This window comes from Ziziphus jujuba, chromosome 11 (assembly GCF_031755915.1).
Source record: "Ziziphus jujuba cultivar Dongzao chromosome 11, ASM3175591v1".
NCBI lineage: Eukaryota > Viridiplantae > Streptophyta > Magnoliopsida > Rosales > Rhamnaceae > Ziziphus > Ziziphus jujuba.
Window position 1 is genome coordinate 14,410,599 of NC_083389.1, and position 139,475 is coordinate 14,550,073.

The 139,475-nt window shown below is 31.9% G+C and overlaps 16 protein-coding genes and 3 long non-coding RNA genes across 23 annotated transcripts; 13 read left to right on the plus strand and 6 right to left on the minus strand.

The window, feature by feature from the left end:
• Positions 1-4,271: 4,271 nt before the first annotated feature.
• LOC107414320 (kunitz type trypsin inhibitor 104) lies at positions 4,272-5,124 on the plus strand. The gene has a single exon (XM_016022431.4). The coding sequence runs from the start codon at positions 4,332-4,334 to the stop codon at positions 4,950-4,952; it is 621 nt and encodes a 206-aa protein (XP_015877917.3). The 5' UTR covers positions 4,272-4,331; the 3' UTR covers positions 4,953-5,124.
• A 3,264-nt stretch (positions 5,125-8,388) lies between these two features.
• LOC107414326 (kunitz type trypsin inhibitor 104) lies at positions 8,389-9,282 on the plus strand. The gene has a single exon (XM_016022439.4). It carries the CDS (start codon positions 8,469-8,471, stop codon positions 9,099-9,101), a length of 633 nt encoding a protein of 210 aa, XP_015877925.2. The 5' UTR covers positions 8,389-8,468; the 3' UTR covers positions 9,102-9,282.
• Positions 9,283-10,611: 1,329 nt separating this feature from the next.
• Positions 10,612-11,491, plus strand: LOC107414315 (kunitz type trypsin inhibitor 104). Its single transcript, XM_016022428.4, has one exon. It carries the CDS (start codon positions 10,748-10,750, stop codon positions 11,372-11,374), a length of 627 nt encoding a protein of 208 aa, XP_015877914.2. The 5' UTR covers positions 10,612-10,747; the 3' UTR covers positions 11,375-11,491.
• A 2,014-nt stretch (positions 11,492-13,505) lies between these two features.
• On the plus strand, positions 13,506-14,379 carry LOC132799811 (kunitz type trypsin inhibitor 104-like). Its single transcript, XM_060812504.1, has one exon. The coding sequence runs from the start codon at positions 13,602-13,604 to the stop codon at positions 14,265-14,267; it is 666 nt and encodes a 221-aa protein (XP_060668487.1). The 5' UTR covers positions 13,506-13,601; the 3' UTR covers positions 14,268-14,379.
• Positions 14,380-14,886: 507 nt separating this feature from the next.
• On the plus strand, positions 14,887-15,987 carry LOC132800017 (cytochrome P450 71A1-like). The gene is made up of 3 exons (XM_060812901.1): positions 14,887-15,271; positions 15,354-15,781; positions 15,970-15,987. Exons 1-3 carry the CDS (start codon positions 14,887-14,889, stop codon positions 15,985-15,987), a joined length of 831 nt encoding a protein of 276 aa, XP_060668884.1.
• Positions 15,988-37,339: 21,352 nt separating this feature from the next.
• On the minus strand, positions 37,340-43,116 carry LOC107414341 (mitogen-activated protein kinase 19). The gene is made up of 10 exons (XM_016022451.4): positions 42,538-43,116; positions 41,157-41,565; positions 40,801-40,928; positions 40,615-40,674; positions 39,386-39,535; positions 39,106-39,261; positions 38,736-38,947; positions 38,542-38,643; positions 38,243-38,406; positions 37,340-38,015 (listed from the first exon to the last, which is right to left on the minus strand). Exons 1-10 carry the CDS (start codon positions 42,559-42,561, stop codon positions 37,597-37,599), a joined length of 1,824 nt encoding a protein of 607 aa, XP_015877937.2. The 5' UTR covers positions 42,562-43,116; the 3' UTR covers positions 37,340-37,596.
• Positions 43,117-49,841: 6,725 nt separating this feature from the next.
• Positions 49,842-50,635, minus strand: LOC107414328 (uncharacterized). The gene is made up of 3 exons (XR_001581131.4): positions 50,372-50,635; positions 50,240-50,289; positions 49,842-50,127 (listed from the first exon to the last, which is right to left on the minus strand). It is a non-coding gene; the product is annotated as an uncharacterized LOC107414328 (long non-coding RNA).
• Positions 50,636-51,860: 1,225 nt separating this feature from the next.
• LOC107414300 (ribokinase) lies at positions 51,861-55,216 on the minus strand. The gene is made up of 4 exons (XM_016022410.4): positions 54,382-55,216; positions 53,183-53,368; positions 52,358-52,553; positions 51,861-52,248 (listed from the first exon to the last, which is right to left on the minus strand). Exons 1-4 carry the CDS (start codon positions 55,210-55,212, stop codon positions 52,157-52,159), a joined length of 1,305 nt encoding a protein of 434 aa, XP_015877896.3. The 5' UTR covers positions 55,213-55,216; the 3' UTR covers positions 51,861-52,156.
• A 985-nt stretch (positions 55,217-56,201) lies between these two features.
• On the plus strand, positions 56,202-59,460 carry LOC107414310 (peptide methionine sulfoxide reductase B1, chloroplastic). Its single transcript, XM_016022424.4, has 5 exons — positions 56,202-56,423; positions 58,063-58,174; positions 58,773-58,838; positions 58,937-59,134; positions 59,240-59,460. The coding sequence occupies exons 1-5, from the start codon at positions 56,231-56,233 to the stop codon at positions 59,265-59,267; spliced, it is 597 nt and encodes a 198-aa protein (XP_015877910.3). The 5' UTR covers positions 56,202-56,230; the 3' UTR covers positions 59,268-59,460.
• Positions 59,461-63,497: 4,037 nt separating this feature from the next.
• Positions 63,498-72,072, plus strand: LOC107414299 (SH2 domain-containing protein B). Of its 2 annotated transcripts, XR_003055147.3 has the most exons (13): positions 63,498-63,891; positions 64,005-64,193; positions 65,181-65,390; positions 65,518-65,607; positions 66,217-66,294; positions 66,397-66,561; positions 66,955-67,323; positions 68,255-68,538; positions 69,164-69,326; positions 70,826-71,175; positions 71,364-71,441; positions 71,554-71,879; positions 71,985-72,072. XR_003055147.3 is itself a non-coding variant. In XM_016022409.4 (12 exons), the coding sequence occupies exons 1-12, from the start codon at positions 63,736-63,738 to the stop codon at positions 71,579-71,581; spliced, it is 2,160 nt and encodes a 719-aa protein (XP_015877895.3). In that variant the 5' UTR covers positions 63,498-63,735; the 3' UTR covers positions 71,582-72,072. The 2 variants fall into 2 exon arrangements, 1 of the variants encoding a protein (XP_015877895.3); XM_016022409.4 differs by having other exon boundaries at positions 71,554-72,072.
• A 204-nt stretch (positions 72,073-72,276) lies between these two features.
• Positions 72,277-74,845, plus strand: LOC107414323 (probable purine permease 11). Its single transcript, XM_016022436.4, has 2 exons — positions 72,277-72,761; positions 72,886-74,845. Exons 1-2 carry the CDS (start codon positions 72,719-72,721, stop codon positions 73,998-74,000), a joined length of 1,158 nt encoding a protein of 385 aa, XP_015877922.3. The 5' UTR covers positions 72,277-72,718; the 3' UTR covers positions 74,001-74,845.
• A 2,743-nt stretch (positions 74,846-77,588) lies between these two features.
• LOC107414302 (receptor-like serine/threonine-protein kinase At1g78530) lies at positions 77,589-80,596 on the plus strand. The gene is made up of 6 exons (XM_048466001.2): positions 77,589-77,959; positions 78,584-78,725; positions 78,816-79,154; positions 79,508-79,762; positions 79,863-79,996; positions 80,225-80,596. The coding sequence occupies exons 2-6, from the start codon at positions 78,590-78,592 to the stop codon at positions 80,420-80,422; spliced, it is 1,062 nt and encodes a 353-aa protein (XP_048321958.2). The 5' UTR covers positions 77,589-77,959; positions 78,584-78,589; the 3' UTR covers positions 80,423-80,596.
• On the minus strand, positions 79,635-80,327 carry LOC125419647 (uncharacterized). Of its 2 annotated transcripts, none has more exons than XR_007238526.2 (3): positions 80,197-80,327; positions 79,907-80,060; positions 79,635-79,771 (listed from the first exon to the last, which is right to left on the minus strand). It is a non-coding gene; the product is annotated as an uncharacterized LOC125419647 (long non-coding RNA). The 2 variants fall into 2 exon arrangements; XR_007238525.2 differs by having other exon boundaries at positions 80,188-80,327.
• A 436-nt stretch (positions 80,597-81,032) lies between the features above and the next one.
• On the minus strand, positions 81,033-84,657 carry LOC107414301 (fatty-acid-binding protein 3, chloroplastic). Of its 2 annotated transcripts, XM_016022413.3 has the most exons (6): positions 84,283-84,657; positions 83,042-83,143; positions 81,922-82,077; positions 81,612-81,826; positions 81,254-81,421; positions 81,033-81,141 (listed from the first exon to the last, which is right to left on the minus strand). In XM_016022413.3, exons 1-5 carry the CDS (start codon positions 84,527-84,529, stop codon positions 81,263-81,265), a joined length of 879 nt encoding a protein of 292 aa, XP_015877899.3. In that variant the 5' UTR covers positions 84,530-84,657; the 3' UTR covers positions 81,033-81,141; positions 81,254-81,262. The 2 variants fall into 2 exon arrangements, with proteins under 2 accessions (XP_015877899.3, XP_015877898.3); XM_016022412.4 differs by having other exon boundaries at positions 81,033-81,421.
• A 1,798-nt stretch (positions 84,658-86,455) lies between these two features.
• LOC107414316 (glucan endo-1,3-beta-D-glucosidase) lies at positions 86,456-88,947 on the plus strand. The gene is made up of 4 exons (XM_016022429.4): positions 86,456-86,744; positions 87,320-87,348; positions 87,444-87,678; positions 87,967-88,947. Exons 1-4 carry the CDS (start codon positions 86,690-86,692, stop codon positions 87,990-87,992), a joined length of 345 nt encoding a protein of 114 aa, XP_015877915.2. The 5' UTR covers positions 86,456-86,689; the 3' UTR covers positions 87,993-88,947.
• Positions 88,948-91,386: 2,439 nt separating this feature from the next.
• Positions 91,387-96,357, plus strand: LOC107414345 (solanesyl diphosphate synthase 2, chloroplastic). Its single transcript, XM_016022456.4, has 6 exons — positions 91,387-91,921; positions 92,058-92,176; positions 94,428-94,555; positions 94,643-94,746; positions 95,202-95,329; positions 95,492-96,357. Exons 1-6 carry the CDS (start codon positions 91,678-91,680, stop codon positions 96,038-96,040), a joined length of 1,272 nt encoding a protein of 423 aa, XP_015877942.1. The 5' UTR covers positions 91,387-91,677; the 3' UTR covers positions 96,041-96,357.
• Positions 96,358-99,511: 3,154 nt separating this feature from the next.
• LOC107414309 (mitochondrial ATP-independent inner membrane protease subunit 1a) lies at positions 99,512-103,970 on the plus strand. 2 transcript variants are annotated; one of them, XR_007238399.2, is made up of 5 exons: positions 99,512-99,868; positions 100,009-100,230; positions 101,603-101,713; positions 102,214-102,381; positions 102,694-103,970. XR_007238399.2 is itself a non-coding variant. In XM_016022422.4 (5 exons), exons 1-4 carry the CDS (start codon positions 99,740-99,742, stop codon positions 102,250-102,252), a joined length of 501 nt encoding a protein of 166 aa, XP_015877908.2. In that variant the 5' UTR covers positions 99,547-99,739; the 3' UTR covers positions 102,253-102,259; positions 102,694-103,970. The 2 variants fall into 2 exon arrangements, 1 of the variants encoding a protein (XP_015877908.2); XM_016022422.4 differs by having other exon boundaries at positions 99,547-99,868; positions 102,214-102,259.
• A 2,777-nt stretch (positions 103,971-106,747) lies between these two features.
• LOC107414282 (cytochrome P450 CYP72A219) lies at positions 106,748-111,795 on the minus strand. Its single transcript, XM_016022396.4, has 5 exons — positions 111,408-111,795; positions 109,859-110,076; positions 108,631-108,881; positions 107,772-108,159; positions 106,748-107,340 (listed from the first exon to the last, which is right to left on the minus strand). Exons 1-5 carry the CDS (start codon positions 111,721-111,723, stop codon positions 106,912-106,914), a joined length of 1,602 nt encoding a protein of 533 aa, XP_015877882.1. The 5' UTR covers positions 111,724-111,795; the 3' UTR covers positions 106,748-106,911.
• Positions 111,796-114,762: 2,967 nt separating this feature from the next.
• On the plus strand, positions 114,763-117,006 carry LOC107414314 (uncharacterized). The gene is made up of 2 exons (XR_001581128.4): positions 114,763-115,225; positions 116,674-117,006. It is a non-coding gene; the product is annotated as an uncharacterized LOC107414314 (long non-coding RNA).
• The last annotated feature ends 22,469 nt before the right edge of the window (positions 117,007-139,475 follow it).

Below are 139,475 nucleotides of genomic sequence, written 5' to 3' on the forward strand. Positions count from 1 at the left end.
ATGATTTGATTTGCGAATTTATGTAATAGTTAAAAAATTAGATTAATAATATGACATTATTTTTTGTTTTGGTCCTAAAACTCCGTTACCTATGATCTTTTGTTTGGCAACGAAGAAAAAAATGTAAGAAAGTACCATAACAGGTTTTTTTTTTTTTTTTAAATAAAATAAAATCAAAGTCTTGGTCTCCAAAAAGATGTAAGAAAGTACACGTCAGGCTATAAGAAACAAACATCTAGTGATTAGGTTGACCAGTTTTAGGGCGTATCTTATTTTTGGGTCCCACAGATTTGGCCGCAAAATCTATATAATTAAATACTCATTATACTCTTTACCAAAAAAAGACCAGTCATGATAGGCTTTTTATCCACCAAAAAAAAAAAAAAAAAAATCCTTCATCATATATGCAACATAACCAAATGCAGATGCTTAAAAGAAGTCTAATATTCAATTGACCTCAAGTTAATTAATTACTCTCTTAAATCAATCTGTCAAAAATCAAAGAAATTAAATATGAACTATATATTTATATATTAATTACATATAACTTTAATTAAAGTGTTAATTAAGCAGGGGTAGTTGCTTCAAACAATCAGGGTATTTCCACTGCTTCCACTACTACTTCTTGCATTGTTTCCAGTACTGCTTCCACTATTACTTCCACTGCTTCCACTAGTTCCAGCACCAGTACTAGTGCTACCAGTATTAGCCAATGATTGAAGTTGATGATTAGCCCTAGAGACCACAACAAGAGCCAAGTGAAGTCTATCTTCTTGAATCCTAAGCGACCAAATCTGAACCACATCATGTACTCTTAGTCCAATCCTATTTACCACATACTGCCAAGAAGTTCTAAGAACATAAATTGAGCTCGCCTTCCCCGATGGCTTGGGCATATCCCATTGCCTCAAATTTATGTTCGCCACCTCCATTCTCTGTTCTGCCGGCGGTTGGAACCTCTTGATCATCAAAGGCACGGCCTCTACAGCCTCTTGTTTCCTAAGTGTATCTTTCTCTTCTTCCATCAAGAAACCCCCATCTATCATCTGCGAACATGGCATTGACAGCCTGTTATGTTCCCGTTTCAAATCCGTCTCCGTGATTTCTTTCTGGATTCCCAATCTTATCTCCTTTCCACCCATCGCTTCGATTTCTCTCCTGAATTCTCCCGGTAGCGATGCCGGATCGGCCACCGGTGCCTGCCGCAGTGGAAAGTTGGACGACCTTCTAATTTGCCGTTTCCTACTTTTCTTTGAATATTTCTTCTTTTCTTGATCGCAATGATCCCAATCATCGTCATCGCTTTCTTGCTCGTTTCTTGATCTTTTATGCGTTGTAAATTTAGGAATCCTGAGCTTGAGGCCGTGAACGATTTGATCACCAACCTTACTCTCATTCTCTTTCTGATAAGACTTTTCAACGACGACGACGGTGGTGGTGGTGGTGATGATCGGGGTTGTTGTATTATCACTTTTCCCTTAAGACGTCGTCGTTTCTCTTGCTCAAGAACCTCCATAGCAATGTCACTTCATTCAAAAAATAAAAATAAGCCAATAAAAAGTAATTGTTATTAGGCGAAATTCTATAACCGATCAGACAGGAAAATCCCTCACTTATCAACATCTCACTCCCTGAGATTTTTTGTTTTTTTTTTGTTTTTTTGTGCGCTTAGTTATTTTTATGTCCAGATAATCTTATTATCAAAATTCTATTAGGATGTAAATAGTTAGGATTTTTTCTTTTCTTTTATGACAAAAGAATACTTTCAAGTTTTTAAAATTCCCATATTAGCACTTGCCGGCAATATAAAACATATATGGTATTTTCATAAGCAAGCTCTCACTTACTCACGATATATTTACAATAACAATGCTAAATTTTGGACATTGACTCTTCAATAAAAAATGCTAAAAAAATAAAATTTTCAAATAACAAATTTTATTAAATTATGATGGAGTCCACCTTCTAGCAACCAAAAGCAAAAATAGTTCATTTAAAAAGTTATTATAAGCTCACATGTTTTATTGTTGTGGGAAACAACTCTAAAATAAATAATAAGAATAAGAATAATAATAATAATGGCAATGCCAAATTTGATATCAATATTGACCATACCAAATATTTAGCATCCCATTAGAGACACTTAGTTAATGAAGGTAAAATGCTAAAAGTTAGCAATAAAATATGTCCAAATGGTATTGTCATTGGAGATACTCTAACACACTATATATAAAATTATATATATTTTAGCACTTGATTGATATAGTTTATTGTAATCTCTACATCATGGGTCTTGTGTCTTTAAAGTTTCTTTAAAAAATATTAATATTTTTAGGTTTTCTAAGATGATCAATCATTTTGGTGCAGATTTATATATAAAGATATAATTAGAAATAATAAATAAAATGACAATCATTATGAGTCTGAAAGCCTAGTCTTGCATGCTCGGATGGTCGAACTCAGCCAAAGACTCCAATCTCTCAGTAAAATATTAAATAAATCAACAACAGCAACTGAGTCCCTCAACTGATCATAACCTTCAAAACAGTCTTGAACAAACTTTGACAAATCTGTGGAATTGACTATGCTTTAACTAATTCATCATCGGAAAAAAGGTTCTCAAAGGTGATTGATAGCCTAGTAAATGGGTTTTGCTAATTATATGTAGGAATATAGATGAACCCAGTCAAACCAAGTATTACAATTTTCAAGCTCAGCTTATATAGTTTATGTAGTCATCAAATTCAACTCAACTCGACTCATTTATTTGAAGCAATCTGATTGAAATAATAAGTTGGTCATCATTAAATGGTGGAAAGTGGAGCAACTTCTTTGTGATTGTAAGAGATCAATGGTTGGGAGGTCATATCTATAACTTCGAATTTTGTCCAATTTGTGGGTTTGGATACCATGGGCGCTTAGAAGATTGTTAGGTTGAGAAGGGAAAGAGAGTGATGGCGTTGACTGTGGATGGTTTTCTGCTTCCTTTTGTGTTAGAGAGGGTATAGGTACACTTAATGGTATTAAGTGTGTTCCAAAAACTACCGAAGAACCTTCTCTATTTTTTTTTTTTTTCCTTTTAAGTTTCAAGTAAATGAAAACCTTCTATCTTTTCTATATCCATATTATTCAATCATATCGCATAAATTAAAAATTATTTTCATCTATTTTTTTTAAAATTTGATTTAAATACAATTTAATTCTTGTTTATAAAAATCATGAACATTCTATTAAGTTTGAAAAATTCGTCATTTTACCTTTATTATTGATTCATTCACACCTTTCAAATTAATAACATATGTTTACTCCCTTTATAAAGGAGTTAATTATAATTTTTAAATATGAAGAATTAAATTATAATTAGGGTAAAACCCAGGGAGTCCATATCAAATACGTATTTACATATCCAAAATATTTTGCTTTTTTAAAACACTATATTGACAATCTTGCTCATATTTTGCTGTTTTTAAAAAAATTTACTATCAATTTTTTTTTTCAATCTATTTCATTTATTTGAAGTTAAAATTATGATTAAAAAAGTTAAATTAAAATTCAAATATCATACCTATCTCAATGTATATATACTTTAATACATGTCTCGATAAGTATATAACATAGTTATTGTTATAATTTTTAAAATTGAAATATACACTAAAAACAACAGTACGTACTCATCAATTATTTTCCTTTTAGATAAATTCTTTTAAGTCTTGTAGTACTCATTCCTACATAGGGCGCTGCAATAATTGAAAGCATATGAACTATACGATAAAAAAAAGGCTGACTCTTGGCAAGAACAAAAACAAACACGAAAAGGAAAAAAAAAAAAAATGCTGATACATAAATTGGTATATACTTGTCCCACAAGGTACTCATAACCTAATAAATAATTAAAAGTAAGATTATATATAAATGCACAAAATTTTTATTTTTTTTTTCCTTTTATCGTTGCAAGGACAATCAAGTGATAAATGCACTGTTTCATCAACAAATCATTCTGAATTTGAATTCCCAAATGTCAATATCAAAACTTTATTTTCTTTTATTTTATTTTATTTTATTTTTTTTGGAGGGAGGCGTTCATTTTAAACCATGTAATTTTGTTGAGGAAATCCGCCGCCAGTGGTCCAGTGATTTGGCACTATTAGTATTGTGACACCGGGGCCCTGATGGCTGAAGCAATGCATGAAAATCCAATGAAATTTGGATAAGATCTAGGACTTGTTCTCTCCATTATTCATCAAACAACTCCTATAAATACCAAATACTTTCAATACAAATTATATAACTTATAAAAAAACCTCCAGCAACCCAAAATAACACCGATTATCATGAGATCATTGCTCGGAAGCAGCCTGAGCTTCATTTGGCTTTTCATGGCCATCTCATTGGTTCAGGCTCAGACATACAACAAGACTGTTTTCGACACCGACGGAGAGCCACTCGAAGCCGGTGTCCAATATTACATCCGCCCTGCCATCACGGATTCCGGCGGTCCTTTCAGTAACATCTTGATAAATAATACCTGCCCTTATTACGTTGGCCAAGAAAACTCCGACGCATCAGAAGGCACGCCTGTGACCTTCACTCCTTTCGCCGAGGGAGAGACTCTGATAAGAGAGAGCAGGGATTTCAAGATTGAATTCCAAGCTATCACATTCTGCATTCAATCACTTGCATGGAAGGTTGGTGAGACAGACGCGACCACCGGACGGAGGCTTATCGTCACCGGAGAAGATGACTCGACTTACTCCCTTTTGAATTACTTCCATATTATTGGAACAGAGATAGATAACGTGTATACTTTGAACTGGTGTCCTGCAGAGCCGTGTCCTATTAATTGCGGAAGGCCGAGGTGTGGGGAAGCTGGTCCCTTGATTGAGGATGGGAATAGGCTTGTGGCATTGGATGGGACTGTGCTTCCTGTTCAGTTTCAAAGAGTTGATATATAATTAATAATACTTGCTTTTCCTCCATGTTGATTGTAGTAGCTAAATAAATATGGAGGTTCAAGCTATATATGCAGATAAGATTAAATAAACAATGTATCTGGTCTGTTACAAGCAGAATTTATGATATGAGGTATTATATATCTAAAAGGAATATTGTGGTTTTAGAGAATTATATTTAGCTCTGGTGTCCTCTAACCCATGCATGCATGCACTTGTGTTATGCATAAAATGTTATTTATTATGATAATACAATTTAACAATTTAATTAGCTATTCAAAAAAGCTTAATTTTTCAGATTAATTTTTAGTATAAAATGTCCAAACATAATTAAGTACATTAAATTACTATTCCTCATATCTGTAATAGCTCCCTAGGTTGTTATTCTTCTCACTAACAATGATCATAAACAAAAGCTAAAGAGAGAAAAGTGAACTTTATTATCTAATTTCTAAATATATTTAAAATCTCAACTTTTAAGATTTAAAGATTAATAACAAAGAGTACGAAAAAGTCTTATGTGAGAATTTGTGTTCTTTTTTTATGCCTACAATGTCTTTGGTACTCTTTATTGACTAATTTTAAATGTATTTATTGACTAATTTTAAATGTATAATGATTGTGGGAAAATATTTCCTTTATCAATAATGTCTTAAATATTTCCTTTATCAATAACGTCTTAGCTAGACCAAAAATAATTTTAGTGCCTCTATTTATCTCTTACAAATTAGTATCTCTTTTTCAACTTTTTTTTTGGATCAATTGAGTTCTTCAATTTCAGTTTTTAGTTTCAATATGAAGATCTCAATTGGGGAAAATAAAAAAGGGGGAAAAATAAAACTACATTAATCCACATTGAAAGCAAGACTAAAAGATTGAAATACTCAGTTGAAAAATAAATAAATAATAAAGACACCGAGGATATGGTTGACCCATAAATATTTTTGTCCTCTTTCTAAGTGTTATTTGGCAATCTTGAGAACGAACATTATTTTAATACTTCAGTATCATATTTTTTAAAATTAATAATTTTTTTTTTTTTTTTTGGTATTGATGTATAATTGAAATATCATATTTTAACACTAAAAACAATAAGCTATGATAATGTATATAATGTATTTACTTGGTAGAAAGCCGCTGGAATACATATGGAAAGAAGAATTAGGAATATTATATCTATATGCAGTGCACCGAATATCCAAATCAATGATATATACTTGTTATAATGTAAAAAGATATTATTTTTTCATGGTATTATATTTTCTTCTTTTTTTTTTATGAACTATATGATATCATTTTTTTATGAACTATATGATATCATTTTATTTAAAATTATTAATAAAAATAGAAAATAAACCAAGTAAGAATTTTTTTTTTCTTTTTTTCTTTTTTTCGTGAGGTAAGGTTTTATCATTTATTAGAAATACAAAAATGGAGAAATTCAAGATCTCCAGCAAGATTTTAAAACGTGCAATCAAAACTGGATTTTTTTTATTTTCTTCCGAAAAACTCTTGGACCTCATATACATTAGCATGGATATGGTCGCAGCCATTGATTTGGTTGTATTATTATTAATGTGACAGTACAAGTCTCTGTGGACTGGAGCTATAACAATATGAATACTATTCAACATTGGATAAGATTTTGACCACTCCAATCACCAAATGCATCCTTAATTTGTATCATTCCATCAATATCAAAAAATTCCTTAAATAACCACAAAATTATAAATACTGGATTTGCTTTCAATTGAATATCAATTAATAAATTATCCAACAACCTAATAATAATATCCAGGAAAATAAAAAATTTGATAGACTGCTCCGAGTCTTAAGCATCATTTGGCTTTTAATGGTCGTCACATCGATTCAGTCTTTCAGACATACAAACCACACTTTGTTGAGTTTTCGACCCCACTGGAAACGCCATAACTGATTTTGGTGGCGGATTCACTCCCATCTTCAGAAATGGCACCTGTCCGTACTACCTTATTCTTGTAACAAAATATTAACATTAATTTATAAAATAAGATTAAAAAAACAAAAAAGCTACCACATAGGAAGGAATTTGGTCTCTGGCCCAATTCAGTTGGATCGGCAATTTGGCCCATTTTTTATAACTTCTCGACCCAAAAAATTTTTTGGCCTGCTTTGAATTATCACAATTATTTATTTTTTTATTTTATTTTTATTTTGTTTGTTCTTTATGGATGAATTGAATTTTTTTTTAATTTTTTTTTATTATTTATAGACGAATTGAATTTTTCTTTTTTGACCGAAAAAAAAAAAAGAAAAAAAAGAAATGGCACGTCCAGTTGAACTCGAACCCACAGTTTCCTTTGAGAAGGATAGATTCTCAAGCCAAGCGGTCTGGTCTTTACCTTAATGAATCCATACAAATAAATTATTTAAGCGGACCCATTGTAATATTTGGTATGAAAAATCTCTTTAAAATACCCTCCACCTTTGAATAGTGTTTCACTTTCTCGACTTGAGTTATCGTTATTGAGTGTAATAATTATAATATATTGGTAAAACAAAAAAAAAAAAAAAAGTACTGTTTTTTATTTATTTTGTTGATATTGACTGCAATATAAATTTACTACTCTTTATCTTTTCTTTTCTTTTTCCTCGCAGAAACATAAGACAGAGTGATTTAAAAAAAAAATAAATGCAAAATTTTAAAATAGTGAATGGTAACAACAAAGTTTTATAAGTATAAAACTCCGATGCTTATAATATCATTCTTTTTCTTTTCATAAAAATTTGAGAATTTGAAAGAGAAGTTTTTTTTTTTGGGGGGATATTTTATTTTATTTTATTTTATTTTATTTTATTTTGAGAAAAGTTTAAATTTGTTTGAGGATATTTTTTACTTTTTCAATATTATTATTTTTTCATCAAAACAATATTTTTATTAACTTAAAAAAAAGAATTTTAATATATTTTTATATAAAAAATTTTATTTATTTCATAATTATAATTAATATTTTTTAGTATGTAGATATATAATAGAAAATAAAAAATATATACATAAAATATGTGACAAAATATTTTAATGATAAAGTAACAAAATTATTGTTTTTAATTTATATTTATTTATAAAGTAAAACATATAAATTGGTAAAATATTATCACTAAAAAAATAATTGAATTCATATACAAGGAATTTAAGTCTTTTTATCATGCCTTATAGGAGAGAGAGATTTTTTTCTTTTTTTAACGGAAGTTAACTTTTAAAGAGTGTTTTCAAAATGTTTGAAACTTTAATACAATTTAAAGTAGGACCGAACCTCAAAGATACTGTAGATGATATTAACTCCATATACAAAATATAAATACATAAATTAAAACTTTATGACACCAAGGCCTGAGGGCTGAAGCTATGCATGAATCTAATGAAATTTGGATTAGACTTTTGGACTTGTTTTGTCCATTATTCAACATCCAAGTCCTATAAATACCATTACCTTCAATACAAATTTAACTTGTTACACAAAACCCAGCAAACAACCCAAAATGACACTTATCATCATGAGATCGTTACTCGGAAGCAGCCTGACCTTCATTTGGCTTTTCATGGCTATCTCATCGGTTCAGGCTCAGACATACAACAAAACTGTTTTCGACACCGATGGACAGCCTCTCAAAGCCGATGTAGAATACTACATCCGCCCCGCCATCACCGATTCCGGCGGTCGTTTCACTCTCATCTTGAGAAACAATACATGCCCATATTACGTCGGCCAAGAAGACTCCGACGCTTCAGAAGGCACTCCTGTGATCTTCACCCCTTTCGCCGAGGGAGAGACTTTTGTCAGAGAGTTGAGGGATGTGAAGATCCAATTCACGGCTGTCACATTCTGCATTCAATCACTTGCATGGAAGGTGGCTGAGATGGATCCGACCACCCGACGGAGGCTTATATCCACCGGAGAAGACCACGAGAGGTACTCGCTTGGGAATTACTTCCGTATATATGGAACAGATACAGAAAAGGTGTATACATTGAATTGGTGTCCCGGAGAGCCGTGTCCTATTAACTGTGGTTTGCCCTTGTGTGGGGAAGCTGGTCCTTTGATTGAGGACGGGAAAAGGCTTGTGGCATTAGATGGGAGTTTTGTGCTTCCTGTTGAGTTTCAAAGAGCTTGATATAATATTTAACTAATATTGCTTGCTTTCTCTCCATGTTCATTGTAGCAGCTAATAAAATATGGAGGAATTCAAAAGCTGTATGTGGTGATATAAGACAGATAAAAAATCTGTATTTGGTCTGTTATTAATTAAGCAATTTAAACTAATCAGCTTATAAGATTTATACCAATTTGATTAAGCTGCCTTCAAGTAATTATTAGCAAGTACTTATTCATCGATATCAACTAGTAATAATCATTGAAATAAAATATTTTGGACATATATAAATTAAGGATTTTTTTCTTTTTTTTCTTTTGGTTTGAATGTTTGACTAATTTTGAACACCGAAGGTCGAATTAATTAACTAGCAAGGCTTATAGAGTTTTTCTTCCCCGTGCCTCAATTGCTATCCAATATTTCTAGCTAGTTCATCATTATTCAGACTCCGAGCATTTTTAATTAAGACATTCACACTGATGGTTTTAGTTGTATATTACAAGAAATAACTTCCCAAAATGGATAAGAAACTTGGACTTTTTATTCACCATATCAAATCAATCCCCACACGGCATATGTATATATCAACAGCTAGCATTTTTAATTCCCATCATCTTTAAATATCAATAGTCAATCACGTCCCATAAATAAAGAATAATGCTAGATACATCAACTTTTTTTAACAAAATTTATGTACCAATTAAATTGATGTAATATGGCTTTATTGGGTTCATCGTTTTCTATGAATTAGGATATAATTTTTTATCAACCACTAATTTCATACCACCTTAATTTGGTTAACAAATATAGTCAAAAATTTTGATATCTTTAGCATTACACTTAATTATTTCAAATATCATTGACAATCTTCAAAACTAACATTGCATTTTGTTTTTTTCAAATTTACTATCCTTTTTTTTTCCTGTTTCAATCTATTTAATTTATTGAAGTTAAATTAAAATTTAATAAATATTATACTATCACAATATACACTCAATAACACATATTCATCTGTATAATTATATAATACAGTAATTGTATAATTTTTAAAATTGAAATATATATTAAATACTAATAGTACTCACCACCAAGATGATAGCGGAATGAAACCGCTCAACCGTCAAACGCTCAGCCTTCAAACAGAGGCATCTTTTTTTATTCATAAAAAAAGAAAATACTAATAGTACTCATTAATTATTTCCTTTTAGGCAACCGCTTTTAAGTCTAGTAGTACTCTTTTCCTACATAGCACGCTGCAATAATTGAACACGTATGTACTATAAGAGAAAAAAAGATGTTGACTTTTACCAAAAACCAAAAAGATAAAAAAAAATTTCGACACGTAAATTGGTATATACTGTCCCACGGTGTTAGAATCACCAAATCTCAATGTAAATTTTTTCATTATTATTATTATTGTTGAGGATGGGGATGGGGATGGGGTGTTCATTTTAAACCATGTATTTTTTTGAGGAAATCCGCAGCCATTTATTTGGCAGTATTGGCTTATGACAGCGGGGCCACCGCCGGCTGAAGCTATATGCAAGAATGCAATGAAATTTGGATAAGAAATTTGAACTTGCTTTTTCCATTATTCATCAGCCAAGTTCTATATATACCATTACTTTCAATTCAAATTTAACTTATAGAAAACTCAGCAACCCGAAATGACGATAATCATCATGAAATCACTCGCATGCCTGAGCTTCATTTGGCTTTTCATGGCTATCTCATCTGTTCAGGCTCAAACATACAACCAAACTGTTTTCGACACCGACGGACAGCCAGTCGAAGCCGGTGTAGAATACTACATCCGCCCCGCAATCACCGATTTCGGCGGTCGTTTCACTCTCATCTTAAGAAATAATACATGCCCATATTACGTCGGCCAAGAAAACTCCGACGCATCAGAAGGCACGCCTGTGACCTTAACTCCTTTCGCCGAGGGAGAGACTCTGATAAGAGAGTTCAGGGATGTCAAGATTGAATTCCAAGCTATCACAATCTGCATTCAATCACTCGCATGGAAGGTTGGTGAGAGAGATCCGACCACCGGACGGAGGCTTATCGTCACCGGAGAAGATGACTCGACTTACTCCCTTTTGAATTACTTCCGTATTGATGGAACTGAGATAGAGAATGTGTATACATTGACTTGGTGTCCCGCAGAGCCGTGTCCCATTAATTGTGGTAAGCCTTTGTGTGGGGAAGCTGGTCCTTTGATCGAGGATGGAGATAGGCTTGTGGCATTAGATGGGAGTTTTGTGCTTCCTGTTGAGTTTCATAGAGCTTGATATGTAATTAATTAATATTGCTTCTCTCCATGTAGATTGTACTAGCTAATAAATATGGAGGTTCAGAGCTATATGTGAAGATAATTTAAAATAATAAACTATGTATTTTTATTTTTATTTTTGGGTAAAAATAAACTATGTATTTGGCCTGTTATAAGCATACTCTATGATGAATTTATCAAAAAAAAGCAGACACTATGAGTATGAGGAATTATAGCTTTTCCATGCACTTATGCTGTGCACAGAAATTAAAACAAAAAATATTTGCGAAAGGTGATTTTTATTTTAAAAAGCCTAATTTTTAAAATAAAAAGTATTTTTAAAAAACTTTGTAAAATAAAAAATAATATTTTTAATACAACTCCAATATTACTCTTTATTATCCTTATTTATTTTTTAATTTTCAGTAAATAATTACGATTCACTTTACTTTTTATTTTTTCTTTCATGGCTTCCCTTATTTTTCTTTTGAAATTGAATAAAAAAATGAAATCAAATATAATTATAATTGTACATTGAAAATGATTGAACAACAAATAGACGTCTTAAAATTTTTATATAGAAAGTGGGTTAAGCTCTCTACATTAAGATAATCAATTTATTCTTTATTTTAACATTTCAATTTGGAGAGTTGTTGAAGTTATCAAAAATAAATATCACTCTTTGAAATAGACAAATTTAGATTTTTAAAACGTCTGTTAGAGATGCTCCAACAATATTCATCATCAATGAGACCTATGTAATAATTTAATTAGTTGTTAAAAAAAATCACTTTTTTATATTAGATTTTTAATATAAAAAGTCAAAATATGATTAAATGCATCTAATTACTATTTATCATATCAATAATATGTTTCATTGGTCGGAAATTATTGTTATATCCATAATATGTTTCATTGACCGGAAAATAAAGTCTTGGTTTTGTAATTATTATTATTATTATTATTATTACTTAGTTTCATAAGGCTTTTAATTTCTATTCTTGGTTTCATAAGCTAATAATATAAGCACAGGTATAGTTTGACAAGGAACCAAGAAATTTAAATGTGTTAGGCATTGAGGATGACAGGTACGTAAAATTATAAATGACTTCATCAGTCCTCATTTGTTTTTATAATCTGAGATAAATAATATAAAGATTTTCTTTTTATGCCTGCATGTCTTTGTTGACTAATTTTAAATATATAATGACCGTAGGAAAACTATTATATATCTCCCTTTATCAATAATGTCTTAAATATACCACAAATAGTACTTTTGGTGCCTCATATTTCATCTCTTCCAATTTTCCAGTATGTTTTGGATCAATTGATCAATACTTCAATTTTAGTTTTGGATTCAATATGAAGATCTCAATTGAAAGACAAAAAACAAATTGAAACTTCATTGATCCACATTGAAAGCAAGACTAAAAGATTGAAGAATAATATTCAGTTGAAAAATTAAATAAATAATAAAGACACCGAAAATATAGTTAACCCATAAATGTTTTTCGCAATCCTGAAAACGAACATTATTTTCATACTTCAATATCATCTTCTTCTTCTTCTTTTTTAATCTATTTTATTGATGTTAAATTAAAATCAATCATTTTCTTTTTCTTGATGTATAATGAAATATCATACTTTAATACTAAAAATAATAACAATAATAATACATCTGATAAATAATATCCAAAAATGATATATAATATAAATATACAGTTTACTAATTTTTCTAGTGGACGATGTCACAAGGCTCACAACATTGTAACAAGACTGTATAGTTTATATGTCGATTCATTTTGTTTGTTTTATTATGTAATTAAGAACGGTCCAGCACTTAATCAAGAAGTAAGCTAGAACAATCTTTCAAAAGAAATTAAAGATAAATAAAATAAAATAATAATAATAATAATAAAGTGTAGACAACGGCAGATTAATCAAATGTCAAAAAGTATTATGCTGCGCAGCCACGCATTGATTTTTTTTGGCTGTATTAGTGTTAATGACACCGAGACCGAGTCTCTGAATATGAATTTTCAAAATTGGATAAGATTGTCGTACTTGGTTTAATTTTCACCACTTATCCAAATCTCACCAAATCCTTATTAGTATTATTGCCCGCCCTATAAATTAATCCAGCTTTTGCTTTCAAAGCTCAATTACTTAATAATAACCCAACAACAACCAATCAATATCACCTCCCCAAAAAAAAAAAAAAAAAAAAAAAATCGGAGCTGATCATCATGTTCAGATCATTGCTGGGAAGCCTGAGCTTCATGATTTGGCTTCTCATGACCATCTCATCAGTTCAGGCTCAGAACCAACCTGTGCTGGACACCGCCGGAAACACCCTTGAAGCCGGTGTCCAATACTACATCCGCCCTGCCATAACTGATTTCGGCGGTGCTTTTACTCTCATCTTGAGAAACGGCGCCTGTCCGTACTACGTGGGTCAAGAGTTCACCTACTCAACGACGTCGTCACAGTCATCACTGTCGGAAAGCATCGTGCCGGTGATCTCGGGACCCGTGCCTGTGATCTTCACGCCTTTCGAGGAAGGAGAAACGGTGATAAGAGAGTCGAGGGATGTGAAGTTCGTATTCTCGACGCTCACAGTGTGCCCTGAGTCAACCTCATGGAATCTGAATGGTGTAGATGAAACTACCGGAAGGCGTCTGCTAAGTACCGGAGAAGATGATTGGCAATACCCGACTGGGAATTACTTCCGGATAAAAGGAACAGAGAGCGAGAAAGTGTATACATTGGAATGGTGTCCAGCTGAGGTATGTCCTATTTGTAAGTTTGCATGTGAAGATAACCATGTTGGTCCTTCTTTGATTGAGAATGGAGAGAGGCTCGCTGCTTTGAATGGCAGCTTTGCTCTTCCTGTTGTATTTCAGAAAAAATAATAAGCTCCCTGTAATTTCTCTGTTATAAGCAGAACCCAATAAAGCAATTATACATATATATATATATATATATATATATTTGAAACAAATAAAAAGGTCACGGATTAAATAATATCTGGTGTTGTCCCTAGTAGTTTATGCACTGCTGCTGCATGGATCTGAATGTGTATATGTATTATATATATATATATATATACATATGACATATGGTATAAAACTGTGTTGGTGTTTGTTCATGGTTTCTTTTAAGGGGAAAAAAAGAAAAAAATCATGATTTCCAGTGGTTTATGAAGGTGATTTTTTTTTTTTAATTATTATTATTATTATTATTTTTTGGTTCTGTTTTGGTATGGAAATGGAATTTAGGATGACAAGGAGTCAAAGGACATCAAATCCTTAAATTCATTGAAGTTATTCACCGTTAGCACAAAAATCAATTCTGTCAATAATGTTAACAGAAAAAACATGTGAGAGGCACACGCCCATTTGACAAGGGCAATGAAGGTCATTCTCACGTGTTCCCCTGTCTCTCCCTCGTATCGTTTTCTCGTTTACAAAGGGAAGAGAAAATTCCCCTATCCCTCGTATCGTATTCCCACTTGACAGCGATGTTGAAGTAATGTTGGAAAGAGCTCCAATATGCAACTTTCTTCAATCCCATCATTTTCTCTGTTATTCTCATCTTCTTCTCTTTATATTTGTACAAGCTTATTGTATTATTAAAGGTCCAAAACTCAATTTCCCTCCATCATCGAAGCTACCAATAATAGGAATTCTTCACCAGCTTAGCACACAACTCCATAGATCTCTACAGGGTCGCTCTGAGAAATATGGCCCTCTAATTCTCCACCATTTGGGAAGCTCTCCAACACTGATAGTTTCTTCAGCTGAGATAGCAAAAGAGATAATGAAATCCCACGACTCTGTTTTCCAAAATAGGCCTAGACTAAAAGCCGCAGATGTTCTCTTCTGTGGATGCACAGATGTAGCATTTTGTCCCTACGGTGAATACTGGAGACAAACCAAGAAAATTTGTGTTCTTGAACTTTTGAGCATAAAAAGTGTGCAAGGTTTTCAGTTTGTTAGGGAAGAAGAAGTTGCAGAGATGGTTGAATGGAGGTGAAGTTGATCTTGGTGAGATGCCTACAACCATGTCAAACAACATAGGTTCAAGATTTGCACTTGGAAGAAAATATGAAGGAGAAAATGGCGATGAGAGCTTCGGAGCTCTTTCTAAGAAGGCAATGGAACTCATGGGAACATTTAACTTTCGAGATTCTATTCCTTATCTGAAATTTATGAATGTTGTCACTGGATTTGATGCGAAATTGAAAAAATCTGCAAGAGCATTCCATGCTCTGCTTTGTCAAGTAATAGATGAACACCAGAAGAGTAACAACTATGATCATCAACAATCTGATAAGAGAGACCTTGTGGATATTCTTCTTCATCTTCAAAAGGGTGGTGAACTTGGCATCTATCTCACTCGAGAAAGCCTCATAGCAATCTTACTGGTCTCCACCTTTTTCTCTCTATTTTTTTTTCTATTTTATCAATTTGATTTCTCTCTGTTTTTATCTATTTTCCCTTCCCTTTGCAAACGGGAATACGATACGAGGGACGGGGGATACACGTGGCAATGACCTTCATTGCCCTTGGGCATGTGCCTCTCACATGTTTTTTCTGTTAACATTACTGGCAGAATCGATTTTGGTCCTAACGGTTGGGGATTTAATTGTTAAAAAAAAAAAAAAAAACAAAAAAAAACAATTTAAGGACCAACGTGTCACAAACTGCATAGTTTAAGAACTTAATATGATAATATCCCAAATAAAAAATGAAAAATAAATAAATAAAAACTAAATAGAGTAACATTTTAAGGAATTTGAATGATTTGGACAGATTGTAATAGTGGTCATTAAATGAAATTTATTTTGGTATCGTTTTGGGTTTTTTGGAAAAGGAAAAAGCTTCTCTGGCGTACAAGAAAAAGGAGGGAGAAAGGAGGGAGAAGAGAGTAGGAAAGACAATTGGTTTTTTATTCTTATTTGAACAGTGAAAAAATTTTCAAAAAGGTTTGGATTTAGAGAGTGATAAAGTAAAGTTATATTGAAAGTTCGAGGAAAAGTTTTGATAGTGCTACATCCAAAAGTTTTCGATTTCGTTATATCCTGGGAGATAACCGTCAGAAAACATCTGCACCGGTAGGACGGAAATTGTTTTAAGGACACTGTGGTATCACACAAGCCTCGGACTATTTTTCAATCAACAGATTAAAACTAAGGACATACAGATTTTTATTTTATATTTTATTTTCTGTATTTGATAATGATTATTGACAATTGTTATTCCACATATATACACATATATCCATGTTATTTTTCTAACATTCTTAAGACAATTTCCACATGAATATATGTTTATATATGTGGATTGTTCAATTTTGTTGCTAATTAGTGACTTTCGGGTGTAAAGTTTTAAAAAAAAAAAAAAATCCTCACACCAAAGTATTAGATTTGTCATGGGAATTAGTATATTTTGTTTATTCAGTTTCTCAAAATTTGTTTCCATCAATTATTCTAGCCCTTTATTGTATTTATATATATTTATATTTTTGTCCTTGGTTTGTGATGAAACCCGTGTGAAAGAAATGAGGTGGGCATGTGTATTATTTTATTTAAAACAATTTTGCCCATTTCAGTTGAAAAGAAAAAAAAAAAAAAAAAAAGCCTTCAAACCCGAGTGGGTTGTGTAATGGACATGTGGTATTTTTTGTTTTTACTTATTCAATTGTTTATAAATATTTTTGTAAAATATACATGTCCATGATTTGATTTATTTGTTGAGTTGGGTTTGTGAGAAAGTTGTTTCTTATGGGTTTGAAAATTCTTGGGCAATTCCTTATCATTGTTTAAAACTAAAATTTTTTTTTACAAAATTGAATTACCCATGAATTTTAAGATTTTGATGATTTTTGGGCAATTTTTTGTGCTGAATTTGTGAAAAAGAGGTGAAAAAATATGAACCGGATCAGAAAACCCGTTTACCAGTAAAATGGGTCTCATTTGACCCGGTTGGAGGTTGAAGAAGGGTTAAAAATGGTAAATGGGCCAGATTTTGGGTTAATGGGTCTGAAATCGGGTACTAATACATCTTGCCCAGTTCAAAGGTCCAACCCAGGTTAGAACAGGCTACTGCTCAACCTGAGGCCCAAGCCCATCTAAGACCCAGCCCACATGAACATAGACCCAATTGGCATGGGCACGCCACATGTCTCCATAAGAAAGAGCCACGTGGGATATGAACAGTGACACCGTGCACAGTGGCAAGGCTACGTGGAGAACCGTTGAGATGCCATGTGTCTCACAATAGCAAGGCCACGTGTCGACCATCAAAGACGCCACGTGTCTACCTGTCACATATGACACTTATCGTCTATGAGTGAGCCACGTGTCGGATCATGGAGATGCCACGTTGCGACCTATTACATATGCCACGTGTCGATCTCCCATTGTGCCATGTGTCAGCATATAATGGTACCACGTGTCGGTCTAGGGTGTACCACGTGTCAGCATCTAGTGATGCCATGTGTCATGAACAGTGCATGTGAATAGTAAATTTTGTGGGTGTATACAGAAACCCTAGAAAATCATATTATTTGTGTTTTCCTATTAGAAATTGGTTGGAATTAGTTTGTTAAGATAGAATAACAACTAATTGATTTCTGGTTTTTGTGATTTTACAGAAATGACAAGTAGAGATGTGCCCGTTGCACAAGTGACAAAACAGACTCCTGTGATTCAAGCTCCTCTTACTACAAGTCATGCAAAAAGACCTGAGAAGTTCGATGGAGCGAATTTCAAAAGGTGGCAACAGAAGATGTTGTTTTACCTGACTACATTGGGCCTTGCAAGGTTTCTGACTGAAGACGCACCACCGAGTAGTGAAGAGAGTGACAAAGAAACTCTAATGGCGGTGGATGTGTGGAAGAATTCCGATTATTTATGTCGGAATTATATCCTGAATGGCCTATCGGATTCCCTTTATGGAGTATACTGTAGCTCGAAATCAGCGAAAGAGCTGTGGGAAACTTTGGACCGGAAATACAAGACCGAGAATGCTAGATCAGGAAAGTTTGTGGTAGGCAGATTTTTGGACTATATGATGGTGGATACCAAGCCACTAATAAGTCAGGTACATGAGTTGCAAGTGCTCATCCAGGAACTTCTTGCTGAAGGGATGATCATTAATGAAGCCTTTCAAGTGGCTTGTATGATTGAGAAACTACCTTTAAGCTAGAGTGACTTCAGAAATTATCTGAAGCACAAAAGAAAGGAGATGGGTATGAAGGCTCTTGTTAGCAAGCTTCGCATAGAAAATGATAATAGGAGATCTGACAGGAGATCCATGAAGGCCGCTGTGAAGGCCAATGTTGTGGAGCATAGAAGTAGCTCCAAGAGTCAAAAGAAGAAACCTGGAATGAGTTCCAAGTTGGGGCCTAAAGGAGGCATCTCCAAAAAGGCCAAGTTCCAAGGAAAATGCTTCAATTGTGACAAGATGGGTCATAGAGCGGCAGATTGTAGATTGCCGAAAAGAAAAAGGAACAAGGAAGCACAGATGATGGAGCACATCACAAGAGAGGTTGATGATATTGACCTAAGCTCTGTTGCCTCTGAGGTGAACTTAGTGGATTCTAACCTAAGAGAGTGGTGGATAGATACAGGTGCAACCCGCCATGTGTGTGCAGATAGGAGCATGTTCACCTCCTTCGAACCAAAGGCAAATGGGGAGAAGTTGTTCATTGGTAACTCTGCCACATCAAAAATCTAAGGGGAGGGCAAGATTGTCCTGAAGATGACCTCTGGGAAGGATCTGACTCTAAATAGTATATTGTATGTACCAGACATTCGAAAGAATTTGGTGTCTGGATCGCTGCTAATCAAACATGGTTTTAGATTAGTGTTTGAGTCAGACAAGGTTATCTTGTCCAAGTATGGGATGTTTGTGGGAAAAGGGCTATGAAGTCAATGGTATGTTCAAATTGAATGTAATGACTGTAAAGCCAAAGTTTATTAATAATAAAGCTAGTACTTCTTCCGTTTACTTACTTGAGTCTTCCATTTTGTGGCATGGTAGATTAGGTCATGTTAATTTAATTCTCTGCGGAGGTTAATTAACTTGAATCATATTTCCATGTTTGATATTGATACCAAACATAAGTGTGAAACGTGTGTAGAAGCGAAATTAACGAGGTTATCATATCAAACAATTGAAAGAAATAATGAACCTCTGGATTTAATACATAGTGATGTATGTGATTTAAAGTTTGCACCGACTAGAGGTGGTAATAAATATTTTATCACCGTTATTGATGATAGCACGAAATATTGCTATGTGTACTTGCTTAAGAGCAAGGACGAGGCTATAGAGAAATTTATTCTCTATAAAACGGAAGTTGAGAATCAACTCACCGACAAAATTAAAGTGATCAAAAGTGATCGTGGTGGAGAGTATGTAACTCCATTTGGAGAGTATTGTGTTCAACATGGCATAATACATGAATTTACTCCACCATATTCGCCGCAATCGAATGGTGTGGCTGAACGGAAAAATAGAACTTTGAAAGAAATGATGAATGCAATGCTGTTAAGTTTTGGAGTACCTCAGAACTTGTGGGGGGAAGCCGTTTTGTCAACAAACGACTTTTTAAATAAGGTGCCCCGTAAAGATCAGGTAAAAACACCGTATGAACTTTGGAAAGGAAGACAACCTATCTATAAATATTTACGAATGTAGGAGTGTCTTGCCAAAGCTGTGGTACCTACTCCTAAAAAGGTAAAGATAGGTCCCAAGATAGTAGATTGCATCTTCATAGGATATGCACAAAATAGTAATGCATATCGGTTTCTCGTGTATAAGTCAGAGATTCCTGATATACACAAGAATACAATAATGGAATCGAGAAATGCATCATTTTTCGAACATATTTTTTCGTATAAAATTGAAGCAGGACCGAATACGTCTAAACGAACTTATGATGCTATCAGTGATGATGATCATGATAGTGATCAAGATCAGGAGACCGAAGTTAAGACTGAGATTGAATTAAGACGAAGCAAAAGAGTAAGAACCGAAAAATCCTACGGTCCGGATTTTCTTACTTATATGCTAGAAAGTGAATCTCAAAGCTTCCAAGAAGCTGTTAGTTCTCCTGAAGGAATTTTATGAAAAGAAGCCATAAAAAGTGAAATTGATTCCATCTTGCAAAATCATACCTGGGAACTAGTAGATCTTCCTCCAGGTTGTAAACCGTTAGGTTACAAATGGATATTTAAAAAGAAGATGAAAGCAGATGGAACAATAGATAAGTACAAGGCAAGACTTGTAATTAAAGGATACAAGCAACAAGAAGGTATTGACTATTTTGATACTTATTCTCCGGTGACGAGAATAAATTCCATAAGGATGGTACTGGCGATTGCTGCATTGCGGAATCTTGAAGTATATCAAATGGATGTGAAAACAGCCTTTCTTAACGGAGATCTCGATGAAGAGATTAACATGGAGGAACCTGAGGGTTTCTTCGCACTAGGACAAGAAAAGAAAGTCTGTAGATTGGTAAAGTCTTTGTATGGACTTAAACAAGCCCCAAAGCAATGGCATCAAAAATTTGATAGTGCCATGTTTAGTGATGGATTTAAGATAAATGAGTATGACAAGTGCATCTATGTAAAAGATACAGAGAATGGATATGTCATTCTTTGTCTGTATGTAGATGACATACTCATAGAAGATAATGACAATAATATGGTCTAAACTACAAAAGCGATGTTGAAATCCAAATTTGATATGAAAGATATGGGGCTTGCAAATGTGATTTTAGGGATGAAAATCATGAGGACTTCGAATGGTATCATTCTTAATCAAACGCATTATGTAGATAAAATACTGGCTAATTTTAGTAAAGATGACATTAATATAGCCAGAACACCCATTGATGTGAGTTTACACTTATCTAAGAATAAAGGAGAGAGTGTAGCTCAAGTGGAATATGCAAGAGTGATTGGAAGTCTGATGTACTTAATGAATTGTACAAGACCAAACTTAGCCTATGCTATAAGTAGACTAAGTAGATACACGAGTAATCCAAATGATGAACATTGGAAAGGAATCGTTAGAGTATTAAAATACTTATGATATACTCGGGAATACGGACTGCACTATACGAGATATCCTACTGTATTAGAAAGATACAGTGATGCTAACTGGATATCAGATATAAAGGATTCAAAATCCACTAGTGGCTATGTATGTACATTAGCCGGTGTAGCTGTAACGTGGAAGTCCTCAAAACAAACAGTGATAGCTCGATCCACGATGGAAGCAGAATTCATCGCATTAGATAAATGTGGAGAAGAGACAGAATGGCTACGCCAATTCTTAGAGGACATTCCAAGGTGGCCTAAACCTGTGCCAGCTATAAGTATACATTGTGATAGTCAATCTGCGATTGGTAGAGCGCAGAATATTATGTATAATGGAAAGTCTAGACATATTCGTCGTAGACACAATTCTATGAGATAGTTAATCTCAACTGGAGTTATCTCGATAGACTATGTAAAATCAAAGGATAACATTGCGGATCCGCTAACCAAAGGGTTAAATAGAGAACTAGTTGAGAAGTCATCGAGGGGAATGGGATTGAAACCCGTGAGTAAAGTCGATACAATGGAAACCCAACCTAGTTGACTGGAGATCCCAAGATCTAGGTTTAATTGGACAACGCAATTGTAAAAGAATGGTATGAATCACTGTGCAGATTAATCCTCTGCCCATTCCTATGATGAAACAGTGATAGATAGAGGTTAAGCATGAAGTATGCTTTTAATGATTCCTAAAAGTATGTGTTTAGTAATCTATGCATAGTTATGCTGATTACATTGGAAATAGGAATCACCTATGTGAGAGAGAAGAGTGGCCGCTTCAAAGGAGAATTGTTAAGGGCGCAATTCTTTAGAAACTCTCGCAGAACCAGGCAGGTGTTCAAGGCCAAAATGAACACAACAGTGAGAACTAAAGTGTACCAGGGAGGAATCTGTGTGAACTATGTTATCATTTATGCAAACGACAAAATGGTTCAAAGATATCGCATCTACCATTGGTCAGTAAAGAATATATAGTTTCACAAGGGAAGGTTCAAAGAGTAACATCTACCTATCCTATGCAGGTTCCAACTGCAGAACTTTACCACCAGAGTCTTGCATAGTCCTTAGAAGTCAAATCATTCATGTGGGGGATTGTAACGTTTTAAGGAATTTGAATGATTTGGACGGGTTGTAATAGTGGGCATTAAATGAAATTTATTTTGGTACCGTTTTGGGTTTTTTGGAAAAAGAAAAGGCTTCTCTAGCATACGAGAAAAAGGAGGGAGAAGAGAGTAGGAAAGACAATTGGTTTTTTATTCTTGTTTGAACAGTGAAAAGATTTTCAAAAAGGTTTGGATTTAGAAAGTGGTAAAGCAAAGGTATACTGAAAGTTCAAGGGAAAGCTTTGGTGGTGCTGCATCCAAAAGTTTTCGATTTTGTTGTATACTGGGAGACAATCGTTAGAAAACATCTGCAGCGGTGGGATGGAAATTGTCTTAAGGACACTGTGGTATCACACAGGCCTCGAACTATTTTTCAACCAGCAGATTAAAACTAAGGACATACAGGTTTTTATTTTATATTTTATTTTCTGTATTTGATAATGATTATTGACAATTGTTATTTCACATATATACACATATATCCATGTTATTTTTCTAACAAATAGAAGCATATACAATTACATCTATAATTTACTAAACTTTCTATGTTGGCAGACGACGTCACAACATAATAAGACTGTGCGGTTTACATATAAGTACCTCGTTAACCTTGCATATGGCAAAATCAAGATTAATTAGCATGCAAACATAGTAACATAGAGATAGAAAGAGACTCATAAAACCAGAAAGCTTTTCCTAAGATTAAACAACTATTATTGATCTATATATATATATACGGAAATTCTATGGTGAGGACGGTCCGCATGAGGATCGCAGTATTAGTGATGGTTTTTCATAGTATTAACGACAGTTTTTTAGAAAATCGTCACCAATACTATAAAAAACTGTCACCAATACTGTGATCTGCATGAGAACCATCCGGACCATAGACGAACTGTATATATATATATATATATATATGTACTTAATTAATTGGTGTTTATGCTCAAAGCGATACGAGTTGATGGGAAGCTGAGCATGAGCTTGTCTTGGCCATGGCAGCAAAAGCAGCAGACGACGAAGATGATAACGTCGTCATCAAGTGCTCTCCGCCTTTGCATCCTCCGGTGCTCGACTACTTACCAACATTGGCGGTCCTTTAACTTTGATAGACCTAAAACCGATCTGGATCATGCTCTTTCTATACGTGGATCAGGAAAACGTTTCCGAGTTGAAAGAAATCCCTGTAATAACCTCTAATTCTTTGGTTGATGGAGAAAATATGATGAGGGGAAGACCAAAAATATGTCGTGACTAAAAGTGCTTTTTTTTTTTTCGTAGTTTAAGGATTATGATGAAAGATAAGAGAGATAGATCTATTGAAGATATGAGGGGTAGTACTGAAGATTTTCCATATTGGAGTCAAGGGTCAAAGGTCAACACAATCAACTATGATGAATTAACTTTATTATTTTCTCAATCAATTATATTAAAATGTAATTGATTGTTTTCTTTGTTACATATTTTCTGTTTCCTTAATTACATATTTTACATACCTATAAATATTAGTATTTGTTGATGTTATTGTAAGTAAGCAAGAGAATACAATAAAATGTAGCGCATTAGATTTTTTGTCTTATGGATGTAAGTCGATATTGACCGTTAAATGTTATTTCTTCTCTTATACACTCTTGTTTCTTCATATTTTATCAATCTATGATATAAGTATCAAAAAAATTTTTTTTTTTTCTTTTGCACATATAGTAATTTGTAGTTACAACTGCAAAAGCAGATGTACATAATATTTATTTAAACTCCATATCCTAGTAGCTAGGAAACAAGGAGATCTAGAGATGGATTTATTTCTCATTTATAATTATATATTTGGACTTAACTAATTAAGTAAAAGGTACCCTCTCAAACTGAACAGCTAGAGGAGTACCATCATTTCCCAAGCTCATCAAGATCTCCCTATTCTCAAGGATCAAAAGTTCAAAGTTTCCACATTCAATTTCAGGCTTACATAGGGGGCAGAGCTCATTAGGACAAAATCGAAGTTTGTAAATATTTTTGTTTCCTTCAAGCCTTTCTATCAGGAACAAGTTCCCAAACCTTCCACCATCTCCGGTTTCAATCAATCTCTTTTGAGTCTGCGGGTCTATCTTGCCGACCTTCCATATTGTTGAACCTTCACACGATTTTGGGCTTAGAGAATGTTGCCTTGAAGTTCTTCCCCACCCTCACCACGTTCTCGTTATCTTCCAGCGGCGCAAAGGTTATGGGGAGTCTCTTCGAGGAAGACTTTCCCTCACCCACGTATGGCGGGCAGCCTGCAGATGTAATGTTGTGCTCCACCAAAGTTAAAGTACGGCTGCGCGCATCGAAAAGAGCAGGGTTGATGTAGTATTCCAGGCCGCGCCGTAGAGGCTGTCCGGTAGTGTCGAGCACCGGAACAGGAGGAGGAGGGATGATTTGGGCCGTGGCCGCCATGGCCATGACAAGCCAGATCAAGCTCAGCCTAATTCCCATCAACTTCATCATTTTGAGCAATAGATAATGTTTGAAGATAGAAGAGTTTGCTTGGTTTTTAGCTTATGTATGTTTTCCATTGCCATGAAAAGGTAAATATATGTATATATAGAGGAATGGTGCAGGGAGATCACGTGTGATGCACGTGTTGTTCAGATATAATATATGTGATAGAATTTTGGGTAATTGGATTGATGGATAAAATAGTTTTGGTTTAATTGGGCAAAATATATATGTAGGAATACAAGGGTGTTTTTGGATTTAATTGGAGGAAGACTTGGTGGGGAGATAATTGGTAACATTGGGGATATAGTGGGTAAAAATAGAATAGAATTTAGAAACAATAAATATATATGTGCAACGTAAGAAACCAATCAACTAGGTAATCTCCACTTGCACATATGGTTTCTAAATTCTATCTTACTCACCATCCAATACCAATGGTTACAAAGTCTTCCTCCAATTAAATCCAAAAACACCCATGTGTTCCTACCTATTTTGTCCAATTAAGCCAAAACTATTTTATTCAAATATTCAATCACCCAAAAACTTTCGTTGGTATCAAAGTTAGGTTATTTCATTAGTTGTGCATAGTTACGTTCACTATCGTGGCCGATAACATCTTCCGCTCAACAATTCTTGTTTTAATTTTCCATAAAGAAAACTTTATTTGCTTGTATATTAAAATGATCACTTGTTTAAATGTAGGCTACATTATTTATGCTGAAGTTATCACATTAAATACTGTTCAAATGAATCTAAGGTTATGTAAAAAAGAAAACCAATTAATTAAATTGACCATTTCATCCGATCCAATTTGTTTAGATCGATTTTTTCATAGTAATTGAATTAAATAGGGTTTAAAAAGTCAAAACAAATAATTAGATTGATTTTTAAGACGGGGAAAAAAAAATTATGAAATCGATTGAAACAAAAGAGATTAAAATATAAATAACTAAAAAAAAACTAGTAAATTATTTTTTTTATTTAATATTTATATTGGTTTGCATTATTTATAAAAATTAGTTCTAACTATATATTATTTTAACCAATTTTGATTTACTAATCTCATTTTAAAAACAAATATTTTCTTTTCTTTTCTTTTCTTTTCTTTTCAAAACGTTAAGAGACTTTCATAAAAAAGAAATTTGGCTATTTTTGCACAAGTAAAAAAGCCCAAAATTCAAAGTTTCAACTATCTTATATTTAAAATTAAAAGGGGAATTTGGCCTAATACCCTTATTTGAAACGTGTTAATGAAATCTACCCACCTTGATTGAATTTTTTTTGTTTTACCATTTCATTTTCATAGATTCCCAAATTACCCTTTTCAAATATCAAAAAGGAAAAATCAAGCCCTAAATGGATCATGACGAAAAAGGAGAGGAAGAAAAAGTGAGAAAGAATGGCAAAACGGCTTGGGATGACCAAAGAGTTCTTCAGGAGGAGGGACGGAAGTCAATAATCATGGTTTAGATGGTTTCTTCCTTGTCGAATCTAAGATGAAAGTGCAGGGATTAAAGCGTGGAACTGAAAGCCTGTCTAGGAATTTGCAGGTGATGTATGCTTTGTCGTTGGACAAGTCAAATCTGGTTGTTTCAAAATATCAGGCTGAGTGCATGGATGCTAAAGGATTAGCAGAACCAAACCATCAAACTCCAGAGGTAAGTTGCTGTGAAATATGTTTATATAACTTATATTCTTAATTTTAATTTATTTTTCTAAAAATAATTAATTTTACATCAAGATTCAACGTTTTGGAACTTCTAAATTACTCCTTCATTCATAGTTTGTCGCAATTAGACAAAAGATAATGGCAGTATCTGATTTTTGCTTGAATTATTCACTTTCTTATTTGGTAGGTCGATAATTCCCAAGAAAAATACTTTATAAAGGAATATGACTTTGTAAACTGTAATGTCTTTTTTTTTTTTTTCTGGAAGCTATTTGGGGCATGTTGAGAGAAGTATTTTTTAATTCAAAATGTCCCCAAAAAACAAAAAAAGAAATCCAAGTTTCATTATCCTAGATTTTTAAAATTTTTGTTCCTTCTTATATTTTCCATGCACCAAATACTAAAGAATTTTCAAAATCAATTTCTGGAGAATGATTCCTCATTGAAGTAATGTAATAAACATTTTAGTGTGTTATTCATACAAAGGAAAACATTTTCCTTAAGATTTCTTATTGGACTACTAAAAAAAAAAAAATTCTAATGGAGTGAATTATTTATCATTCTTGTGTTGTAAATTAAAGTGCTTAGAGTTTGGATGTTTATCTCTAGGCAATATATCTTTTATTTGAATTTCTTATGGATTATTTGAATAGACTGGCTTCAACCATTTGAAGGTTTCTAAATTGGAAATGGAAAGTTAAAAGTACATTTCTTTGTCCTTGACCCATAATTTCTATGGCTCTAAAAGTTTCTTAACTAGATCATGGAAGACAGCTAAATGTTAATGTGGACCATGTTGTGATTATATACCTTAAATTAATAATAAATAAAAAGTTACAGTGCTGATAATGATTTATATTAAGTTTTACACAGTTTTCTAGACAAAATGCTTGCTAGTTTGTTTTCAGAATTTATAATGATAAAAACTAGGGCTTGAGGTTTTGTTTATTTTCCATAAATGTTTGGCATGTTCATCTTATAGTTCATACAACAAAGAAAAGTATGAAAACATTACCATCAATGGGTCCTAATATGTTGCTAGATGTTACCTTGAGGAAAGATGCCCAGCTTCAAATATTTTGCAAACTTAATGAACCTAAAATATCCTAGCTTTGAGAGGATTTAGTCTCTCAAACAATAATTTAAAGTTAAATACAAATTCTATATTATTGTAATACAAGCATTAAAACAATCTTTGGTTGTTTTCTTCTATACATGGAAATTAAATTTACAACCAATGGAGTACCAAAAAAAAAAATGATAATGAATGTAAATGACCATAAATTTTCTTGCTCCCTATCTATTTGAGAAGATTTTAACAAGAAAAACTTGCATGTATTTGAAGTCATGAACTGCCTCTGATAGTTATTGAAAACTAAACAAACAATTTATGTTAGTGTTGCTTGTCTTGGGATAATTTTGTTTGGTTACCATCTCGAATATGACTTACTCTAGCAATAAGATAGCATGCTCTATTTTGCTTTGAGCTTTTTTAATTTAATTTCAATATTAAAGTAAGAGGTAGTACTGCATAATATTTATTACAGGATACATGATATAATTACAAATCTCAAAAAGTCCTTGTTACTTTTTTCTTCAGACGCAACCTTCCAAGCCTTTTAATATAAACTTATTCCGTGCATGAGGTTTACCATAGTGTTCTTGTTTATTTGCTGTAGGGTTGTCAACGTCTCTCTTGAGTACCCTTTCAAGGATCTTGGGATTGCTGAAAACATTATATTACAAGGCTTGAGCATTACCTTTGTTTTTTGTATTTTGTTTTTCCCTTTTCTAGCTGTTATGTTTTTTTAATCACAATTTTCCTTTTCTTATTAGAAGTTAGAACAGCTTATATATCATATTAAATGAAGTAAAGTGCAAGAGACATTTATCATTTTTACATTTCTAGTTGAAATTCAAGATATATCTATTCTAATTCTGATATACTTTTCTTCCATTTGATGTTCTTACCTACCAGAAGGATCACAATGATAACTAGTGTACCTACTGGAAGTGGCAAACTGAACTATAAAGTGAGTGACTTCAAGGAAAAATGTTGTAGAAGATCTTCATGGATCACCAGCATGACTTTTAGCATATGCATATAGAAAGAAATTTCATGATATGCTAAGGATCTTAGTACTAAAAACAGTTTACATGTACTAAATCTTACTAGCTGGGGGTATGTTATAGCTTAAATCTTAAGCTAGTTGTATATTTAGTTTATCCACTTAATCATGCTATATAACAACTATGCAATGTTCAATACATGTTATTAGTAGTCCTATTGGTGACGGTGTGCTTTTATATTTTGCTTATGCTATCTTAGTAGTCCGTTGGAAAAAATATTAACATAGATGCATTGAAGAAATGTATTAGTACAATACAATGGTCTCATATATATTATGAAAAAATTGGAATAACAATTATGGATAGGATTGCCTAAAGGTGATATATAAACCTATTCTTTCATCTTGTATTTTAATTGGTAAAATAATAAATTTATGCCCCTGTTTTTTATTTCTTTCATGCACAGACTATATATATATATATATATTACATGCATCGGTAACAATGAGTTATAATGTTTTTTCAAAGGATAACTCATGGGCTTGGTCTATCTTAGGATTGCATTTTTCATCTTGCCATGGCAAATTAAGTTACTATGGAGATTGGTGGCTCAAAAAAGGAGGTATAATATTAAACCAAAAGTATATTTCAATGAACTTTACACAACTTTATTGTCAATTAAAGACGTAAATATTTGAAATATATTTCTATTTTATTCACATTTACATACTTTTTAGTTATGATTCTTTCAAGAAAAAATGTATATATTAAATCATAATTTTAGTTCTTGGGTTGTTGCAATACATATAGATGGCAGAATATGATGATCACATATTAGAAAATTTTAAGGTCTATTTCATTTATCTACATTAAGTCCACTCAAACTATCCCACTTGCAAATTTTGATGATCCAATTGGAAATTTCTCCAATAATCATCAAGAAGATTATATATTTTGGAGTTAATATTCTTTGCCTTGTGGTATTGGATAAGAGTCAGACATTAGATTCCATTTGTTGCTCAAATTAATATTCATATGTTTTTTATATTGAAAAACATTTAATATTTTTGTGGTTAGGTTGAGATACTAGTTTTGTAAATTTGAAATTTAACTCCTAACAAATTATGCAAAATGCCTGCACCTCGGTTGAAGAATCTTGAAGGTCTTTTATCAATTGCAGTAAACTTTTGTGAGTGGATTATTTAAATTCTGCATAGAGCAGGTAATTCACCAGAAGAATTCTGATAGTAGTTATATTTCTTGGTGATATTATACCTAAAACAAATTTGGAAAAGGACGGTGTATTTGCTATATGATAATAATAATTCCAATACATATCTGCATTAGCCATTCCTTACGATAGTTACTTGGTTACATGGATGACTTTCTTTGTTTGTTGTTCCTTTTATAAACAAAGAATCTGACGATAGTTGCTCTCTTTCTTTGTTTGACAGGTTCAACTTAAAGAAGCTCACATATGAAGAAAGGAAGAACCAGTTAATTGAAGGATTGACTAAATTTGGGCAGTGGCATAAATTTTCAAAGGTACATAGCCTAAATTTTTCTCCTCAATTTTGTCTTTATTTTTTATGAAGTATGGAAGAATGTGAATTTTTGATGCTGAGGAATGTGGATTTTGTATGCTGGAAGAATTATATGTTGTGTTTTTTTGTATGCTAGAAGTATGGAGATTAAAGACTGAATTGTAGAGAATAGAAATTGAAGTTTTGGAAGAATTCTATGTTGTGTTTGGTTTTTTAATTGTATATTCTATTTAACTTGAAGTTTTATTTTGTTTATTTTCATTACAAGGTCATATGAATGGCGACATTAACATATTCACCATTAACTAGCTAAAGCAAAATTCTAAGTGAATTAACTCATAATGTATATCACGTGTGCAATATCTTTGTTCCCAAAGTTCATATTTATGTAGACTCACATATAATGTGCATCACAGTTTTGTTCACATATTGTTTAATATATTATGTAAGTTGTTTCATATATTTAAAGTCTAAATATACTACTATATCTTGGTTGTTTACCTTTTTTTAAATAATAAAAAAAAAAATTTAAAGCATTTTATCCTCCTAATGCTGCTCTCTTATGTTAACTATGATTTGAAGGAAATGGATTTTATTATGTCCATCAGAGAAAATAACTTGATGGCCTTTTGCTTTATTTTTTTATATGATATTCTCTAAATTATTACCATGTAGTTTTGTATGTTATCGGTGTTTGATTTGTTTACCTAAAGAGCTTTTCTTTTATGTTGTCTAACCATATACTATAAACTTTTCTTTGGGAACATGGATACAACATTTTTTTCTTTGGGGACATGTTTACAACCTTTCTTTATCATAGTTTTGGGAATGAGGAGTGTACTTGATTAGGCTGGTAAAATTTTTGTCTGAAAGTCTTTGCACATTTTTCAATTTATTAGAGTTGATTTTCTCTAGATTGCATCATTCATTTCATAAGCACCCTTATTTGGTAGTCACTGAAGGATATTATTCATTTAAATTTGACAGATACTGCACATGCCATATAGAGAAACCTGGCTTTCATTGTATCCATGCAATTGCAGCATGTAAGCATCAACATATTTCTCCATATATCCTTTGCTCGGCGCATTACTCAGTTGACTCACTCCATGACGCATATTCGGAAACCATATATCCACTTGGAGATAAATGTCAGTGGCATGCTCTAGATGATGTCATAAACCAGCTTGTACTTCCACCTAAGATTGGCAAACAGTCAGGAAGACCAAGAAAGAAGAGGATTTAATCTCAAGGAGAGGAGCGTCATCAATATAGATGCTGGAGGTGCAAACAGATTGGTCACAACAGCCGGTCATGCTCAGCCGCCATACCTCTTGATAGCACTGCCAACCAATAGCACCATTCAACTAAAGGACCATAAATCACTCTACACTATATTAAGACAATGAGGGCATGTTATGTGGTATGTGTGTGTTATGCAATGTAGTAAGGAATGCAATTAGTAGCTCAATCGCATAACGTGTGTTTTGGCATAATAGACATTGGTTTTATGTGTTGTTTTGTTGGAAAAGTCATCTGTTGTATTGTGTTGATAAAATATCAATGACCCTAAATAGAAAAAACTCCAAAAGTTCAGAAAAAAGTTCTCAAATTGGCAAAAATATTTAGTTACCATAGGTTTCATCGGTAATTACCGAAACCCTTATGGTAATCATATTTTTTCAATTTTTTGGCCCCCACAATTTTCCCAATGTGTGTTAAATGCAAAAACATGTAAAATATACATTCTTCAATCATCCTAAAGAGAAAAAACCCCAAACGTTTTGAAAAAGTTCTCAAATTGGCACAAAACTTTGATTACCGTAGGGCCTTCGATAATTACCGATGAAACCTACAGTAATCAATTTATACTTGTAGGAAAAATTACCGTAGAAATCATCGGTAATTATCGAAACCCCTATGGTAATCACATTCGACAACTTTTTTGGCCCCCACAAGTCCCCAAATGTGTATTAAATGCAACAACATGCAAAATATATATTTTTCAATAATCCTAAAGAAAAAAAACCCCAAAAGTTCTGAAAAAGTTCTCAAATTGGCACAAAAATTTGATTACCGTAGGGCCTTCGGTAATTACCGATGAAACCTACGGTAATCAATTTATACTTGCTGGAAAAATTACGTAGAAATCATCAATAATTACCGAAACCCCTATGGTAATCACATTCGACAACTTTTTTGGCCCCCACAAGTGCCCTAATGTGTGTTAAATGCAAAAACATGCAAAATATACATTCTTCAATGATCCTAAGAAGAAAAAACCCCAAAAGTTCTGAAAAAGTTCTCAAATTGGCATAAAAATTTGATTACCGTAAAGCCTTCAGTAATTACCGATGAAATCTACGATAATCAATTTATACTTGCTGGAAAAATTACCGTAGAAATCATCGGCAATTACCGAAACACCTATGGTGATTACATTCGACAACATTTTTGGCCCCCACAAGTCCCCAAATGTGTGTTAAATGCAACAGCATGCAAAATATACATTCTTCAATAATCCTAAGGAGAAAAAATCCCAAAAGTTCTGAAACGTTTTCAAATTGGCATAAAAATTTGATTACCGTAGGGCCTTCGGTAATTACCGATGAAACCTACGTAATCAATTTATACTTGCTGGAAAAATTACCGAAGGTTTCATCGGTAATTACCGAAACCCCCTGTGGTAATCATATTTTACCAATTTTTTGGCTCCCACAAGTCCTCTAATGTGTGTTAAATGCAAAAACATACAAAATATACATTCTTCAATGATCCTAAGAAGAAAAAACCACAAAAGTTCTGAAAAAAATTTCAAATTAGCAAAAAAAATTTATTGTCGTAAGGCCTTCGGTAATTTTTCCAGCAAGTATAAATTGATTACCGTAGGTTTCATCGGTAATTACCGAAGGCCCTATGGTAATAAAATTTTTGTGCCAAGTTGAGAACTTTTTCAAAACTTTTGGGGTTTTTTCTCTTTAGGATCATTGAAGAATGTATATTTTGAATGTTTGTGCATTTAACACAAATTAAGAGACTTGTGAGGGCCAAAAAATTGATAAAATGTGATAACCATACAGGTTTCGATAATTATCGATGAAACCTACGGTAATTTTTTCAGCAACTACAAATTGATTACGGTAGGTTTCATCGGTAATTACCGAAGGCCCTATAGTAATCCAGAACCAAAGGACGTTGCTCGCCATTAAAACAGCAATTGAAGATCTACCAAAACCATTAAGTGGACCAAAATTGAAATCCAGAACCAAAGGACTAATTAGGAAGCAAACCATATTCCCAACTATGCCTCCCAAAGCCCCAAAGAGAACATTCAATTGCTTCTCCAACCTCCTTGATGCAGATTTTTCAAAAGAAACCTTAGCAAGCAACGTCAAAAACTTAAAAACACCCACAAATCCTAGTAGAATAGGAACAAAATCACCATTTGCTAAAGACTCAGATTATTCCGATCTACCATTCAAGTATTTCTGAAGCAACAAAGAAAAAATAACCACAAGCGAGAAGGTAAAAGCATTCCGATACTTGTAGAAATAAAGGCAAGATTGAAGATGGGCATCGTCGAGCATTAGCCTGAAGATCTAAGTATTGCTTTCATCGAACTCAAACTTGTTGTCCTTGGATCTGGTCCTCTTTCTAATCTCAACATTGGTTTTGGATGAAAACCCAGAAGCTGAATCGAAGGAGTTACAGAAGGTTTTCTTGTATTAGATCTAAAATAAAGGACATTCAGGTCTTTTAAAATTTTTTTAAAGGTATAATGGGTATTAAAAAGTAAAACAAAAAAGTTCACCAATACAAGGGTATATATTGTCATAGCCCTTCTAAAGAGGGCATTGGGCTAAATTCCCCATTATAAAATCCAAAGTTAAAAGCCCAATCCAAAATCAACATTTCAATCAAATCCAAACTAATCATTATTGAATTAGATCGAATTAGATTTGATATTGAAATCAATTTGAATCTGATTGAAAATTATAAAACCGATTAATAATTAGATCATATTGGTGATTGTAAAAAATATGAACGCCTCTATATGAAAGAGCTTAAAAAAAAAAAAAAAAATCAACAAGAAGATTCTCAAGCATTATTCACTCTGCAATCAAGCTATTCCACTAGTGTACCCCACCCATTCCTTTACTAACCCTCCAATGGCCGACCTCCTCCTTCATAACCAATTTATCAATTAAACCAAAATTATTTTATCCACCTATCTAATTACCCAAAATTTTATTATTGGTATTAGAGCTATGTTTTTTCATTAATTGGGTGTAGTTACTTCCAACATCATGGCTGATAATATTTTCCACTTAACTATTCTTGTTCTAACCTTCCATAGAGAAAATTGATTTTTAATATACTAAAATAGGATATGAATCCTCTTTTTATCTAAGCTTTTGAGAATCCATTGACACATATCAAGTGAGATATCAAAGGCCACAATTCATCATCCATTTATTATTCCTTTTTTTTTTTTTCTTTTTACATTTAACCTTCTTTCCTAATCTAATGACATTTGATAATTAACATATATAAAGGTCAAGATTCATCCTTTCATTTATTTTTTCTATTTTTTTAATTTAATCATATTAACTCTCAAAAATAGAGTTTCAGAAATAGATAAGCAATGGATTATTTAAAAATAATTACTATTATTCAAAATGCAATACAATTTTAAAGTTTCCATTCTTAGTAAAAAAAAATACAAATAAATACCACAAAATACAAATATATGATATTACGGGTTCATAAAAATTTGTAGAAGTACTGAAAAATATTTAGAATTAAAAATAATGTAAATAAAGAAAATAATTGTAATAAATTTATATAACTACTGTTTGAGCTGGAAATAATATTTTTGACGATAAATATTGAATTTGAGAATTATGTACATGGTGATAAAATTTTATCTAAGATATGGATAAATGATAAATTCTAGTTGTGAGATGAAGATAAATTTTATTTGTAATGAAAATAAAATTTGATTAATATAAAGCGTATTAAGTATTTTATTACCATCAACAAGCTTTGACTGGAGGCTATATAAAAGAGTAGAGGATACCATATCAAATCATCACTCCCAGGCTCACAACTCCTTTTCTTTTTAATATGCTTCGGTCCAATTTTTTTTAGTTCTAGCTTTCAATTAGTTATTTTCTAGATTTTATTTTACATTTTATTTTGCTCTTCCTTTATTATTTTCAATACCTTTTTGTTAGTTGAATTTCTTTTATTAATAAAGGCCTAATTATTTTCTATTTTATTATTCTTTTATTTTATATTCTCTTCAATTAACATTTTATTTAAAGGTGTCACGCCTTACAATATTGTAAAAGACTATTAAATATTCCAACAACTATTAGAAAACTTTGGAAAATATATGAATAGGAAAATAAATATATAAGTATTATTAAAATATATAAATATATATATATATATATATATAATTCTTTCATAAAGTCTCATCTTCCTGTTAAAAAATTAACCATTATCTTATTATTTGTTATACATTTTATTTAAAAAATATTTAAAAATTAAAATGGTAAACCCTATTTTTATATGCACTAAAAGTTAGAAAAAGAAAAATATAGTCAAATTACAAATCTAACCACCACAAGTTGGAAGAAATAAAAGAAATGGGTATGCCAAAGAAAGAAAGAGACCCAAAAAAATAAAAAATAAAAAATCCAGTAGCTAACAATAGAAGTACTGCATTAAACATAAATATCGCCCCTTATATTTATATCTAGGAAAAAAAAAACTTTCACATACCATATGTTTTCTTGATTACATTTTTCATTTTTTCGTCTTAAACCAGTTTATGAAAAAAAAAAAAAAAAAAAAGGTGCATAAAAGACTAGATATTTAAAACTCTTCTTAAAAAGTTAATATAGGATTGAATGAAGAAAATAGAAGAATGAATGAAAGAATGAATTTTAATCTTTTTGTTTATTAATTGCTAAATGGAAAAACTAGTAAAGAGCGTTAAATGAAAAAAGAGAATAATAAATAGATGATGAATTATAATTGATATCCAATTTATCATGGATCTTCAAAATTTTAAATAAAGCTAAAATAAAAAGAGAATTCAAATTTATTAAAATCACCATTTATTTCGAGAAGTATAAATAAAAAATTATAGGATACGTCAGTACAGTCTCCACTGTTTCACTGACATTGTTATATAAAATATTGCTGAAAAAGAAGAAGATAAGAAAGAATCAACAAAAAGATTCTCGAATGTTATTCAATTGCAATCAAGCTATTCCACTAGTAACCCACCTATTCTATTATATTGACCCACTATTCCTTTATTAACCTTCCATTAGCCAATCTTTTCCTTCATAACCAAACCAATCTATACCGGATCCCCTTTTAACCCAATTGCCATTTATTAACCTTCCATTAGCCAATCTTCTCCTTCATAACCAAACCAATCTATATGGGATCCCATTTTAATCCAATTGCCATTGTCACCCACTTAGTCTCCCCTTTATCAATTAAACCAAAACTGTCCATCAATCTAATTACCCAAAACACATAATAATAATAAAAGGAGGGTAAGATTCCTTCTTCTCTTTTACATTTTACCAAACTTTTTTTTAAATTAAATCAAAGGGTAAAAACCATCCATTCATAATTTAATATTATGGCATATTGAACTTAAACAAAAAGAGCATATTCTACGCCCCTTTTGCTATAAGTTCTGTTGCTTTATTTGCTCAGCGAGGCAACAGATAGAAAGCACAGCGACAATTAAAGTCATTTTGGTTACAACAAATACGTTCCACTACCCTTCGAAATGAAAGTTTGAAATGATACTTCCCAACCCAACAAACTTTGACTAACAAAAGGCTTTTGATGCCAACCCTTTTTCAAATTTGACGGAAAGCATCATACAATAGTCTAATCAATAGGTACTTTTGTGGCAAACTCACATTGTGCGAATCCAGGTACCAAAGAAATCAGGAAATACTAAATCAGCGTATTAAGGCAAGAAACATTATTTGTATTTATTTATAAATTCAATGAGGTGTATGATTAATTACAGAAGGGCATAATTTGAATGAACGAGAGAATACAGGACATTAAACCTCCCTCTAAAAATGATAATCCGATTAATCCCACCTAGCCCTCCAATTCCAAGCAAGGATCATCACATCCACCATAGACGACAACCCACTTGACTTTGAATCCAAGTACGACAAACAGTCAAGACAAACCATTCAAACCTATCCCTACCCTCTAAGACAATCCATACTGCACTGCTCCTGCTTTCCTATGAGCAGCTACAGCTACCGCTGCAGCACCAACAGCACCGAACTGAGTTTGAGCCTGCAGCAGTTTTGCATCAATTGCATTTAGTTGGTCTACCTTCGTTTGCGTTTGGTAGTACGGATTGGGGTTGACGTCAATGCCTGAAGCTGGTTTAGCTGCCATGTTAAACAGTTGGGTTTCAGGTTGTCGTTTGGCTTGTGAAGAATCTCTCTGAATATCCACTACAGACTTCTCTTGATTCGCAGTGTGTGTCCTAAAGAAGCAGTGTGGAGAGACAGCCTGGGAAGGAAGAATTGAGTTTCTGTAGATCCTTGGTTCATAGGTTTCTTTCATGCTTCTGCCACTTTCATATGGCAGAACCGGTCCAACCACTCTCCCTGGTTTTGCTGTGTAGAGGAAAAATAATATCATTATAGCAAGGCAAAATCAAAGGATAACAGAACATCAAAAACATGACCAAGAAGCACAGCTACACAAAAAACACCTTAAATACAATTTTAAATGATTGTATTTGGAGGTAGATATCATGATAGATAGATATGATTAATGGTTGCTAGAAAATCATACTATCATATACAATAGCAATGTAAGACTTGACAAGGTAGTTTAGTACCTCCTGGCACCCTTGGTGGCGGCCGCGAACCCTTTGTTGAATTTCCCAAATTTGCATCTGTTACTCTATCATTGTTAGAAGCCTGTTCTATCATTTGCCGATTTTCATATGAAAACAAATTTGGCTGTGCATTTGGAGAAATCGTGCTTGAATGGACCGTAGACCTGGAAGTCAAGGACAAGATGGTAACCACATACATAGAGAACTTTCAGAAATCAATATTCCAGTCCCAAAGCGCAGAACATATTATATTGGTCAACAGTAGATTTTGAGTGCAGAATATATAATATCGGTCTTACCTAGGGAGGGAAACATGCTTCCTCTCTGGAGGAATAACTGGTCCACTTTTACCACTATTTTCCTCAAGATACGCAATTTGCATTTTGAATTGACCTATAGCACTGGACAAAAGATAAAAGTTACAAATCATCATTGGAGACAATAATAAATAGAATATCAATTTTAACTGTTGAGCAAGGTGCAATCTATCAACCTAGGATACAAAAAATTTGTGCCATCAGTTCCATTCATGTAATCTTTGAGCAGCTGAGGATGGTATTCTAGTATCTCGCGATAAATTAGTTCTCTAATATCATCCTTTATGACTCTTCTCCTCTCAAATTCAAACTCAAGCTTAGAGATAGGCTGGCAAGAAGGTTCTCTCTCAACTTTGGCCAAGCCCTTGAAGTATGGATCAGCCAGTGCCTATAACATAGGAAATGAATTTCAGTCTTGAACATACACAGGAACCAGTGACAATAGTCTCCACACAAGATGTTCGATTTATCTACTTAGTAATTATTAGAGGAAACCCGACATGTAACACTCATTTGGCAACATCATTCTTAACACAATAGACAAACCTCTTCAGCAGTTGGTCGATCCTTTGGATCAAAGGCTAAAAGCCTTTGCAATAGCCTAAGGGCTAAAGGATCAGCATTTGAAAATTTATGTACAAATGGCACAGAAGGCTTTTTTCGCATCTCTGTCAAGTATCTCCTTGCTTTCTCATTCCGTACCTGCATCCATGCAAAATGATCTTTAGCACCAAGCTTATGGAAGAAAAATCATAACCATTGGAACAACAAATGCAAGTATGTTTATATGCACAGAGCGAGAGAGAGAGAGAGAGAGGACTCGTACTCCTGATATGGTTTCTGATGAAGGTGTCCCCAAAAGATCAGTGATCAGATCTAATTGATGAACAACACTCTTACCAGGAAACAATGGTTTCCCAGTCAACACCTCAGCAAAGATGCATCCAATACTCCATATATCTATCGCAGGAGTATACTGCAAACAAAATACCAACAAAAATTAGATTATTTACCAGAATTAGGAAGTTCACACATTGATTAAACCGCCCCATAGAAACAGACATAACATGACACAGTTACCTGAATGAAAGATATTTCAACTTCCAGGAGAGTTCAATAGTCCTCCCTGAACAAGAATTATTATAATCTAGGCATTACTGCTTACTATATAAAGCACTCAGAAGACATTCTATACAGAAATAAATGCAAATTTTCAATTATGTCAAACTAAGAGAACACCTTTCACTTCTATTATTTGTCATTGCAATGAAGATTATTCATCTTTTCACTTACCAAAATAAGTGGCGCACAGATTTCAACCACTGTTAAGATTCACTTGCACATTACCACATAACATCGTTTGCATGCATATGATCCTAGGAAATGAACAACCCTGAGATTTCAATGTTCAACAATTCAATCTTCCTAATGATTGACCAAACTTAAGCACCCATAACATTTTGATGTCTAACTGACAGAATTCCTTATTCTATAAACAGAAAGTTGGGTTTAAAACTTTTGACACCTTTGCAAAGCCATCCATAGATAGGGTGAACACTTAATGTGAAAAAGAGATACTACCACACTGCAGTACCAACTAAATATGCAACCAATTTGCAGGTGCAAATGAGAGGCAAAGCATAAAGTGGACAAATGGGATATTTCTAGAAGAAGTTGAAGGACAGACTTTGGAACTTAAAAGAAAGAAACATTGATAATTGTAGAAAAGATATGACAAGTATGTATCAAATTATTTATGCAAGAGCAATCCATTGTTAAAACGCTTAAACAATAAATCAATTCACTCACTTTCAGAGAAAACTCATTCCGAACAGAGAGGATACAAAGGTGTAATACACAATTAAACACAAACACATACATATAAAACCATGACTTTACATATATTTGCATAAAAGACAGATGTAGTAAAACTATGGGATGCTAAGTTAGATCTGCATGAAAAAATAAAAGCAAATATAGATCTGGAAAAATTTGCAACAATTTTACATTCTAGCACTAGATAAAAGGAAAGCAATCACGTTAGGAATCAAATACCTTGGAAAAAAATGAACCACATAATTCTGGAGCCCTATACCATCTTGTAGCTACATAGTCCTGCACGGTACATCACAAGAAACTGTGTAAATGATATAATCTCATCCACGATATTGAATATCTTAAGTTTTATAAAATCAACTAACAATGCCATAACAAAAGTTCTAAGTAGTAAAACAAACATACTGTCCAAAATATTGTGGTGGGGGTATCACTAAATGCAACTCTTGCTAGTCCAAAGTCACAAACTTTGAGCTTGCAATTTGCATTTGCCAATATGTTCTTTGGCTTCAGATCTCGATGATACACATTTGCTGCAAGAAAACAACTTATATTAAGCCAAATTCCATGATCAATACCAACACCCCCCAAATAACCATCACAACCCACATATTAAAAGAGAAAAGAACAGCGATGGGCTTTCGTAAATGATGATAAAAAGATGGTTAAATTATGATTAAACAAATTATTCTAATAAAAAAATTAAAAAAATAAAAAATAAAAATTTAGCAATCTCAAGAAAACATAGTGAGAACAATAACCTGTATGCATATATTTCAATGCACGTAGCATCTGATACAGAAAAAACTGATGATGCTCACGGGTTAAGTCATCGTTAGCCTTGATAACTTGGTGCAGATCAGACTCCATGAGCTCAAATACAACATAAATATCTTTGAACTCCCTCTTTGAAGGCGGCAACATGATGCGCTTAATTTCAACAATATCAGGGTGCCGTAAAAGCCTAAGCAACTTAATTTCACGCAGGATGCGAATAGCATCCGAGATGTGCTCAAACACATCGTGTATTTTCTTTATGGCAACTTTCTCTCCAGTATGCGTATCAATAGCTGCACAAACAACCCCATAACTTCCCTTCCCTATAACTTCCAGAATCTTATATCGATTGGCATCCCCATATTCAGTGAAAAAATCCATCTGTTTGAGGTCCTGAGGAATAAACAAGTTACATTAGTTATGAACATCGAAGCCTTATTAAAGCCAAACTACCACATGCATAAACATCCTAAAGATTCAATTCCCGATGCATAATGATCCAATGATTGGCAGCCTGATGCAAAAAATCGCTTGACACTGATCCAACCATTAAACTTTTAGTGGATTCATCAATCAGACAGAAAAACTAGGTTAGTGAAGTTTTAGAAAGCAAAAGAAACAGTGAAGCTTAGTTAGTGCCATTGAGATTCAAAATTTACTTAGTTGAGTGTCCTCCAATATAAATAAAATATTCCGTCTTTGAGGACCATAATGAAATGGGCCATGAAAAGTGAGAAAATTGGCGTATAGAATCGAATGAGCTAGGGGACAAAAAATGTAGGAAGAAGGCTCAGGTAAACAGTTTGCAAGGGTGGAGCATTAAGTTGAAATATTGGATACTATATTCCTTTCTTTGGTTTCAGTTTCAGCATATGACACAGAAGACAGCAAATGCACTCTGAAGATTACCAATTGGACACAAAATCCAATAACTTAATCCTAACAATCTATTTGATTCGTAGATTCACAGCTACCTAACTCTTAACAATTTTTTGGTCGAACCAAATATAGCAATTTCTTGAGAAATCCAAACAGTCTAAAAGTCATCAAATTAACCAAAATAAAGACAAAAGAAATAATACAAACCAAAAAATAATAACCAAAAAAAAAAAAAAAACTGTAAAAGAAAATGGAAAGGGACCATATTTTTAATTTTACAGGGGAAGAAGTGGAAAACCAAAGTTTGAACTTTTTCAAGCAAAATTTCTATATAAAGCTAACTAGAATAAAAATTACCCAATAAATAAAAATCCCAAAATTTCTTCTTTATGTATCCCAAGAACCCAAGTCAGATCTTCAAGAACTGGAAGAGAAATGAACGAAGAAATTTCCTTAAATAAATAAATAAATAAAAGAGACAGAGACCTTTTTTGGGTGCTCAGGATGCATCCTGTTATTCTTTCTTCACACAGTTCAAACAGTTGTAAAAAGAAAAAACAGATCAAAATCCGAAATTCCGATAGCTTTACAAGAAATCTAGCCGCATTTGCCCCAGCGAAACCTGCTACGAATTACGAACCGACAGTCCCTTCTCACGAACACACTTCGTCTCAACTCTCCTCTCATCCAAAAGCGCACACACACGCTTCGGTTCTCAAATTCCCCAATCCAACACAAACCCAACCCCCAACTCCACCTAAACTCTTTATTTGAGATTCGTAAAGATTTTTCAACGAAAATTGAAACCCTAGATTCCAATTTGAAATCACCCCACGCAACCCCTTTTTCAAAATTTTTCTAAAAAATTTTCTTTTCTTCGAAAGATCTGAGAGAAAAATTACAGAGACAGGTCCAAAAGATCAGATGGGTTCAGAGAGAGAGAGAGAGAGAGAGAGAGAGAATAGAAACGGAAGTCACAGAGGGTTTCGTCGGCTTCTTCTTCTTCTTTCTTCTTTCTTCTTCTTCTTGCTCTTTTTCTTTATATCTACTATTCCATGCTTCTTCTTTTTTTTTTTTAATATATATTTCTACTGACAGATACTATACTATTCCCTTATACAGCAGTGGCCGTATTTGTAATTATTTAAATACAAACGGTCTTTTTCTCTTTTTTTTTTTTTTTGGTTGTTGTTGGTTTAAAGTTCATACAAATGGTCTTTTTGTATTATTGCCCAATTTAGATGGAAAAAATAATAATATATATATATATATTATTTTCCTAATTTGGCTTCCATTTATTTACAGTTAAAACTTAAAATGAATCTAACAGTTATTTTTTCTATCTAAATTATTTTACAAAAATGTCCACAAAAAAAAGTAATTATTTTATATGCATTTATGAAGTTTTCGTCTCTGGACTTTGAATTGCAATTTACAAATAACCAATTTTTTTTATACTTTTTTCTTTTCTGTTTGTGATTTTATGATCAATATTCAATAATGCAATCACTACTAAACTTGGTTTTATTCGATTGCCTTAAGAAGAGATTATTATAAGTTTGGTTTATGGTATTTAATTTATTTTATTGATGCATGTGCAATTTATGCATGTTCATGAACCACTTTCCCATCCCAACTAAATTCAAAAAACAAATTTAAGCTGTTTAGATTATCTAAATATTTTCTTTTTTAAAACAATATCTACTTTTTTTTATGCTAACCACCTTTGGTATGTTATCTTTAATTTTGATAAATATTCCAAGTAACGAAAAAACAAAAAAGGAAAGATATATTACATCTTGTAATAAATATCAACATACTATATCCATAAAATTTGGCAATCAACCAAACTAATCTATTCCTTTTTTTAAAAAAGGAAAAAAAATTGTGGATTAGATAATATCATAATAATCAGTCAAATGTTTGTTAATGTAGCTAAACATGGAATGCAGTTGAACCATTTATGGTTAAGAAATATACAGCATAGTTTATTTTATTATATCATTATTTGGTAAATTTTAGTGAATATGAAATTTCACCAAAATCATTAAAATATCCCTTTTTATATAGAACTCATCAATTGACTTATTATTTATTAAATATTTAAAACACATTCGATGAATCAAACTACCATATTAATTTTTTTTATTAAAAAAGGATTTTAACATCTAATACAAGATAAATAATCCGTAGAGTATGAACTTTTTTTATTTTTGATAAATTCGTAGAGTATGATCTAGAATGCTAAAAACCATTACAAATCTTGAAATCTAAGGGAATGTCAATTCCCATAAAGTAGGATATAGTTTTCAAAGACTCTTTGAAAATTAATTAAAATTTGAAAACAATTGATAACGGTATAAAATTATTATAAAAAAAAAAATTGAGGACCATGGTTGTTAGTGTTGATTGAGCTTTTTCATTTCTCTTTCTCTTTGTGGTCGGCATTGTATTTTTGTTGTTGGTTGTCTTTTGTTGTTTTATTCTAAATCTTATCTCTTTAAAAGATTACTATAAAAATGCCACTTGCCATAAGTGGGTCCTAAGTAAATAAAAAAAAAAAAAAAGTAGAAAAATTCATTTTAAAGCACGTTTTAAAATTCCAAAATATATTCTGCATCCAAGTCCATGTGGTGAGGAAGATGACCTACATAGCAGTACAAAGTACAGTTTCACAGGCCCTCATTGTCGAAAAGTAGTCCCCATAACCATACTAAGGTCACTCATACACTAATGTTCCGTACGCTTCTGGATCTTTCTGCTGGCATCCATTACCCCCCCAAAAAAAAAACTATATAACATATATATATATAACATTTATTATATAATATATGAGTGTAGAAAAAGACTCCTAAGCATATAGACAAAATATTTTTATAAAAGTTATGAAATGCTTCAAAGGAAAATGAATAATCTCCTTGTCATGATTACCAATTCATCATCCAATTTCAATTTTCATCGCTAGTGTTTCCTCATAACTCCCATATGTTTTCTTTTTTATATTTGAATAGAAATTTTTTTGTCTTGAAAAAAAGTGGAGTGAGAGACTAAAAATAGAGCTTTCAATAACTAGTCCTCTCGGGGAAAAAAAAATTGATAACAAATTCAAAATACTTTATGAAAAAAAAAAGTTATAATAACTAGTTCAAAATACATTTATCATGGATCAATATATATAAATTTTATATTATAATAAGATGAAACATAATGAGCAAAATAATAATAATAATAATAAGATGAATCATAAAAATTACATTACTAATAAAAGCACATTAATATTCTCAATTTTCAATATTCTCAAACCCCCATATCATACAACAAATATACATAGTTTGATATTGAAAATTCAAATTCAAATTATTGTTTTGAGGAAATTATAGCTTTTATAATAATTAATTATTTTGGTAGATATCAAAACTATATATATATATATATATATATATATGTGTGTGTGTGTGTGTGTGTAATGTACATATAGTTGCATTAATACATATGGAATCAGTCGATGTTGGAAAGAAGATAAATATGCATTGATGGTAGTGCCTTGTGAAAGAGGGCATTTCATTGAAATTCGATCCATATATCTTAATTTTATATTATAATAAGACAAAACATAATGATCAAAATAATAATAAATGAATCATAAAAATTTGGTTACTAATAAAAAGCATATTAATATTCTCAAATTTCAATTTTGTCAAACCTCCACACCCACAATCATACATAGATATAGTTTGATATTATGTGTTTCGCAGTGTTTTTTTTATTTTTATTTTTATTTTTTGGATCAAAAGGTTTATTTGATGATTAAATTATTTTTTGACGATATCAGAATGTTTAACTAGAATTAATAAATATTTGTTAATTAAAAACATAGTTTTTAAAGTTATTTTAAAAAAAATTTAATTTTAATTTTTTTTTTAAAAAAATTTACTTATATGAAAAACCTAATAAATATTTAATATAATTTTTTTTATTTACAATTAAATATTTATTAATTTTTTTATAAAAATTTTCTTTCAAAAATATTAATAATACAAATTTTATAAATAAAAATTTTATTTTCATCAACTATATCAAATAGACATTAAATATGAAAAATTTAAATATGAATAATTGTCTAAGAAAATTATAACTTTTTCTTTAATTAATTGTTTTGATAGATATCAAAATTATATATATATATATATATATATACATATTTCTGAAAAAATGGAATGAAGAATCCAATAGAAATATAATATTGTACATATAGTTGCATTAATACATTTGGAATCAGTGGGTTTTTCAAAAAAGACAAATATACATTGATAGTGTCCTGTGAAAGAGGGCATTTCATTTTATAATTAATGTCCCATTTAGTTAAGCAACAAAAAAATGTCCCCTTTGAACACCAAGTGGGTGTAGTGGTGGTGGTAGAATATATACATTGTGCAACAAAATCTGGATGCTAGTTGTGTGGTAAACTTGTCTTGTAGTAGCCACATTTCCAGCTTTTTCATAAATCACCATCACCCTTTCGCTGCATTTACTTGCAATGAATGTATCTAACTTCGCACTTTGGACCACCTTTTGCGTTTCATATTTATCCATGCATTGTTGTTCATGCTTTCAACCTCAATAGGTCAAGGACAACAACTTGAGAAGCTTCCAATCACTCTCTCTCTCTCTCTCTCTCTCTCATCATGCGCATGCACTTACTTCTACGTGATTACACAAATATAAATGTAAACAAAGATAGACCAATAATACTGCATATATATGAAGATTACCCTAGCTATTAATCATGTTTGGTTTGACTGGAATAAAGTAGAGAGAAGGAAGACAAAGTGAATTACAAGTGTATTCACCCAAAAATAGTAATAATAATAATAAAGGTAATTAAAATTAGGGAGGATACCATCTATAAATTGGTTTGTTTGGGATAAAACAAAAGAAAGTCTATGGAAGCATGTCGCAAAATTGCGGCCTTGTTTGATATGGTTTCTGAAATGTTTTTCAAACTTGTTGGAAGGTTTAATTCTAGACAAAACTAATAAGAAAAAAACAAGAAAAAAGGCTCTAAAAAATCAGAAACAAAAAGTTAATCTAAATGATTGTAGCAGCATAGTTTTGTGGTGTTTGGCATCTCCCTTCCATCCTTGTTAAAGATCACCAAAGCTCCTTTAGCCTATGTTATAGTTGTGGGCTTGAGCAATACAAAACCCAGTTTGATGACCCAAAAGGATAGAGGTACATGGAGTGGCAGAAGGCCAAATTTAACTTTAATAGATCATAGATCCTTTTATTTAATGGTTCTTAAAGATAACACCGTTGATTATTGCCATTTTTTTTTTTTTTGGTTTTTTAATAACCCCATTGCTAATTGGATTTGTTCATGGTTCAATCATCTAATTAATAAATATATTTTATTATCTTATATTAGGGTGTGACGATACGGAATCATTTATTGAAAAACAATAATTAACTGTTTCACAATGAATGATCATTCATAAATAATTAGAAATTTGCAAATAACAGTAAGAATTATATTTTGTTTCTTTGGGATATATTGTTTTTTTTTTCCTTAACTTATGCTTTTTTTTTTTAATGATTTATACTAAATTGGAAAAAGGAAGATTTTTTAGCTAAGTTTCATCAAACTTTGGGTATAGAGGATTAAACATCATGTAGTCATTAGACCGTCTATGATGGAACTCTTTGAGATATATAGATCTAATAAGTTTTCATTTTTTTCTTTTTATTTTATGTAAGTAATAGATTGTAGTTCTGGTCTAGCAATATATCTATGTTATACTGATTCGTATTTCACGTATAATACGTTAGGGTTAGGGTTCATGCATTGCAGTTCCTCATAAGGACAGTGCTATATACCTCCGTATAAATATTGTATTTTCTTAAAAGATCAGTTTGAGGATTTTCTACACTTTCTTTTAATTCCCTTAGTAAGGTCCGGTCATATTCAACTTTGATATTTAGCTACAATTTCTTAGTCAAATAATATCATATATACGTTTCTAAAATAACCAAAAAAATAAATATGTTTGCTAATTTTCTCAAGCATTTTAGAGAAGCCAAACTTCAATAAGTTATCTCTGACCATGAGAATGCTTTCCACATTCAACAAATTTGAAAGCTTCTCTTTAATCACATAAAACTTTTCCCCAAAGGCAAACAAAATGAACATTAACTTTGCTTTTTCTCAGAAATTGTACAATGATGCTTTTTCCATAATAATGTCTCTTCTTTCTAGTCATTTCTACTTTTTGAAAGATTAGTAGACCAGGAAAATCTTTAGGAGAGAAACATTTGGCAAGAACATCACATAATAATAAATCAATGTCATTTTTTTTGGCCTAATGTTTATCACTAGCAAAGATTCCCAATTTTTCATTGCACACTTTCTTTTTGGCATTTGGTCAGAAGGGACACGTGAAAAATCTTCCTATTCTTTTTCTTTATCCTATTTATTTAGCTGGTTCAATTTCATAGTCAACTAAAATCAGGTCATTTTTCATATCTTTTGGTCTTCTTGGATTTGACTCCTCTATTTGTTTTTTTTTTTTTTTCATATTTATCTATATTTGTGTTAATTTTTTCTTTCTTTTTTTATATTTAAAATATATAGATGTATCAATACTCATTTTTAAATTTAATTTTTATTTACAATTTTTTATTGATAACATGGGTTAATACTATCCCACAATGGAAGGTTGAAATTAAAAAAAGCATCCCAAATCAAAAAGTTATTATTAGGTCACCAAAAAGGATGCGCCAAATAATAGCATAAAATATTGAATAATATATATATATATATATTTGAATTTTTTTTATACCAAATCACTACCACGTAGACAATCATAAATATTGATTGATATTTTATCTGATATGATTTTTGGTACACAAATTATATTGCAATTGCAGAATTCATACATCACGATTTGTTGTTTGCTTTTTGGAAGAGAATCAGAAAAAGCTTTCTTAATAATTGCCTAAAGTTGCAAAACCAACAGTAAAATGTTGCTTTCTCACTTTCAAAAGTTATAAAAAGCATTGTCCAATATATTTATATATAGCCGTTTGATAAAAAAAAAATTTTGTTTTTTTTTTGTTTTTTTTGTTTTAATTTGTTTTCTTGTGATTTGCTGTTTGGCATAAACGGAGGATTTCTAATCGTACAACACCATATTATAATGCCATTCATAATATTCTACCTTCAAATATATTCCCTACCAGCTTTAACATAATACGAGGCAAAAAAGACTTTTGATTTTCTCCATTTTAGACAATTATAATAACCACAAAATCAGAAAACTAGCATGAACTAACCTGGTGTATACCTAGTTTCATACACTGTGTTACCGACTATCCATGTTCACTTTTTTTTTTTTTAAATTATTTTTGAAATATTTTGGAAATGTAATTAATTGTTTTGATATGTCATTCCAAGATAGTTTAATATTAAAATCATTATTTTTTTAGGTAGTAATTATGAATTAAAATCCTTGCACTTAAAAATAAAATAAAATTCCAATCTTTTTGCAATCCCATATATCTATATATATATATATATATATTGATATTGATTGAAGGTTTTTCTCAATTAAATAATGTATACATCAATGATTAATGTTTCAATTTTGGTCAAATGATAACCACATTCAAAATCATCATGAGGAGCTTGAAACTTGGATGTAAAAAAGAAAAGAAAATTATAAAACAGAAGATAATGATGATAATAATCATTTCTTTCACTCTGGCATTAGCATTTCAATGGAAACTGCTAATGATTGATTAATTTTGATAATTTTATTATTAATAGAAATATCAATATATATATATATATATATATTTGCGTCTGAACATTTAATTAATAAAACTGATTATTATCTCCTGTAATCACAGTTTGACATGGTATAGAAAGATGATGATGGTGAGGAGGAAGATTAAGAGCTAAAAAGAGAGTTCCTAAGGAATTCTTTGTAATTTGGGTGGTAGCAAATTACCGATAGGATTTGTCCCTGAATGTACTTCATGTAGCAATTTCCTTTGAACATGATAATGATCTTCCACGTACTAATAAAAAAAAAAAAAAAAAAAAAGCATACAAGCTAGAAATTAAATGGGAAGCTAGATTGAGAAAAACATACAAAAACATTATTGTAAATGAAGGATAAAAGGTACTTACCATGCCTTGAAGATTCATCAAAGTTTCTCCAACTTGTTCGTCCTCAACATCTGTATATATAAATTATATATATATATATGAATTATTTTAAATTGTTTTCAGAAAGAATCGTCTACGAATGAAAGAGAGTACCTTGAAGTTTTGCCATGGCCAAACTCGAGTGATGAGGAAAGAGATGGGATAGTAAAAGGTTTAGGAGAAAAAACGAGTAAAAGTTCATAGTATCTCATTCGTTGGCAAGTGAAACATGCAAGTTTTTCTTATCAAAAGAAGTAAAAGACTTTGGAGGAATGATGGAAATTCAAGAGAGAGAAGGAAAAAACTATTAGTTCAGTTGAGAAACTAGAAAATGGATGTGTTTTGGTGTGAGAACAGCCATGGATAATCAAGTATATAATTGTCAATATCAACGTCCTATCACATTGAAATTTGAGCTTAATCTTTCTTTTGATTTTTGATAAATTGGGAATGGAAGATTTTATAATTACGTTTTGAACCCAGGTGATCATTAGTGGTATTATTACTGGCCGCCATTGCCGTAAAAGAACAAGTATAATCTTATGTAGATGTCTCATTAATTATCTTACATTATTTATGGGACATGACAATATAGGCCGAGGCCCCATTCTCTGTTGTTAAAGGACATTATTTTCAATTTTATACCCCACAAGCCTTAAATCATCTTTTTGGAACAATTTAAGATGAAAATTATCACTAGTGGTAAAGTGCCAAATATCGGTTCTCCCATTGAAATATATAAATAAACATTAAAATAAGTGCCATAAACTCAACAAACAATTACATAATTTTATTTGTATTTTATATTTATTCTCATAAATATTCATCATCTATAGAGATGATTTCCTTCGTATGTCTAAAATATATTAGCAGCAACTAAGTCTTCCAAATTCTATGGTAAAATAAAGTGCCTGTTATTAATTTTTCATGTTCATGTTTATGAATTAAAATTGACATACAATTGGATAAATAAGTTACCACAAAACAAGAATTGTCACCCTTAAAAATTTTCTCTTCCTAAATTGAAATTGTTTAATTGAAATGCTATGAAAAACCAACACACGTTTTGACAAGGTTGCACTGACGGCAAAAGGGCCAAACAAAGCACATAACCAGGGCCCCAAAGTTGGTATGATTTAATTTTTGTCTATTAATGCCAAGTGTTCCCATCCATTATTGTCATAGAATTAGAACAATGCAAGGAGACTTACCATAAAGTAGTACATTTGGTAGAAATACTTGAGGTCGTTAGGGCTTTTGATTTCTGACTCTTTTATGCAGACTATATTCCTTCCCCCCTTCCATTCCATGTGGACATTGTTGACAATTTCCAACAATGGATATTAATGACTAGCAATAAGAACTTGCAAAGGACATCTAAGACAACTTTGCTGAGGGGGAACCTTCTCTTCTGTAGGGACTGAAAAGAGCTCAACCTAGTGATCCAAAATCCCAATTCAATTCAATCCAATGACTGAGTCAACCCAAACCCTAAAAGGTCCAATTTACTCAAATCCATAGCTCTAATATCAACATAAACAAAATTGAAGCACATGCTCCGTAGAAAGAGCCTAAGGAAAACCATAAATAGCAGAGGGATTGCTTGTCCAAAATGTACTGCCAGGCAATATTATTGAAGAAAACAATCTACATTCAGAAAATAGTGCATTCAATTTATTTATTTATTCTTTCACAAAAGAGAATAATAATAAATAATAACAAAAAAAAGTTTTCTGAAGACACCACTGGGGCAAAAGGTCTACAACCTTGCTGAGACATCTTAGGTTCACCTTACATTTTTTTTTTTTTTTTTTTTTTAACCCCTTCTAGCCTAAAATCAAGTGGACGAAAAATCCATGTACAGAACATCAACCACCTACCTTGGATACAAAATTACAATCAAAGAGATTGAAGAACATTTAAAACTGATTTTCTGTCGGGCATGCTAGGAATGGCTCCTTTCACTTGTACACACAGGGATGCCGCTGCAGCTGTCAAAAATAAGAAGAAAAGAAAATGAAACAAGGCAAAGACTCGTGAATGACATTGTTATAAGAAGCATATTGATGGATTATATAGGGGATGCAGCCGTGCACATACCAGCAAATCTCAGGCATTCCTTTCTGGACTTTCCCTCCACAAGAGCCACTGCAAAAGATGCAGTGAAAGTGTCACCAGCTCCTGTAGTGTCAAGGACTTTCTCAACAGATATGATTGGCTGTTTAATTGGTTCTTCCCCTTCTACAAATAAAGCAGATCCTTTGGCTCCGAGTTTCACCAGGATTTGCTTAACACCCTGAAAATAGATGTGATAAAAATGTTGGAATGCTCAAGTACAGCCCTCCAAACACCAAATAGAACAAGTTGTTTATTCAATCTCAAGTTTCCACTACCAATGCATATCATGATAACATTACCCCTTCACACTTGATCAAGTCATATAAAGATCTAGACAGAGTATTTTGCTTACTGGGGGAATTACAAAAACGCAATATAAACGAAACAAGATGAAAGCCAAATATCCATTAAACAGATGAAAGCCTATATTTTTAAGTATAGATAATTTCTAGTATACTAATGGCCCCATTGCGCTATAGGGGCCAAACTTGTCATGCAAAATAGTCAGATAACAAACCAAGGTCCACTAGCAGAATAGTGGTATGATAGCAGTATTAGTATTTTTTTGTAAAATGACATTACATTAATGTCAAATTCAGGTGTCTGACACAGAAAATAACTCATAATAATACATGCATGAAACTGATACAGCAGAAGGTCCAAACAAGCTTACAAAATGTGATGTGAAAAATCTTAAGGTTCCCCAAGACCAGAAGAAGAGAAAAAAAGATTCAAGGTATTAAAAGCAACAATCATTTAAGACCAAAGCTTTATTAATCAGATTCTCTCCTGTGCAAAAAATCTTACCATTTCATGGCATTTTGCAACAGCTTGACTAATTTGCTCAAAACTTTCAGTCGGCATTCCTGTCAAACGAGCAAGTTCAGATTCATTTGGGCTCAAAATGTCAACAAAGTTCAAAAGTTCCTGTGGGATTGGTGCATCAACTCCTCCAGCATCCAAAATGACTGGTACACCTGCACTTCTGGCAGCCTATAGATAGAATGATGTAAAAGATCAGGGATACTACAAGAAACACAAACCAATGAACATGCAAGTTTTAACTAGGAAGTATAGGGGAAAAAGTTAATGAGAAAAGACACAGACTCGTGATGGTTGACAGCAACTCTTTTCACAAGTACTAATGTGAAAATTAATTGTCATCAAACACAAATTTAACATATAAAATCTGCAGGAAATAGTTCAACTGGCATTCCAAAAACTTCAAATAAAAAAACCTCATAATTTATCCCAAATGTCAACCTTATTGTGTACATCAGCAAAACAATCCTACTTGCATTCACATTACCTTCAAAAACATTGATTTATGTTATGCCATACCAACAAATCTAAGGTCAACAATTAATTGGTCAGGCTACAGCACTTTTCTACGTTAACCCATGCCAAATGTATATACCAAGACATAAAAAGTTTGGTCTACTTCATCGTAGTTTCTTTTGTAATGCTTAGGCAAACTGTGAGATATCTGTACAGTAGATACTTCATACAGTGACAACTTGTTTCCAACAAGTTGGCCCTCTAGACTCATAACCAAAGCAATAGTGTGTCTAAACAGTCTACTTCATTACAACTCTAGAGATGTTATAATTGTGAGCATAAATGCTTTAGGAATCAGCAATTAACTAGTGTCATTGGCCAGAGATGAGTCTTTAACAAACTAGAAAGTAAGCCTATTCAAATATCTTTAACTTAATATGTATGTTACAAGTTCAACTTTGTGCATATAGCTTCTAACTTGAAAGCTTGAAGTAACCATATTTCAATTTTCATAATAATCAGGAAACTACACATTAAAATCAGGCGCTGCAAAACTACCACAAGAAATTTTTTTATACAAAAAGCTATAAAGTTTATTAAAAAAGTACCCTCATGATTACTACACAAATGTTTGATCATATAATCTAATTGCACAGATATATATATATATATATATTTTGTTGTGTGTGTGTGTGTGTGTGTGTTGGGGGGGTCGTGGAATTCCTGACCTTTGCAACTTGAATGTTGACAGAATCTGGAATCTCCCTCTGAAGCAAAACAATCCCAGCATTCCTGACAACCTCCAAATCCTCATCAGGAAGAGTCTCAGCCCAACCAGACATGTTGGCACCACCAACAATGATAATAGAATTCTGCCCATCAGATTGGAGCATCACCACAGCATGCCCAGTAGGTACAGCACTCACAGTACTCAAATGATCAAGATGGACCCTACCATTCTGTAGAGCCTCAGTGATCAACTTCCCATGGGCATCCTCCCCCACCTGACCCACAAAGTAAGTTGGGTAAGAAAGCTTACCACCACAGACAGCCTGATTGGCACCCTTCCCACCAGCCAAGGTCTGCCCTGTTTTGGCTGAAATGGTCTCCCCTTCATTGGGCAACCTATCAATCTCCACATAGATGTCTGCATTGGCTGATCCAACCACTACAAGAGGTTGGGTTGTGCTTGAAATTGGGGTTGGTGGGGTTGAAGTTCTGGATTGAGTTATGGCAAAACAAGGAAGTGGGTGTCTTCCATTCGATGGGTTTTGGTCGTTGTTGTTGTTGAATTGAAGTACTGGGTTTATTATGCTAATGGTTTTCTTTGGTGGATTGGTTTGGGTTTTTGGGTAGTAGCAGCTGTTTGACTGTGAAAACGCTATACCTTTCATTGCTCTCTTTTCACCCCTACAGAAATCTTTATCTAAAAGAAAAGGAGTCTTACTTTGTCGAATCCGAAGTTGCAGCCTTTCGATGCGTTCTACGAAGTAGCGTAAGAAGAACACCTTCGAGTCGCAATTTTTTTTTTTTTTTTTTTTCCACCGCAACTTGACCATGGCCTAACGAGGAAGAAAAAAATTTTTTTTTTTTAATTTAAAAAATAATTTATTTATTTATTTATTTTATTTAAATATTTAACATTTTTCATTCTTGAACTTTAATTTTTTTTTTTTTTTTAGCAGTTGGTCCTTTAACAAATTTTCAAATTTTTTTAGCAATTTTAAAGCTTGCAACGAATATATAAAAATATATATATATATATATATATTTTTTTTTGTGAGTAAGCTTGTAACATACTTGATGAATGCACGAATCTTCTACAATTGTCTGATTTTATATGTAAACACATTACATGCCTTAAATAATAAATAAAAAATGGTTAGAAGATCTAAGAACAAAATTAATTGAAGTTTAAGAACTAAAGTGAAGCAAATTGCAAAAGATTAATAATTAATTAAACGGGTATAGGTGCTACGACTTTTATTTTTTATTTTTAAAATTTTTTTATGAAAGTAATAATATTTTTTAATGAATTTGAAATTTCAACTATAGGATAACTGGATAAGAAGATAAACATATATTTTTTTTTCTCAAATAAAAAACTTTTGGTTAATGTGTTTTAGGAATGGGCCCAGCAAAGCATTGCAGCACCTGAAGCCCAGCACTCATTTTCTCACGTGCGTCGGTGAGAAACCGTTGTATGACAGGCATATTCTATTGGTTGATTCTCGTAAACTTGTAGATTTTAAAGAAGACCGGGTTAACAGAATATTGTCAACGTGGCCAACGCCGCATCCTCAATCTCAAAATGCCAAACCAAAGCGTTCCGCTTTGAAATCACAAATCAAGTACTTCCAAGCTCATGTTATTTGCTATCCGGATACCCAATCAAATCGCTTCTATCTGATGAGCTTGCAAAACGAAATCCTAATCCAACGGTTAAAAGTAAAAGAACCACAATCATCAAGTTCTAACGCCTAGCAGAATATTACTGCTCAGCCAACGATTTTATGTCCAGCGGTTGTGGAGGACTAGAAAGGTATTAGTTTATTAGTTGATTTCCGAAGGTGAGTAATGGGTTCTCATAGTCTAAGCTTACCAACTTCATCTGCTTTCATTTCTTCCAAAACCCAGTTCGATTTTGGTTCCAAATCCAAGTTTTCTGTGTTGAATTCTCATCCTATAGGAAAACCCAGAAGACTTTCCTTCTCAGTTCGTGCAATGGGGTCTTCTGCTTCTTCTTCTCAGAAACCAGACAATGTTCAAGGTCTCTCTTTGTGTGTATGCAAAATATTTTGACTAATTTTTTAATTTTTTTTTTTTGGTTTTCTTTTATTCTTTTTTCATTTGTTTTCTTAATTGCTTCTTATTTGTTTACATGTATGTTGATTGTAATACCAAGTTGGAAATTGGTTGGACCATTTGTGTTGTTCTTATTTATGCCCACTTACCCGGTTTATGTAATTAATAGAATTTTGTACAAAGAAATGGGAGATGAATCTAGCTAATATGAAATTTGTAATTCAAAACGATCTTTGAACATGGTAAGAGGGAAAATAAATCGTTGGGTTTAATTCTTCAGATTTTTTTAATGTAGTTTATGGATAAAACTTTCTGGTGGGTAGGAAGAGTCAAATCCCTTCTCCTGGGTATGTGTTGTTTGTAGATATCAAATAGTCTGGGGTGTTTCAATGTAGATGATCAAGGTACTAACAACTGATATCGGGTTTTCTATGTTGCGGAATCGGATCCTACCATGTGCAATATATGATTATGTTTTACCTTGAAGGTCTTAAAAATTGAAATTGCAGCTATGTTGCGGAATCGGATCCCACCATGTGCAATATATGATTATGTTTTGCATTGAAGGTCTTAGAAATTGAAATTGCAGACGCAATTCAGAGAGTTATATATTTAAAATTGGGAATTTCCTAATTGTAAAAATCTTAAAAATAGTTTAAGATAATCAAAATGGATAAGGGGGCTTGATAAACTGATACATTTGGAGTGCCAAGGTGGCTAGAAGTTGAAAAGACTCTGCAGGTTAAGTTTTATACACTTCATAATCTAGTAATTGGCTATTAGAGTCCTGGTTAAGTTTATTTGTGGCTTTCAGATATTATCTACTTCTCTAGTATTTATTTCAGGATGAAGAAGACACATATGGATGCCCCAGAAGGAAACGGATCTTACAGTTAGGATCTAGGAGCAAAAGTTTTGAGACTATTATCACACTCTTAATTGTCTTAATAGATGTGATTTTCCTGATTTATTAGGGTGGATGTGAGACATCCCCATTGGGCTTATGCTAGGAACTATAGGATTCTTAAGCAAGATCTAGGAACCAAATTATAAACTGGAGCTAGTAATTTTGGAAGGTTCTAGGTCATTAAAAGGGTATGTGACTAAAAAGGTGCTTGTCCTCTCTCTAATATTCTGTACATGACTTGTGATATTTTTTTGTGTGTTATTGTAGCTTTTGGTACTTTATTAAAAATATATAGTAATTTTTTGTGTGTGATTCTTTTGTTTGTCATTGCACTGAAACTGATATAAGGTTGTTTACAAATTATGGAAAAATATGTTTTTTTCTTAATCATATACTTTATTATTGGTAAATTGTCATTGACTTTATGAGTTCATTTAGGTTGAACTATTGCAATCTTAATATGTTTTAGTATGATTTTTTAACGTAAAGAAATGAAAATAGTGGAAGCACACAGAAAACAATCAAATATTACACAGACAAAGAAGATTAAAAGACCAACCCGCAAAAGAAAATTGAAATGAAAACAGAAAAGAAGACAGGATTGAAGCATTATGCAAATATACAACGCTTGCAATTTTTGTAGTGCCAAATGTTGTTTGGTATTACGCTATCTCAGAACTATTTCATTTATGTGCAGAGGCAGATACAGTTGATTATAAATCGGTGAGTGATGCGGAATGGAAGAAGCGGTTGACTGGCGAACAATACTACATCACTCGTCAAAAGGGAACAGAGAGGGCATTCACTGGGTATGAATTTCATTTAGCAATACACAGTCAAGTCAAACTTACTGCATAAAATTTTTGTATTTATCATTGGCGCTGTGAAATTTTGTCAACTGGTGTAGTAACTGTAGTTGAAGAACTTTAGTTTGATGAGGAGCTTCCAAGGCCTACTTCAGATATTCTGAACGCTAGAACGCCTCCTTATCTTGTATATTAATTTTCTAAGAGAGTGAGAGAAAAAGGTAATGTTTACAACAAATCCTCCCCTCCCAGGGAAAAATTGTTACCCTTGAGGAACACCAATCTGAGTCCTTTAGCACCGAGGAATGGCATATCTTTGCAGTAAGCCACGGAGCTTGTAGCTAAGAAACAAAGCATCTTGCCCTGGCCCTCAACTGTTTTTAAAACATAAGTTCTGCTGAAAGATATAGCTCTTGACCTAGTTTAACCTGTTAGCTTGAATGCATGGTGGACTGGAAAATGCTGCATTGTTGCTTATGCCTTGCACAAAAGCAAAGTCAAAATCAGTGGTGCCAATGTAGACTGATAATTTTGGTGAATATGCTTTATTCTTTGGTTATTTCACTTTTTTTTTTCCCCTCCTTCATTTTCCATTTTTCAGGGAGTACTGGAACACCAAAACACCAGGAACTTACCACTGCATATGTTGTGACACTCCTCTATTTGAGTAAGTGGTATTCTATTTAGCCAATTTTATTCAGAATCCAAGGTCTTGCTTTTGCAATTCTATAACACATACTGATTAATGTGTGTTCTCTCCTGCAGATCATCCACGAAATTCGATAGTGGAACTGGTTGGCCATCTTATTACCAGCCAATAGGAAACAATGTGAAGTCGAAGTTAGACTTGTCAGTTATTTTCATGCCTCGCCAGGAAGTTCTCTGTGCTGTTTGCGATGCTCATCTTGGCCATGTCTTCGATGATGGTCCACCGCCAACAGGGAAGCGTTACTGTATCAACAGGTAAAGACTCAAGAGTTACAGCATTGTTGATCCTTTTCTCCTTTCTCTGTGCATAGTTATCTCGGAAGTGAATTTTGATTCTTTGAGATGTAACCATTCCTGCAGTGCCTCCCTGAAACTCATAGCAAACTAGAAAGTTGCTGGAGGAGCAGACTTGGATTGGAAGTAAATGGGGATCTGTAATGCGAATCTTCTAAGTTTTTTCTTCTGGAAGGCTTATGTTATATACTAGGATTATGCTTAAAAACAGATAGTGTATAGCATTTATATTTACAGGTAATTGTATTGACTGTTAATAACATTTATATTACCATCCTTTAGAGTTCGATTGCTGACGAAATATAATAAGCTTTTATGCTCTACATACATATAAAGCATCCACAGACAGATAGAATGACTAGAAGGGAGAATCAATTTACCCCTAATAATTTTTCATTATGTTTTTTCTAATATACATTAAAACCTATAGGGTCCATTTGGTAAGCCAGATAGGAGAATAATGTTATTCCGGATTAGATGGGATTAGATAGTCATGGTGTCAATCGGACTAGACTTTTTTTTTTTTAACATTAAATAATTAAAACAAATATAATTATTATTTAATTAAGAGAAATAATATAACTTTAAAAGTTACTTTATCTTATAATTTTAAAAAAAAGTTTATCCAATTAATTTATTATATTATTAATAATAATTATCAAAATTTTGCATTAATTTAGACATAATAAAAAAAGATTCTACATATAATTGTTATATTGCTTATAAAGAAAGAAAAAGAGAATAAAATAAATAAAATAACTCTTACAATAATGCAAGAGAGAGAAAGAAATAGAAAAACAGCAGAAAAACAAAACAAAAAAAAAATTCCTATGAAATGTGTTCTATTTTTGATTTTCTAATTGTATGTTGGATTGATGCCAAACACGATTTGTGACCGTATGAAATGTGTTCTACTTTTGTCTGATATATCAAATGCACTAGAAAAATAATGAATTAATAAACAAATGGATCAGTAAAAAGGTAAAGCACTTTAATTAATTAATGATTTGCGTTCTGTAAAAAAATTATTATATATTAGGAAAATTTTCATTCAAACCCTCCAGAATATAGTTTTGTTTTAAGCACATCACTTATTATTTGTTTAAAAAAATTTTGAAACCGTCCATTTTTTGATGAATAATTCATTAAACCATAACAAATTTAATGATTGATTTATAAATTTTATCATCACTAAAAATTTGTTTCAGTTCATAAGAAATTAGAACAACTGCTTCAAATACAATATCAAAAAGTATCGCTTGTGGAACCTCGATGTCCACAGGCTTATTGGCTAAATGACCAACAACTATAAAATGCAAAATAAATGCAAGAATACCAATGTTTCTATATATATATAATTTACCAAAAAGTTCCATAATTTTTTCTTACAGTTTTCAAAACTAACACAACACACATATATTTTATACATCTTGTTCAAACCAACAGAAATCTAGATGGATGTGCTAATGATAACTATCCTAGTCAATAATTTTTCAATTCAAGTTGCTCAATTATTATCTATTAACACATTTTACACCAAATATGCTCACAATCACTATCAAATGCAAACCATATAACTCATTTACCTTTTTGCCCTTTTATTATTAATTTGGGGATGTGTTATGAAAGTATTTGATATTTAAAGTTGTGTTTGATATTATATGAAAAATGAAGGGTGTTTATGAAATTAACTCATATTATTATGATTTGTTTTATTCATGGCATATTATTTGTGTTGCATGTTTAAAAAATGATAAAGATTAACCCATTAGAGAAAGGAAAAATTAAAAAAAATATTATGGTTTTTTTTTTGGCTCAATAATATACCAAATTGAAAATAATAATTCCATCTGATTTATAATTATCATGGTACCCTAAAATTGTGCATCACACCAACTTGTGTGATGTATAAAGATACTAAAATTAAGAAAATATACACAATTATAATAATAAATTCAAAAAAAAATTAGCTTGATAATTATATTGAATTTCTTGATAACGTACCTTGAACTTCACTATAATGCATTACTTTTGATTAAGTTTTCTAAGTTGTACTGAAATTGTTGACAAGTGAAACTATGTAACCAATTTTACATAGTTAGTATAAGAAATATCCCCAAGCAAAAAAAAACGCGTTCTGCATTCCAATACAAAGAATATTAAGTTGAAGAAAAGATCATGTAAATAATAAATATCTTACACAATATTAAGGATTATGGTTGGTCTTAAGATTTAGAGTTTTTATATGAAATTTATTATACATTCAAAATATTTCATTTATGACAGTTTTTTTTTTTTTAACTAATTACATTATTATTATTTTTTCTTTTAGGGATATCATATTAATAATGATTCATCAAGAAGTGAACGGTGTATGTCTTGCTAATTTTTTGACTTCAAAAATTGGGATTACTAGCAATGGAGCTAAAATGTTAATAATTTAAGTCTTGAAAAAGCTACCATCTTCAGCACATAGATTTAAAGTGTTGAAAAGTATGTTCAAAAATTTAGTTTGTAGAATCAATAAGAAAGAAAAACCAAGGTGAGTTTGATGATTTGAAAAACTTTGAAAAATCAATCTTATTATTTCTTTTCCTTAACAACTGATCTTGTTTTTTGATTATTAACTTTTCTTGCTACTGATATTTGTATTTTCTTTTGATTTCAAATATAAGTCTCTAATCATTAGAGGTTTTTTGTTTGTGGGGGTGTTAGAATATTGTATATGATCCTCCTCATGCCACTTTAGTTCTTATTAAAAAGAAGTCACGTACATCTCCTAATTAATTAGTTAAATTTGTTAGCTAGAAAATTTGTGTTTTGTGTGGTTGTAATATAAATAGTTATACAATCGTTTATCAAAAAAAAAACAAAATAAAAATAAAAATGTTATACAATCAGTAGCTTGCTTTGTGAGCTGTGTTATCAGAAAATACATTTAAAGGAATTCTCTATCAATTTTTGTAGTTGTTCTTTCTTAATTTTCTTTCACTTTCTTCACGATCAAACACTCATAACATGGTTTCAGTGAGACAATTAATTTAATTTTATCTGTTAGTATTTTAATTGTATTTACTAGTTATATTGTTTTGTGTTTAGATTTTTTGGTTGCAGTATTAATTTAAGATATTTTTATTTCCATCCATTGTGTTGACAAAATTGTAAAGATTCGACTTTCCAATTATTGCACTTTTGAATTTGAGTTATAAAAAGGATTGATTGGAAATTTTGCAAGATAATGTAAACACACACATAGACGACAATTCAGATAAATTAAAATATAAATCAAATGATTGAGAACGTATTTAATTTTTCTTGTAATTGAAAAAAATAAAAAAAAATATTTTTTTTCCTCATTAATATACCAAATAAAAATACTCAATAATTATTATGGTATCTTATAATTATACATCACACCAATTTTGGTACAGACATTTTATCTTTTCTTTTTCTTTTTTTTTTTAAATTTTTTATTTCTATAAAAAAATAAATGAACAGTACATTATTTATAATAAATAACATGTTTGCCCTAAAATTTCATCTGATGGTTTAGATTTTTTTGGTAAAAGGATGATATTTGCATATTAATAATAACTTGTAAATATACATCACACCACATCACATCGGCTCTAGTTTTTACATTATATAACTAATTATATTATCTTAGATGAGGTTATAATTATGTGGTCACAAGCAGCACACCAGAGATTGGATTATATTTCCGATTAAAATTATGACAGGATAGAACAAAAATTAATGTAGTTTTGTGTCTGCACTATTTTCTTCATAACTATTAATGAAATAAATATAATTTACCAAATAATATATTGATTTTTTAATCAAGCAAAATGATTTAAAATAGATAAATCATTTATCTAACAAATTTTGGAAAAAATTATCTAATTAAACATATAATTGCTATATTGCTAAGAAAAAAAAAAAGAAAACAATTCAAGCATTTATGGAAGGGAGTGGAAATAAATAATTTAGAGGAAAAACAAAGGATGAAAGGTAAAAAGAAAAAAAAAAAAAAAAAGGGATTGGGCTTGGGTTAAGCTAGACAAGGCCCATCGATTTCTAGTTGACCAGAATTGGACCGACGCTGAAACTGGTCACCACCAGCCCCTGGATTTTATGCTCCTTACAGGGAGCAAAGGGCCATAAAGGGGTATTTATTTTCCAATATACGAGCAGCTCTATGCAGTACAAAATGGATGTTCTTATAATTACCAATGAAATTTATCCACGTCATTTGAGTAATTCCACTAGTGCTGATGTGGTCAATATGGATTGAAAAATTTAATTCTCCTTTTCCCTTTGACGCGCACTGGATCTTCGTCCAGTTGACTCACCACCGGGAACACACCGTTCCGCCAAACCGTTAGTCTAACTTCGTTCTCTTTAGAGACAGAAAAAGACAGAGAGAGAGAGAGAGAGGGAATTTTCTGTTTTTGTGAGGTTTTGAGGTTTGAGAAAGAAAACAAGGTTGGCAAATGCAAAGAGGCTTTGTTTGTTGAAGAGCTTCTGAGGTTGTTTGTCGATCAGAGAGAACGCGAATCAAAATGGTTAATGAAGCAGTTGTGGAAAACGAGGATTATTCTTTGCTTGAGGATTTGAGACTTGAAATTGAAATTGATGAAAAAGAAGGAAGCTTTTCTCTTTGCTTTTGGCTTTACCTCCCGAACTCCACTACATTCCCTGCTACAATCATTCACCAGGTCTCTCTCTCTCCCTCTCTCTCTCGCTCTAACTACCCATTTTCAATTTTTTTTTTTTTTTTAGTTTTCATTAAGTTAGTATTTTTTATTTTTATTTTTTTTTGGCTATGCAGGAAAACCCAGATGGCAAAGTTGCTCCTTTTCTTGTTTTAAATGAAAAGAAGAAGGTGATGCTTCTGCCATTGTTTCCTTTACACAAAGAAGTTCTGAATGATTCCAATCCTGCTTCATTGGGTGAAATTCCGCATGCATTAATGGATGCTGAGCTTCCTACGGAAAAATGGGTTCATTTTGGATGTGAGGTATGTAATCTTTACTGATTAGTTCAAGAAAGAGGGTTGATTATTCTCTGAAGAGAAATTCATTTGGGAGGAGGAGGAAGTATGTGAAATTGTAAGATGATTTAGTGGTCTTTTTTTTTTTTTTTTTTTTTTTTTTTTTTTTTTTTTTCTAACAAACTTTATTTTACTTTACTCTGTGGTGATCGCAAAGAACTGATTTTTATCTGTTGAAGTATCCATGTGCTTTTTGTTATTTTTATTTTGTAAATTACGATCTTACATATGTCTTTCTTTCATCTTTTTTGGTAGCAAATCTCTTTCTTTGATCTTTGAATACATATCCGCACATTTTGGCTTCTATAATTTTTCTTCAACAAAACACGGTGAAAGTGGGTTCCCTGCTATCAATCCTCTAGAAGCATTAAACTTGCTGCGTGGTTTTCCATTGAGAAAGAGGGAAAAAATTTACTGATCTCAAGGAACCATGCGCCCACATTCTTTTTTTTTTTTTTTTTTTGCCTTGGCTCAAGTCCTTAATATCTCAATTGACATGGTTATAGATTCGTAGGATGTTTCGAACTCAATCTGAAAAGCCACTCCTTTAACTAAGTCTAAGATTCCCCTGCCTGGTTTGCTGTTAAAGAAATATCTACCTTCTTTTAACAATTGCTCCTAGATGGGATGGGAATTCAGTGACTTTGTAGCTGTCAACTTTTTAGGAAATAAGCAAATGAACATAGCATTGATATGCCCATTGATCATAACATTGTCATGAAATAACAGTATATCTGCACAGCACAAACTAATAATTTTTGGGCTAAGATATTTAGGCTCCTTCCATCTGAAAAAGTGAGCATCTTTGTACCTGAGGTCTGCTCATTAAATGTCTTACACTTAACACAATAGAAGCAGCTTGGTCATACCTTACTAATTGCTTTGGTTTATTTAATTCTTTTGTGTTCGTTTTTTGGGATGTTGAGATGCTAACATTGATGTATTAATTTAAAGGTTTCTAATAATTTTTTACGGCTGCACATTGATGGGGAGATGGTTGGAGAGAAGCCTCTATCTTCTTTGTTAAAGGAAGATTCCACTTCAAGTGTTTTGAGGAAGATCAATTTGGTTAGCAGAGGTGGAGATGGAAACTGTGTGCTGGGTTACATCAAGAATCTGAAAGTTTTGTCTTTAACTTCATCTATTAAGGAACACTATGCTAAGGTGTATCGTAGTTGTACATCTTAAATTTCAGTAGGGTTTCTCCTTGTCATATTGTTTTTGGTCGCACAAACTCTCAGTGCCCAAAACGATTTACTTAAAATTTTCTTATAGATTTTTCTAATGTCAGGACCCACCTCTACAATTGTCTATTGATAATTCCTCTACCACGGAGATTGAAGAAGGCCTTGATGGCATTTGGAGTATTGTTGGTGGCAAGGTTAGTGTGCATATCTATGTACCTTTTTCCTGGTTTTCCTAACATTTACATTTTATGTTTGAAATGGAATTATGTAATAGTTTTTTTGTTCGTTTGTTTGTTTTCTCATTACTAGGAGTAGTAGTAGTTGGGATTTTAACTTGGGTCTTTCATCTTTAAGTTGTAAGAATTTATTTTAACATTAATTTCAAGTATGGGGAAGATTCCATGTACCAAGATATTTAATATCATCTTGGCGCTTGATTGGATAGGTCCAATGGTGTTTAAATCATTGCCTTAACTACCTATTGCTTCCCATTGCTTGTGCACCATTGGATGTTTCTATTCAAGTGCCAAGATGATTTGTCAAAAATACTTCCCTTTTCTTTTCTTTTCTTCTTCTTCCTTTTTTTTTTTTTTTCAATCTCTCTTGGGTGATATGTTTGTTAAACTACCTTGGTTCTGGGAACACTTCCATTCAAATATTTTTCATGGTAAGGATTCCCTTTGCCATCTCAGAGCATGATGTTATACAGTTTTTTGTTATGTAAAATAATTTGATGTAAGGTTACTTGCTGACATTGTATTTCTTCTAATGCATCTTTCCTTCTTCTGCTTATCATATTGCAGGCATCTTGTCGGAGGAATTTTTCTTTGGATGTTGTTTCCCTAGATGCCTCTGGCCAGCCTATAAGCAAGGAAATGGAGGTTTTTGTCTGGCTTCTGCATATATGACTGGTCAAATTGTTTAATGTTAGTTATTGCAGCAATTTTAGCACTCACTTATAAACATTGTTTCTCTTGTAATAGGTTGTTGCTTCGCTTACGTATGCAGACAATGGGGCACCTGTTGAGCAAACAAGCGATGGGGAAGCTCCTCTTTTAGCTAGCTTTGATGGAATTGAGTTTGATTCTTGTGATAGACCAACTAAACTGTTACATGGGCGTGCATCCTTTAGGCTCAAGATATCTCAGGTCATTAGATTAATTTAAAAATGATTATTTCTTGGTGTATCTTGTGTGAAGATGTATGGGTATGCTCATGATAGGCCATTAATATTTTGTTGTGTATTTTATTTCATTTTCTCTTAATTAGACATGTTTGTTTGGAGCTCATTTCAACTCATGAATTATTCAGATTTTGTTCATTGTTCATTGCATTTGTATTACTCAGTCCCAAGCATTTCCTTTCTAGATTGAGAAGGTAAATCTTGTAGACTGGAAAGCCTTGCGACGCATTTCCTTTCTAAGGAAAAGTACTTTGAATATGTTGGATTTTATTTTTAGTTTTATATTATTCCGTTTATTTCCAGTTTCTGCTGGAATATGTTAATGGTTTGATTGTTTACTCTGTCTTTCCCATTTCAGCTATCATCCAAATGTGACAATAGGCTTTTTCGCATTAGGTTTGACGTCCGTAAGATGGAAGAGTATCCTTTTTTGAAGGCATTGTCACCTCCTATTCGTTGCATCTCACGGAACCGGAATCCTAGGGTATCCTCCAATACGTGGAAAAGATCAAGCTCCGATGTTCACCCAACTGGTATATCCCAGTCATTTGTGTTGGATGAAGATAACTTGGAACTTCAGCACAATTCTTTACGTGAAGCAAAACCCAGTTCATTATCAAAGTGTATGAGGTCAGGACAAGATAGAATTTCTGCAACCTTGAGAGGTGATCCCCCCTTGGAGCCACTAGATGAGGAATGCAATTCTCATGCATGGACTGCCAATCAGGTAGTTACCTTTTTATGGCATTAGCTTCGTTTTTTCCATGAAAATTACATTAGATAAGCGATAGATGTCAACGTGACCATACTGATTTATGGTATAAATTGGTGATTTGTCCACCTTTACAAATTATGAAAGATTATTTGAAAACTTTGATATGGCTTCCTGTTACATTTCATCTTGAACACTCATGCGGGATCTAACATGACATGGGTTTGGATATGGGGTGTACACCCTTCACTAAAGGTTTAGTTGTGTAGTTGATGACATATGCCTAGCAAGGAAGACACAATTCAATTCATAGTTTGATGTAATGAATGTTCTTCTTAATCCTTTTTGCATGTCATATATCTATTTTGTGCACGCTAACATAGGCTTAATTTTAGCCCAACTATTAATTCGGCCAATCTGTGTCCTAACATTTGGATGCTAACCAGATCTAGTTTTTCAAAAGTTTGTTTGCAGCAGCTCTTTTACTTGAGTCCATCTAGATATTAAGTTGATATTGCCTGCTTTATTTGAGGTTTTTGTTACTTCACAACAAATAGACAGCTATTTTCATGTTTTCTTGTCACCTTGCAGCAGAACTTACAGAGAGAAACATTCCTTCACAAACAAATATTTCCAGTATTTTTTACTATTGAACCTGTTTCAATGTATTTCTTCTGTTGAACCAGAAAGGAAGTGCATTTTATAAAGTTTTTCAAGCTTATGATTTTGTAGATTATGATAAATTTGATAAGCTATGGTGGAAATGAATTCTTTTTATCAATTATAATGAAATGGCTTAGTTGAGTTGAGTTTCAATCTTTTGATCATTTATGTATAACGTTGCTGAGCACTTTCGTTGATGACATTGATACTTTTATTTTTATTTTTAATGGTAATTCTCATTAATATTAAAAATGAAACTCATTGCAAATTTGTTGGAAATTAGGTTGAGAATGCTTTTGTGACAAGTTCAGTGAGGAGATCTGAGAACATCGAAGAAGCAGATGACTCTTTATCTTATTCAGAGAGTGTTGAAGAGAAAAATTCTACTCTCAAGAATACATCAAGTAATAGAAATCAAATGTCAGATATGTCCATATTTAAATACTCTCTGGCAGGCTTAGCTGAGAGGTCTCTTCTGCTCAAGGAGATAGCAAACTCTGCTTCTAATGAAGAGATTTTAGATTTTGCTGATAAGGTTTCCTTGTATTCGGGATGTTCACACCATAGGTAATTTTTTAGGATTTCCTTTTTCTCATTATTTTGGTTCTAATGACTACTCCTGTTGGACTTTCAATTAATACACGATAATATGCTTCTGATATGCCATGTTGCCATTGGAATTCTGCAAAAAATTAACATGCTTCCTAATTCTTCAAGAAATAATATCCTAGTTGGCTTTTATTTAATTATTTAATTTCAGTTTTTCTTTTCAGTTTCAAATCCCAATGACACTTTCCTTATGAATATTTCCTTTTTGCTGAATATTTACTTCATTATACATCTAAAAGAGTGCTTGACAATTATGCCAATGACGTATACCCTTAGGTTGGACCAACCTTCATTTTCCATTTAGTGAAACTCACTCACGCAAAAAATCCAACATCAGATACCTTGCCTTTTGGTTTTCTGTGCCTCCTTTCTGTGTCTTTTTCTCTAACTGTGAAAAGGAAAACATAGAATATAATCAGGCAGATAAGGAGTTCTTGTTTTGAGATTTCATCATTGGGTCAAGCAAGTGGTCAATTAATTTTTGTCTGCTGCTATCCAATGATATTTGATAACTCTTCTTTTGAAAAAGCAAACATAATTCCTCTTATTATTTCACTTTTTTTTATTTCTATTTTTACCTCAGGAACCAAATAATAATGGCCAAAAGATTGATAGAAGAAGGAAGGAAAGCCTGGAATTTAATCTCACAAAATAACCACCATGTTCAGTGGGAAAGTATGGTTTTTGAGATTGAAGAACAATTTATGAAGATTGCCGGTTGCAGTTCTAGATCTCTCTCACAGCAGGTTTTCTTCTCATAGTCTCAGTTTTTTTCTCTCTTAGATTCATGTTCTCGGTTGGAAACATTTTGTTACTGAGGTTGACACATTAATAAATTTTCTGTCTTGCTTTTTTTTGGAAGAAACAAAATAGAAGTCCAGTTAATAAGTTTTCTGGCTTTACATGCATTATAAATGTTATAGATTATATTAGAATGTACAATAAAAAGTACATTCTCATTCACTTCAGATCGTGTATGACAGTGAGAATGACTAATTTTATTCATTTTTAGAGTACAAATCACATTCTGGGTAGGTTCAATGATCATGTTCTGATGTATTGAAGTGCCATAAAGTTTTGTCCAGTGACCTGGTTTATGTTGCTTTCCAAATATGATGTAAAAGGCAAAGATAATATCATGCTTGACTTACATTTGTTAATGCATATGGATCTGAAACATCCGTTTTTCCCTTTCAGTGCTTGCCCCAGTGTACTATATATAATGGGTGCTCTTTTGATATGAGACCCGCTTATCTTTAGGACTCATTTTACGTGGCTGACAGTTTGGTATTGTAATTCTAGGAGCATGTGTCATTTGTCATTTTGTCTCAACCATGTGCTTATGACTTCCAAATAACTTGTTAGGTTTCAGTTGAAATCTGTAGTCATCGAGCCCCATTTTTTATTATTATTAATATTCAGTTCTGTGTTTCCCTTTTCTCATGAGCGTTGTTCAGCTGGAATAATAATACAAGAATGAAAGGATAATGGATGTATTTATGCAGCTTTGATTATGATCCACGTAAGGCCATCATAGGCTGGAAGAGATTGATTCTGGTTCTGCTCTTTTGTAACTTATTTTGGCAAAGTAGTAAGTAATTGATGTAGGTTGAAGAATTTAATTATTAGACAATTATTATTTTTGAGACTTGTAGTGACTGTCATAAGAACTTATACAAGGAGATAAATAGTGAATTATTTAAGACTTCAGGTATTATATTCTCTGCCTGGTTTTTCTTTGTTTCTTTCTCTTTTCCAGGTTCTACATTAGAACAAATTGAATTTCTGTTTACAAATAATAAGAAAAGCAAGAAGGAACTAAACCATAGAAAAGCCAAAAGCAGCTACACAAGCTACATTTCTATTATCTCTGGTATTTCTCAATTAGAATCTGTAGTCAGAAAAACAATTCCCTGCGAATCCTCTTGGCAAAGTGGTTATCATCGTTTGAAGGAATGTATTTAGTTTTAATTACTACAACATTATTTTGGCTACATGCAGTTGTACATTTCTGCTCTTTTTGATGATATGAAGATTGTTTGATGCTTAACTTGGTAAAACTGATGCTTTCTGTCTCTACCATTGATACTGGTGTTGAGTAAACTTGAGGTATAATAGGAATTTACTGCATCCTAGAAACCCAGTAAAATGAAGTCATAGTACATTAATATGTTCTGGGTGTGAACCATACTGTGGAATCTTTGCCTGCTAAAAGTTTTCTATTCAAATTTATCCGTCACTTCAGGACTTTGAGCTTTTGAGAAGAATTGCTGGATGCCAAGAATATGTGGCCCAGGAGAACTTTGAGCAGATGTGGTGTTGGTTATACCCTGTAGCTTTTACATTATCAAGAGAACCAATAAATGCAATGTGGAGTTGTACAACACCCAAGTGGATAGAAGGATTTATTACAAAAGAAGAGGCAGAATCTTCACTTCAAGGTCCAAGGGGTCTTCAGGACCCGGGGACATTTATCCTTCGGTTTCCGACTTCAAGGAGCTGGCCCCACCCAGATGCCGGTACCTTAGTTGTGACATATATTGGCAGTGATTACACTATTCACCACAGACTGCTTTCTCCTGATCACGCATATAGGTGTGTAGTTCAATATCTTTTTCCTTGCTGTAGGTAATTTTACATGCACGACAATGGAAATCTTTTGAATAGTTTCATTTTGGTTATGCCAATGGGAGGACTATGTTGCAAATAAATATCCTTTAGATTATGAAAAATCCCTGATTGAAATGACTGAAAACAATTGTTGCCTGCTTGTGATATTGTAGTTCTGCTGAAAGAGACGAAGAAGTGCAATCACTACAAGACATGCTTCTTGCAGAGCCCGAACTCTCTCGATTGGGAAGGCAAGATAAATATGTTATCTTTATTTTAATATATTCTATTGCTTAGACTGAACTGCCTTATATGTCATTTATTGAAAGTTTTCAAATATTCATTTCTTAAAATATTTTGCAGGATAATAAGACGTCAATGTGCGTGCTAGAGATCCATAATATGTGTGCTTTCGAAGATAGTTTTTTTGGCCTTTTTTTTAATGCTTTCTTTGAGCTTCTTTTGCACATAATTTCATTCATTGACATGTTGAGAGAATAGGAAAACATGGAATAGAGAAGAGAAAACTTTCGGAAATTGTTACCTGCTGACTGCTTCAAGAATTGGATGGCACTCTACCAAATCAATTTGAAGTCAAATTTAGAAGACCATGGCTATGGGGACCATAAGCTGAACTGACAAGAATAGGGAACAACTAAAGGAAGGATTTATACTCAGAAGAGTAGAAGGTGAAAGAGAGCATTGATTATTGAATTTTTCTTGTATATCCATCATATGGGATTTGGTATCAGCTAGGCCTAACATTTTGTTGTGGAAACTTTTACTGTATCTAGGCCCCGAAGTGGATATTATGGAACGTAAAGATAATAACATTGCCTTGTAAATTTCTATCCGAAAATACTAACTATCCTACAGCTGCAACCGTGTCCAAAAAAACATTTCTTCGTTGAACAATTCAATCTGATAGTACTTTCCTTTCTCATGTTCATTTCTTTGAATATTGGTGTATATTATTGCTGAACTTTTTTTATCACGTTAAACATTTCCTCTCTCGAACATTATTAGATTATACAATTTCCTTGCATTTGAGAAATTTGACTTGTGTGGTTGTCGGATAATAAATAAAAATTGTTTGGAATTTTATTAGTTACTACAAATTTTATAATGTAAATAATTTGATCGTAACGGACAATTAATTCCCCACCATCAAGGTTTTGAGTTCAATATTCCATTGGAGGATTAAACAAATTTTTAGTTAAGCAGTTTCTCGTCCATCTTAGAGAGTTAATATACAAAATAGTTTTGGTATCATTGTGTTTGTATATGCTTGTCTTGTACCAATTCATAGTGATTAAACCGTCCAAAAGGAACCAAAATCATGGCGGCCACCGAAGGAAAGATGCAAAAGAGAAAATCCATTGCCCAACAAAGACGTAAAAAACTACGCGAAGAGCATCCATCATAAACAACATTATCACAACAGGTTTCGAATACGCAAAAGATATCGATCACTTCCAGATTGATGGTATAATAGTTGTTTGTTTCCTGGTCTCTGTTTGAATGGTTGATGGAGAGAAGTACTGAAGCTCTTGTCGAAAACGGCATTCTTGGTCTGTCTCTTTCTTTCTTGGTCACGCACACAAACACACACACACACACACAACTTCAACATCTTTTGGACTATTTTTTAACAGGTACGCCAATAATCAGTTTCTGTTTTCTACCATGTTACAGAAATGCAAGAACTAATCTTGGTCAGTGAAGATCAGAAGCCACTTCCGAAGCTCAAGCACTGGAAATGGTGGCTCATGGTGGCGTTCAACGTTGCCTTTTTACTGGTTGGACAATCAGCCGCTACCGTATTGGGTAGGTTTTACTTCAAAGGAGGAGGAGAATCTTTATGGATGGCAACACTTGTCCAATCTGCAGCATTTCCAGTCCTTCTCCTCCCACGCTTCTTCCTACCCTCGGCCAAAAGCCTCCCCACTGAATCAACAACAACAACCTTCATTTCTAAGCCTTCTGTTCTCAGTCTTGCCTCTCTTTACTTCTTCCTTGGAACGCTATTGGCAGGGGACAACTTTTTGTATTCGGTCGGGCTTCATTATCTTCCTTTGTCTACGTACTCTCTTCTTTGTGCCGCACAGTTAGCATTCAATGCAATCTTTTCTTTCTTCATCAATTCTCAGAAGTTCACAGCTCTCATACTCAACTCTGTAGTTATTATCAGCTTATCAGCCTCACTCATTTCAGACTATTCTGAGTCCTCAGATCAAGAAGACCATGAAAAAAAGGATTCAAAGGCACAATACATAGCCGGTTTCTCATGCACTCTTGCTGCATCCGCAGGTTATGCACTCCTGCTGTCTCTCATGCAGTTCTCCTTTGAAAAGATACTGAAAAAGGAAAGCTTTTCAGTGGTCTTAGACATGCAGATTTACACATCTTTTGTTGCTACATTAATTTGCATAGTGGGTTTGCTCGCAAGCGGTGAATGGAAGGAATTGAAGTGTGAAATGGAAAGGTCTGAGAAAGGGAAAGCTGTTTATGTAATGACTTTGGTTGGGATAGCTCTGGCTTGGCAGGTCTGTTCAGTTGGAGTTGTGGGGTTGATCTTCATCGTGTCGTCTCTGTTCTCGAATGTTGTCAGTATGTTTACTTTGCCACTTGCACCTGTTGGTGGTGTGGTATTGTACAAGGAAAAGATGGATGGAGTTAAGGTGGTGGCAATGTTGTTGGCCATATGGGGTTTTGCTTCTTATATCTACCAGCAATACCTTGATGACCAGGAGGCCAAAACTACTGAAAACAATGGTTCAAATGCTGTACTTGATAGTTCTAGTTCGTAATGCTTATTAATTTGGCTTAAGAATTGTTGTTTAGGAATAGGGGGGAAAAAAATGAACTTTGTTTTTGTTTAGAAACTGCCGACGCACTCAAGTTTTCACATCAAGATGGATCTTCTTGATTTGTTTATAATATATATATATATATATATATATGATTTCAGAGCAACTTTGCTGGTGATTATGTGAAACCATGGCCTGCATATCGATAATCTAATGAGAAATCTGATGATGAATCCTCAAATGAAGACAGCTTAATCAATTTACAAAAATCCATTTACAGAGCAAATCAGATATATATATATATATATGATTTCTGTACAATACATATCAACTTCTAAGTATAACAGGACCCAGTTTCCAACTTCATTTACAGCAGAAAATATCTGTATATACATATATGATATCCATTATCACCATCACCCAGCTTCCATTTCATGAAAATCAACTATCATCATCTAGGAGTTGCTTAGATGGATTTTGTTGAACACCCTGAAAACAGAACCACTAGAATTGCTCTGTTTCACTTTGGATTGATGATGATCATGAGTTGCTTGGATGGATTTTCTTTACGCCCAGGAAACTCATGAGTTTCGCCTGAAGAAGCCTTGGCTGTTTGCTGTTGTTCAATTTGCTTTAGTTTTCTGTTTGTGGAGTTTCCGCATGACATAAGCTTCTGTAAGAGCATAACCAGGAGTTGACATGGCTCTATAATCAATCCAAAGAAGAAGAAAGAAAGAAAGAAGGTTATTTGGAGGTTGGATTTATGGATTATAATTGGAAATGAGATTAGGATATTCATAGTCACCAGCACATTTTTGGCTTGGGCAACAAGATTACAAAGCAGAAAGCAGTGTTAATGGGACCTTTTGTTTTGACATTCCCTCATTTACTTACATTTTAATTTTACTTTTTACTGTTTCTTGGTTGCTTAACAACTTGGACTACAAAAGTGTTCTTTTCAAAATAAATCAATAAAGTGATGTTAATTGGGTTGGAAGTTGTGGGGATTATGGAATGTTAACATCAAAATCATTGCTTTGATTCCCAAACCCAGATTGACATTTATTCGTTTTCATTCTAATTCGCAGCTTGACATTTATTTATTTAATTTTCTTTTCTTCCCCCATTTTATTTGCTCTAATTTCCAGTTTGACATTTAATAATTTGTTGGGCGCCACATGTTTGGACAGATAGCAAGTAAGCTGTCTTTGGACTTTTTTTGAGACAATAATTTTAAATATTTTGGTTAGAACTTAACTAGACTGGGTCAGCCAAGGAAAATAAGAAAATTATCAATAAATTGTTTTAATTTCTGATTACATTTAAATGAAATTGATGGAGTTGATAAATTATATATATATATATATATATGAAATTTTTGTTTAAAAAATTGGTTCTCCATATTGACCGAAGGCCAAAAAGCCCAAGGGACAAAGGGCCAACCCGTCAAACAATCGTGGCGAAGGGCCTTCAGGCCAGCTCTCGAACCAAAGCCATGCGATTTGCCGACATGGCACATAGGCTGGGCTGTGGGCCCACAACCCACACTAGACACGTGTCAGTTGTTTATACGTTCACTACACAAACACCCGAAACATCATGAGGTGAGACCAAAACAAAAAAAACATGTATTAATATATATATAAAATATATATATATATATATTAAAAAATCAAATCAATACAAAATAAAAATAAAGATTTTTTTAAAAAAAAAAAAAAACTTTTTTTAAGTTATTTTAATAGCATTATTATATATTTTGAGTTCCATTACATGCTATGCTATGTTTGCTTTTGGTACGCAGTTTGCTTTTGATAGTCATTCGGCTTCTTTCCCGAATAGTCGACAATTTATCTAGAATCTTTCTAATTTCATCTACATTCATATTCATTTTGATCTGTGCCAAATCCAATTATTATGGTTTAACATTAAAATTGACATTCTAAGGACCATTACCTTTTCTTTTTTTTTAAATCAAATTTACCCTATGATAGAAGGTAATTGAAATCGATGAGTATAAATAAAATTGAGGAAAATGAAAATTGTTATATGTTTTTTATATAACAACAAAACTTAAAAAGGTTCAAATTTTTTGTTCTCAATTTTATGGCATTTTAATTTTCCTCACAATTGTCTTTTAAGGAATATTAAAAACTGAAATTCTCTATACTAATATTTTGCCCCTTCTTCCTAGTGGATTCTTCCAAGAGAAGCAACTTAAAAGTATCTTTATTCATAATTTGATGATCCAGTGTAAACTGATCCAGTGACTATCATATCCAAGAAGGACTTTCATGGTTAGTGATTGATAAAGTAGAGTAAGCTATTTTGAAATTTACCCAATTAATTCTGGTGCCAATATTTAAAATAAGTTATACTAACAATTAGTTTGAAACTTGTTAATTCATATTGTTGCTTACACATATGAAATTTGACTTTAGAAAAAAAAAAAAGACTTAATAAAATTATAAAAAGTAATACCTTTTTTGACATTTGTTATATTGGCATATTGGGAAAGGACATTTTTTTTTCTAAATTGGGAAAGGAGATTTTTAAAAAAAAATTTAAATGTAAAATATAAGAATTAAATACTAGTGTTCATTGCTAAATGGATGGATTTCAAGATAAAGTCAAAAAAACAATATGAAAGAAGTGATTCTCTTTATATCAAACTATGTGACTTTATATATTTGCAGCGAGGACAAATTAAAAGAGGATATATAGGTTTTAATAGAGTAAAAAATTTATAAAAAAGAATTATATAAAGGACAGATATTTGCAATTATTGTATACATTTAAGAGCTGTAGATTTTGTTCTTTATGATCTCTATTTTTATATTTCATACCATATATATATATATATATATATTAAAAATAAGTTATATTTTCTTTTACTTGCCGGTGCTCGATTGCATACTATGACCTTTTAGGAGAAGACTCACACCCACGAGCTACTTGAGTTGCTTTTTCACAGCTGTATTATTTTCCAGAAAGAGAAGGACTTTAAGGAATTCATGAATAGCAGACACTTGTACGTAAATAGCTCTTACAGGTGGAAGAGAATATATGGTGACAGACAGACCCTTCACATGACGAATTCGCACTCCACATCATCATCTTCACCACCTTTTTCTTCTTCATCCTGGTTGCCTACCCACTTTCTTTCTTTTCTTTTTTTTTGGGAACTTAGTTTTTATTTTTAGTTTTTTGGTAAATACTTAGTTCTTTATTTTGATTATCGAAAATAGTGATTAATTAATCTTACATTCGATAACGTTTATGATTTTGGTTTTCCATTTTTAGATTTTTCTTAATTTTTTTTTTAAATCGTGTATAATTGGCTCATACTTTAAATGATAATAAAGAAAAAAAAAATAATGACACACTAAATTGAAAAACATTCAATACTATTCATAAAATAAGTTCATTTTAATAATTTATTATTCATGCATATATATATATATATACAAATATGCTTAGTTTTTGAAAAAAAAAAAAAATGAACGTTCCTTTAATGAGCCTTAATTGAACTACATAATAGTTGCAAAATAAAATAAAATGACACTCAATTATATTGCATAATAATCACTTTTTTTTTTCTTTTTTTTTTTAACTTGATTAAAATGAATGTGAAGGTAATTTTAGGACAATCATGGAGTCTCCGTCTCCAGATAGGTAAAGACAAGGCTCGTGAATTGTACATCTCCTATGGTGACAGAAATGTGAATGTGAATGTCAACAAAGTAGGGAGCCAAAAATAAAAACGACTTCGGCTGCTGGCCCCCCATCTCTTTTGAAGATACCTACATTTGTCAAATTGTCATGATCAAAAAGCCAAACCATCTTTTTTGTGATTCCAAGAGTTTTTTCCATTTGTTATAAAGTTTTTCTTTCTCATATTCCCTGCTTTTCTAATCTTCTTCTTCTGTTAGACGTATCTAGCTTCTTCAACAACTAAGGTCTGTCTTTCTTCACTACTTACCAGTTTCTCTGATCCCTCTGTTTATGTGAATATATATTCTTTTATCATATCTACTTATTTGTTTTCATTCTTTATATATAACCTACTTTTTTCTCTTTGGCTTGACATACTGTCACTGAGCTTCTGTTACTAGCTAGAATAGTGAAAATCTATAGCTATCTATAAGCATGTTAAAGTGGTGACCTGTTTAAAACAAAGTGACTACATCTAGCTTCTAGCTAGAAGTTGATAGAAAGATGAGAAATGGAAAATGATTGTCTTCTAGTTGTGTTACAGAACAAATGAAAAAGTTCCAAACATAATTTTTGCTTCTTTTTTATTGAGTAATGCAAATTTGATGTTTGTGTTCATAAATTGGTCGGACTAAGGCAACAGAAAGCCTTTAACTATAACTGTAAAATTCAAATTCTAGATGGATTTAATTTAATTTGGGGCTTTAGATCTTTATTCTTTACCTTTTTAATTCCAGTTCAAAGTTCTACTAATACACCTACTAGTATTTATTTAAACAGAAACATTTTTAAAATATATTTCACTTTCTCTACTACTGAATGGAACACTCCCAAGTTTCAGTTGGTTAAATTTCCATCTCATTTTGTAGGAACAAATGGGTAATCCTCAAATGTTAGCATTTTATATCACTGTAAGTTGTATCGCTTTTGTCATATCAAAGATCATTATTTCAATCCTCCTCTATAAGCGATGGAAAAGAAAGCACTTGGTTTATGAAGATGACTTCTCAGGTATATTTATATTAACTTTATGAAAGTAGTTTTCAGAAAATTCACTTCCTGGAAAGCGAAGAAAGATATGCTGATAGGTTTGTTATGCAGGTGGGAAGATGGTCATGTTTAGGTCTCCGATAATGCAGTCTCTCAAATCAGATGCATTTTTGAAGAAGACGTTGAAACTGAGCAACAAGGATATCATTGGATCTGGAGGCTATGGAACAGTATATAAACTGACAGTAAGTGACTCCACGGCCTTTGCCGTGAAAAGACTGAACAGAGGAACTGCAGAAAGAGACCGAGGCTTTGAGAGAGAGTTGGAGGCAATGGGGGACATAAAACATCGAAATATAGTAACTCTCCACGGATACTACACTGCCCCTCACTATAACCTTCTTATCTATGAGCTAATGCCTAATGGGAGCTTGGATACATTTCTACATGGTATGCATTTCCATGGATTTCACTTATGGCTAAACTTCTATAGGTACATCTTGGTAACAAGTCCACTGTCTGTCAAAACTCATATAAAATGCTGCAATATCAAATGATCTGGCTCAGCTTTCTGACAAAAGGAATCTATTTCCGAAAAAGAGATTTCGTATTTTCAAAGTAGCCAAATATCCAGACTACTTAAACAAACAATGACATGGAAATTAAACAATTTTAAAATGTAAATTTCTTAAGATAGAACCTATGTCATGTTCTTGCAAATGGAGTTTCTCCGTATGTTTTGATATCGTAAGTGTTTTTTTTTTTTTTTCCTCTTCTCTCTCTCTCTCTCTCTCATGATGCAGGAAAGGGAATGAACAAGAAGTTTTTAGATTGGCCATCCAGATACAAAATAGCTTTAGGTGCAGCAAGAGGAATTTCATACCTCCATCACGATTGCATCCCTCATATAATCCATAGAGACATCAAGTCGAGCAATATCTTGCTGGATCAAAACATGGAGGCTCGAGTATCCGACTTTGGACTGGCAACATTGATGGAACCAGATAAGACTCATGTCTCAACATTTGTAGCTGGAACTTTTGGATACTTGGCTCCTGGTAAAGAGTCTATAGATCACGGAACAATTATATTAGTAAAACTATAAAAGCACTGCCTTCCATGCTCTCAAGTATATAATAAATAAACAATTTTGTGCAGAATATTTTGACACAGGAAGAGCAACAGCTAAAGGAGATGTTTACAGTTTTGGAGTTGTTTTACTAGAACTTCTAACCGGGAAAAAGCCAACAGATGAAGCATTTATTGAGGAGGGAACCAGGCTTGTAACATGGGTAAGTTTGAAGAAGCTTATAACCCATCTTCTTCTTCTTCTTCCATTTGTATCTTTCAAAACAACTGCTTGTATCAAAAAGTACAAAGTACCAAGAAATTTGAATAAGACTCAACCGTTTTCATGAAATTTTTCAATCTATTTTCATCTAAATTGAGATTTAAGTGCAGCCAGGAAAATCCAAAATGATACATCTTTAACTGATAATTATCTTTAACCGTTGGAGCAGGTGAAGACAGTTGTTGAACAGAAGAGGGAAGACCATGTGCTCGACAGCAACCTAGAATGTTGCACAGTGGATGAGAATGAGATTAACAGTGTATTCAACATTGCATTAATATGCCTGGAACCGGAGCCATCCAAGAGACCTAGCATGGCTGAAGTTGTCAAGATGCTTGAGCAAATCAAAATAACAAAGTTTATTTAGACTGTTAATCTTTCCCCAAAATGCATCGTCTTTCTTCAAGTGTATATTTAAAAGTCAATGCCTTTCCACAAAAGTCTCCCTAGCCTTCCCAACAAAAAAGATACGTCATTATAATAAGCACTATATTACCATGCCCTACTCTCCAATTAATATAAGCAAACTTGATTTTCTAAAGTAAGATTTGAAATCCTTCAATAAGGAAAACAAACAAATACAAGTATTAGCTTTAAGAACATAAACAGAGTCTAGAAAAGTTACTTCTATTCAGATTTCAATCTATTAAGGCTGAGTCAACATGAATTTTGTTCATGCCTTAAATAAGTTCCAAGCACCTGCTCTCTCAGTAGAACTCTCAATGCAGTCAACCTACACACAGATAACTCGTCCTCTAACAGAAACAAAACATCCTTCCAACATAAATTAATCATTAAAATGTGTAATCTTTGAATTCTTTGGAACACAGATTACTTTTCCTGTTGCACATATATCACATTATGTCACTGCTTTATTCGTCTTCTTCTGATTTTTCCACCCTTACTTCTTGCTATGTAAGGAATCAAATCAAAGACAACCTTGGAAAAGAAAGTTACAAGAGGTTGAAGACTTGATATGAAGAATACAGCAAACCAACTCTTACTAGATATTATTTAAATTGTTAAAAGTGTGAAAAACCTTTGCAGTTATGCAAAGCATTACAGATCCAAGTCCAAAGTAGGTACCTACACATATACAACAGGGAAACAAATACAGCTCAATGTATCAATTACTACATACAACATCAGAATCGCAAACATTACCAAAATAAAGAAAATAAATTTGAAAAAAACTGACTCTTGGTATCTACTTGAGGATCGTTGCTATCCCATTGGCTACTGAATCTTTCAAGGAGGGTGAAACTGGAGCATCTCCAAAGAAGATATCAAAAAGAGAAAAACAAACATTTCCTGATTCAATTGTAGCATCAACACTGGATGGAAGCCCATTGGATGAGACACTAACCTGCATACCACAAAAATTGAATCGTGACAAGAATTTACCAACCAGTTTGGGAAAATGAGGAAAGAAAGTAGTGTGATTGTATCATGTGTAGAAAAATATGCAACAAAACAAAAGAAAAAAAATGAACTATGAATAAGATGCCCAATGTCTTATTTGAGGTATGTTACGTGAGCGATAAAGTCTGACTTACAAGCATTTTGGATGGGTCTAGCCAAGTCAAGAATATAGAAGTTCCTTTCTTCAGTGGTCGTCCTTCAAATATACTACGAAATGTGGACAAACCAGATTCATCTACAGGACTAGGTGATTTTATTCTTGGCGAAATTGCATCATCTAAGGCATCCCAGAAAGTTTTACCATCTACATCTCTAACAAGAACAATTTGTAATGATTTCTCCAGAGAACCTGCAAGTAGTAAATAATTATATTAGCAACCCTCTGTCTCCCTCTCTCTCTCTCTGTCTGATGGAGGAAATATGGGCAATGTATATTGCTATTACTTTGAAAAATTGTGCTGAACAAAGAAGAGTCTTCCTTAATTTCAGCTGCTGATAGTCCTTTCCAAGAGTTCAGTTTACTTAGGATAGAAGAGTTCACATACAATCCTGCTGCATAGACCTTCACACCAATGATTGCAAAAACTTTTTCTCTGAATCCTGAAATTAATTTCACATTAAACTATAAAGCCACAGATAATTCCAACAATAAGCTTAAATAAAAATCCCTAGTACTTGGCAAATGCCAAATAATAAATAGTCAAGATGAAATGAGCATTGAATAGAAGCCTATATAAATACTTTTATTTGTTTCAAGTTATGCTAAAACTCAAAACTAAGAATCGGAGGTAGTCCCACCAAATAAACTATTGCAACCATACCACTGGCCAGATTTTGTCCACAGAAAATGCAGTATGTTAATACAGAGCCAAAATTATTCTGTCAATGAAGCATCCAACTTGCCACACCGTGGGTGAATTCAGTATTTGCTAGATCTTGTAATCTCATTAGCAGTATTGGCTAGTTGCAGTTTCTTATATATATTCATATTTTCTTGCTCGTGTCTTTGTTTATAATATTTGAAAGTAAAACAACTTTGCCAACTAAACATTTATGTAAAGTTGCCATTGATTTCAGAAGCCTAAGATGTTAGGAAGTGGTGTCCAAACCATAGTTTTAACACTCTCTCACACTCGTAGGTCAACCATTTTAACAGGTCTAAACAATACGCTAATTAATTGAAATGGGGTAGTAGGATTCGAACACATGAACTTATAAGTCACTAGCCTCTAATACCATACGGAATTATCACTTGTCTCTAGTTCCAAAAACTTAAGTTGTTAAAAAGTGGGGCTCCAACTATAGTTTTAACAGTCTACTACAAAATTTAAGAAAAGTCTTAGTGCCTAAAATTTCACACGCTGTACCACCAAGGCCTGCGCCTGGTATATGAGAGCAGTACAACAACCCAACCCTTGTCAGACGCGTTTTTTTTCTAATGTATATACTTAGTAACCATTATTTGGCATATGTTCTTTGTATCAAAACCTAAGACATGAACTCAAAAACTAAGACAAGGTAATCATTTTACAGTATTATGTAATTAGATGTCAAAGGAACTAACCAGTTCCAAGCAATGTCAGTGAATTTGAGCAACTTGGTAAATCCAAAGTAGTCTGAAATTTCACTTTGGTAGCAGATTCCTCAGTGTATTCTGCACTTCCAACTGCAATTATGGATTAAAAAGGAAAACTTTGTCAGAGCATCATTAGCAATTGAATTTGAATCCCTGAAATGTTCTGCTTTAAAATTCTTTCATATTTCAAAATACAAGAGATAAAGAAACATGAAAGGAAAGTAAAAGAGCTAAGTTTCCATGAAATGTTATAGAAAGCCTAGTCATTAATCAACCAACAAACACAAAGCAAGCTACTTCGCTGTAATTCTCCTGCTATGCAAACAACTAAAGTATGTTTTGCTCATTCACCCAATTTCTATCAATTTTTCTCCATGGCTACTAAAAGTTTCATGAGAAAAATTACAAGCATGCTACTGAAAATTTAAGAGAAAAACCTCCTTTAAATATGCTACAGCAATCTTACACCGAGAATAACTAAACTAAAACAAAGTTTAGAAAATAAAGTCCAAAACTTTGGACTAAAGGAAGGAAAAGTTAAAGCATAGAAATCATCAAGTTCAAGTTTGCTAACATTGAAGCAACAAAAATGACAGAGACACTAACGTACATTGCTAGAATTGATAAAATTAAAAGGTTCTTAGAAATAATCCCTAAATCCTCAAGTCCACATATAACATAACTATTACTCACCCCAAAATATATATATATATTAACATAACTATCATAAAGGCATAAATCCAGGCCTTCTACATTTTGCCCAAAATTCTAACTTCCTCATTTTGTCAAATGCTCAATTAAATTCAACGGCCACCATAATCTCACTAACTGTTCTAGTCGCTTGGTCCAAAAGCTCTTGAACTTCACCGAATCACCATATCCCTGTAATTTGTCTCATCTTTATCTATAATGTTGCTATTAAGTTCCTGTTCTATCATGCACAATTAGCTTTCTTAAACAATAATATATCGGAAAAGGAAATTGAAAAAAATAAAAAATAAATGAAACCAAAAAAGTAAAATCTCCGGATCGCTTAACTATTTTATATTCAGAAGATGCAAAATAACTTTCTAAATGTATTTGCCAGCTCTAATAGTTCTTGGGGATAAAACTAAAACCCAAAATTCCAATTTCCGAAGCCCAATTCTGCATTAAAAATAGGAAAAAAATAAAATAAAATAAAATAAGACAAAATGCAGAATCATCCAAAAGGATGATAAAAAATTTACCTGAATTTGAGGAAGCATTTATAGGAAAATAGGTAAGGGTTCTAGTGTTGTGCTTGTTTAGAGAGAAATGCAGAGTAAATGGAGAGGAAAGAGAGGAAGAGTAGTAAGGTTGGGGAAGTGAAACACTTGGTGGGGTTGAAATTCTACTCATTAAACTAATCCCAGAGTTGGAAATACAGTTTCTGGGTGCAATTGCAATGGATGATTGAACCCATTTCGGAATGCAATTAGCTTCAGCTCCAAACATTTTTCTTTTTCTTTTTTTTTTTTTTTGGAATTTTATTAATTTTCTCGGCAATGGATTTCTCTTTCTCAAAGTTAGTTCAGCCGGGAAAAATGTCGTTATCCCATTCAAATCGCTTGGCTGGCACCAAGTTTTCAGGCCACGTACTTCTTGATAAAGAAACAATAGTTTTATTTATCAACAATAAAAAAAACAAATAAATAAATAAGAGAAAATTTTCATTTAGGTTTTTTGATTTTGTTCTAATTATATTTTAATCTATATTTTTAAAAATCATTATCAACTTTCATACGTCAATTTATTTTAGTTAATATGTCATTTACATGGAGTATTGAAAAGTTATGAATTTATTACATTGGAGTAAAAAAATTTTTTGCGAATTTTCAAAAAAAAAAAAAAAAAAAAGATAGATTATGAAAAATAAAGAATGTTTAGTGTGAAATTCTAAAGCTATGGTGTAAAAATATAATTAAGGCCTATAGATTATCTAAATGGAATTTGCAATAAAATAAAAAAGAAAAAAAAACTTGTTTTTTCTTCTTTTTTTTTTTTTTGAAATATGAAGCAACAAAAATTGCATAGATAGTTTATAAAAGCCTAAAAGCTCTTGCTTCTACCTTTAAGTAAGAAGTAAAAGTGAAAGTTTTTAAATAAATGTTTAAACTATATTTTTAAATTTTATTTATTTATTTATTTTACATACCGATGAAGTTTTTATTTTGTTGTGTATAAATATAAAGGTTAAATTAGAGATTTTAAAAGTTCTATCAAACCAGACAAATGACATGATTTTTTTTAATTTTTTTTTAAGAAAAGTTCTTTGCAAAGTTCTTTTACGGGTAAAATATTTTTAAAAAATTATCAAATATGTTCAAAATTATTTTTTTAATTTTAAAAATTACTTTTGATTTTTCAAAAACTATATCAAATGGATTTTAAAATTGATTTAAAAAAATTAAATTTTAAATGATAGGAGTTTATAAATTTTTAACATACATATTTTTGCTTGACAAATCCAAAAATAAACATTTTTTAAATATTATTAATCCAAAAGTAAACGTCTTGTATAAGCTTTTTAAACTTGGTTAAGAAAAATGTGTAAGCTTTCTGAAACCAAGCCTCCGAATATAAGCTTCTTATACCATACAAAATATAGTAATTCCTAGCAAATACTGAAAAAGATTTTATTAATTTGAAAACGTTGTACAAGAAAAAACAGAAGAATTATTTTACTTTTGATTTGATTTTTTAAAAATAGAAGAAAATACAATATACTAAATAAATATATACAACGTAAAAATTTATTTTCTTGAAAAAAAGAAAAAAAAGAAAATCTTTTGAAATTTTTATGATTTTGCACTTTAGTTTCGAAACCTTTTGTTTGATAGCAATATATTTGAATTCCATAAATAATGCAATTTTCAGTTTCTAATCCTTCAATACAATATTTATTTAATTATTCAAAAGCACTTTTTTGCATGATAAAAAACTAGATTTAGGAAAATAGATTGAAATATAAATTAATTTGTATCATTCTTACAGAGGGAAAAAAATAAAAATCTTTGAATTGTCAAAAATACATTCAACTTAAGATAAAAATATATTACATATAAGGATTAGGAACTAAAATTGCATTGTTTGTGAATATGAAAAGAGAATATTGAGTGAAAAAAATAAAAGAACATGTGATGACAAATATTCAACCTGAAAAGTAAAAAAGGTCACAAATCAGTGACAGGTGGGCAGGTGAATTTTTGTGAGTTCTAAAAATTTTTTTGGGTAAATCCAAGGACTCGATAATAACGAGGGAAAAAAAAATAAAAATAAAATAAAATAAAATTCGATGGCCGATATACAGTATGAAAAAGAGAAACAAAAAGACAAATGATGTAAGAGAGATGGCAAGGTCATAAAGGCAGTGTCAGATTTGAAGGACTCCTTATTTTCTTTTTTTTGTCTACTTTCCTTTTAGATTCCCATTTTCCAAACCCTGTAACGGTTGTAAAAACCATTGGATATAGCCGTTACATTACACTTTCTTTCTCTCTCTACCACTTTAAAAACCCAGCTTTTCCATTACCCAGAAAATACCCAAAAATAATTTCTTTCATTATCTCTTTCCATCATTCCCAGTCAGCAGCACTCTGTACTTAACATAACTCTATGGCGGCTAAAGAAGCTCTGTTTCTTTTCCTACTGCTCTTGTCCTTCACTCCAGGTTAATTTGTGTTTCGTCCTAAATTTCAGTAATTTGCACATCTTATACATTTGTCCCAGATTTCTGTAGCTTGAAACTGTCCTTTAACAAAAGCTAGATTAGACACTTATTTCTTCACACTTCTTTTTTTTTGGGCCTTTGGTGTGGTACAAGTGATGTTGCACATTCTGATTTGGGTCTTTTTAAGTCCAACTGGGTTCTCTAAAATTCAGCAAATCCTTATCTGGGTTTCTTTTGTTTTTTGTTTTTGTTTTGTTTTTTTTGTTTTTTCTTACTTATTAATCAGATCTGAACTGGGTTTGGAAAATTAATCCAATTACAGTACTCTGCATTTCTTCATAGTTTTTTGGTTATTTTAGAAACCACTTGCCTAATTTTAACCCCAGTAAAAACCCAGAAGCTAAAGTTTACATGCATTGGCAGAGATTTGTCCATATGTATAAAAAAGCAGATATGCGTTTTGCAATTTTCCTATTCTTTTTTGTTTTTTTTTTTCTTGGTTCACTTTGAAAAAGTGAAAATTATGACAAATAGTACCAAATCTCTCATTCAACATTTCTCTTTCTCTTTTACAGAAACTATCCTTTTGGTACATGGAAACCAGGTAAGATTAACTTTTAAACAAGGAAACTGGGAATAATTCAGTCACATAAAATTTAATAATTTTCTCTGAAAATGTAACTTTTTTGGAAAATGCAGAAAACTTGGTGTGTGGCCAAACCTTCATCAGATCAAGCAACACTTTTAGCAAACATCAATTATGCATGCTCTCAGGTGGATTGCCGGGTTATGCAAAAAGGGTGTCCATGTTCTTCACCTGAAACTCTCATAAACCGTGCTTCTATAGCCATGAATCTCTATTACCAGTCCAGAGGAAAAAACCACTGGAACTGTGATTTCAGAAACTCTGGCCTCATTGTCGTCACTGATCCAAGTAAGTCTCACATTTTAGTTCAGTTCAGTGACAATACTGGTACCAGATTCTTTCACATTAATTTTTTGAAAACAGCTTTCAATTTGACATAAATTTCCTGTATTCTGACAATATGATTGATTACCATTATCTTATAATTGAATGTGGGTCCCAGATTTTAATTTAACGTGGAACCCACCACGATCCAATGATGCAGATATTGGAAATGGAAACAGTATTCTTGTTGCCAGTACATATGTCAAGCTTTGCTTTCTCTCTGCTGATGCATATTTGTTTTGATGTGTGCAGGTTATGGAGACTGCATTTATGCTTGATATTTTGTACAGGGGAGTGCATGTGCTTGTTTTTGGAAAGAAAGTTTTTTTTCTTTTTTTCTTTTTTAAATTAAAAATTGGCTTGCAATTTATCTCCTAATTCACTAGTGGCCCTACTAGTACTAGATATGCAAATATTGCAAGACAAGCGCTATTGTAAAATTCCTGTTTAGTTTAGTTTTATTTAAAATTCCTGATAATGTCCTTTGCTTTCTTAACAATATTTTAAATTTATTTTCCTTTTTTCCAAAAAAGAAAAACAAAGAAGCTGCTTGACATAGCAAAGGGGAAATTTTGGTGAGATAGTTTAAAGTTTAAACTTAGCACTTAATAAGCCACTTTCTCCCTGCAAGTATGGATGGCCAATTGTTTAGTAGAATCATTAATATTGTGCTTCAGATGATTTAAGGGTTTTTTCCCCCTTTTTTTTTTTTTTTAAATAATACAACCTGAGGAATTTTCATTTAGATAAAGTTTTGAATGTTATAACTATATATGTTTAGTGGTTTTACCATTTCACTAAATCTAAAAGTGCTCATATAATATAATGTTTAGTTTAGCAAAATATTGGGCTTCTTTGCTTTTGTCATCCCCAAAGACACTTGCTTAGGCGTATTTTGTATATTTGTAAAATAGCGATTGTGGTTTTGCGAGCCCAAACAAAATTCAGAAGTTATTATTATATTTCGTTAACAGCCCATTGACATTTTTTTTTTTTTTTTTGGGTGGAATAATAGAAACCTCACTTGTAGATGTTTGATAAAGTCCCACATAGCTTTAAAAAGAGCCATTAATATGGTCTAAAACCCTTTCCTAAAAATTCATGAAAGATAGGCTTTTGAAGAGTTTAAGGGCCCCTAATGATGTGGACCTATTCCACAAACAAATAAATAAATATGTATAGACTTTCTTTATGTGTATATATTTAAAGACTGGCCTTTGCCTTATTATTATTTTATTTGTATTTTTATGTAAAAATAAATATTTATATACATTTTTTAATATATTTGGAAATTCAAATTTTATTAAACAAATAGCAAATATATAAATATTATTTATTTAAACATTATAAAATATGTATTGTTGGAGGCAACGTTGCATAAAAACCTTAAAAAGTATCAGCTTCTTCTACAATGACGCTTTTATCTTTTCAAATAAAGCAACCTTTCATGAAAATGTACAATGATATGTATAAATATACAAATTAAATTTAAGTTGTGGCATTAGTTTTCAATAGATACAAATAGAAAAAAAAAAAGGAAAAAAAAAAAAGGAAAATACTAGTTCTAAGAGGATTAGAAAATCAGTGCTAAATTTCTAACAATATATAGTTTTATTTTGGGAGAGATTTTCTGGTAGAACTTCAAGCATATGAGGAGTGGAAAAATATTGTCTTCAAGATCTTGCAATTTGCAAGACTCTATCTAATTTACAACCATACAAGTCAGTGTTTAAATTTTTTGCATTACAAGTTTTGTACGTATATTATTTTTCTATAAAGATTTTTCTTTTTGATATTTGTTTTTCTTTTATAATTCTATTTTTTTAGTTTTACTGATTCTTGTGAATTCCCAACAAACGTTACAGTTGAGTTAGGCTAGATTTTTATAATTGCAATGCAACAGGCCGTACAAAGGACGGTTGCGGGATGATTTATTAGCTACTAATCAACTTTATAAAATTTCAAAAATCCATTTAATATTCCAATACATTCTAAAAATTATATATGTAATTTTTTTTTTCTGTCATTTTAATCCAAAAGAAAAGTAAAAGTTCAGTGATGCACTTCTGTATCACTCAAGACCACTATCAAATTTTTTTTTTCTTTCTGTTTTTTTGAAGAAAAAAAAATGTAAAGTAAGAAAAATAGAGAGCTAACTCTGATATTTCAATCAATATTAACTATACAAACAAAATGTAAATTTCATGCGTTAGGTTGCAATTTTTGTGTGGTATATATATGTTAGGTGGCAATTGTACATTAAACAATTAGTACTTTTTGTCTCGTTTTTCCTACTTTCTGAAAGGGACAAGTGATGAAGCCAAAACCCCATAGGTTGAAATGAGTTTCTAAACATGGAAAAGTGACCGACCACACAATAAATGCATAGCCTATAAATATATATATATATATATATATATTCTTTTGCAGTAACATGCATGCGCATCTATTTTCACCAAAAATTAAAAAGAAAAATTTCATATGTAAAGTAAGATTAGCTTAGTTATTATATATTTGTAAAGTAAGATTAGCTTAGTTATTATATATAAAAAATTGTAAGTTTGAAATATTAAATAAGATAAATTATTGTAAATTAAAAAATTTCCATACCTAAAAAGTTATCAGTGCTACACATCAAATAAGAAAATTTGTTATAAATAATAATTAAAAAAGAACAAAAATGCATCACAAAAAACATAAATGCATCTCAAACTAACCAACCTCCTCCTAATTTGATTTATGTATTATTTATTTGTTGCCTCAACTTGTAAGAGGCAGCCATTAATTCTTTAGCAGTTTTTGGGCATAGAAAATTGAAATAGTGGATGGGATAAATCTGTACCATTTTCTTTAGGGCAACATATTGAGATATTCCTTTTATGGTATTGTTATTATTATTATTATTATTGTCTTCTACTCTATTTTCTTTTTGAACATTGGGAAATTATTGAACCACTCATGCAATGAGATTTAAGACTGCAAACTTTTTCAAATGGCCCCAAAAAAAAAAAAAAAAAAAAAAACCTAAAGTAAAATTCTGAATGATAAGATACCGGATAGATAGACTGAATTATATAAATATATATTTTTAACTTGCAACAGCATCAGATGAGAAATTATTATATATAACATATAAATTCAATAATCTATAAATGCTCAACCTTATATTCCATAATAAACGACTTGTTATAAAGATTATATATATATATATATATAATTTTCCATGTAGATATGGCAACACTCATTTTTCTTTAATTGTCTTTACAGTCGTGTCATTCCGCTGCTATTCTTATTGTTGGGAAAAAAAAATATTTTTTATTATCGGAAAAGATTTGGAATATAACCCCAAATGACATCTGGCCCTCTGGGAATCACAAAATTTATTATTATTATTATTACTATTTTAAACTTTAATATCTTGAAAAAGTAATTATATTATTTTTTTGGTGATTATGTATTTATGAAAATTATAGGGATAACTAGAGGTGGCAAAATCAGAGACCCATGATGCTCAATCGTCACACAGAGAATTGGGTTTTTGATTCTTTGGCTCCAAATTTGACCACTAGAAAACCTCTTTCTCTTACACAGTTTTTGACCCACATAGATAAGGTACTTCACATTTTTGTTTTCCTACGTAAACCACAAAAACCATTGTCCAAGCGTCACTCTCTTCACTCTCTTTCTCTTTCTCTCCAAATGATAAGGAAAGAGGACAAACTATATGTGGGCTACTTGGATCCACTCAATTGCAACTTCAAACATGTGCTCTATGTTAAAAGAGAAGCTTGTAAGCCAATGACCCTTTTGAAGTTTTCCCAAGCTTCCTTCTTTACCCACTTGCCTTGAATGCCTATCTTCTTGCCGTTGTTTTGTCTATTAGAGATTGAGCAGATTTTCCAACTGGGTTTTTGTTGTTCAAGTGGTTTCTGGTGATTTTGGTTGCTGGGTCGTTGCTTTAGGATGATGTCAATGACATGCCACAATCTTGATTTCGGAAGGACTGTGTTGGATTTGGTTGCTTGCGGGTGTTCTTCCAGTGCTTCTTTCGACAGGTATTCAGTAAGAAATTGCAAAAAGGCAAATTCTAAGGGATTTAATGGAGGTTATGGGGCTCACAAACTGGTTAGTAGTCAAAGGGGCCGAAGTCGTTGTAAAGTTTCTTCAATGAAAACAGCTGAGACTCTGTTTAATGATAAAAAACATGGTATGGTTTTGGTTTGAATATTTTTTCTTTGTTTTTGTAAATTCAAATTACCGCCTCTTCTATGTTGATAACGAATGCAAAGCAAAGTACTTGGAATTATAGCCTTGGCTTTCTTGTTTTATTTGTACCTATACAGTTGTTGCTGAAAGTCCTCCACCAGTATTGAATGTGGAGCCAAGTAGTCCCATCTCTTTGACAAATTTGTTTGAAGTGGTTTCTGATGACCTCCAGACTTTGAACCGTAATTTAAAGATGGTGAGTGATGTTTTCTAAAGTATCAGTTAATTTATGGTTAAATATGTTATAAATTTTTTATATCATTTACTTTTTCTTAACCATGTTGTCCTGCCTGCTGAAATTGGTTTTATTCAAGAAATTTCATGTTAATGGTGCTTTATGATTCTTTGATAAAATATACCTGCTGGAAGTGATTGTAGTTTGTTTGTTGGTTAGTGTTAGCAAATAAATCTTATTTATTATTATCATTTGGGGGCTTACTTTGGAAAAATCATATAACAGTTTCAAATTATTTATTTATTTTTATGAAGTTTCTATTGTGAGGCAATGCTTTGCTAATAAAACTAGAAAAATGTCTTTTGTGCTTGTTGGTAGCTGTGGCAGTGGTTTGGTGTAGTAGTCAATTTTGAAATAGGGAGGAAGCTAATTATGGTGGAGTGCAAAGTTAGTAAATTGGTATTGTAGACAATGAGGAATACATGTTTAAAAACATTCATCCTGGGCTGAATAACTATCTAAGAAATTGAGTCTATCGAGGATGGAGTTTGACAACATAAAAAAGAGGTACTTGAAAAGCACGCCTTAAGGGTCAAGTTGGGTGCCATGTGTACAGGAAAACCCACTGCGATGGACTCCTCAATCTAGTACGTTAACTCATTAGATCTTAGGGTCATGTAAGATATTAATCTATGTTCTCTCATGTATTTTAATATGTTATACTCAACTGATTTTCATTTCTTAATGAGATAATATTGATGATCATGCAAATAGGTATTTTGAAGTTTCCTTATAGATTACAAGGTTGTTTTGTGAAACTATCTACCACTGTACCGCATTTGAAACATATTTCGTGGAGAAGAGATTAAATAAAGTTTTACATGTTAGTAGATATCTAGAACACTGTTGACTATTATTTGACAATTAGTTCTAGAAGTTCCTTACAGTAAAACATTGGCTTTCTATTTTTGTTTCATAAACAAGTTAGGAAGTCAACATATGTTCAGTTTCTTTCTTTTGTTAAGTAACAGTTATGGTGTAAGTTAGGTTAGGTATACAGACTGAATCAAGAGAGAATACACAGACTCTGTGAATTTCAAACAAATTTTTTTATTGAACAAGCTTTGCTATGTCTAAGGTGCTGCCTGTATCTTTACTGTCAATTTCAATATTGGATTATGACAAGAAAAACAGAATCAGAGGATTGTGAGTTGCTGTTATTAAGACATTGGAAACATTGTTTCTATACCTTTTCATCATTCACCTTTTTGAAACCGTACATTCCACAATTAAAATGTACTGTAGCATATGTTTTGATTAATTTTTACTGTACATGCCTGGCTCAGGCCTCTTACCTGGTGGGAAAACTTTTGTACTTATATGTTGCATGGTCCAAACTATTTGAGCCCTATCATTGCTAAGGTTTTACACCCTAGGAATCAATCAGCACCCAAGGTAGGACCAGAATTAGTTTCGACACCTTTGTCAGCGTAAAGCATGAGTTTTTCTGGTAATGGGATATGAACGGGTCAGCTGCATAGTCACATTGTTTATCCAGATGAGTATAGTTACAGGTCTTCGTGTCAATAATGCCATACTCATAACATTTGTGTATATCATTATTATGAAATCTCACAAGATAAATTAGCTTTCCATTGTTGGCCATTGCTGATATTGTCATTTCTTTTCTTTTTGAAAGAATTGCATAACCACAACTTAGAGAAAATAAGTGCAGGAAACTGGGACTAGTTAGCTTTTCCTTCGACTGTTTATGGTGTCCTTTTCCTACCTTCAAGTGTTAACATATTGATTTCATTTTAGATAGGCCTTAAAGTTTGTTTGATCTTTAAGGTCCTATAGCCAGCTGATCTGCAATTGTCATACAGTAGTTTGACTTAATAGATGTTTCCATGGCAATTGCAACACACTAGCCTTGCTGATGCTATACCTTGTTTTTTGAATATGCTCCAACTTTCTGAGAGTGCCACAGTGCAATAATAAGCTGAATCATGTGTTTGACAAGTAGTGGAAATATTACACTAAGCCATATATTGTTTGTAACTTGCAAGAGTTGATTGAATGCCTTGCTGATATCTTACTTTTTCTTTTTATGCCTTTATATTTCATTTTTCTACCATATTTAACAGAGAAATTCATTATTTCAACCCCCGAAAAAAAAAAAAAAAATTATTGCTAATATCTGAGTCTGAAGTTCTTTTTCCTTTGTTTACATCTAATCTTTAAACATGTACCTAATGAAATGCTCCCACAGGTTGTTGGTGCAGATAACCCAGTTTTGATGTCTGCTGCTGAGCAGATATTTGGTGCTGGCGGGAAGAGGATGCGACCAGCATTAGTGTTTCTAGTATCTAGGGCAACAGCAGAACTAGTTGGGTTAAAGTGGGTATTTGCAAATCATTTCTTATTTAATGTGTAAAATATCATATTGCTTACAATATAGGCTTTTTCTCTACTGCTTTACTCCAGGGAACTTACAAAAGAGCATAGGCGTTTAGCAGAAATTATTGAAATGATCCATACTGCAAGCTTGATACATGATGATGTATTGGATGACAGTGATATGCGACGAGGTATGTGTTGTTATCTTTACAACAGAAAGTCACTATAATTCTATTGATGCCTCTTCATGACTTCCAAATGAATGGTCCATGAAAGAGTAAGTTGTTTAAGGAATTCTGACAGATAAATACAGGTTGTTGCTTTGAGCACCAATACCCATTACACTGTTTATTTGGAATTCCATAGTTTCCCCAAGTCTTACATCCAGTTGCTTATCTCACCAACTCCTTTCTTGAAATAGTTGCATGTACAGTCATCTTTCGTATTGTTTGTGTTGTTGTTCTTTGAATTTATGATATTTTTTAAGGGGAACGAGGGGGGGATTGTTATTGAAAGGGAAGAAACTAGTCAGTTAATTTAATCTAGGGACAAAACAAGTTTATTCACTGCACAAGGTAATATTACAGATTTGTACAGATTGTTGACATATGTGAGTTGCTGAGATTATTCCGCATTATCTATGCAGGGAAGGAAACTGTTCATCAATTATATGGTACAAGAGTGGCAGTGCTTGCTGGAGACTTCATGTTTGCACAGTCATCTTGGTATCTAGCAAATCTTGAAAACCTTGAAGTCATTAAGCTCATCAGCCAAGTATGTTCTGTTAACTTTGGTATTCTGAAAACCTTGATGGTTGGTTAGATTATTAAAATAGTTTCTAGCTGCCATTTTAATCAACAAATTCAAAACCATATATGAGGGTAAAGAAGGATTGGCCATCTTTGTTTATATGTAATTCTGTTAGTGCCATGGCAGGTCATCAAAGATTTTGCAAGTGGTGAAATAAAGCAAGCTTCTAGCTTGTTTGATTGCGACCTTGAACTTGAAGAGTACTTGATCAAGAGCTACTACAAAACAGCATCCTTAATTGCTGCTAGCACAAAAGGAGCTGCAATTTTTAGTGGGGTTGACAGCTTTATAGCCAAGAAGATGTATGAATATGGCAGGAATCTTGGTCTGTCCTTCCAAGTTGTTGATGACATATTGGATTTTACGCAATCAGCGGAGCAGCTGGGGAAGCCAGCTGGAAGTGACCTGGCCAAAGGAAACTTGACTGCCCCAGTAATTTTCGCTCTCAAGACAGAGCCAAAACTAAGAGATATCATTGAATCCGAGTTCAGTGAGACTGGTTCCCTAGAAGAAGCCATTGAGTTGGTCAAAAGTTGTGGAGGCATTGAGAAAGCACAGGAATTGGCAAAAGAGAAAGCTGATCTTGCAATCCAAAATCTGCAATCTCTTCCTCAGAGTGCCTTTCGAAAAGCTCTTGAAGACATAGTGATGTTTAATCTTGAAAGGATCGATTAGCGAGATGTGTCAAATTTAAACCCCAGAATTTGGCTTGAAAAGCCATAAGGACAAAGATTTACTCGACCACAAGGAAGAAAGTTTTAGATTAAAGCCTCCAGCAGTACGGGTACTTTCTACACGAGTGTTCTTGGCAATGACAAGCTGCTTGTGACTGGTCTTACATTTATAGAAGGTTTTGAGCTGTTACTTGAGCTCACCATATTGTTTACTCAATTACATTCTTCTATCAAAATAGCATAAAAGAAGTAATATTCTAATATTCTTGTACAATATCTTCTCCAAGGTGTAATCAATAATGTCTGGCCATTTATTTATTCGTATAGTTGCCCTTTTTTTTCTCCCGCCCCACCTTTCCTCTGGTATCTTCATCGTCCAAGATAGCACAATGATCATAAATATGGATATTGCCACAATGCATCTTAAACTATATATGGTTTGGTATTTTACACCCTAAATAATTTTTTATTTTTTATTTTTTATATTATGCACCATGAATTTCACTTTTCTCTGCATCTTGCTTCTTCTTTTTTCTGTTAACTTTTTAACAGACTTGTTACATGCTTGGCACATGGTGTAAAAAAGTAAAAATGCAAACTAATATTTTGTATAGTTTAATGTACAAAATGCAAAAATTTTCAAATAAAAAATTAATCAAAATATACAATAATTATTAAATAATTCCATTTCTTTTTAAAGCAGTTTGTATAAGAACTAAAAAAAATTTGAAAATGTAATTTTTTAAAAATAAAAATAAAAATCTTTACATATAATAGATATCCTTAAAAAATAAATAAATAAAGACAAATAAAAAAATTTGCACATGCATTAAGAATATTTTCTTTTGGAAAAGCAAAAGTTTTATTAAAAAAATACATATTAAAAAATCTTATTAGCATCTTTTTCCTAAATAATAAATATAAACGTAAAAAGTACATGTAATAAATAAAATAATATATTTTATGATAAAATTTTTTCCTTTTTTTTTTTTTTAAAGATTTTATAAATACCTTATCATTTTTTTAAAAGGGTCTTTATGTTTTTTTTTTTTTTATTATTTAGAATCTTCATAATATGTATAAATTATTATTTATTTACATTTTATAAAAAAAAAAAATAAATGTTAGGCTATAGCCTATATATTGGCAAAGTATTGATGTATTTAGGATGTTGAAGTTAATTAAAGCTCTTTGAGTTATTATTGAAGGTTTTGAATCAATCAAAGAATCAAAAAATATATTTTAGTTCGTTATTGTTTCTATATAATTTAAAATAGGTAAAGAAAAGTAAACTACAAACATTTTATATATATGTACCAAAGTGGTATCAGAGCCTGGGCACGGAGCAGTGAGTTGAGATGCTCGAACAAGCAATAGCGTCCCTTCCACCAACCATCAAGAACTCATGGTAAAAAGTGATGAAGATGTTTGTTGCGATGTCTGCTCATACGGATCAAGCAATGAGTCAGCCAATCAAGGAAAAAAGAATAATCTCTACAGGTCTTAACTCCTGTGCATGAAGGAACAGCAGCAAAATTGTGGAAACCAACAAACATGTTCACTAAATTCTTATGCACCAAAATTTGTAAAACTGGATTTTCCTCGCTTTAATAAGGAAGAAGAGCCTACTGGTTGGTTGTGTAGAATAGCACAAATCTTGCAGTTTCATGGTACGCTACAAGTTGATCGAGTTACTTTAACATCTTTCTATCTTGAAAGTGATGCTCAAACGTGGTATCAAATATTGAAACAGGAAGCTATTGTCGGTTAGGAAAGAACCCAATTTTTCTCATTTTGGTCCAAATCAATTTTTTGATTTCTTTGGAGAACTCATTAAATTGCAACAACAGTGGAATGTGAAGGAATATCAAATCCACTTTGAGTATATGTACAAGTAAGGGGACCTATTACTTTATCTCAAGCAATTTGGTTGGCTTGGATTATACTAGACTAGAGATCTATAACAACAAAATAACCGAGGATCCAAACTACAACAACTCAGTGACCATTGCAAAGAAATTGTCATCTGCAGAAATTTAAAAACAAAGAAATAAAGGGCTTTGCTATAATTGTGAGGACCAGTTGAAACCAGAACATCAATTGCAAGAAGTTATTTTTGATTGAGCCTTGTTTAGATGAGGCCGTTGGAGATTTGATAATGGAGGAAGAAGAGATTAGTGAAGAAAAACGAGTAAGCCAAGGTGGTCATCATTACCTTCATTCAAATTCCACCTGCAAAGGATGAAAGGTTGAATAAAATTATCTTTGAGGACGAAGGTGAAATTTAAGGGGATGGAATGTTACGGTTATTTAATAGTTAATTTTTTGTTTAAATAGTTTTACGTGAAGTAGTTTTGAATAGATCAATGTAATCCCTTAAAATATGGAAGTAGTGAAAGTATTGGAGTTTAGTTAGGTTTCTTTTGTTTAGGTAAAATAACCTGTAATTTATATTCTATGCATTGACTTAGAATTGATGTGTTTAAAGGTTGACTTAGTATTGATGCGTTTAAAGGTTGAAGTTAATTAAAACTTTTTGAGTTATTATTGGAGGTTTTGATTCCATCGAAAAATCAAATATATCTTTTAGTTTATTATCTTTTTCATTTAATTCAAAAATGGATAAAGAAAAGCAAACTACAAACACTTATTTTCTACCACTGCTTATGTTATAAAAGGTATTAAGCTATTACTTAGTTCATCATATTGTTCTACTAAAAAAAATTCTTCTAGCAAAATACCATGAAAGAAATAATATTCCAATATTCTTTGTAAAATATCCACTTCAAGGTATAATCAATAATGTCTGGCCATTTATATATTCATATACTTGTCCTATATCCTCTAATATCTTCATTGTCCACAATAGCACAATGGTTTTATATAGATGACAGCAGAATTTTGGGTATCTATTTCTTAAAACTTTTGCTGCTTAAGATAAAATTTTGTGGAGAGCTAGAGTAATTATTTGTGAATTGCGTTGTGAAAGATTGAAAGGGATAGAGGTAAAGGAGTGTGTGGTTGATAATATGAATCATTATTAATATCAATCAAGTTGCTTGTAGGAAAATAAATGCCCAAGTGGAAGAAAATAAATAAAATAATATGTTTATTTGATATCCACTTCCATTTTCTTTGTACCTTTTCGCAACTCAAGGAGTAACAACAAGCTATTTTTCAAAAAAAAAAAAGAAAATCTGTTTACGTTTAAAATCTTTGCAATAAAAAGAAATGAATTAAATATTTTATTCCTATTTAAGACGTCTTAATTTAAGACAAATTTTTTTTTTTTCGTTTCGTTTTGTTTTATTGTGTTTTTTTTTTTTTTTTTTGGGGGAAGTTCCAACTAAAAATTTCTATCAGACTGAAAACTAAATTTAAATATTTTCCGAAAAAGCAAAGCTAATATTAAATTATACTTCGACTTATATTTCTTTTAAAATAAAAAAAAATTCATAAATTTAAGTAAGAAAAAAAGATGCGCCAAGTTTTTTTTTTCTTCTTCTTTTCATTTCATTTGTTATTTTATTTAGTTTTGGGAAATTTAGTATTTCTTTTAACTTCTGGTTTGGGTGGACCTGGGCCTTGAAAACCAGAAACATATTGGAGCCCGTATAGAAAAGCCATCCTCTTTCTCGTGTCGTTTACAGAGTCACAGGGTCGCACAGAGAGAGAGAGAGAGAGAGAGAGAGAGAGAGAGATGGCGGTGCTGAACTACGTGAGGCAATGGAGGAGCTTAGCGAAGGAGGCACTGGATCGAACGGCGATTGTAGCGAAGTTCCTCTGCTTCCTCCACGTCACCAACACCTACCTCTGCTCTTCTACCCTCGTCTGTAAATCCCTCGCTCTTTCTCACTCTCTCTTTCTCTCTCTCTCTCTCTCTATATATATATTTTCTTTGTCCTTAATTCATACCCTACTGGGATTGAGAAAAAGTAAAGCGAGGGAAGTTTTATCTGGTGCTTGCAGGTGTATGGGCCTAGTATGCTCCCAACTTTGAATATCACCGGCGACGTGGTTCTCGCCGAACACGTGTCTCATCGTTTCGGGAAGGTGGGTCCGGGAGATTTGGTGCTGGTTCGTTCCCCTGATGACCCTAGGAAGACCGTCACCAAGCGAATTGTGGGCGTGGAGGGTGATAAGGTCACCTTCTTAGTCCCCATGTCCACCCATCAATATCGAACTGCCGTGGTATATTTTCATTTTGTTTTATTTTTATTTTTTTTAAGTTTTTATAATTTGGATTTTTCCAATACTTGGCTTTCAATGTATGTTTTATTTATTTATTTATTATTTTCTTTTCCACATGCTTATTATTATTTTTTTTTCCAGATGCTTATTGGGTCCTTAGAAAATTATATATATAGATTTTTTAATCACATTTATAGCCATGCAAGTGTGTGAACTTAGAGGCAATGAGGACAGATTGATGGGCATTGTCCAAACTAATGAAAGTTATGAGTTTTTAGCGATGAGATTGGCTTTTGATAGAGCTAAAAGGTGGAAATATACGTTTCTAATTCTTAATTGACCAAATTTAACTTATTTTAGGTATTCTAGAATTAAATGAGTTTGGCTTTGGATAGTTGTAAAGAGTCAGAAAAGACTCCCCCCCCTCTCTTCTTTTTCTTAACCTCTTCTTATGTATAACCTTCAATAGATGGCTTTAATGCTAAAATTGATAGTACAAAATTAGCCAGTGAAAAAGACGTAGTGGGTGACTGAGATCTACTAATGATGGCTATAATTTGTAAACTTTGATATGTGTAGCTGGTGGGAAAATCAACTTTGTGGGGTGCACCTGATACATTGATGATTACTTCATTCATTTCCCTTTTCCCTTATCCTCACTTTTAGTTTTGTTTGGCTATGATGCCTACCTATAACTTCATCTGTTTCAAGGCACCCTTTGGGTTTTTCATTTTCATGATTATTGTATTCCCACAGCAACATCTATCATTTTGATGAGCCTGAAAAAACCCTGCTAAGTATTTTTTGTTATCCAAGTTGATGAGGCCATATATAAAACTTCTTGACTTCAAGCTAACCTACATAAAAAATGGTTGTTACAAGGAACATTTTTTTAGGCTGCCAGCCATGTGTACATAGGTGAGTCTTGATATTATTTGCCCTCATGCAGGATGTTTGTTATTTTTATATGATATACAGTATACTGTATACTAGCATTTGTTGGCCGAATTCATGTTAAAAATTTTGATATCTGACCTTCTCGTTCCTAGAAATTGAATTTATTTAAGATAGTGGCTGCTTATCATTGAAAAAGGAAAAGAAAACGGTTTCCATGAATATTATAAAGAGAGGAACCATATTTGTAGCTGCTTCAGTATGGTGCAATAACCTTCAATCAGATTAAAAGCCAGTTCCTATCTTAGATTCTTTGTCTTACAATTTCAGAGGTTTAATTATAGGCTTTCTTTGAATTTATCTCTGCATCAATATTATGTTTTAGCTGTGCTAGTTTCTCTTTTCCTTCCTTCCATAAGCGATGTGATTTTTTTTGGGATCTTAATTTTTTACTTCGTCTTCACATTTGGATGAATAGGTTCCTAAGGGGCATGTTTGGATTCAGGGGGATAATACATATGTCTCCAATGATTCAAGGAATTTCGGGCCTGTACCCTATGGGCTTATCCAAGGAAAAGTGTTTTTCAGGGTAATATTTTCATTATTTTCTTTGGTCAATCTTCCATTGTGGCCTTTATCACAGTTGGGGCATGCATCTTGATTTGCAAGTGTTGCTAACTTTAAAGTTTTTTTCAAATGTATACTCAACGATCAATGTTGTATGATATCATTGAGCTGATTTTTTTCTTTTTTCTGTTTGTTTATTATATTATGTCTTTAAAGTTTAGACAATTTTGCTTTCAATGTTTAGTAGTCATCTTAAAATTTAATATTTATTGAAAACGTCCTTATGAAAGGAAATAGGTTCTTTTGATTAGTTTTTACGCATTTCTCCTGAGTTCAGGTACTTTTGTTTATTGCTTTTACATTATCAAATACATACAACTTGGACTTCCAGGGACTTTGTCTATTACCGAGTGTACTATTATTTTCATAATCTTAACTGTAATTGTTTGAATGAATAGTTTCTGTATTCATTTTAATTGCAACTGAAGATTTTATTGTGTTTATTGCTTTTACCCCCCTTAGGTATGGCCTCCTGATAGCATTGGATTTCTGGGTCAATGATCAAAAGGTATTATATTATATCCTCATGGTCTATTATGGGCATTGCATCACTTGAGTTCTCCAGGCAAGCCATGATTTTTGTTTCCCCGTCAGCTTTCATATAAAGGAAAATTTATAGTTTCTTTCAAGGTGCTTTTCTATCGTATCTTCTGAAGTTGCTAGGAGATTATTATTTTATGATTACAATCAAACTTCTTAATCATATATATTATGCTTGCCGGACATCTGTTCTAGATTTTGTATTTCACTTTTGTAATATAATATGGAACACATGTAGTTTGCGTAAATGATAGAGAAAGAAAGAGAATGGTATAGAAGTCAGTCGGTCAATTTACTATAAAAAAAGGGATCAAGAAAATTTAAATTACCATCCTTTTTTTTCAGTTCTGGTGTATTTTATTTCTTTTCCTACTTAAGTTTCTCCATGCTGTGATCTTACAGGAATTCTATAGCAGCATTAAGATAACTGAAGGTCTGAGGAACAGCAATTTATTTGATAGTGGATACCAGAACAAGTTGTAAAAAACAAGGTATTAGTGCATTATGGGACTTGCCTTGGTAAAGTGTTGACCATATAGGAGATTTTTTTATTCTTATATTTGCCTCTTAAAATACCAAATGTTTCTCATTTCCCTTTGACTTATTTGATCTTGGAGGGGATACGAATGAGTGCACTTTCACCAGCTTAGAATGGGGTTTTGATGGATTGGAAATGGTTTATCCTTTTACCTTTGGGGAGGTTGTGCATTGAATCCTCTTATACATGTCTTACACTCAGCTTGATCCTTTACAAAAAAGGATGCACTTACTCTCTTTTTTATATATATTTTTAAAATTTAAAATTTTGATTTTATTATTGTTTGGAAGAATATGCTCACTTGATGTAGTTGTTTTATTATGATCACTTGGTTTGGTGGTCTTAATGTTTTGATCCAGTTTTGTATTTGTCTCATGTGGTGGTGCAAAAATTTTGTTATTGTGCATTTGGGACCATAATGAAATCACATTATTTTTAAGGTCTCACAAAAATAGTCTTATGAAAGTTAATTAGGTGCTTGAAAATGAGATTGAATTATATTTTCTAGGAAATTAAAATAACATGAATTATAATATAACCTAACAATGATTTTAAAGTAAATCAATAATAAAATGGGAAAAAAGAAATTCAAGTTTCCCTAATACCAAGCTAGGCCATATATATTCTCAAGGAAAAATTACAGGATTAAAATGATTTGTTATATTCACACTTTTAGTGGATCAGCCAAAAAGAAAAATGAAATTAAAAATAAAATAAAATAAAACAAAGCGAGTGATTTCCTAAATCCAAAAATATTTTGATTAGAATTGTGTGTTCATGCTGATTTCATGGATAGTTGATAAAAACAGGGGGTGAAACCTTGTGACTGCCTGACTGGGCCTTTTGGACAAATGAAGATGAGTCCAATCTTACAACCCAAAGTCTCAACCGGCATGTTGTAATTTGATTAAAAGAGGAAGGGCAAAGTAGACATTGCAGTGAAAAGAATCCAGGCTATAAATAAGAGTGAAATGTAGGGTTTGTAATTTTAAGTGCCTTCGAGAGAACAGAGCGTGACGATGATGGCGCTGATGTTCCGTTGTGGGCAAACATCGACATTTCCAATGATTCCTTTCTTTCAATGTTCGTCTATGCAGTTATAGTGGCTTAGATGAATAGAAAGGTTTTTGTACATGTCAAATTGATTTCCTTTTTTTATTTTAAGAAATAAATAAATTATTATTATTATTATTTTGCGGCCGTTCCAAATGGGTTCTCGGCGATATGAAAAAAGATTGCGAGTGCTCAATTTCACCCGGCCAATATCTAAATTTTGGGGCAGCCTCAAGGTTTGACATGTTTTTCTTTTATGTCTTAATTCAGGGAACTGCCCTAAATATATATATATATATATATTAACAAATTTTTATTTTTTTTTTCAAATAGATGTTTTATGTTGTTTTGCGGGAGTTCATTTTTTTAACTTGGGAAAACCTCCCCAAAAACTGCAATTTTTTTTTAGATTGAGAAAGAAATTGAAATGTTTTCGGACTATAGAAGTTTTTGCTTATTGTTAGCCTTTGCCTGTGCTTTTTCATTTTTAGATTGGGAACCAATTCTATGTAGTTGCTAGCTTATTCAAGCTACCCGTCTTTATATATATATAAACAAATTGTAAGTGCTGAATCTTTTTATCTGGGTTGTCTGCTAAAATTATTGTTCACTGCAAATCATTGTTCACAGCAATTTGTAATTTTTAGGACCTAAAAGTTTCTGTAAAATAATTTTGACCTCCATACTGTGGTTGAAGGGTTACGACAGAGAAAGGAGCATGAGCATAGGAATGTGAAAGCTCAAATGTGAAATTTTGTAAGATCAAAGATGTAGCCAGTTTGGCTATTATAATTGCAAAATTTTGTCCCATGCAAATTCTGGGACCCATCCAAAAGGGGGAAGAAAAAAAAAAAATTGGAACTTGACCCTTTGTTGCTTTTGAAATTCCTTCCCCAAACCTCTCTAGTTGGAACTTGTCTGCGCCATACCAGGAGACCTCTATTCCTGCTGGTAATTTTCCAGCTTTTGTTTGCTGGTAATTTCCGACTTTTGTTTCCCTTTCATCTGTTCGACCGAAATAAGCAATTGTTGGGTATAATCTTAGAACCAGCCGTGCCAACCAATGCAAATAGAAAAAATGATAGAATAATCTCTGTTAAGACTGAAGAGCAAAAAGTTACTATTTTAAGGTGAGTTTGGTCATTAAAATCTGGTTTGTTGGAACCAATCACCACCAAAACCTCTTCTCTTGCTCGAGCTTGCCAATTTGGATACCTGCTTAGTAAGATCATCGTCCAAACAAGCAACGCTGAGGTAGTCTCTTGCTTTGCAAAGTAAAATAGCTTACATACCTCGATTACATCTTCAATACTCATCATTGCATTGTTGCTCCCATTTTCTTGAATTTGGTTCCAATCGGGTTCCAAAAGTATGCCTAATAAGTCATCTTTAGCCTCTTCACCAGCTCTTCTTTTGTTGAGTGAAGCTTGTTTTTCGTCTGTCAATTTGTTTCATTCTCTTGTTCATCTTAATTTGGCAGCAGAATACTACAGAGACAATCCTCGTTATTGTTTGTACAAGATATAGAACACTTTAACAAGATTGAATTATTTTACTTCTACTTCCATCATGGAATGTAAACTGATTGAACAGCTTTAATTGTGAGTTGAACTTGCTCCTTCTGGAGGTGAAATATTCTTCTTCCTTGATAGCAACTTCCGAATGCTGCTCTGGTTCAAGTCTACAAAGAAAAGCCGATAGGAATGGCCTGCAAGACCACCTTGCCTGAGGCATCTTTCCAGCTTCAGCAACCTCGATGCCCTTGTTAGTATGCTATTGACAAAGGCTATAGTTACCGACTTTTTTGTTATTGACATTTCCATTTACCAGTAGGCTCTGAGGAAGACATGGAGACAAAAAAAAAATAAATAAATAAATAAAAAACTAATTTGGTGAACAATCAAAATAAGCTGCTAGCATGCTACTACTAATTTTGACCCCCCCCCCCCCCCCAAAAAAAAAAAAAAAAAAAAAAACCACCGGAAAGCTAGTATGCTATGAATGTAGAAGACGGTTTTAATCCTTTAATACCTTTTTTTTCTTTTTTATGGCTTTTTATAGTTTTACAAAAAAAATAAAAACGGCCTTCTATAATTTTAGGAATTTCTATAAAACCGTTTTCTTGTTTAATAGCACCCGCTTCATGAGGATTGTTCCAACGTCCAACGTACATTAATTAATAAAAACTCATCTCTGTCTTCTCTCTCTATGTGGTTTTGAGTCGGGGTGTGTATATATATATATATTTTTTTTTGGGTAATACTGATAGTGCACATCATCTGGTCTTGGTAAAAAGGGCAAAAACTTACTTCTTTACAGTAGTTTTCAAATTAATAAAATGATAAGATATCACTTTTGCCACATCATTTAGGGCTCAATTGGCAGGCTTTTGACTTAGTGACTTCTGAGACTAAATTTTTTTTTCTTTTTAGAAATCCCATTTATTTATCTATTTTATTCTATTTTTTTCCTTAGGATTACAGTAATGTTTTAATATAAAGGGAAGGGCGTGATTTAAACCCATGCCTTCAAAAGTGTGGGTCAGTGGTTGTACACTTGTAAAATGCATACCACTTGTTTAAGGTTTATTTATTTAAAAAAAAAAAAAAAAAAAGAACTTTACTCAGATCATTTAGTAACCAACTTGGTGTCCAGTTTTGAGGGATGGCATAATGGTTTTCCTCATACAATGATTCTAAATTCAAATTTTCACATCTATAATATCAAACAGTGTGTACTGTTTGTATGGAAATTTTTGTTTTTAAAATTTTTGTGGGTTGTCGTTGTTGTTGTAAAACGACTCAGCTAAGGTAACACTTTTATTAGGCCTGGGCCGCCTGGCTTATTGCTCAAATCTCTACCCAATTTATCAGTAATAGAAAAGAACTTCATAGATGTAATAACAATTGCATCCAAACTTCAGAAGTTTTAATTGATACAAACATGTATACATAAACATATATATGTATATATATAGACAATATTTGTATCTATTATTCATAATTCTATAGCATTAATTACTTATAGCATTAATTACGTTTATGTAAAATAATATGAGCACCAAATTGTGGCTGAAGAGTAAGGACAAAGTGAGGAGCATGAGCATAGGATGGGGATAGCTCAAAGGTGAATCTCTGTAGGATCATTGACAGAGCCATTTTTGCTTCCATCATGGCAAAGTTTTGTCCAATGCAAATCCGAGGTCCCCAACCGAAAGAAAGAAAACAAACTCGACCATTTGTGGCCTTTGAAACTCCTTCGGAAAATCTTTCCGGATTGAAAGTAGTTGCATCTTCACCCCACAGTTCCTTGTCATGATGAACAAGCAGCGATGGTATTAAGACGTACACTCCAGCTGGCAATGTCAACTTTCCAAGTTGTGTTTTCTTGTGAACTTTTCGATGAAATGCAGGCACTGGTGGATATAATCTAAGAACCTCATTCAAAATCATTGTTACCTGCGTGTGGCAATTTTTAATTCTCACTTGTCAGCTTAATATGCATAATATATACATCCAACATTTTTGAGGTGAGATATAGAGTATGTACATATATATATATTGAGCATTTTAATGCCCTATTTTACCTATTACCTATTGCTTGTAATAAGCCACATCTGCACTCAAAATTACGATGTTGTTTAATGAAACCCAATAAATAATATATATAAATATATATACAAGCAAAAGTTATCACTGTTAGAATATTGTAATTTTAATAAAATATGGATATAGCACAAGAGTAATGAGATTGGCTATTAGCTATCAATCTCTTGGTGAAAAGAGAATGCATGCAATTATAGTGCATTCGAAATTAATTGAAACTGAAATATTTTATCGTGATCAGGATTATATATATATATATACACACACACACACTATATACTTACGACTTTAAGGTGGGTTATGCCATCAAAATCTGGCTTCTTGTTACCAAAAGCTTGCAAGACTTCTTCTCTTGCACGGTGTTGCCAATTCGGATGCATACTCAATAAAATCATGGCAAAAACAAGCAACACTGAGGTGGTCTCATGGCCTGCTAAGTAAAATAGTTTACATTCATCGATCACATCTTTAGTACTCATCCCAACACTCTTCTTGTTTCCATGCTGTTGGATTTCTTTAAAATTGGACTCCAAAAGTATGCCTAATAAGTCATCTTTAGTCCCACCTCCCATTTTCATTTCTTCCCCTCTTATGTTGATCAGGTCCTTGAGCGTAGCTTTTATTTCCTTGTCGATTTCCATCATCCTCTTGTTCATCTTTGTTGGCAGAAACCTCCATACACAAACCACCACCATTGTAATTAATTTGTTACTTTATATTATTGCTATTATTTTTACAAACACATTTACATATATTTGTACAGTTTTGAAATATTGGTACCATGGTTCCACCTTATTTTGGACACCTATTGATATGACAAGTATTAAAGGGTGTCATTTATTTAGCTAGGATTTTATTTTTCAAGTCATTAATTGATGTGGCATCTTTACAACACATTAATATATTTCTATATTATATTGTGAATATTTCTCAGCAGATCATCACTCTTTTCTATGTATAATTTGCTATAATAGATTTCGCCTGCATATATTGCAGATACAAGAGTCACTTGTTTAATGGATGTAAATAGGCAATGTCTGTCACAAGGTGGGTGTCCAAGTCTAACATAGCAGGCCTATATATATCTATATTAAGAAGGAAATGGAGATACTGATTAATTTTTACGTTTATCAACTTACTTACCTCCATCCAGGAATGTTGACACTAACAGAGTAAATATGATTCGTTATAAGTTCAGCTAGCTCCCTTAGGAGTTGGAATATTTTTCTTCCTTCTTGATAGCTACTCCCAAAAGCTGTTCTAGAGATCGCATCGGCTGTCAAATTTTGCAGAAAAGGCCATACATCTAACTCACATGATCCTTCCTTGGAAACGAGATCCTCCCATTCGCTCATCATCTTGCTACAACATACCTCAAATGCTGGTACCATTTGCTACATTAACCACACACATATAATGTACAACACAAATAAGTAATAAAAATCAACCATTCATCTGACAAATATATAGAAAGTACTAATAATAAACCACATGCGGAACCTTAGTTTCAGGTCAAAGTTAGGATTGATAGAAAGATGAATATTACCGCCAAATTTTTAATTTAGATCAATTAATTTTTCTTCTTTCATTGCTCAAACAGATCCATATCTATTTTTTAAAATTTCTTCATTCAACAGCAACTTAAGATTTTAAGAACAGTCCCTAATTCAACAAGGTAAAAACCAAACCAACTCGTGTAGAAATCCTATTTTTAAGTCCAAAGATGATTGTCCTGTGTAAAAAAAAGTTTTAAATCAATATGCAGATATATATATATATTATATAAAATATTATTTAACATTATTAGTGATTTATTATTAATGGATCCTTTGTGTTGACATATAATATATAATTCAATGGGCTATTATTAAAGATTAAATTTTTTATATTAAGTTTTTAATTTTAAAAACTAAAAACAACATTACATGCAAGCAATTAATATTTTCTTAAATAGGATAGATTTCATTAATGGTGATTAATTAACAGTGACGGCAAATAAAAAAGATTTATATTTATAAATAGTAGGAGCCTGCTTTCCATTCGTTAAGTTGATATTTTGCTTTCCATTAGTTAAGTTGATATTTGAAAGGATGATGGAAGGATTCTAAACTGTCTGCCAATTATTTTTCCCTGCTATATTAGAGACCAATTACTTATGTCACTTATATTTATCCCTACTACTGTCTCTCTATTTTCCTTTATTCGTCTATTCCAACTGTAGATTTTATTTATGCCAGTGAATTATATGTATGTAAATAGAAATCTACTGCACATATCTAGAAGTAGATGAAGATATTTGGAAACTGCCCTTTGAGGAAGAGTCAAATTGGTTTTGATAATAATAATAATAATAATAATATATGGATAATACCTTCAACTTCTCAGCGTGGAATGCTGGATTAATAATCCTGCGGTGTTTAGCCCATTTCTCTTCCTCATGATTTACAAGACCTGTTACAATCAACTGCACAGCCGGATTTGATTTTGGCTTTTGAAAATCAACATATTTGGCGAAGACATCCTTCGCGTCTTCTGGATTCCCAACGATCACACTTGGATAGGGGCCAAGCCATGTAAAACTATTGTTACCTACATGGCTTTATATAATCAGTTATGAATATATGTATAATGAAATTCTAATGAATATCTTTTAAGATTTTCATATTGAATATAAATAAAATCAATCATTTAAAATCTATGAATTTAAATAAGAAAAAATATAATATTTATCACCACTAATAAGGAAGCACTGTTGAAATCTTTATGCACTTTAATAATTTAATTGCCTGACTTAAACTGGTTCAATTTCTCATACTAAATTTCAATATAAAAAAATAATAAATAATTAAATACATCCAATTAGTATTTACCATTTTAATCCACACTATATTTATCACTAATCACTAATGTTGACAATTAACAAAACTTTAATACGCTAGCAGTTATAAACTTTTGGAAATAAACCGATGTTTTATTTATTAGTACAGAGACAATCTAATAGCAAATTTTTTTTTTAACCAAATAGAATCCCCTATTCAATATTAAAAAATTATCAAAATAAAAAGGTAGTTTTGTTTGGATGGAGAACATTTCTCCACACTTATATCTAATCAAATAATAAAGTTTATCATATCAATTGCTTTTTTGTTAAGAAAAAAATATTTTTGTTGGGAAATTAGCCGCCAAGGATCCCCATTAAAATGAAAAAAGAGACTTCGTAAAGGTACGTATATACATATACAGTATTATTCTACAATTAAATTATATAAAATACTCATTAGCAAATATATATATATATATATACATATATATTATAAAATACTTGTACCGTTCCTTCAGACGACCAATTGCTTTTTTTTTTTTTGGGTTCTTTCCTAAAAAAATATTCTGAATTTGAATTTCCATGCCCCGATATATAATAACAGAAAAAAAAAATCATACAAATTAATTAATAAGAACAAATTCATACAACCCAATTGAAATAGAACAATTTTGGCCAATTTCAACTAACTCTTTGATAACTTTAAGTAATTGGAGAAGCAAATTAAGCATATACAATTAATTTTTAAATTTATAATTTATTTTATCGAAGGTACTTGTAGAAATGATTTAGTGGAATTTTTTGGCACCATTGTGTGTGTGCGTATATATATATATATATATGTATAATTAAATAGCAATCAATGGAAATATACAAGAAAGTCAAAGATATATATATGTATATATACAGTCTGTCTATGTTACAGACGGTTCTCATGCGGACCATAATATTGGTGACGGTTTTTATAGTATCGGTGACAATTTTCTAAAAAACCATCGTTAATACTATGAAAAACGATCAGTAATACTGTGGTCCTCATGCGGACCGTGCTCACCATAAAATTTCCGTATATATATATATATATATATATATAAAGTACCAAAATTCTTGACCGTCTCATGGAGGAAGGGAAGGACACGTGGAGCTGTATCATGGGACAGATTCATGGGTTTTGATTTTGCTTCTTCTATCATCACGGAGCTTTCCTTCATGTCGCCAAACAGAAGTCGATAAGAATTGCCAGAAAGACCTTGTTGTCTCAGGAACCTTTCTAGCCTCTTCGGCCTGAACCAAACCCAATTCAACACTCTCCATGCCAATGCAACTGCTATGCTAATTAAACCCACATACACTGCGGCTCTGGCACCTGAAACTTCCATTTCTAGACGAGAGATGGAGGGAGCTAGGGAGTACATGGAAGAAGGAGGTGGATTCTATACCACATTTATATTAGTAGTCGGGGCTCTGTTGGCCCATTTTTATTAATTGTGGTAGTTCAGAGACGTCAAGTGATGTGGGGATGAGAGGTATACAACCCACATAGTCTAGCGAGGCTATACATAACATTTTGTGGCATTTAAATTTTATTATTATTGCTATTTATTTATTTTTTCTATTGAGAAAATGACTATTTAAACTCGGGATTATATCGCAAGTAAACTATAAATTTACCATGGGTTTGTACCTTGGGGATGTGGTATTTGATTTGTTTTTATTTCAATTAAACTACGCTGGTTTTGAAAATATCAATTCACCCTCTATCAAGAGGGTTGTGTGAATGAATTAACCAAAAAAAAAAAAAAAAATGAAAAAAAGAAGAAGAGAGAAGATGTATGAATGATAAAAATTGATGTTCCAACAAAAAAGGGATTAGTTTACCCCAAAAAAAAATTGAAAAAAAGAGAATTCAATTCTGAACCTTTACTGGGAGAAGCCACTAGCTATCCCCAAGGCCATGATTTGTACTGTTTTGGTTGCTTGAAAAGTTTATGACCGACTGATTTTTTTCCCCCACGTAAAACATCTGTTTTTGTTCTTGCCATGGTAAGTTGGAAAATTTAAAACTTATGGACTTTTATTTTTCTAAAAAGTTGCTTTCTATTTTTTGATGTAAATTTTTTTTCTTAATTTTCTTAATATCATATAACTTTAACAATGTAATATCTAAAAAAAAAAAACTTTAATAATGAAATATTATCATAAATAATAATCAAAGCTCATTTTAATACATTATGGATAATGTAATATTTTCAAAAATGTTAATTTTTTTTATAACTTCTTTTAATATTACATAAGTTTAGATAATGTAACTATTATCATAAATAACAATCAAAACTCTATTTAATATTATGGATAATGTAATTATTTAAAAAATCGATTTAATCTATTTTAGACAATGTAGTTATTTCGTAAAAAAAAAAAAAAAATTCTATAATAATAAATCAAAATTGTATATTTTTTCTTGTTAAAATTAATTGTTTAGAAAAAACTATAGTGCATACAACATATTACGTAACAATAAGTTCTCTATATCAAATAAATATCCTCATTAATGTTTGGAGGTAGGTGACTTAACTCTTGCTCATTGATTAGCTTATGAAACTACGTGTTTGATAATGGGAAATGAATGCTGTACTTTTTGTTAAATTTTAACATGTTGAACCAATTTGTAATAATTTTGAAAATAGAAGAGATTGATGTGTTAAAAAAATTGTACAGCCATCTAAACAAAAATTATAATTTTATAGGATACTGAAGCATAATTGTCTATGTGATAGAATATATAATATCAAAGAAATTCTGTTATAAAAATTTATTGACGTCTTATATTGCGAAAGCCACATAAAATCCTATACATGGCCCGTTATTTGTATATGTAATAAATTAATTTGGAAACATTGCTTAAAAATATGTAAATTTAGTTCAACTTATAGTTTTACACTTTGAAAGTAATTTGTTTTTAGACAATATATATTATAAAGTTTTTTAAATGCCACAAATATAAGGAAGCAGAGGTGGATTCTATTCGAGTGGCTACAGAGCAGTGGACCTATATTTATTAATTGTGGTATATATGGATCAGAAGTAGGGGTGGACATAGATCAGATTGATTCGGTTTTGGACCAAAATATAATCTGATTCATACTGTTCGGTTTACGTAATATAGAATCTAATCCAAATCATTGAAAGCGTCAAATACAAATCAAATCAAATTATTTATGATCGATTTAGCTTGAATTGATTAATTGGTTTGAAAATTATAACTCTATTAATATAAAATACAAATTTAATGTGAATTGTGTGGTGGTGCTGAGCCTTGAAGAGCAGAGAATGAACTTGGTGGTGGACCTGGTGGTGGTGACGGCGGCAAGCATGTTTAAGGCTTCATATTTTTATATGGGAATTGAAAATTGGGGATATGTTACAAAAATATTAAAAATTAAAGGATATATTAAAAAATATTATAAATTAATATATAAGAATATAAAAAAAAATAAAAAAATATATAATTTTTTAATTATATAATATATGATTTGGATTTGATTGGGTTGGATTGGGTTTATATCTTCAATCCTAAATGAATCCAATCCAAACAATTTTTGATATTTTTGAACCCAATTTAATCCAATTTATGTGAAAATCTAATCCAAATCATTAAAAATGAATTGGATTGGACGAATTAAACAGGTTAGATTAGATTTTACCCACCCATGGTCAGGTGGAGAAACGTATGAGAGCTACATATAATCATCTATTGAGGGAGGCCCATCACAACTCTCTACGTGGTTGTTGGCAAAAATTATTGGAAGGCCTGAATCGAATATTGTTAGTATTTTTTTTAAATTAAATTTTTTAACTTTAAATATATGCTTTTTTTTAAAGTAAAATTTTGATAATAAATATTTTTTATTGATAATAAATTATTTAAGTGACAAGTTTTAATTAATTGTTCTAAAATAAATTAGAGAATGCACATTAAAATTACATATATGGTTTATTTTTCTATGATAAACACCGATAAATTTGGAATATTAAAAACAACATATATGAGTTCATAGAAAAATATACATGTGTGTATATATATATCATGAGAGTAAAAAATATAAAATTATTAAATAAATAACAAATAATAGATAATATGAGATAAAACTCATAAATTGAGAAATTTTTAACCTATCTTTTCCCTTTCAACTATTAAAAAATTAATACAAATATAGAAAATAAAGAATTTAATTTTTTTTTAATAAAATACAGATTGATATATGGTATGCTCCAAAAATAAATAATAATAATAATAAATTGCAGTTAATGTAGAATTCAAATAAATTAATTTATATATTTTCTAAAAAAGTTTGTTCTATATTATTTATTAAATAAAACTAAAAGTATATAAAACAAAAAGTATAAAAAACAATATATAATAATTTTTGATATAATTTTTTGGGGGCCACTACCGTGGCCTTTGTCTCCAAGTAGAAATCAATGAGAATTCCCAGAAAGACCTTGTTGTCTCAGGAAGATCTCTTGCCTCTTCGGCCTGCCAATGCAATTACTATGCTAACCAAACCCACATACATTGCGACTCTGACACCTTCCATCTCGGGATAAAAGATGGAGGGAGCTATGGGGTGTGTTTGGTTCACGGAATTGGCCAGGATGGGATGGGACTATGTCTTAAGTATGTTGTTTGGTTTGCCATTTTGAGTTTAGGACAACTTAACCTAAACAGTAATTTTATCCTGATCGATTGGGACTCATGTGACCCGTCTCCCCCCCGGGTCATTTTTGTCCCAAACTCGCCGAAGCAGCTCTATACTCTCTCGCTAGTGTCTCTCGCCGAAGCAGAGCTCCTCACCGGATCGCGTCTCTCTCTCGCCGGATGTCTGCATCTCTCCGAGCAACAAACACGGCCAGTGAGTATGATTCTTACTTTATCCTCTATCTCTGCATCTCATGATTCTTACTCTATCCTCTGGAAAACGGAAAGTCAGAAGAGGTATCAAATGTTGATTTTCTTTTTGTACCTGAAAAGAACCTACTCTCGATATCTCTGCATCTCTGCATCTCTTCCAACTGTTTCTTGACCTTCTTCTCCTTCTTCCTTCCGTTTTGTGACCTTTCTTCTCCTTCGATCAACTCCAATCAAATGAAAGCCGATTGTTAGTGGATCTAGAAAATTTAGGGCTTTGATCTGGGCGATTTTTTTTCTTGCGGTTTGGGCATTCTTCTTCTTCTTCTTCTTCTAACGCTTTTCATTGCTTTTCTGCTTCTCCATTTTCTGCTTTCTCTCTCTTTATATATACATAGATATGTATGTATGTGCTGGTGTGTGTGAATGCATTTTGATCTGAAATTTGTTCGTTTTGATGTTGAATTATGTATATTGAATCTAGGTATTTCAGTATGTTTGATTGGGTTGCTTGAAATTTGTTCGTTTTGATGTTAAAGTATGTTTGATTGTGCAAAATAGCCTTTACTGCAATTGTCGTTTCTTTCTTTTCTGTTGAAGTGCCAAAAAAAATTAAAAAAAAATGAAGAAAAGGGAGAAACAGAACAGAAAGAAAGAAATATTGCTTTCGTTATTTGAATTATAGCTAGCCACTTAGGCTTGCTACTTTTATTTCCAAGAGAACATATCTGTTGTGTAATGCTGAAATTGCTACAATTATATATTGTAAGTGATTTCAAGAAGCACTTTTACTACTTTTGTAGGTATCACTTACCCCTTGTAAATTCTACTATTGATGGTGAAACAATCAATTTTTTATCGTACTAAGATGGTGGTGGAAGAACTATCTAATTAGGAATCTGCATCAGTTTAATTTTTGATGCCATGTATTGAGAAAATTTTTAATAGTTGATCTATTATTTCTGTATTGAGAAAGTTTTTACTAGATCTATTATTTCTAAAACAATAATTATTCATGCTAGGAAGGAGAAGCAAATTTTGCATCCTGTGCCGTGCCTAGTGTTTATATGTTAACACTATCATTCTCTAGCCTTTGTAAAGGACGGTTTTTGCAGTTGGTTGACAACCAGTATAAAAACTTTCACTTCCTATGAATGCAAGTCTTTCATAGATTCTCTGTTTTTGGGAACACATACGTGCTTACTGTTGCTCAAGTCCATTGAAAATGATTTCATCATCATATGGTGAGATAATAACAATGTGATTTACTTTATTACTTTTCAAATGAATAACTGGTCATTTCATCTGCTCCTTGCTGCAATATATATATATATATATATATTTCTGAAAATTAATCTTGGGTGATTTCTATTATCCCATGTGTATGGTTTTCTCTCTCTTAACATTTGTTTTAAAGTTGAAAATGCTCTCTCACCTTCACATAATGACCATACAGGTATTCACCTAATATAAAGAAGATAAAGGTGCTGGACAAAAAGAAAGTGAGAAGAGCCAAGCTTTACTATCTCAGGGACAAGATGAATGCACTTAAGAAGCAATAGCAGCTTACTTAGACTGCAGGATCAAAAAGAGCCTTCCATGTTAAAGAAGATGGTGGAATGCTTTGCTTTTTGTCACAAAGTTCGCCACTGTCCTAGTAATTTTTTTTTCTTTTTTTTTTTTTTCATTTCGATTTTTATATAAATTATTATCCATAGAGAAACCATGGAAAATTGTCAACCTTACTCTTTGTGGTGTTCATGTAACAAGTAAAATTCTTCTTTATCCATGGATGTCTCAATCTTCTTTATCCATCCATGCTCCAGAAAGAAAGCTCATCAAATGTTAGGTATTTTCTTAAAATGACAGTTCTAAAAAATGTAACAAGATATTTCTCACTTATTTCCTCACTTATATCCTAGCTAGATATAAAATAAACTTTAAATTAAAAGTTTCAAAGGTCCACCTGTAATCATTCATTGTGACCTTAAAAATACACCGCTAATTAATATTAATTTATTATTCTCTTCAAAATTATTATTGATTAAAAATGGATATTAAGGTCTAGTATAAGTATAGGGTGATATTGATACATTTATATTGAGACATTGTTTTGGATCAATTGCACTTTTGTATTTTTAATATGTAATGTTTTGCAAGTAGACCATCAACTTTCAAATATAGCAATTTAGATATTTAATTTTAAATTTGTTAAAATTACAATACAAAAAATAAACAACCAGCATTACGTCTTCCTATGAAGAAGCTGAAATTGCATTAGTTGAATATGTAGAACAAATTTTAATTTGTGGGTGTAAAAAAAAAAAATCAAATTTTGTATGTATAAATATATAAATTTACAATTTTAATTAAATATAATATTTTTATTGTAAATATAACTATAATTTTTAAATTTTTTACTTTTAAAAAAATAAAAAAATTATAAAATAGTCCAATCTAGTCCGATTCTGTACCAAATATAGGACAATTAATCCATCATTTAGTCCAAAGTTATGCCAAACACAGGACTGCACTTTCTCTCCCCTCTGATCCAAACCTGTCCTATCCGATCCGGACCTATTCTGCATACCAAACACACCCAGAGTACAAGGAAGAAAGAGGTGGATTCTGTACCACGTCTATATTAGTAGTTATGGCTGTTGGCCCATTTTTCTAAATTGCGGTTGTTCAAAGATATTTTGGTGATGTGGGGATGAGAGGTATATATAGAACCCATATAGTCTAGGGAGGCTATACACAACATTTTGTGGTATTTAAATTTTATTATTATTGTTACTTATTTATTTTTCTATTGAGAAAATGACTATTTAAACTCGGGATTATACTGCAAGTAAACTATAAATTTACCATGGGGTTGTGCCTTGGGGATGTGGTATCTGATTTGTTTTTATTTCAATTAAACTAGGCTGGTTTTGAAAATATTAAGTTACAGTCTCTCAAGAGGGTCGTGTGAATGAATTACCCAAAAAAAAAAAAAAAAAAAAAGAGAGAGAAAAGATGCATGAATGATAAAAATTGATGTTCCAACAATGAAGGTTTTCAATTTACCAAAAAAAAAAAAAAAGGAATTAAATTCTGAACCTTTAGAGCATCTTCAATGGTTCTGTACATTAATTCTGTCTATTTAAAAATTCTTTACCACATCAGATAAATAGACAAGGTTTTAAAAAAATCATCTCCAATGGTTCTGTGCATTAGTTCTGTCAAGCTGATATGGCAACAAAAGAAATAGAAGTTGTAAACGACACTGTTTACTGTAGAAACTCTGTTAGACAGATCGAATCAATATTTTATTTATTTTTATTGACTTTTGTTAAAAGAAAAATAACTCCTATGTGAGCTTTTGGTTTTTTTAATTAGATATAATTTTAAAATAAAAAAATTATACATTAACATTGTAGGACATTTTAAATAGAATCCATTACAAATAAATTATTTAAAATATTATCTATTAAATAAAAAAATATCATATAAGCATGAATATTTTTCTAAAATCAATACCAAATAAACTCCAATAGAAAAAATAATTGGAAATGCTCTTAGTGGGAGAAGCCACTTGCTATCCCAAGGCCATGATTGGTACTGTTTTGGTTGCTTGAAAAGTTTGACTGACTGATTTTTTTTCCCCACGTAAAACATCTGTTTCTGTTTTTGCCATGGTAAGTTGGAAAATTTAAAACTTATGGACTTCTATTTTTCTAAAAAGTTGCTTTCTATTTTTTGATGTAATTTTTTTCCTTAATTTTCTTGATATTATATAACTTTAACAGTGTAATATTTAAAAAAAAAAACTTTAATAATGAAATATTATCATAAATAATAATCAAAGCTCATTTTAATACATAATGGATAATGTAATGTTTTCAAAAATGTTAATTTTTTTTTATAACTTCTTTTAATATTACATAAGTTTAGATAATGTAACTATTATCATAAATAACAATCAAAACTCTATTTAATATTATGGATAATGTAATTATTTAAAAAATCGATTTAATCTATTTTAGACAACGTAGTTATTTCGTAAAAAAAAAAAAAAAATTTATAATAATAAATTAAAATTGTATATTTTTTCTTGTTAAAATTGATTGTTTAGAAAAAACTATAGTGCATACAACATATTACGTAACAATAAGTTCTCTATATCAAATAAATATCCTCATTAATGTTTGGCGGTAGGTGACTTAACTCTTGCTCATTGATTAGCTTATGAAACTACGTGTTTGATAATGGGAAATGAATGCTGTACTTTTTGTTAAATTTTAACATGTTGAACCAATTTGTAATAATTTTGAAAATAGAAGAGATTGATGTGTTAAAAAAATTGTACAGCCATCTAAACAAAAATTATAATTTTATAGGATACTGAAGCATAATTGTCTATGTGATAGAATATATAATATCAAAGAAATTCTGTTATAAAAATTTATTGACGTCTTATATTGCGAAAGCCACATAAAATCCTATACATGGCCCGTTATTTGTATATGTAATAAATTAATTTGGAAACATTGCTTAAAAATATGTAAATTTAGTTCAACTTATAGTTTTACACTTTGAAAGTAATTTGTTTTTAGACAATATATATTATAAAGTTTTTTAAATGCCACAAATATAAGGAAGCAGAGGTGGATTCTATTCGAGTGCAGAGCAGTGGACCTATATTTATTAATTGTGGTACATATGGATCAAAAGTAGGGGTGGACATAGATAAGATTGATTCGGTTTTGGACCAAAATATAATCTGATTCATACTGTTCGGTTTACGTAATATAGAATCTAATCCAAATCATTGAAAACGTCAAATCCAAATCAAACCAAATTATTTATGATCGATTTGACTTGAATTGGTTAATTGGTTTGAAAATTATAACTCTATTAATATAAAATACAAATTTAATGTGAATTGTGTGGTGGTGCTGAGCCTTGAAGAGCAGAGAATGAACTTGATGGTGGTGGCGGCGGCGGCAAGCATGTTTAGGGCTTCATATTTTTATATGGGAATTGGAAATTGGAGATATGTTACAAAAATATTAAAAATTAAAGAATATATTAAAAAATATTATAAATTAATATATAAGAATATAAAAAAAAATAAAAAAATATATAATTTTTTAATTATATAATATATGATTTGGATTTGATTGGGTTAGATTGGGTTTATATCTTCAATCCTAAACTACTCCAATCCAAACAATTTTTGATATTTTTGAACCCAATCTAATCCAATTTATGTGAAAATACAATCCAAACGATTAAAAATAAATTAGATTGGACGAATTAAACAGGTTAGATTAGATTTTGCCCACCCATCATAAGTATTTATTTTGGTGGTCACGTGGAGAAACGTATGAGAGCTACATATAATCATCTATTGAGGGAGGCCCATCACAACTCTCTACGTGGTTGTTGGCAAAAATTATTGGAAGGCCTGTATCGAATATTGTTAGTATTTTTTTTTAAATTAAATTTTTTAACTTTAAATATATGCTTTTTTTTTAAAGTAAAATTTTGATAATAAATATTTTATATTGATAATAAATTATTTAAGTGACAAGTTTTAATTAATTGTTCTAAAATAAATTAGAGAATGCACATTAAAAATACATATATGGTTTATTTTTCTATGATAAACACCGATAAAATTGGAATATTAAAAACAACATATATGAGTTCATAGAAAAATATACATGTGTGTATATATATATCATGAGAGTAAAAAATATAAAATTATTAAATAAATAACAAGTAATAGATAATATGAGATAAAACTCATAAATTGAGAAATTTTTAACCTATCTTTTCCCTTTCAACTATTAAAAAATTAATACAAATATAGAAAATAAAGAATTTAATTTTTTTTTAATAAAATACAGATTGATATATGGTATGCTCCAAAAATAAATAATAATAATAATAAATTGCAGTTAATGTAGAATTCAAATAAATTAATTTATATATTTTCTAAAAAAGTTTGTTCTATATTATTTATTAAATAAAACTAAAGTATATAAAACAAAAAGTATATAAAACAATATATAATAATTTTTGATATAATTTTTTGGGGGCCACTGCCGTGGCCTTTGTCTCCAAGTAGAAATCGACAAGAATTCCCAGAAAGACCTTGTTGTCTCAGGAAGCTCTCTTGCCTCTTCGGCCTGCCAATGCAATAACTATGCTAACCAAACCCACATACACTGCGGCTCTGACACCTTCCATCTCGGGATAAGAGATGGAGGGAGCTATGGAGTACAAGGAAGAAGGAGGTGGATTCTGTACCACATCTATATTAGTAGTTATGGCTGTTGGCCCATTTTTATTAATTGTGGTTGTTCAGAGATATTTTGGTGATGTGGGGATGAGAGGTATATATAGAACCCAGATAGTCTAGGGAGGGTATACATAACATTTTGCGGTATTTAAATTTTATTATTATTGCTACTTATTTATTTTTTCTATTGAGAAAAGGACTATTTAAACTCGGGATTATACTGCAGTAAACTATAAATTTACCATGGGGTTGTGCCTTGGGGATGTGGTATCTGATTTGTTTTTATTTCAATTAAACTAGGCTGGTTTTGAAAATATCAAGTTACAGTCTCTCAAGAGGGTCGTGTGAATGAATTACCCAAAAAAAAAAAAAAAAAAAAGAGAGAGAAAAGATGTATGAATGATAAAAATTGATGTTCCAACAATGAAGGTTTTCAATTTACCAAAAAAAAAAAAAAGAATTAAATTCTGAACCTTTAGAGCATCTTCAATGGTTTTGTACATTAATTCTGTCTATTTAAAAATTCTTTACCACATCAGATAAATAGACAAGGTTTTAAAGAAATCATCTCCAATGGTTCTGTGCATTAGTTCTATCAAGCTGATATGGCAACAAAAGAAATAGAAGTTGTAAACGACACTGTTTACTGTAGAAACTCTGTTAGACAGATCGAATCAATATTTTATTTATTTTTATTGACTTTTGTTAAAAGAAAAATAACTCCTATGTGAGCTTTTGGTTTTTTTAATTAGATATAATTTTAAAATAAAAAAATTATACATTAACATTGTAGGACATTTTAAATAGAATCCATTACAAATAAATTATTTAAAATATTATCTATTAAATAAAAAAATATCATATAAGCATGAATATTTTTCTAAAATCAATACCAAATAAACTCCAATAGAAAAAATAATTGGAAATGCTCTTAGTGGGAGAAGCCACTTGCTATCCCAAGGCCATGATTGGTACTGTTTTGGTTGCTTGAAAAGTTTGACTGACTGATTTTTTTTCCCCACGTAAAACATCTGTTTCTGTTTTTGCCATGGTAAGTTGGAAAATTTAAAACTTATGGACTTCTATTTTTCTAAAAAGTTGCTTTCTATTTTTTGATGTAATTTTTTTCCTTAATTTTCTTGATATTATATAACTTTAACAGTGTAATATCTTAAAAAAAAAACTTTAATAATGAAATATTATCATAAATAATAATCAAAGCTCATTTTAATACATAATGGATAATGTAATGTTTTCAAAAATGTTAATTTTTTTATAACTTCTTTTAATATTATATAAGTTTAGATAATGTAACTATTATCATAAATAACAATCAAAGCTCTATTTAATATTATGGATAATGTAATTATTTAAAATTTAATCTATTTTAAACAATGTAGTTATTTCCTAAAAAAAATTCTATAATAATAATAATAATAATAAATCAAAATTTTCTTCCTTTTTTTTTCCTTGTTAAAATTATTTTTTTAGAAAAAAACTATAGTGCAATATATTCTTGTACTGAAAGTTGTACAATATTAATACAATACAACATATTACATTACAATAAGAGTCTAATTCAATATGGTTGTGTATGTTAAATAAATCCTTTATTCATTGATAAAATCATCATCCATGATCCATATTACTACGCCATGATTTCATATGAAAATTAAGTAGGTGCTTGAAAATGGAATTGAATTGTATTTTCTAGGAAAATTAAACTAACACGAAATTTAATATAACCTAATAATAGTTTTAAAATAATATAGAAGATAATAAAACTGGGGGAAAAAAAGTTTCCCCATACCATGGACATTTGTTAAAGGTTTTTTTGAAAACTAGCCACTCCGTAAATCATTTTTTGAAGAATAGCAAAATTTTTTTTTATAAAAAAAACTAGCCACCTTGAGACCAAAATAGCCTTGACCAAATTGAAAATTATGCAATATGTTTTTTCTTACCCTTTCCTTCTTCCTCTACACATCCGCTCATGTTTTGTGCAAGATATTCTCTAACAGGCTACAAACACTCTTTGCATCTCATCTACTCTCACTCTCTTTTTCTTGTATTTTCTCATTTCTAAAACTAAATTCAGGTAAAAATTTTCTCTTTTTTCTTATTAGATGAAACTGAGGAAATATGTGTATGTATTTTTTTTTTCTCTTTTTTCTTGTATTTTTGGTTAGTTTTGTATTTTTTAAGATTTTTATTGAATATGGGTATGTAAGAAATTAATTTATGAGCTGTTATATGTGTGTTTAAAGATACTTAGGTGACGTATAGTTTGAAAATGGGAGAAAATTTGTGTAAAATTGAAAAATCACGAAAAATAGTAAAAACGGAGGAAATTTGGTGAAAACGATGAACTTCCACCATTTTCCTACAGTTTGTCATTTTTTTCAAGTTTTCCGCTAATTTTTCGCCAGTAGGAAAACGCTATACTTGGTACAAAAAAAAAAAAAATAGAATCGACTTTTTTAATACAGTTAATATGTTTGTTTAGTATTATTCAAATTTTTATATATTTATTGATTTAATTTAACGTTATTCATTTAATTTTGTAGTAAAATGGAAGATGATGATATTGTAATTGTGGTTTTATATAATAGAACATTGGTACAAAATGATGGTGGTAATTGGAAATATCAAAACGGTAAAAATATAATGGTTTCTGTCAGCAAAAGATGCATAAAATCAGAGTTAAAGGATGAGATTTTCAATTCTATTGAGATAGATCGAAATGAATATTTACTGAAGTCAAAATGGATGTAAGGACGATGTGTAGAAAAGTTGGATCCTACAGAAATACATTGTGATAGGGATGTGAAATGCTTTCTTGAAGAAGTTGGAAATGAAGGGATGACAATGATGCGGCCTCCATTGTATGTTGAGGTGATTTCGAAAGTTGAACATGTATCTAGAAATATTCATCAAACAGCCTTTGGCTTGGGTTCTCATTACTACATGAATCCTTGTGATCATTGTATTGCTGCTTGTAGAAAGCGCAAATTACTCCTTATGGCATATGTTCTCAATACTACATCGCGGATGCATATTGTGCAGCTTATGCTGAGTCCATTTACCTCGTGTTAGATGAAAAATAATGGCATGCTCCAGATGATGTGTCAAGTCGTATTGTTCTTCCACCGAGATGGACACATAGGCGAGCCGGTAGGCTGAGGATGCAACGCAAACCATCTTAAGGTGAAGATGTTATTAGATGTAGATGTAGCCGATGCGGTGGTGTTGGACATTATAGGCATAGATGTACGAATCCATTGTCTTATGCTTCTAATTAGGAAGTTTTAATTTAATGTTATGGTTTAATATCTTTTGATAATTATTTCATATCTTGGATATTATATTTTCTACTCGATGGTAATGATTTATTTATGTTGTGATAATGGTGTAGTATGTATTTAGCAATTTTTTTTTTTAAGAATTTAATCCCAAATTAAAATAGGCATTCTGGAGTTGATTTTGAATATTTAGTTTACATCTTATTTTATGAAATGTCCAAATAATTTTGAAAAGAAAAACAAATATATATCATTTTTTCTTTTCTTTTAATTGGTTATTGATTTTAAAAGTCAATACATTTTTTGTTAAATCCATCTTTATCTTATATAATATTTGTCTCCACTCTCAATTTTTTTTACCCTAATATTAATTTAAATAATCAATTAGAAATTGATTTTCCAAGTGTAGGAAATTAGTTTCCGACAGAAGTAAATATTTTCCGATAATTTCCAACAGGAGAAAATATTTTCTGACATATAAGGGGTTTGTGGAAAATGGAATTCTAATAAACATGCCACATTTTATAGACGGTTAATTTGATATCTTTACATCAAAATCCATCATTATCTCTACATTTAAAATGCTAATATAAGAAAAAAGATGCATTTATAAACATAATGAAAGTAACAAAAACAAAGAAGTAAAAATGATATTATGCTGTTCATGAACTCAACCACCTAACTCATATGCTTAGTGCTTTGTTGTAAAACCTCATAAGTATACTTCTTCCCGAAATAATAGTGAAATAGTGTCTGATATTAATTGATAGCAAAGTTGTTACTAATTCAAACAAAAACTCAGAAGAGAACCAATTATGTAATACCTTGACAATACCAAATCCGGTATCATGGATTATGAGCCTAGATAAACATCACCACACAAAATTAAAAATAAAAAGCCAGAGAACCAAGGAAAATTTTGTATAGAATAATACTGATTCAACCAAATATATTACTAATTCTCAGAATTCTGGATGAAAACAAGACACTCTAAATTCCATCATTGAAAATGCACAATGTCCTATAAAAAGAAGAAAAAAAAGGCCCCAATATAGTGGTATAAAAAATTAAAAGTAAATTCTAAACAACAGCACAAAAGGGAAATAAAAAAGGAGAGAAAGTTATAAACACGAACAAGAACCAAAGTAACATAACAGTGAAAGAGAAGAAGCAGAGAAAGATAAAGCTTTAGGATACCTTAAAACAAAAAATCTTCTCAAATAAGAGAACATATTACATATATATATATATATATATATATATATATATAAGACAACCACAAAGAACTTTTTCGCACAGCTGCAACCAATAAATACAATTTTCCAAAGCCAATAAAACAGATAAATCTGACCATTCCACACACTTGTTTTCACATTTGAAGAATAAAAGTTACAAATTCTATTCAAGATAATATGAACAATTTTTCACTAGAAGAAAAACCAGAATATGGAAACACCCAGTTTGGTTTTTTTATTTTTTTTCTGCCACTCTTCCAGAAAGGGCATCAAAATGATGGAGAGGAAAGAAAAAGACTATACATAAAACTTTGAATGAAGAAAGTTTCCCAGATGATGCTACCGTGCTTCGTTTACTTCTTTCAAACTTCATTGACCAAAATAGCCAAACAAAACAGCCAAAAAAATTCCTCAACCCAAGCTGAATTTTCGATTATGTTAACAAACAAAATAGCCAAAAAAATAAAAAAATAAAAAAAAACCCAAATTCTCATTGATGCAGCTTTCTCGGGAAACAAACAGACATAAAAATGTGAGATGGGAAAAGAAAAAAAAATTATAAGTACATGAAATAGAGAAACCAAAAAAAAAAAAAATCCAAACCTTTATAAGAACCCAGTAAGTAAAAAGACCCAAATTTTTTTTTCTGTGTTATCTTTTTTTTTTTTGGCAGAGCTAAATCCAAGCTCTTTGAGCACATAGTCCCAATCGAAAACCGATCTTCTTCAAAACCAAAACCCCAATGAATCCCATCATTCTTGCAGAAGAATCGAATGGGAACACACCAGCTTAAAAATGACTTGCAATAAGCCCTAGCCTAGCTGTGTTTTGAAAAGGAAAGGGAAATGGAAAGTAGAGAAAAAAAACCAAAAAAAGAAAAGAAAACTAGCTGCGTATTGGTAAAGAAAGAAGATAAAAAAAAAAAGGTAATGAAGGGTATTTTGGTTTGGATGTGTTAAAAGTTGGCTAGTTTTTTTTTAAAAAAAAAATTTGCTATTTTTCAAGTTTGAATACGTGAAGTGGCTATTTTTCCAAAAAACCCTTTGTTAAAAATGGTTAGACGGAGGTATAGGGTTTTTTCGAAAAATAGCCACTGTACAAACCGAACTTTGAAAAATAGCAAATTTTTTATTTTTTTTTAAAAACTAGCCCACCTTTGTCTCATCTTGACCAAAATACCCTTTATTAAGTTTTTTTCCTTTTCTTTTATTTATTTTTTTGTTTTTTTCTCTATCAAAATGCATGTTTTTCTCTTTTGTTGTTTTTGGTTTTTTGTCTTCACTTTTGCTTCCACTCTCCCTTTCGAAAAGCTTGGTTTTTCCCTTTTTCTCTAGGGTTTTTTTTTTTACTTTCACTCTCGCTTTCGAAAAGCTTGATCGCTGTCGCCACCCAGAGGCAGAGGAGAGACACACCATGATCGTCGTCGATCGCTGTACTTCGACCTCTGTAGTCGTCGCTGCAGGCGCAGGTCACGTCCATGCCAGCCACCAATTTTGTAACCCCCTGTTCCTTGGATAAATTCAATCCTTATACAGCCAAATCTAAATTTGTGGAAAGCCTTCAATGGCTTCGTTATGAAAACATGAATGTGCGGAGCTAAGCATCTTTTATTCGCTGGGATAAGTTTTTCCTTTACAGGTCCTTGTACAGTGAACCCCCTACGGGCGATCGTCTGTTTTCGTAAAGCATCCCCCACGAAGCGTCCTAAACCATTCAATTATCAACCTCTTTGTCTTCAATTCCCTTTTCTATCTCTTTCGGTAATTTCTCAATTCTAGGTTTTTTTTTTTTTTTTTTTTTTGATGTTATATTACTTTGGAAGTGCTTCACTAGAAATTATGATTTACATTTCAAGATGAAAAAAAAAAGTAAATTCTTTTGCCTTCGAAGAACAAAATGGTTAATTAATGCTCTGTTTGTTTTTTTCCTCATATAAATAAAAAGCAAAGAAAGCTTCTTTTAGGTAGCTACAATAGTACATATAACTTCCTCTGTATTTTCGAGTAATGAGAAAGTATCATATTTAATGAGAAAGCATCATATTGATATAAATGTAACGCTTTATTCGTATATTGACTTGGTTGGTTTGCATTTAATTGCTTATTTGCGAAGAACAGACATAGAAATTTTGACAATTTTGACAGTGGAAGGGTTAGTGCGGTACGACATATTTAGAACTGATGACGAACTTGCCAACGATAATGGGTTTAGGCTAAGGACTATTGTTCTACAGTATAGTAAATCATAAGAAATGGTGTAATATATGTTTTTTCATTCAAGTGAGAAGAAGAAGAACAATGTTGGGAAATTTTGATTGCAATTAGCAAAACTAGATTATAGCGGGTTACAATTTTCTTTCGCTGCTTATTGCATTCTACTGGGGTGTGTAATTGTTTTGCTTTGAAATTGTCATTGTAAATCGTGATATTGATTCAAAGTGTGCTTTTAGTCTGTTATATTGCTTCCTTGAATTGAGGGTGGTGGTTGGATTCTATACCTTCAATGTTTGATAATGTTATTGGTTGTGAAAATGAAAAAAAATTAATTATCAACTCCCTGTCCAGTCAGGGCATTTCAATGGATAAAGTAACAACTCAAATAGTTAAAATTTGTATGTTACAATTTTTGTGAGTCCATGAGCTGGTGTGATTGAAATTCTTATGTAGAAAAAGAATGGGGTTAGGAAAAGGTGCTGGATGATTTGTTTAACAAAAGACAAAAGGCAACAAAGCTTGAACTTAAAGCTTATGCCTCTCCATATTCTTACTGATTTTATTTATTTAAATTTTTTTAGTGTATTGACCTGTATATACAGTAAATTTGAACCTGTATGCTTAAACAATAAGTTTTTTCAAGATTGCATTGACTTGTATATACTTCTTAACATTGCGAATATGCATTCCAGATATTGGACTGGGTACTGGGATGTAATGAAGCATTATTTAGGAGAGCTCAGTTGAAAGCCCTTGTCTCCATCCATAGCCAGGAGGTAAAGTGAAGCTCTCTAGAATTTATTTGTGTAACATCCCATCCCGAAGTACATCGAAAATTTTTAAATTTTGACCAAGGTTGACCGGGTTTGACCGTCGTTGTTCGAGAATGGGTCAAATGTTGACTTTTTGCTCCTGATGGAATTTCACATTGACTAAGGTACCATTAAAAAATACACATTGTCATGAGTTAATAGACTGGTAGCACGTTGAAAACGGAGCTACAGATTGAAAGTTATGAGCAAAACAAGTTGAGGTCCAAACTGTCCAAGGGGTGCCGGAGTTGATTTTTTTTTCATGCAAAGTTGAGCTTTGACTCATGCATAGTTGTAAAGTACTCATCGATACAAGTTCATAGACTAGCGGTACGTCCGATTTAGACATGTGGTTTGAAAGTTATGGACCTGTAAAATTTTTCAAATACAGTATTATTTTAATATATTTTGACTTGAGTGAACAGTGTATGCCACATGTTGTATTTTCAACCAATCCTGTGAGTGACCAGTGTCACCCACGGGTGGCTTTCATTTTGACCAAAACACGTGAGCTAGGAGAGGAGAGAGAGAGAGAAAGAGAGAGCTAGAGAGAGAAACCCAATCGGCCAACCGCCGTTCACCCATTTCCGGCCACCATAACGGTACACATGCCACCCCACCTTGATGCCCACCTGAAAATTGGCCAGCAAGCCAAAAATCACGGCCAACCGACCGCCAACGCGCCTGGATTGAGACTTTTTCCGACGGCGGCGCCGATTACTTCAAACCCATATTTCTCCTTATTCCAACCTCTGTTTGCCTCACCGCTAGTCCTGTTGAGTCACCCAGTCCCTGATCTACCTTCCCACAAAAAATCACGACCAGTGGCCACCGGACACGCCGGCGGCGGCGATGGGTTCCGGTGACCACGGTCGCTCGTCAGGAAATCGACTTTCCGGCGAGTTTCTACTTGCACCGCCCATCCTTTCCCACTAATTCCGACCCTCTGAACCCAAATTCGGTGTCCACTTTCCTCAATTCTTAACGGATTGTGAGAATCGAAGGCCTAAAATCTGTGAGCTTTTCGGCGAGATTCCAACCACCTCAGGTCCGATCTTCAGGAAGTAAGACCAGATTCGTAATTCTCGTTTCATAAGATTCAATTCGGTATATTACTCGTAAATTTTGGTTGTCGTTTGTGTTAGCTCCCCCGGGTACCGGGTATTATTTATCCGAATAAAATATTAATTTATTTGATCCTATGTAATATTGATATTTAGGTGCACATGTGGATAGTGGAATTGATCTCATGGAGGATCTTGGATTAATTGCATGCTTGAGATGAGTGACCCACCTTCAAATTAATTTCGGGAATAAAATTTGTGAATAATTTGTATTAATTGAATATTTGAAATTGATATTCTATGTGATAAATATTTAGTAGATTTATATTTGGAAATTTGATGCTCAATTGAGTGAAACAAAATATTTATATATTAAGAAATATTTTGATCTAAAGAATTTTATGAAATTGAAATTGAAATTATTAATTATTAAATTAATTTGTTGGAATATTTCATAATTGAATATTTCAAAAATAGTTTATGTGTTCAATATTATGACAATTTCTATCTAGAATTGTATTGCCAATTTATAATGTTTTTAATATATGTTTTGGTGCCAAAAGAATATAATTGGGAATTTAAAGAAATTGTGGTATTGATTTATTTTAATTATTGCTATGGTTATTATTCAATTATTATGCACAATTATATGAATTAATTATATGGAATTTATATGGTTTTCATATTATTGATTTAAATTGATTTTTGAGAATTTGAGAAAAATATGGATTTAAATTATTATGTTTTAAAAATATTTATGCATTGAAATATTAATGGCTTGACCTTATGCCATTGAAAAATTTGTGTATTCAAATTGATGGATTTGAACTTGATGAGGATTAAAGAAAAAAAATATGGGAATGTGAATTTAAAAAATGGTATAATTCCCACGGTGAATTTTGGAAAAAAAATTGCGTATTTTAATAATAAATTGGATTATTTGTTTTAGACGCACTCATACAGTACTGGTGTTCTGTACTGTGTATGTGGATGAGCGCGCAAGTTATAATGTCTCCCATAAGTTGCCATCGGACCGAGAGCAGGTAAGTTTGATATTGGCCATAAGCCGCTCCCCTCTATGGTCGGGTTGACAGTTTAAGCAGCGACGCTGTCGGGACGCCGAAGCGACCGTATGCAAGTTTCTCTCTTTAACCTCCCGCCAGATGGTGCTCGGGACGCTGGGTATCATAGGGTATCACTGGTATATAGTGTGGTGCGTCAAGTATTATTTTTCAGATATAAATTTCAAATCCTAAAGTTTTAAAGTCGTATTTGAATTAAATGTATTTAATTTGTTTTATCACCTATTTACAATTAGTATTTTCTAAAATGTATTTATTCATATTTTTGTCAATTATTTTAAATTGGCATTTTAGAATTTTATTTTACCATGTTGATATTATTTATTTAAATTTTGAGATTTTAACATGAATTTTATCGTATTCTTTTATCTATTTTAAATTGAGGTTTAAAATCTATTAAAAATATTTTCTTGATTATTTCATTGATTTAAATAATAAATTTTATAATTTATATACTGAGTTTATTTTTGTTTTATGCCAAATTTCTTTAATACAAGTTTATTTACGATTTTATTTATTTTATCTAGTGATGTTTATTCTAAATTTAATTATTGGATTTTTAAAATGTTTTCAATATATATATTGAGTTCTAAATTAATATTTGTATTTATGTGAATTCTAAATTATTGCATTCCGTTTAATTTGATATTTCCTTGATTATTTTTTTTTATGCAAATTTTATTGTGATTTTGTTTATATTATTTATGATATTTTGTGTACAATTTAATAGTTGTTATTAAAATTATTCTTGTTTCTTATTATACATTCTAGATCTTTAATTTAATGTATTTTATTTATAATTTATTTAATTAATTATTCCTTGATTTTTAGGGTACAATTATTGGGTTTTGTGAAAATGTTTTAAAAGGGAAACTTTTTCAACTGAGTGAACTGTAAGGGTTTTTGAGAGAAAACATTATTTCAAATATTTATTATAATTATTTATTTAATTGTTTGGCATTGATTAATTAAATTTCTTTTAATATTATATTATTAATATTATAACTGTATAGTAGATAGGGTCGCTCACTGAGATGATTAGCATATCATATTTTGAAATTCCATTCCCTTAGGCCCAGGTTAGGAGACATTGATCGTCCGGGACGAGCCCGACGTCTCAGTTGATTGCCGAAAGTGCAAGAAGCATTTCTTCCCTTTTTCCTCTTCATCTTGTATTGCTTCATTTGTCATTCTATTAATTTTATAATTATTTGTATAGTGCTCTGTATACTGATTGAACACATATTTATTGAATCATATATTGATTTTCTGTTGTTATTTTGGAGTGATGTAAATATATGGAAATATATTGTGGTAATGTGGGAGGAATAAGGTGGTGTATATAGAAGTGTGTTTTCAGTGCAGAAAAATTGTGGTAAGTCCAACCTTTAGGGGAGGTTCTGCCGGATTTTCCATTGGAATGTCCGGTAGGGTTTCTCTGGGATCAGGGCTTGTCTAGGGTTCCAATAAGGAATTTTAGACGGGTTCTGACAATTTGCATATTTGATAAAACCATCCAGCTGCATCTATAAGTTGAAGTATAACCATAATCTATGTTGATTAGTACTTATTATAACGTCCTTTTGTTCTTGTATATAGGCTGGCTGGCAAGGGAGGTGAACTTACACATGATGAGACAACAATTATAAGTGGTGCACTTGACTTAACTAAAAAGGTAGGCACATTGATGCCAATTAATATTTTTCTGATGCTTATCTCTTGTAGTTTAATGCTTTTGGATCAGAAGTGGAAGTGGAGCAACTAGTAATATGCTGTTCTAAAATTTGCAAAAATAAAAGGAAAAGCTGTTGAACTATTAATTTAAACGTCTGGTTCCTATTGGAGAGAATGTTTGTGTATATGTGTTGGCCTTCCAGATGGTTGAGCTTGGCCAAATTATATTGGATATTTGTATTTGAGGTTCTATCAGAATTTTCTTTCTTCCTTTCTCCTTTTTTTGTTTAAAAAAAAAAATAAATTGTTTTAGTACTTGTTTGTTTGTCATCATATGCGTTTCTTAAGAAACTATGTTAGTTTAGGAAAAAAAAAATTTTTTTTTTAGGGATGCGAGGTTATTAATAAATTATGTTTTTAACAAAGAAACGTTTTCGAATAACCTGATGTATAATTTGGATCAAGCAACGTAGTCTGTGATGGTCGTTGTCTGAGTTTACTTTTAACTCATCAACATTTTCAGCATGTTTATTGTTCTTTGAAAGGACCTTGATGCTAAAGACACTTATAGTAGGAGTCATGTTCTTAAGTTTTATGATTAATTAGTATAGTGCTCTGAAACATATCTCTTCCTTTGAGCTTGAATACTTCTACTGATGTTACAATGTTATTATTGAATTAATTAAACTTCCTAGTTAAGCCTTAGTTATTTAGACTAGAAAGGAGACCGTGAAAATGGTAAAGCATACTTGATTGGAATTTGAATAATGTTAAGTGATTGTCTTAACCATAACTTATTTGTTCATGCGGTTTATGACTTGAGAAATTGCTATTTGTACGATTTCTGCATAAGATGCAGCTTTAGCATGTATTTCTGATTGTGCCAACATTTACTAAGCTTGTTATAGCATGATATGCCGTATAGATAGATTGTTAGACGTATGTGACATTTACTCTATTTTTTCTCTACATTTTGCTCAAACGTATGTTACCTTTAAGTTGTTTACATTTTGGTAAAAGCAATTTGTTCCATCCACATGTGTGCATGGGGTTTTTCCTTTCTGCATTTTGTTATTATTTGTATTGGAAGATTTTAATAAATGGACATTACTGAAATGAAAGCAATATACTCGTTGTTATTATTAATTTACTCGTTGTTATTATTAATTTTGAAACATTGTCAATCTCTTTTTTGTTACTAATATTGATTTTCTATATTTTTCAGCATTGGAGGAGCAAGTGATGGACTGAGCAGAAAATTGACCGAGCAGAAAATTGAAGCACAAAATTTGCGATCATTAAAGTTACAAGTGTTTGCTGAGAAAACTACACACACACTTACAGAGATAAAGAAAGAGAGAGAGAGAGAGAGAGAGAGAGAGAGAGAGAAAGAGATATAAATAGATAGAGAAGCATTGGTGGCAGTTTGTCCCCCATTAATGTAAGTTGCTTCTTTGAACAAAAGAGAAAAAATGTTGCAAACTAATTTCGCTTTAATGTAACGAACTAATCTGAGAACCTTTATTTGTGCTGTATTGAATGGTTTTTCAGAATTGTTAATATTTTCCATAATGGATTATTTTAGTGATGATAAGTCATCTCTTGATAAATTGCTCAATTTTGAACCTTTGTTATTATGAGCTATGCATATAATATTGTGTTATTTGGTGTGACGGAAATGTTTGTCTTGCATGGTGAGAATGTGAAATGTGAAATTAAAACTATTATGAAGTTGTGTTTTTGTTTGAATTTAATGGGAGGTTTGAATGTGAAACCATAATGATTAATATGTGTTAGAACCATAGGTTATCTTTAGGGAGCAATGTCACATGCGCATGGTTAGTTTGTTGCCTAATGTATAATGTACACTAATATATAGAAGATATTGTAGCTTTTGAATCCACATATGCGCTGGTTTGAAAAGTTTCTTTAGCCATTTTCATTCTAATTTTGCACAAACCCCGTTAGGTATATGTCATTTGTAGGTTCTGGAAAATTTTTTGCTTGACGGAAATTTTTTTCCTCCAGGTGGAAAACTTTGCCTCCAGGCTAAAAAAAGGTTTCCTCGTGTCGGAAAAAATGTTTGCTCCTGTTTTAAAGAAATTTCCTCCTGGCAGATCCTCCTGTCAGAAAGAAATTTCCTCCTTGCGGAAAGCATTTTCCTCCTATTGGAAATTATTTTCCTCCTATCGGAAAGAAAATTTTCTCTCGTCGGAAAACAGATTCCTCTAGTTTAAAAATTGTTTCCAATAGGTGCATAAATATCTTTTTGTTCTAAACTTTCAAATTGTAATTGTTTGGCGGAATTTTTTATTTTTTACTATTTAATATGTTTTTTGTCCTTTCGATTTTGCTGTCCATAAGCAAGCCATATGTTATGATTTGTTATTCTTATTTGATTTGCAGATAAATGGATTCAGAATACTAACGAAGGTTTTGGGACTCGGAGATATCTAGGGTAAAGGTTAACTGTAGATCGAACTTCTGGAAATCCGTGTCGGATATTAAGTTCAAGCTGACTCCATCCCAAATAAAGAAGTTCGAGGATAGCTGTTTTAGCCACTTTTTGAAGGCCAACGATATACAATTTAGTGGCCACATCATCAACAGCATGCTGTATACGTAGTGTGTTTGCGATGACAAGGATTCTATGGTATTCAATTTTGGAAGGCGTGGTGCTAGATTTACGCAGAAAGAATTCGCCATAATTACAGGTCTACGGTTTGGTTACGAACCCAATAGGCGGGTTAACATCTTTACGGGTATTAATGACACATATTTTGGCGGAAAACGAAAGGTCACTAACTCGGAGATAACCGAAGCTTTTATGACCGCACAATGTCAAGACAATGATGAAGTCAATGATGATAGATTGAAGTTGGCTTTATTATATTTCCTAGAGACGGTTTTTCTAGGCAAAGAAAGCATGGCCACCGCACCCTATAATCACTTGGAGATTGTGGACGATTTAGAGTACTTCAATAACTATCCATGGGGTACTTTATCATACACCACCACCATTAGATAGTTGAAGAATGCTTTTGAGCATAGAGAGTCCATGGCTTTAAACAAGTCAAAGAGTTATAGTGTTTGTGGGTTTCCTTTTGGCTTTCATGGTAAGTTTATTACACTATGATTTAAAGTTTGTTACACTTGTATTTATAGTGTGTATTTTTTTACTTATTCATTATTAAATTATTGTTTGACAGATTTGGGGTTTTGAGACGATTCCTTCATTAGGTCAAGCATTTGGAAAGAAGTTGCCGGACATGGCATTTCCTCGAATTTTCAATTGGCATGTTTCACAAGTGCCAAGATTTGAGAAGGCCACTGAACTCTTCGATCATCGTGATGTAAGTATATGAGTTCTTCCACTTATATATACATATATATATATATATATATAAAATATACATTCCAACTTAGTAATATTATTTATAACTTTTGCAGTATTTGTAGTAATATTAGTATTACTTAATAATCACTTCATGATAATCCCATATGGAGAACAATTGAAGCTTCTGGATAATTTTCTGTCAGGAAGAAAATTTTTCCTCCAAGCGGAAATCGTTTTCCTCCGATTGGAAATTTTTTCCTCCAAGCGGAAATCGTTTTCCTCCTGTTGGAAAAAATTTCCTCCAAGGAGAAATTGTTGAATAATATTTACTCCTATCGGAAACTAATTTCCTCCACTTGGAAAATCAATTTCTAATAGATTATTTAAGTTAATAGTGGGGTAAAAAAATTGAGAGTGGAGACAAATATTATATAAGATGAAGATGGATTTAACAAAAAATGTATTGATGTTTAAAATCAATAACCATTTAAAAAAAAAAAGAAAAAATGATATATATTTGTTTTTCTTTTTAAAATCATTTGGACATTTCATAAAATGAGATGTAAACTAAATATTTAAAATCAACTCCAGAAAGCCTCTTTTCATTTGGGATTAAATTTTTTTAAAAAAAAATTGCTAATAAATCTTCCACCGTCGAGTAGAAAATATAATATCCAAGATATGAAATAATTATCAAAACATATTAAACCATAACACTAAATTAAAACTTCCTAATTCGAAGCATAAGATAATGGATTAGTACATCTTTGCCTATAATATCCAACACCACCGCATCGACTACATCTACGTCCAAAAACATCTTCACCTTCGGATGGTATGCGTTGCATCCTCGGCCTACCGGCTCGCCTACGTGTCCATCTCGGTGGAAGAACAGTACGACTTGTCACGTCATCTGGAGCATGCCACTATTTTTCATCTAACACAGAGTAAATGGACTTAGCATAAGCTGCATGATATGCATCCGCGGTGTAGTAATGAGAACACATGCCATAAAGAGCAATTTTGCGTTCTTTGTAAGCGACAGTACAATGATCACAAGGATATTGATCAAGATCGAAGACTTTGCATGAGCATGTTTTTTATTGGAGATTAACTGTACCCCTCAAACTCCTACCTTCCACAAGAAATTCATGCATATGAATGGCCTTCACACATAGTTCGATAGACTTCAAATTTCGTAGTTTGAGTTGCTCTTCCATATGGTTAGTCACAGGCTTCGTCAATTTTGCACCTGCAATACGTCGCTCATAAAACCACCTTTGTAGTAAATCCCGTATGTGCTTAATTAATGCTACTATTGGCATCTCTCTAGCATCAAGCAAAGTACCATTCAAGCTTTCTGCAATATTGGTAGTCATGATAGTGTACCTTCTACATGGAGAAAGAGAACGTGCCCACCTTATAGGGTCACATGATCGAATGTACTGGGCAGCCCTACTGTTTTTTGACTCAATTTGCCCCATATAAAACTCAAAATCTTCAACCAAATATGCACTAACTGCGAGCATGAAACATTGTATTATTGTTTCATCTTTCGTATGTCCATTTGCTTTAATATTTCTACTTATATGCTACGTGCACAGCCCATGGTATGCATTGGGAAAAACTTTGTGTAAGGTCTTTTCAATAGCGGGGTGTCTATCACTCATAAACACCAAATCTGGAAAATCTCCAATAGCATCCTTAAGGTTTTGGAAAAACCATGTATATGCTTACTCGTTATCTCCATCTCCAATGCCAAAAGCCAAAGGATATATTTGCTTATTGCCATCCATGCCCGATGCAATATACATATACCCTTTGTATTTCCCTTTCAATGTAGTTGCATCAACAGCCAACACGGATCCTATGTAGGATATAAATCCCCTAATGCTTACTCCAATCGCCATAAAGAAATATACAAAATTGTTATTATCGTCTATTATACGTGTAAGAGTCTCAGGGTTCTTCGACGCTAACTCATAACAGTAGGCAGGCAACTTAGCAAAATTCTCCTCTGGAGATCCCCTATCACTGTTAAGTGCATACTCTTTACCTCTCCATGCTTTGTTGTAGCTTATATTCACCCCATATTTCTGCAAAAAATCATGTTGAATTTCTTTGGGTTTGTAAACACGTACAATCCCTTCATATTTAGATTTGATACATTGCCCGATAACCCGGCTACTGGCCTACTTATGTTTTCGATGCACGATATCTAACGAGCAACTGTGTATATTATCAAAAATTCTCACAACAAATATTTCTCCATTTTTAAATGTGGTTGCACGTATTTGCCATTTACAAGTATTTTCCAAGCATACAACCTCATAGCGTCATGTAGTTGATCATGTCACCTTGAACTCCTTATTTTCACGCATGCAATAGATACTCAGTTTATTCTGTAAGTCACATTTATTGTGAAATAATTGTCCAACTACAATGCTCTCACAGCCAGTGAACTTTGACGAAAATATGGTCATAGAACCACTTTTGTTGTTCGATGATATGTGGTCACTTGTAGCACGATGAACCCTAACATCATCAACTCCTTCATTGTTCATTTCAATATGCATATCATTATCATTGTCTGGAAACTCATGATCAAAATCTACATCATTATGATCAACATCATCCCCTGCTCATAGTAATTCTCATCATGATCAATATTATGCAACTGCTCATACTCCTCATCATTAGAAAACCGTTCAGCATAGTCACCTTCAACATTAACTCCTTCATGGATGTTAAATGATGTCCAGGCCCCACGAACATCAACTTGATCTCTAAACTGAGTTTCTTGAACCATAATTTCCTGAAATGTAGCCTAAATAGGTTCAGTACCAAAAACTTGTGGTAGACGAATGCCAATTGGAGGACAAGCAAAAGAATGAATATTACTCCCACTATTTGAAGCAAAGGCTGTTTGATGAACATTTCTAGATACATGTTCAACTTTCGAAATCACCTTAACATACAATGGAGGCCACATCATTTTCATCCATCCATTCCTCACTTCTTGAAGAAAGCATTTCACATCTCTATCACAGTGTATTTCTGTAGGAACCAACTTTTATGCACATCGTCCATATATCCATTTTAGCTTTAGCAAATATTCATTTCGATCTATCTCAATAGAATTGAAAATCTCATCCTCTAACTCTAATTTTGTGCATCTCTTGCCGATGGAAACCATTATATTTTTACCATTTCGATATTCCCAATTACCACCATCATTTTGTACCAA

Excerpts from the sequence above, each read along its gene's own strand:
- LOC107414320 (XM_016022431.4), top strand. The coding sequence starts at position 4,332 with ATGAGATCATTGCTCGGAAGCAGCCTGAGCTTCATTTGGCTTTTCATG.
- LOC107414326 (XM_016022439.4), top strand. The coding sequence starts at position 8,469 with ATGACACTTATCATCATGAGATCGTTACTCGGAAGCAGCCTGACCTTC.
- LOC107414315 (XM_016022428.4), top strand. The coding sequence starts at position 10,748 with ATGACGATAATCATCATGAAATCACTCGCATGCCTGAGCTTCATTTGG.
- LOC132799811 (XM_060812504.1), top strand. The coding sequence starts at position 13,602 with ATGTTCAGATCATTGCTGGGAAGCCTGAGCTTCATGATTTGGCTTCTC.
- LOC132800017 (XM_060812901.1), top strand. The coding sequence starts at position 14,887 with ATGTTGGAAAGAGCTCCAATATGCAACTTTCTTCAATCCCATCATTTT. Across the intron at positions 15,272-15,353 it reads TGTAGCATTTTGTCCCTACG|GGAAGAAGAAGTTGCAGAGA; the intron begins GTGAATACTGGA and ends TCAGTTTGTTAG.
- LOC107414341 (XM_016022451.4), bottom strand. The coding sequence starts at position 42,561 with ATGCATCCTGAGCACCCAAAAAAG. Across the intron at positions 39,536-40,614 it reads GTGGTTCATTTTTTTCCAAG|TATACTCCTGCGATAGATAT; the intron begins GTATTTGATTCC and ends TTTTGTTTGCAG. Across the intron at positions 38,016-38,242 it reads GCCACCAAGGGTGCCAGGAG|CAAAACCAGGGAGAGTGGTT; the intron begins GTACTAAACTAC and ends TCCTCTACACAG.
- LOC107414300 (XM_016022410.4), bottom strand. The coding sequence starts at position 55,212 with ATGGTCAAGTTGCGGTGGAAAAAAAAAAAAAAAAAAAATTGCGACTCG. Across the intron at positions 53,369-54,381 it reads TCAACATTCAAGTTGCAAAG|GCTGCCAGAAGTGCAGGTGT; the intron begins GTCAGGAATTCC and ends TTCTATCTATAG. Across the intron at positions 52,554-53,182 it reads TTGCAAAATGCCATGAAATG|GGTGTTAAGCAAATCCTGGT; the intron begins GTAAGATTTTTT and ends ATCTATTTTCAG.
- LOC107414310 (XM_016022424.4), top strand. The coding sequence starts at position 56,231 with ATGGGTTCTCATAGTCTAAGCTTACCAACTTCATCTGCTTTCATTTCT. Across the intron at positions 58,175-58,772 it reads ACAGAGAGGGCATTCACTGG|GGAGTACTGGAACACCAAAA; the intron begins GTATGAATTTCA and ends TCCATTTTTCAG. Across the intron at positions 58,839-58,936 it reads TGTGACACTCCTCTATTTGA|ATCATCCACGAAATTCGATA; the intron begins GTAAGTGGTATT and ends TCTCTCCTGCAG.
- LOC107414299 (XM_016022409.4), top strand. The coding sequence starts at position 63,736 with ATGGTTAATGAAGCAGTTGTGGAAAACGAGGATTATTCTTTGCTTGAG. Across the intron at positions 66,295-66,396 it reads CTATAAGCAAGGAAATGGAG|GTTGTTGCTTCGCTTACGTA; the intron begins GTTTTTGTCTGG and ends CTCTTGTAATAG. Across the intron at positions 71,442-71,553 it reads GAACTCTCTCGATTGGGAAG|GATAATAAGACGTCAATGTG; the intron begins GCAAGATAAATA and ends AATATTTTGCAG.
- LOC107414323 (XM_016022436.4), top strand. The coding sequence starts at position 72,719 with ATGGAGAGAAGTACTGAAGCTCTTGTCGAAAACGGCATTCTTG. Across the intron at positions 72,762-72,885 it reads TGTCGAAAACGGCATTCTTG|AAATGCAAGAACTAATCTTG; the intron begins GTCTGTCTCTTT and ends ACCATGTTACAG.
- LOC107414302 (XM_048466001.2), top strand. The coding sequence starts at position 78,590 with ATGGGTAATCCTCAAATGTTAGCATTTTATATCACTGTAAGTTGTATC. Across the intron at positions 79,155-79,507 it reads CTTGGATACATTTCTACATG|GAAAGGGAATGAACAAGAAG; the intron begins GTATGCATTTCC and ends CTCATGATGCAG. Across the intron at positions 79,997-80,224 it reads GAACCAGGCTTGTAACATGG|GTGAAGACAGTTGTTGAACA; the intron begins GTAAGTTTGAAG and ends CCGTTGGAGCAG.
- LOC107414301 (XM_016022413.3), bottom strand. The coding sequence starts at position 84,529 with ATGTTTGGAGCTGAAGCTAATTGCATTCCGAAATGGGTTCAATCATCC. Across the intron at positions 82,078-83,041 it reads ACTGACATTGCTTGGAACTG|GATTCAGAGAAAAAGTTTTT; the intron begins GTTAGTTCCTTT and ends AATTAATTTCAG. Across the intron at positions 81,827-81,921 it reads GTTCAGCACAATTTTTCAAA|GTTCTCTGGAGAAATCATTA; the intron begins GTAATAGCAATA and ends TACTACTTGCAG.
- LOC107414316 (XM_016022429.4), top strand. The coding sequence starts at position 86,690 with ATGGCGGCTAAAGAAGCTCTGTTTCTTTTCCTACTGCTCTTGTCCTTC. Across the intron at positions 87,349-87,443 it reads TTTTGGTACATGGAAACCAG|AAAACTTGGTGTGTGGCCAA; the intron begins GTAAGATTAACT and ends TGGAAAATGCAG. Across the intron at positions 87,679-87,966 it reads CATTGTCGTCACTGATCCAA|GTTATGGAGACTGCATTTAT; the intron begins GTAAGTCTCACA and ends TGATGTGTGCAG.
- LOC107414345 (XM_016022456.4), top strand. The coding sequence starts at position 91,678 with ATGATGTCAATGACATGCCACAATCTTGATTTCGGAAGGACTGTGTTG. Across the intron at positions 94,556-94,642 it reads GCAGAACTAGTTGGGTTAAA|GGAACTTACAAAAGAGCATA; the intron begins GTGGGTATTTGC and ends GCTTTACTCCAG. Across the intron at positions 95,330-95,491 it reads TCATTAAGCTCATCAGCCAA|GTCATCAAAGATTTTGCAAG; the intron begins GTATGTTCTGTT and ends GTGCCATGGCAG.
- LOC107414309 (XM_016022422.4), top strand. The coding sequence starts at position 99,740 with ATGGCGGTGCTGAACTACGTGAGGCAATGGAGGAGCTTAGCGAAGGAG. Across the intron at positions 100,231-101,602 it reads ATCAATATCGAACTGCCGTG|GTTCCTAAGGGGCATGTTTG; the intron begins GTATATTTTCAT and ends TTGGATGAATAG. Across the intron at positions 101,714-102,213 it reads AAGGAAAAGTGTTTTTCAGG|GTATGGCCTCCTGATAGCAT; the intron begins GTAATATTTTCA and ends TACCCCCCTTAG.
- LOC107414282 (XM_016022396.4), bottom strand. The coding sequence starts at position 111,723 with ATGTACTCCCTAGCTCCCTCCATCTCTCGTCTAGAAATGGAAGTTTCA. Across the intron at positions 108,882-109,858 it reads TCCACGCTGAGAAGTTGAAG|CAAATGGTACCAGCATTTGA; the intron begins GTATTATCCATA and ends TGGTTAATGTAG. Across the intron at positions 108,160-108,630 it reads GTCAACATTCCTGGATGGAG|GTTTCTGCCAACAAAGATGA; the intron begins GTAAGTAAGTTG and ends TTGTGTATGGAG.